Source organism: Bos taurus, chromosome 21, assembly GCF_002263795.3.
Source record: "Bos taurus isolate L1 Dominette 01449 registration number 42190680 breed Hereford chromosome 21, ARS-UCD2.0, whole genome shotgun sequence".
Taxonomy (NCBI): Eukaryota; Metazoa; Chordata; class Mammalia; order Artiodactyla; family Bovidae; genus Bos; species Bos taurus.
This window is the reverse complement of record NC_037348.1, coordinates 34,290,002-34,432,444: the sequence shown is the minus strand read 5'-3', so window position 1 is coordinate 34,432,444 and position 142,443 is coordinate 34,290,002. Positions and strand designations below refer to the sequence as shown.

Below are 142,443 nucleotides of genomic sequence, written 5' to 3'. Positions count from 1 at the left end.
GCCAGACTGAAGCCACAGGGTTCTTTGTTCCTCCATCACTGCTGCCAAGGCCTCCTGAGGTCTTCTCACACTTGAAACTTTTATTCAAACCCCCAAAGCCTGAGTTCTCCCCCAGGGGTGCTGGAATCCCGGAGGGGCAGCCCAGAAGGACAGAGTTTACCAACTGAAGCAAGTATTAGTGGAGTGATTTCAGGCGATGAGGCAGGCCGGGGGGAGGGGGCCTTCCTGGTGTCCTCACTGCATTAGACACAGGCTGTCTGCTCTGCTTATTTCTGAGCATGACCAAAACTGCTGACAGGACTCCTCCTTCCTCCCAGGACACCATGAGGAGCCCGGAGGCTTGGTGCCCCATCCAGGCGTGGTTGGGCTTCGCTCTGCCCTCGCCTGGCCCCCCAGGTTTCAGGGTCACACGCCTGTACTCTAGCATCTATCGAAGAGAATGGGAGGCCACTGGGCAGGGAGCCAGGACTGGGGTTCCAACTCAGCTCCCTCTGCCATTGTGCTCTCCCGTCTCTGTCCTCTCCCATCCCTATACACGCAGTGAGATTCCACCAGAAGGAATGGCACCAGGGATGGCACGGTCACAGCCCCTTCAAGGCCCATGCCAGTTAATAGGTACAGAAATCAGCCAGGTGTATGACATCTCACTCACCCCAGGCTACCCACCTCCACCCCAATTCTGGAGTGGTTAGAGCTCTCAATTTTTCAAGAGAAGGTGGGAATCCAGATTGTTGTATGAAATCAGCCAGTTTTTACAGGCAGAACGAGCGCCTCTGCTCAGTTGGATCTGAGTCTCACCTCCTCATCTTCCCTTCCTGAACCCTCAGCCCACTTAGACTCAACCTCCGCATTCATTGTCACTGACCGCCCTGCTCTCCCAGGGGCCACAGACTTCCCCATGACTGCTCATCCTTTGAACAAGTCTGAGAGGCATCCCCCGCTTCTTTTTTAAAAAATATTTATTTATTTGACTGCACAGGGTCTTAGTTACAGCATGTGGGATCTACTTCCATGACTAGGGATTGAACCTGGGCTCCCTGCACTGGGAGTGTGGAGTCTTAGCCACTGGACCACCAGGGAAGCCCCAATCCCCACTTCTCGAAGCCCCTTCTTTCTTTGCTCCCAGGACACCTGGTGTCCTGATCCCCCTTTCTCTCTCTGCCCACTCCTTTGTGGGGCCCTTTCTCCCTGACCCTGTGACTGTCCATGCTCCCTGCTCAGTTCCAGACCCTCCCCTGCATCTCTACACTCCTGAGACATCTCCCCCACCCCAGACTACCCACCTCCACCCCAATTCTGGGGGTTCCAGAATGTTTGGGTCCAGTTCAGACCTTTCCAGCCCCTGGACCTACCAGTCAGTATATATTCTATGCCAGACTTAGTCTTCCCCAAACTGGCCTTCTCATCCCCTCCCCCTCTGGGGTTCACTGTCCATCCAGAAAACTGTGAGTTACAGAGACATTGTGAGTTACATTGTTGGGAGGAGCTGAGCTCACAGATGTTTAAAGGATGAGCCTGCACAATCAGTAGCCAGTCGTGCGTGCGTGCATGTGTACTAAGTCACTTCAGTTGTGCCTGACTCTTTGTGACCCCATGGACTGTAGCCCACCAGGCTCCTCTGTCCATGGAATTCTCCAGGCAAGAATACTGGAGTGGATTGCATGTCCTCCTCCAGGGGATCTTCCCTACCCAAGGATCGAACCTGCATTTCTTGTGTCTCCTGCTTTGGCAGGTGGGTTCTTTACCACAATTGCCACCTGGGAAGCCCTAGTAGGCAGTGAGGCCAGGACTCATGAGACCCACAACCCATGAGAGAATGCTCAGAAGGCTGAGGGGTTTTATCTCTGGGGAGGTGGGCTGCGGTCTCCCTCTTTCCTGGTCCTACAAAGTTGGAGACAGATGCGGCTGGCCCTGAGTGAGGGGAAGGGCTCATGGTCCTGACATTCTCCCACCCCATCTCTCATTTGCTGACTTCCCACTTAGTTCCAGGGCCTGTGGGGAGTGCCATGTGCATGCTGAGATGTCCTGTGGGTATTGGAAAAGTTGGACCTGGGGAGCCAGACCATGGCTACGGTGCGGGGTGATCAAGATGGTCAGTGTGGCCAGGAGAACCAGGATTCAGGATCCAGCCCCAGGGCGCCACGCTGGGACAGAGAGGCCAGGGTCCAATCTGCACCAAGGATCTCAAAGCCCCAAGGCACCAGAACCTCAAGAGGTCCCAGCCCCCACGCTTCTGGATTAGAACTTGGGGTCTGAACTCTCCTCCTAGGCTAGAACTGCTTTCAGGGTGGTCCTGATGAGCTGCCCCGGGTTAAAGCAGGGTCCCAGCAGTCCAGGCTGAGGTCTGGCATAGCAGAGCTGGAGAGGAGGGGCTGCCTCTGTCTCCACGTGCTTTTCCAAGGGTCCGGCGCCCCTTTCTTCATGCCACAAACACTTGCTGGGACCCACTGTGCCCAGACTGGGAGCTGGGAACAACTGCAACTCTGACAAGGCAGATCCCTGTCCTCCAGGAGCTCACAGTCTAGCGGGGGGAGATGGAGTAATGAGTAGTAGATACCCTTCACTTGCCCTGTGCCCACAATCTCCCAAGGCAGAAGGCAGCTGAGCAGGCTCCAGGCCCCAGCACATGGGAACAGAACTCCTGAGGGAGGCTATCTCTTGGGAAGGGGGCAGGAGGCAGGCTCTGTGTCTCAAGTCATTTTTCTGAAGCTGGGAAGTTCACTTAAATGTCTGCCCACATTCTTTCTGCTCTGAAATGGCATCTGTGCGAAAGGGTACAGAGGGAGTGTACAGAGAGACCCATCGAGGGAGTGTACAGAGGGAGTGTACAGAGAGACCCATCGAGAAGGATTCCAAGTCATGGTGGATCTTCCAGGGTTGTCTCTCCCAAGGCTGTACTTTCCCAAGGAGACTGTCATGACATCCTTTAGGACATGGTGTTGACAGACAGCTGGGCCCTCTCTCCTCTGCCTGAGAAATGGGTCCCTCACCAAGCTAGGCCACAGGATTGGCCACAGCTGGACATGCCAAGGGTTTCTCTGGTGGCTCAGATGGAGAAGAATCTGCCTGCAATGAGGGAGACCTGGGTTTGATCCCTGGGTCAGGAAGATTCCCTGGAGAAGGAAATGGCAACCCACTCCAGTGTTCTTGCCTGGAGATTTCCATGGACAGAGGAGCTTGGTGGGCTACAGTCCATAGGGTTACCAGGAGTCGAATGCGACTGAGCAACTTTCACTTCAGACATTCCAAAGGTTTGCAGATGGCACAAACAGAGGCCCTTCTTTGCCTCCTACCATCCCTTGCCTCAACAGAGACAAAAGGGGTCTCTGGAAAACAAGGAAATTCTTCCCAGGAAAGGATGAAGGACGTGATGGTGCCTGGTAGACTGGGCCTTGAGTCTGGCTTTAGACCAGCCCCAAAGCTCTGTGGGCTCTGGTTTTCCTGTGGGCCATATGGAAAGACTATCCCTGCCTGGCTGCCTCCCTGAGCTGCCAGGGGGAGGGGTGCCTGTTGACCATAAGGGGCTCCCCTGAGAACAGCAGGGCTATTTCAGATGAAGTGTGGGTGGGGGTGTGGGGATCAGCATTCTTGTTTTACAGAAAGACTTCTTCCTTTGCCAGAGAGCTCATCTCAGAGTTTCTTGGAGTGTGCCATTTCTGATTTCCAGAGCAGTCCCCGCTGCCCACAGGAGAGTGCAGGGAAGGAACCACGCCCGTGCGGATGCCGAGATGACTGGCCCCCAGTTTACACCCCACTTACACCTTCGATCCTCTAAATCAAGGCCCCCCTGTCGTGGTGTAGCACCATCAACAATTAGTGATGGTTCATTAGCATCCAATTAAGAAATGAAACCCAGGATGAGAGCCCATCACTTCGCTGAGAATAACAGCCCTGCTTATGCCTTAAATGGCAGCCTTCCAGGAGCTCAGAACCCACAAGGATCAGATGCACTGGGAGCTGGGCAGGGGGAGGCAAGCATGAAGTGGGAGGGGGACATCATGGATGGGCTGTTATCTGGTGACATGGGAGAGGCGAGAGAAGGAGATTCAGACTAGACACTCCCTGACTCGATCTCAGCTCCTCCTTCATGGAGCCTCTGAAAGCATCTTCTTGCCCAGCTATCCCTTGGCCAAGACCAGAGGTGTGAGGAGCAGGGCTTTTCCCTCTACCTGTCTGGCCTCAGAGGATGACCACATCTGGGTGTGGAGAGAAGGCTGGAGAGGGAATGAGGTCAGGGAAGACCACAAGCCTCGTTTTCCTCTCTGACTACTCCAACTCAGGCTCCCAACGCACTGACCTTAGAGAGGACCGCCAGCCCCTCTCCAGACCTGCCCATTGGCCTACAGCTCTTTGAGCCTCAAGCTCTATCCTCCAATTGGGAAGGTCCTCCTTTCCACCTGTTCAAGCCCTGCCTCCTCCAGGAAACATTCCTTCCCTGGTCCATCTCAGGCAGGGTCAGAAACACAGGAATCCAGCCTCTGACCAGCCTGATCAGATGGCCATCTCTGCAGAGGCCAGCTCTTCCATCCTGTCCACATTGTGTAAGACTGGGCCTCTGAGGCAGGAAGTGGTCATGGGGTTTGTCTGTGCCTTCCGGGGATGGGGGTGGCCCTGTGACCTGGGAACCCAGCAGCCTCTTGGGCTTCTGGAGGATGGGGGAGGCTGGCCTTCCTGGCTCAGAGGCCAGCACGGAGGGTCCAGGAAGAAGACAGTTTCCTTGTCTTCTCAGAACAGAATGAGGCCCAGTCATGGCACGCCAGCATCTGGCTGCAGCAGTCTTCATCTGAACCTGTTTCCTCACCTCCCTCTAAGGTTCTCTGTGAGAGAGCAGCAGGGCTGTGGAGGACAGGCCAAAAGGTCACAAGACCTCCTCTGCCACCCATCCACCTACAGTTCTGCCCTCCACCACATCCTTCTCTATCTACCCAAGCACTTCCCTCCCCGGGGCTTCTGGGAATATCCCTCTGGTCTTTCAGGATTCGGGAGCCTGCCCATCCGGGACCCCAGCAGCCAGAGCAGGCCCACACTGGAGTGCTCCCCTTTCCCTTGATCCCCCAAGGGCTGCCCAGGGATTGGCACTCGGGTCAAGTCAGGTGGCTGACATCCTTCCAAAACCCCGCTTAGGAGGAGGCCAGACCGTGGCAGTTGTTCATTTTGAGGATTGTGGAAGACCGAGAGCACAGCCAGGGCAGGAGGTGGGCTGAGAGACACAGAGGCACCTTGAGGGCTAGCAGACTGGAGGCCGGGTATGAAGATCAGGCACAGCATGTCACACAAACCTCTGGGGCAGCTGTGTGTGCGCATGTGTCTGCGCGCACGCACTCGCACGCACACACACACCCACACATGCACACATGTGCTTGTAATGGGAGAAGGGAAACCGAGGAGTCAGCGGAGGCTTCCTGAGCACAGGGACTTTGGCCCATAGGTTTTCCCCTGAGGTATGTGCCCCGGAGGGCATTCGGCGGACAGTGGAGGCTGAGGAGGACCTCAGGGACTTGCCTGTTTCTCCCTCAGCACCCTGTGCCTTCTCGGAGCGCACCTCCATTCAGAGCTGAGGCCCCTGGAACCAGACGACACACTCCCCTTAGTTCTGGCCTCACGAAGCAAAGCAGAGTCCTTCTCCCCTCCCACTTGCAGCTGGCTGGACTTTGTCAAACACACATGCACCCGCTCCAGCGCCCGGAGGGGTAGGCCGGATGGAGGCGGGCTTACATTTCCTGCAGTTTGGGACCCAGGACTACTGCACTGGGCCTCTGAACCCAACCCTGGTTCCATCCTGGGGTGGCTGCCCTGCTCCCATGGCTGGATGAAGTCTGAGCCCTGGGACAGTGGGCAGCAGCTGGCAGCTCCCCACGGGCCCCTGATAGAGCCAGACCAGGGCTTTAGGAATAGGGAGGGAGGGTCTCAAGCTTGCAGGTGGCCTGTGTGTGGAGGCAGGTCCCTGAGAGGTCCCCTGGGTGCTGAGACTGCACTGGGAGACCTGAACCCCATCGGAGGCCTGGGGGATATTAGAAGGCAGCTTCTCTTGTGCGAGCTGGGGGCCCAGAGTGGGGACTGAAAGCCTGGAGTGAACTGGTTTCCTTCTGCAACTGTGTGAAGGATCAGAGGCCCCTCTAGCTCTCATTTCTAGAATAGCATCAAGACCAGGAGGAGCCAGATATGCCAGGAAAAGCCATTACCCTGACAGCCTCCCTCCACCTGCTAAAAGCCTCCATCCTTCCCCTGGGGCCTCACCCCTCCGGAGCTGTTTCTTCTCAGCTCACCTAGCTCTGCCCAACCTCAGTACTCTCACTGAGGGAGATGCTTGCTTAACCCTTTCTATACCTGAGCAGAGTCAGCACCAGCAGGCTCCCTTGGCCTTTTCCATTGCCCTTCCCTGTGTCTTTCCACCTGGAATTCCTCCTGCCAGATGCCCAGGAGCTTATATAGAGGAGGGGAGGGGACAAGAGGCTGAAGACATCAGAAGGGTGGAAGACAGGCTGGAAAGTTGGGGTCATGGGTTAAAACCTGCATTGTGTCACTGCACTGCTGCAAATTAAGTTCATCACGCAACCGGTGGGTCTGTCCTCTCTTTGCTCAGGGAAGCCCCCAGGGGTGCAATACCACGTGCCCTGAAGGAGCAGGCTTGCCGTTTGGGTGGAGAAGGTCTGACTTCCTCCTGACACATGTCCTTACATCACTCCCTGCTCAGCGCTTCTGCCTCTCTGCTTCGCTCTGCCTTCTGTCCTCCGTGGAGCCTGGTTCCTGGTTCCCAGAGGAAGGGAGGCGTGGGGACCAGACTGAACAGGCGGCATGGGAGCTGGTGGGAGGCTGCTGAGAGCTCTGAGGCCTCCAACCTTGGGCCTGGCTGTCAGAGGGAGGACCAGAGCAGAGCGGCAGGAGGAGAGGTCCCAGTGTCACCCCTCAGTTAGCAGAGGCCACAGAGCTGGGAGGAAGGGGCTGAGGAGCACGGCAGGCTGGGCTCTACCGCCCCGCCAGCCTTTCTGCTGTCTCCTCTCCAGCCTGGCAGCCTCTCACATGCATATCCCTGGGCCTGAAGGACCTGCTTTTCAGGCATGGGGAGGTGATGGCCGTATGTGTCTAGGCACTGAGTCTGGGGGGCTCCAGGGTATTGCTCTATGGGCACCCCTTCATATCTCATTGTGGTGGCAGGGGGATCAGTACCAAAGCTTATTATACTTTCTTCCCTGTCCTGATAACCATCCTTAGAGGGAGTTGCTGCTTAGAGAAGAGGAAACTGGCTCAGAGAGGGGAGGTGCTCGGCCAGGAGAGAACTGTGGGCTTGAAACCACTTTGGCGTGGTTCCAGAGCCTGTGCTCTTTGCATCGTTTCGTCACAGCAACCAGGGACCTCCTGTTGCAGACCAAGAGTTGGGAGTCAAGATGGAGAGACACCAGGTCAGGAGCAGCTAAAATTATGATAATTATTGCTACTATCATTATTGTTAACACTCTCGTGGTATTTAACAATGTCAGATACTTTACATGTATGAATTTTTGTCCACAACAACCCTGAATCACCACCCCCGCTTCACAGATGAAGGAAGTAAAGCCCAACAAGGTCACGAACCTTGCTCAAGGTCACACAGCTACTTAAGGATTGTGTACTCAGTCATGTTGGACTCTTTGTGACCCCATGGACTGTAGCCCATCAGGCTCCTCTGTCCATGGAATTCTCCAGGCAAGAATACTGGAGCAGGTTGCCATTTCCTCCTCCAGGGGATCTTTCCAACCCAGGGAGCAAACCTGTTTCCTGTGTCTTCTTCACTGACAGGCAGATTCTTTACCTCTGAGCCACCTGGGAAGCCCCGTACTTAAGGGTTAGTGCTGGGGTTTGGAGCCCATGTGGTCTGACTCCAGGGACCCTGTTGTCATCGACACCATACCATACTACCTCTAGCTGAAGCAGAGGGAGGAGTCCTCAGCGGACCCCTGGAGCTTGGATACAGGACTCCCATATGAATGGGTGTCCATAGAGTAGAGCTGTAAAGGTTCGAAAGAAAGTTCCAGGCCCCTGTGTCACTCAAGTTGAGAGGACAGAGGGAGCAGTGAGGGCCAGGGCATCCCAGAGGGCTTCCTGGAGGAGAGGAGCATGCTGGGCTGGGAAGGATCTCAGGCTGGGGCTGCTAACACAGGGGCCGCATTGGCTCTGAGCTTCTGAGCTGACTCGCTTGCCCCACACTCTTTGTGGGGGCCTCTGCAGGTGGGGGCCAAGGGTTGGTGAGGACATCATCTCTGCTTCCCACCCTGAGGTGCCATTTGATGCTTCTCCCTCCTGAGTGCGGTCCCCCTGCCAAGGTTCGCTTGGATGGTTCCTCACCCGTGATTGCTGCAGTTAATGTAGCAGCACCTGTTCCAGCCCTGATATAATAACCTCCTCAACAGAAGAAGCATTAATTCCCTTACTGAACTGTTTGATGGCTCAGGATCTCAGGGCCGCTTATCCCAGATACCTGTGGGGTGCTCTGGGATGCAGAAGGCCCATGTTCCCGCCCCACCTCGGACCAGCCTGACCTTGCAGGACCTTGAGGGCTCATGGGCTTGAAACTCCTCACCACCCTCTGCCCTACCCCATGCCCAGCTCCAAGTGCCCAGCCCCGGGGCCCTGCACACAGTGGCTGCTGCACAGGGCAGTGGTGTGTGTGCATTCCATTGGAAAGGTTCAGAGCCAGGGGAGCTGGGAGGATGAGGGTTAAAGGAGAGACCAAGCATGGGGGCACTGCACAGCTGCCCTGCCAAAGCCCCCCTCCCACCAGAACCTCAGAAGAGAGCCAGGAGAAAGGCATCTATGCACCCAGCTGCCTGATGGGCCGCCCTTACCTGGCAGGGGGCAGGAAGTCAGACAGACAAGGAGTTTCCCTCCAATTCTACCCCACCCTCAACCTTTGGTGCCTGGTCACCCGGGTAGGTAGGGCAGCCAAGGAGCAAGGCCTGGCGTTCCCTGGGCCCGGGCTGACATGAGTGTCTCTTCCTGGGAGGGAGTGCTTCATGCTCTGTCCACCCTTTGCTCAAATTTATGGACAGTGGAGTCTGACAGTGGGAACAACAGGCAGGACCCCCTCCCTCTGACTCAGCCTGCTGCTCCTCTCCCCAGGAAAACCACGTCCGAGGGGACAAAGAACCGGAGTTCCAAGGCAGTCATGTCTGTGCCCTCAGAGCCCACCAAAGCCCGCATCTGGGGGGACACAGTCAAAGTGGAGATCCAAGCGGAGCATGTGGGGCATGAGGGGGAGGCGGGGCAGGTGGGGCTGGCGTGCTGGGGTGGAGTGTGAGGCAGAACCAGCCTCCCTCTCAACACAGCTGGAGATCACCTGAACATCTCCTTGAGCTCAGTTAAAAGCACTTTAGAGGAAAAAGTCATAATGCTGTCATGCCTCATCTCCCCAGCCTGCTCGAAAAATGAGTTGTTCCACATAAATGAATTTTCCAGACAATGAAAGCTTATCTTTTTTACGACCGTTGTTATTATTTTCATGGTTGTTATTACCACCGTCTCCCACTGAAAGGCACATTACTGCTTCCTGGCACGTCCCCGCACACTGCTCATTGGCTCACCCCTCCCCAGAGGAGCACTACTGCTCCCGTTGCTGAGATGAGAACACTGAGATTCAGGGAGCTTATGTCACAGACTCAAGCTCAAGTGGTCGGTAAGGGGGGGAACCTCGGCCCAGGATTCCATGCTCTCAGTGGAGCTCCTGAGGTCCCCTGCTTCCCTGGAATGGCTGTGTTGTCCTGCCTCATCCTCCCCAGGCACTGTTCGCTGTCAGACAGTAGAATGTCTGTGCTTCCGAGGGTCGGGGGTTGTGTTCATAGAAGCTACCTAATAGTTCTCACTCCTTCACCCCCGGAAGCCTTTCTAGGCCCTGTGTTTTGGCAAATTCTGACACTGCAGGCAATTTAAGGCACCGAAGCACACACATATGGGCTTCCTGGGTGGCGCTAGTGGTAAAGAACCCACCTGCTAATGCAGGAGACAGAAGAGACATGGGTTTAATCCCTAGGTCGGGAAGATCCCCTGGAGAAGGGCACGGCAACCCACTCCAGTACTCTTGCCTGGAGAATCCCATGGACAGAGGGGCCTAGGGGGCTATAGTCCATAGGGTCCCAAAGAGTCGGACACAACTGAAGCAACTTAGCATGCACACACGCATGTACACACACATGTGTGCACACTTGTGTCTTCCATACTGGGGACCCATCTGATTTCCATTCTCAGGTGAGAGCTTAGGCTGGGCACGCAGCAGTACTGACCGGCTGATGCCAGGACAACTGTGGGCACCAGCATCAGGCTGTTAGTGCAGACTTGCAGGTGCCTGTCTTATCTGGTCAGTCTCAGGTTCCCATTTGCAGGTGACCTACCCCAGAAGACAGGCCTTACTCCTTCCCTTGAAAACCTCGCCAGGGACTTAGACAGAGCTCCTTGTCTACCTCACAAAGATGGGCCCCCAGCTGCTAAAGATGGTGGAAAGGGAGAGAGGGAGGGGGTGAAGAGTAGCATCAGTAACAGGAGAAAGAAGCTGGTTCTAGGTCAAGCCCCAGGATTTTTCTTTTCTGCCTATAAAGGGATAAGTGGAGCTGCTGAGAAAATGTGGAAAAGGAGGAGAAATTGACCACGGATCTCATGCATGTACACATGTATGCCTGTGTATGAACACCTACATGCTGGTTCATATGCATGTGTGAATACGCGCTTGTGCCTATAGGCATACACATCTGTGTGTCTTGTATGTATGTGTGCATTCACATGTCTGGCGGCAACAGTGTGTTATGTGTGCAGCTAGATCTATCTGGAAGCTGGTGTATGCCTGTTGGTACATAATGTATATAGTTTGTGTGTGTGTGTGTGTGTTTGTGTGTGTGTATACATCTGTGTGGCTGACAGGCTAACAGGTTGGGATGAGTAGACCTGGGCTGTGATCCTGCCCTGGGCTCTCCACATCTGGGGGGATTACAGGAAAGGGCATGATGAGTCAGTGACCTTGGGGCCCATCTGTGTAGCAGAGGGGAAAGCAGGATTCAGACAGGAGGGACAAGAGGTGGGGAGACCTTGTGGGAAGGCAGGGAGTATTCGCAGGAGCCTCTTTGCAGCCTGAAGGAGCTGGATGCTTGCTGGAACCTGGTTGGAACCGGTTGCTGTGGTGATATCTGCAGTGGGGGGTGGGGGAGATTGGGGGCCAGGCCAAGAGGTGGGGGAAGGGTGGGAGGTAGCTCAAGGATGTGTTAATGAAAAGCAAAGGGGAGTTGCAGACCCCGTGTCAGGGCCAGAGCAGGCTGGCGGCAGAAATGGCTTGTCGGCCACACAAAGGGAGCTGTAGGAGGCCAGAGGGGCACAATGCCCAGAAAAGAAGCTGATGAGGCGTGTTTGTAGCAAGGAGACAGGAACAGGGAGGATGGCTGTCCATTTTCCCCAATTACAGCTCATCTGCTGGCTGCCCACACAGAGCTCCAGAGATTGGGGAGGGGGGTGGTGAGAAATACAAGCACTCACCCCTTGTTTGGCCTCAGCAAATTCCAACTGGATTTGAGGACTCAGGGCCCATGGGTAATGGCCATGAGGGGCTTCAGGCTTCACAGCTACTCTTGTAACTTTGACTGGGAGCACTGGAATCCCCCAGCTGAGTGTTTTGAGTCTGCTCAGGGCTGGATGAGCATATGGAACACTACAGATGGTTAATGAGCAAGAAAAGGGTGACTGCTACAAGGAACACTTATTTGCTAAGAATTTTATGGGTTGGAAAACGTATACCCCTTCCCTACAGCAGTTATTAGGAGAGGGACAGAGTTTTTTTTCTTTAAAGTATTAACATTTGCAGAGCAGGAACATGAAGCTCAGAGAGGTTAAGTAACTGGCTACAAGTCACAAAGCAAGTCAGTATGTTGGTACTAGAAACTAGGTCTACTGACTTCATCCCTTGCCTTACTCTACTTTCTTTTTTTTGTTTTAATAAATCACTTAAAAAGTGAAAGTATTCCTTGCTCAGTCATGTCCGACTCTGCAACTCCATGATCAGTAGCCCACCAGACTCTTCTGTCCATGGAATTCTCCAGGCAAGAATACTGGAGTGGGTGGCCATTCCCTTCTCCAGGGGATCTTCCCGACCCAGGAACTGAACCCTGTTCTCCTGGATTGCAGGTGGATTCTTTATTGTCTGGGCCAACAATAAAGCCCTATATTTCTGTTTTATTGCATTATTATTTTTCAGCTGTGCAACATATGGAATCTTAGTTTTCCAACCAGAGATGGAACCTGCACCCCCTGCAGTGGAAGTGCAGAGTCTTAACCACTGTACCACCAGAGAAGTCCCTTATTCTCCTTTCTTCGAGGCAGCTTCAAGTCCTTTCAGTGCCTACTTCCCCCTCTTTCCTTTGAGCATGAATCCCATATGGCCGGCTCTTGAGGGACTTTGGCAAGTGTCTTTCCCTTCCCGTGCATCCATGGTAGCTGTGGGAAGGAGGAAATAAGGAAGAGTAAGCAGCAAAGCTCTCAGCTCCTCCTCCACCCCCTCATCCAAATGACCCACTCAGCTCACGTGACCCAGCAGTGCTGTGCTCCCAGTGAGCCTGCAGGGCCGGCAGCTGTCCCTGGTGCTGAAACGTCCTTGTCTCAAGAAGAGAGGCAAAGGGCAAGGGGCTATCCAGAAATCTCCCTCCAGTACATCCATCCACCCGGATTCTCCCTTTCCCATTCTCCTCTAGATCTCTCTTTTTTCTCCCTCCCTTCTCCATCCATTTATTTATTTCCTCCTTCCCCCTCTCCTCTTCTTCCTCAAATCATAGGTTTCCAGAGTGGGAAGATGACTCCAGGGTCACTAAATCCAGCCTCTTGCATCAGCCATTTACCAACCATGTGATGTTGATCAAGTTAGATCACCTCTCTGAACTCCAGGTCCACACTTAAAAAACAGAAATGATGATTCCTCCTTGAGGGTCTGTGGTGGAAATTTGTTGTAATAATGGCTCAGGAGTGCCCATCCCTATGGCTGGCAATCAGTAGGTGCTTACTAAGTGGGATCACCATGATTATTTCCAGGTCAGTGGTGTTCCTCAGAGTTCATCCCAAAGTTCATGCATTTGAAGACAAAACCAAGTCTCTTTGGAATGAGTTTCCTACATGGTGCATCATTCTTAGTGTTTAGACCAGTTTTCATTTATAGACTTTTGTTGATATTTGCATTGAAAGATTTCTTGATTAGAACATTTTTTTCTTACTGAGCCTCATTTTTCCCCCTCTACAACATATGGGAGACAAGCCCTCCCCCTCCTGCCTAAGGAGCTAGTAAGAGAGTCTGTGACCACAGGAAGGGGCCTTATTCCTGGGAAGGGGTACTATCCCTACTTACGTGTATGTCTCTGTGTCTGTCCATGTGTCTATTGCTAAGGGGACTGGGCTCAGTTCTGTGTGTGTTCATCTCTGGGCTGGGAATCTCGGGAGCAGGAGAGTATTGCATTTTTCGGTCTCAACAGCACCTTGCATAGATACTTACCCTGTGCAGGCACTCAGTAGTTCTTGTGAAGTTGTGTGCATCTGTGTGTTCTACACTTGTGCGTGCATGATGATTCTTCAGTGTGGGCCTCTTGCTCACCTCTCACTGCCTCACCTCAGTCGGAGGGACAGTGATCAGCTGAGCCCTGCCATGAGCCTGTGGTCATTTTTCTCCCTCTGCAGAAGTTACTCTCAAGCTGGTGGACAATAAAAAGAAAGAGGACCTGTTGTCCTTCCAAATCCCCATCAAGTACTTGCATGCCTTCCACCCCTAGCACTTTGAGTTGGTGAAAGTGAGGCAGAGCCCCAGGCTCTGGGCTCATGTGGGCCTGGGACAAGTGAGAGAGGGCGGGTGGGCACCATCTAGATGACCCCAGCTATCCCTTCAGTGCAACTCTGGGCACCCCAGGCTGACCCAGAAGTATGACAGCTCTTGGGCCATGTGGGACTAAAGAAACATAGCTCCCAGCAGATAAACAGGAATCATTTCCATGAGAATTTGGAATTCTTTGAGTTCATCTCCATAAAACAGTCCAATGAGCACAGAACATCTACTGCATTAAATGAATACACCAATTAAAGATGTATTCTCATTTCACACATGTTTAAAGAAGGGGAGGTTACTTAAAAGTCAAAGAAATACAGTATTTACAGAGCACCTACTATATTCCAGGTCCTGGGCTAGGTACCACACACACCATCTCTGATTCTCAAGGTGAATTGTATTTTGCATACATAGAACTGAGACCCAGAGAGTAGAATGCTCTCATCCTGGGTGACAGAGTAAGTGAGTAGCATAGTCAGGGGTGAGCCTAGGGCACACTGTCTCCCACGCTAGCTCATTCTGTGCTGTCTCCATGCTGCCTTGGCAGGAGGAAGGCTCGGGAGAATTGGGGCATGTGGGAGGTACAGTGTTCCTTGGAATGCACCCCTCTGGTGGACAACATCCCTCTAGTGGACACTAGAATGCACCCCTCTAGTGGACAACAGGGCAAGAGCCTAGAGGCGTGCATTCCAAAGCAATAACCCCTCAGTCCATGACCCAAGCCTCCCTGCCCCAGTGCCCCATGCCCAACCCTTCTCCTCATTGCTGACTGATAGAAAGGAGAATTTATTCTTTCATTATTCAAGTACTTTATTAAGCACCTACTGTGTGCCAAGCACTGGCAAGAGATGGACAGAAGCATCACTTTTCCCTCTCAGTACGCATCACAGACCCCTATGATTGTTTAAAGAAAAATGTGAAGTTAGCCTGGGTTCCTAACCCAAGTTTGCTGCTTACCTATGGTCTATCCATAACCCCCTAGGCCTCCATTCCTCCTCAGCAAAACTTAGATACTGTCCCTCCTAGTGTGGACATTAGGAAGCTCAAGTGCCATGATGTGCATAAAGCACATAGCAAGGGGTAGGCACATAGTAGGTGCTGAGTTCAGATTAGTTCTCCTCCTCCCTCCCACCCTCCCTCCCTCAGGCCCTGGCACTGACTTCTTTCCAAGCAACTCCTCAACCATGGCCCCAGGAGTCCATACCTTCCCTGGGTTCTAAGGAGAACCCCATGCCCAGGGCCTCAGGATGAGGAAGCAAAGATCCTGAGAGATTAGTGACTTACCTGGGAGACTGAGCACTTCAGCCACAATACTGGGAACATCAGCCAGACCTCCTGGCTCTCTGTCCGCTTACAACCCTTGTTATCACATCTTTACAAAGAGAACAGGCAGGCAGTGGTCCTTGTGAGGGCGATGAAATATTCAAATAGAACAGGGAAGATTTATTATATTGATCTCCTTGGAAGGGCTCGCAGGGACCATGAGCTTTAATTATCAGCTGGGAGCCCCAGTGGAGCAATGCCAAGTGATTGCAGAGGGCTGGATTTATGGCCAGGGTCGGCCCCGTAGTCACGCTTCTTCTTGTATGTCTTCTTCCACCACCCTGTCCCTAGCCCACTGAGTCTGGGAAAGTCGATGAAGCCTCAGCCAAGACCCAACTGTATGCAACAGCCATTCAGAAGGGCAGCTTCATCCCCTGCTACATCGACCACAACCACACAGCTCGGGAGGTGTTGGCACTGGGACCCTCAGTCATGGGGTGGGGTCAAACTTTAAGCAGGCCCCAGGTTCTGCCCATGGCCGCCACCTCTGGCTGGCCTGATGGTGTGAGGCAGGGGTGTCTGGGGAAGAAATTGTGAAAGAAAAAAGCAACTGGGCCTTTCAAAAATAGCCGAGGTAGTTTGTATAGAACCTGCCCTGGGATGGTAGGAATCATGGGAATAAAAATGATGATGATGATGATGATCCCTGATCTTTTCTAGCACTTTCCAGGCATGCGGCCCTGCCCTAACCTCTGCTCCTCACATACCATGCAGGCGTGCTGTAGGGAGGACAGGAGGTTCCCAAAGCCTGTGTCTCCCTGACCGTCATGGGGTGAGGCAGAGTGCCCCTACTGTGGCCCACATTCTCTGGTGTTCTCTCTCTTTTTCTGTCCCTTCAAGAGTAGTGACCCCTGAACTAGGGCTCACATACCCAAGGGAAAGTTTTAGGGACCTCCTTACCCTTCCTTGTTTCTGAAGAGGTTTGGCTGGTCTTCCAGTTAGGTCATCATTCATTCATTTATTTATGCATTCATTCATTCAATGACTATTTTGGGAGCCTCTTCCATTAGCTGGTTCAGGACTAGGCCCAGCTTGGGCCTAGCTTCCATACATGCTCCCCTCCCCCCATTACTTTCTATCTCCAGACCTTTCGGTAGCCCCAGGAGGACTGGCAATGCTCCAAGAAGATGTGGTCTTGGGACCTAGCCCTTCTCCCTTGCCCTCAGCCTTCAAACAGCCCAGGATGCCAGATTCAACTCCAGTCATGGCCGGAGTATGATCAGGGTGGGAGACAGGTGGCTCCCGCCTAAGCCCTGGGCTTCCCCTGCCCCAACAGGGCTGGTCTGATCTACCCCATAGCACTGTAAGCCCAGTAAGGCAAGACGTGTTCTTCAGCCCCATTTCACAGCTGGAAACACTGAGACCCAAGGGGAGTCTGGTACGGGAGCCCAGAGCTCCTGACCTACATCTCTGCTTCCCCTTGAATGCTAAGGGTGTCAGACCTGCAGACACCCTCTGCTCCCACCTACCCCTCTTCCCCTTTGATCATGTCTTTCCTGAAGACAGCCAGCAGCTCACACACACACACACACACATGAGGAAGAGTGACAAGAGCTTGGCCTTGCTGTCCCCAGATCACGCCCCACAGTGAGGAGGCCACACCTGTAATACCCAGGCTGAACCTTGGCCTGCAGGGCGCCCCCACTGTGGATCTGCCCCACCCCATCCCAGCCCTCTGACTTGTCCTGTAGAGTCTGGGCCCCTTTGCCCTCCAGCACCCTGCCCACTCCCCTGCCCCAGCACAGATGTCCTTCCTGTCTGCTCCTGTTGGCAGAGCAGAGAGCACAATGGAAGAAATTGCTTCAAGTTGGCATGAGCAGGTAGGTGCTCATTCACACTTGACCATTCAGAACAGAACAGTTGGAAATTAACACCTCCCCCGCCATGCACACACTTCTCAGACCCCTGTCTCAGCCCTTACACCTGTTGAAGTCCCTGTGAGTAAAAGTCTAACAGGTTCCAGTGAAGTTCCTCAGGCCCCAACCCCACTTCCATCCAGAGTTTAAATTGCCACCATCAGAGATTCAGTCCTTTGGTTTTAGTAAAGGGATTCTGTCTCTTGTGAGAGCTGAATGGTCCTTACCACTGTTTAAGCCCTTGTCAGTTCATACCTGTGTGGAGTGAGCAGGCAACCAGCTGAGAGGAGTCCTGCAGGGGGGGCTTAGGAGAAGAGTCCTGGCAGGAGGGCTTAGGAGAAGGCGCTGGAGAGACACAGGGAGGAGAGAAAAGAGAGAGATCCAGAGCAAGCCCCTACTCCCAGGCACTCTCTTCCCACTGAAAGCAACGCTAGAAGGGCCAGAGAGAGTGTGGTCCAACCTGGCAGGGGCCTCTTCCCATCCCCTTCCTCATCCTCCTGGCAGTCTCCTTGGCCCCATCCCTGGCCCATCCTCCTCCTCCCCAGGCCTCTGCGTTTGGTGGGTCCATAGTCCTCAGGAGGGGACTCAGTGAGGCCGCCGTGAGTCCTGGGGAAGGGAACCTGGGCACTGCAGCCCATATCCTGAGCAGGGCTCTCTCAAGGCTAGGACCAGTGATCTGATCAGGGTCTATCATCTGTCCGGGGGTCCAGACCTGAACAATGCAGAGCCCACATGGGAGTCTTCGGCCACCAGGCTGGGCACAGAGCCAGCCGTGCTGGATACCCATCGCACTCCGGTACTGAGGAGGGTCTCTTTGCCTCCCCAGGGACAGTCAGGTAAACCAGAACCCGGCCTCCCTGGGGCTTCCCATCACCCCACTCTCCTTCCCCACGCCATCCGGAATGAACTTTGACGTTCCTCAGATCAGCCAGGACGGGTGCCCTCAGGTATGGCGCGTTCCCTCACTCGCCTTGTCTCTGGCTCATATCCCTGGTAGCTCACCCACTCATGTATTCATTCATTCACTCAGTCAGCTGTTCACTTGACTGTTAAATAAGAGTTCACTGAATCCTGGCCTGTACCCCAAGCCAGGCCTGTCTGTGCTGTGGAGAAGCTGCCCTCAGGGAGTTTTTGATTTGGTGAAGACAGGAGTCACACATGTGAAAAGGATAAATATACAAGATAATGTATAATAGCAACAAACCAGGAGGGACTGGCAGAGCCATAAAAATCAGAGCGGAGATAAATATTATATGATTCCACTTACATGCAGTACCTACAGTAGGCAAATCATAGAGACAGACAGTACAATGGTGGTTTCCAGGAACTGGGAGAGGAGAGAATGGGGAGTTATTATTATTTAATGGGTACAGAGTTTCTGTTTTGTATAATGAGAAAGTTCTGGAAATCAGTGGTGGTGATGGTTATGCCACATTGTAAATGTACGTAATGTCACTGAACTATACACTTAAAATGGTTAAAATGATAAATTTTATATTATGCCTGTTTTACTACAATAAGCAAAAATTTTTAACCAAAGGTGAGAGGAGTGTGAAGGCTGGACAGGTACCCAGACATTGGACTGCTGAGTTTTTAATACAGAAGGGTTGGTGTAGAATGGTTGGGAACAAGAGCATAGGTGTGGAGACAAGAGTGCACAGGACGTGATACACATCTGGGTTGGAGAGGAGGGTGGTGGGTTTGAGTACATCGGGGAGGGGTGTGCAGACTGTGGCTGGGTCCAGGGCAACGGCCTCATTGATCTCTTCCCATAGTCTTCCCTTCGCCCCACACCATGGTCCCAACTTTCCTGGGGTCTTAAAGAAGATAGGAGTGCTTGGGAAGTCCTTCCTGTTGTCTGCCAGCCAGAGTTCGTGTCTGGCATGGCGAATATAGAACGAGGCATCCCTTTGGAGCCCCAGTCTCCATTTAAAGGCAAAGACACTGGAAGAAGGCTTAGACATGGACAAGAGTGATGGTGGTAGGAGGGGTGGGACAGAGGGGGACTCTGGGGACAGAGGCTTCAAACCCAAACCAGTCCTCGGCCTGATTTCCCCAGAGTCATCTCACTCGTGGCCCTGCATTTGCCCAGAAAATTACGAACCAATCAGCAGTCAATCCCGAGGGACAGGAAGCGCTGACTGCTTTAATGAGTGAGCCCCCTCCCCACCCTGGGGGGCTCTGGCTGCCTTTGCTGCCTAACTAGTCTGGGTGGGGGCATTGTTCCCAGTGCCTCTTGCATGTGTGGGATTGGGGGCCAGAGGCCCAGCGATGATGGGACACTTGCTGAAGGTCACCCGGCCATGGCAGTTGGGCCAGATTGGGAACTCACTGGCAGCTGGCAAAGAGGTGCCCAGGTCCCAGCAGTGAGAGGACACGGGCAGGCTTCTGTGGTACAGGCGGGGAGATGAGGGGGGTGAGCAGAGCCCTACCTGGAAGGGGCACCAGTCAGCAGCTCACACAGGTCCTTGTCCTGTCCTCTCTCAAAGTTATCAGTCCCCTCATCTTAGTTCAGCGGTGGGGGTTGGACTAGGTCACTGCTGGGACCTGCCCCTCGGACATCTTGGGGTGTAATGATGTCCCACCCGTCACGCACCATGACACAGCCCTGTGGGTGGGGACTTGAGAATTTAGAAGACCTGAGTTTGACCCTTCTTCTGTGACTTGCTGGCTGCATGAACTTTGGCGAGCTTCTTTGTTTTATCTGTTTGGCTGTATGGAGTCTTGGTTGTGGCACATGGGGTCTTCTGTGTTCATTCAAAAATCATTCAAGCAGGATTTTTTTTTTTAGTTGCAGCATGCAGGTTCTAGTTACCCGACCAAGGGTTGAACCTGGGCCCTCTGCATTGGGAACGTGGAGTTTTAGCCATTGGACACCAGGGAAGTCCACTTGGCAAGCTTCTTGATTTCTCCAATTCCTAATTTCCACCTCACTAGGCTGTTAGGAAAACTTACTGGGTTAACCTTTGCAAAATGTCCACATCCTGGGAGGAAGTGAAATGGATTCGGACCCTTCCAGAGGGGCCCTTCTCCTAGTGCAATGCCCCCTCTGAGGCCAGCCTTACCACTGTACATTTGGCTACAAGTAGCATGAACCCTACTTCCCATCGACTTAAACTCTTATGGCACCTTGGGATGGATCCCCATGAAGATGCTGCCAGAATTGGTTGATGCGTGGGCTCAGCAGCATCCTCAAGGACTCAGGATCTTTTCAACAGCCCTGGATTGCCATCTTCAGCCAGTTAACAGCTCATGGATACAGAACGTTCTGGCACCCCATCCAGAGGAAGAGGTGCCAAGACCAGGAGGACGAGAGAGCCTCTCCTTCCCACAAGTGTGTTTTTTTTTTACTTTACTGAAGTATAGCTGATTCTCTGCTAAACAGCAAAGACTCCGTTTTACACATATAGACATGCTTTTTATATATATTCTTTTCCATTACGGTTTATCACAGGATATTGAATATTAACCCCTGTGCCATATGCTGCTGCTGCTAAGTCGCTTCAGTCGTGTCCAACTCTGTGCGACCCCATAGACAGCAGCCCACCAGGCTCCTCTGTCCCTGGGATTCTCCAGGCAAGAACACTGGAGTGGGTTGCCATTGCCTTCTCCATATAGTGGGACCTTATTGTTTACCCATCATCCTACATATAATAGTTTACATATGCTAAACCCAAACTCCCCTTCCCTCCCCTCTCCATCTCCCTCCCCCTTGGCAGCCACAAGTCTGCTCTCTGTGTCTGTGAGTCTCTTTCTATTTTGTAGGTAGGTTGATTTGCGTCATATTTTAGATTCTACATACAAGTGATGTCGTGCGATATTTGTCTTTCTCTTCCTGACTTACTGCACTTAGCAGGCCAATCTCTAGTTGCATCCACATTGTTATAAGCGGCATTATTTCGTTCTTCTTTATGGCTGAGTCGTGTTCCATTGTGTATATGTACCACGTTTTCTTTATCCACTCATCTGTCGATGGACACTTAGGTTGCTTCCTTGACTTGGCTATTGTGAATAGTGCGGCTGTGAACATGGAAGTGCCTGTATCTCTTTGAATCATAGTTTTGTCTGGGTGTATACCCAGGAGTGGGATTGTTGGATGATACGGCAGCTCTTTTTTTTAGCTTCCTGAGGAACCTCCATACTGTTTTCCATAGTGGCTGCACCAACTTACATTCCTGCCAACACTCACAAGTGGTTTTTATGAGGACTTGGCAACCTCCTCCAGCTGCCCTTCAGAAGACTCCCCCCTCTCATCTTTTTGGCCAGAATTGGATCACATGCATGTCTCTCGGCCAATCATGGAGAAAAGGCATGGCATATCACCCTGCCAGTGCAGACAGGTGTAGAGAAGGGGCACCTGGACCAAAGTTGGTTCTGGGCTAGGAGGAAAGAAGGGGATGGCTGAAGGGTAGGCAGCCCCAGTGTCTGCTTCACCCCTCTGGGAGCCTGGTGATGACAGCGAAACCTGAACTCTGATGAGTTGACCCGGCACAGCCTGTGGGACCCAACAGAGGGTGGAACTTAGGAGTCACGCCTACCATGGCCTCCTACAGAACTGATAGAGCTCTTAGCTGATGAAATGCAAGCAGTGGGGTCTGTGCCCACTCGCACCTCTCACGAGGCCCCTTTCCCTTGCTTTTCCCTTGCTGGCCTCTCCTTTTGGCTGGACCATTGCAGCAGCCTCCAGTAGGCCCCCTCCCATCCATCCTCTGACAAGTGGCCACAGTGGCTCCCTGTCCAGGGTTAGGCCTTCCCCCGGATTCCTTGTCCCTACCACGGACAGGGCAAAGCCCTCACTGTCAGCCAGATACACAAGGCCTTGTCCCCTCCAGCCTCCTGGGTCTCTGTCCCTGTTCACCCAGGCATTCTCTAGCTACACTGGATGACTGGCTGTTCATACCCATGCTGTCCTCTGTCACCTCCCAGTCTTGGCCTCTGCTATACTCTCAGCCTGGAGTGGTCTTCCACCTTCTTATACCTCCTACACAATCCCTAAAGCCCTCCCCTCTCCAGTCAGGAAGTCATAGCTTTTCTCTCAGACATTTGGCTTCCATGACCCACAACTTGCTTAGGCCTTTGCATGGATCATAAGTGTGTGTGTGTGTGTGTGTGCATGTGCGCACACACACCCTATCTGGAGCGATGAGCTCCAGAGGGGAGCACAGTCAGGCTCTAGTTCTCCCATAGGCCCTACTGCACCCCAGTATCCATGAGCATGGAGAAGCCTCCAATCAGTATTTGCTGAGTTCGCACAGAGTCAGACATGACTGAAGCGACTTAGCAGCAGCAGCAGAGTTCAACTGAACTGAGCTTTCACCTTCACAGCAAAACATATGCTGTCTCCTTCAGCCTTCACAGCAGCCTGTCAAAGCGTGGCGCCCAAGATGTTTTCTCATTGGACAATGAAAACCAGGTCCTAGAGAGGGGAAGGGACTTGCTGAAGGTCACACACGAGGTTGAGGCAGACCCGGGCCCAGAGCCTAGGTGTCCCAGCCACCCAGCATCAGCTGCCCCCTTGGTGGCCACCACTGCGTGTGGGCAGAGCAGGCAGCAGTGGGTGTGGGTGTGGTTGTGGTGGACCCTGGGGAAATGTGAGGAGGGACCGTAGGCCCATGTAATGAAGGCTCTGTCCCTGGGGAAGGCAGGTCTGCCTCAGTGGCTGGGGGTTAATGGCTTTGCTGAAGATCACAGCCGAAGGTTAATCACATTCCTTATTCCACAGCCTGCCAGAGCCTTTGCCATTAGCATCTGTGGGGAATGGCTTCTGCACTTATGGTGCCCCCACCCCACGCCACCAGCCTCTTCACCAGGTCCCTGGCATCAGCCTCGGGAGGTAGTTTAACCTTGATTCCTTGCCCCCACCCCATAAACACAGGAGAGAGGCTGACCCTTCCTCCCCAGTTCTAGCTCTGAAAGGATCTTTCCTGGGGGACTCATCTGGGAAACCATTCAGAGAGGGAGCTGTCCTTCCTGGCCAGGCAGACACTGTTTCTTGCTGTGTAGACTCCATTTAGACACATTAATAGCCCCTAGAGAGGACAGCCCGCATCCATTAAACACCCCTCTTCCTGGGTGGGGCAGAGGGGGCTGTCACAGGTCCTCCTTGAGTGCCTTGGTATCTGGCAGATGGTCCAGACTGGGTGATGCCCCTCCGGGATTCGGGAGAATGGTCGCTCAGGGGTGGGCGTGGTTTGGGGATAAATCCTGAAAGGCCATTCCCAGGCACCACAGAACCCAGCGCAGCTTCTCTGACCTGACCTGGTGGCCAAGTCACTGTCCCTGAGCTGCCGCAAGCGCCTGCTCTCAGGAGCACTCCCATCACCCTTGTATTCAGGTCCAAAGTGACTGCAGCTCATCTCCCTGGGGACAGAGGCAGACACAGCTGAGCCTGCAGCCGGTCTGGGAGGACAGGAGAGACACTCCAGTGTGACAGGCATCAGGGCCCTGCCACGGCGGGGGAGGGGACCCACACTACTTCGCAGTCCTGATGTCAATAACTCCTGGAGCCGGCAGTGCATTTGTGCTGACCTTTTCGAGTGATGACTGATTCCCGCAGGAGAGCCAGAGGCGGGAGCGGCTGCCACTGTTGCTAAAAGCCCCAGGCCAGGGGCACAGGCACGGCAGCCACTTGGAGAGTCTATGCCAATGACCCCCAAGCACCTCCCTGGGTTGGGGCCATGCAGGGCTGCCTGCTCGGTGTTACAGGCTGACGCCACCCCCACCCCGACACCCACACACCCAATCCCATCACTCACTCATCACCTTTTGGCCTTTGCAGATGCTTGACCTTCTCTCCTTGGACTCCCTCCTCATTCTACGGGGTCCACACACGCCAGACTTGATGCCACCTCCACACTTTTGCTCAGGAGGTTTTCCCACCCAGAATAACAGCCTCCCTCCCTTCAACCTGCCAGACCTTTCTCTCAGAGGCTTTCTCTAGTCCTGCTTCCTTCAGACAGGCTTTTCTGATCACCCGTGGGAGTGTCTCAGACAGTCCCTTGTTTGGGGGCTATCGTTAATGCTGTCTCATTTTGTCATTTAAATACTAGCCACAAGTGTGCCCTGGAGCCTGGCTTAGTCCCCCAGATGCCCTGTTGAAGACCTGCTGTGGCTGCTGCAAGGGGCTGGGACACCAATGCAGGACAGAGAGGGGCTGGTGACAAGGACAGAGGTCACATCTAATTTGGCATCTAGAACACCACCAGCCATGGGTGGGAACACTGGTATAATTGTTGAGGAAGTTTCCCCATGATGAATCAAGTGTCTTAAAATATGCATGTCCTTTAATTCAACAGTTCTATTTTGGGTACTTGTTCTAAGGAAATAATTTAAGATACAGAGCTATGTATCAAAGATTATTTGATGCAGTTTATTGGACAAATGGGAAGGGAGAAACCAGGATGCTTGGACATGACAGAATGTCCTGCAGCTACTACAAATGGGTAATTAATATTACTTAGGACTCTGGATATGCTCAGGTTTTAATGGTAAATGTGAAAAAAAAAAAGCAAGATGACAATTACATGGCAATTATAAACAAAATAGGCATAGGAAAAAAAAAAACTGTCAATAAAAAGAGGTAATTCCCTGGCAGTCCAGTGGTTAGGATCACAGGGGGCATGAGTTTGATCCCTGGTTGGGGAACCAAGATCCTGCAAGATTCACAGTGCAGCCAAAAAAAAAAAAAAAAAAAAACCTAGAAAGGAACATGCAGTATTATGAACAGTTGTCTCTAATGTAGGAATTCAGGTTTTATTTCATCTTTCTGATTTTCTGTATTTTTCCAAAACTGTGTGTTGATTTCATAATCAGGACAAATCTCTGTGACGTATGCAGACATGTACACAACCTGATGTCTGAACATTCCTTGATTCGGGAGAAGCTGTGACCCCACCACCTACTCCCACCTTCTCCTTGCAGCTGTCCAAGACTGGGGGATCCCCGGAGCTGCTCCTGTGGCATCAGTCCTTCCTTTTCCAAAACCAAGATGGGGCCACCAACTTCTCAGAGGACACAGCCCTGGTGCTGGAGTACTGTCCCTCGTCTTCAAGTGAGTGACCTCCATTGCCACCTCGGGAAGCCACACACTGGGACACATGTATGAAAGAGTGTTCAGACCATCCTGCCTCTGCCTCCTGTGGGGATGGGTGAAGGGGTCCCAAGACGGCCTCCGGTGTACACAGACAGATTGGGGAGCACACTGGGCCTGGGCCAGGACACACGGGCCCTATTCCCATACTAGACCCATGTGTTTATTGCACCACCACCTGCCTCCAGTTGAGTCTGTCAGTGACGAGGGAGGAGAGGAACCCTTAGAGCTCACAGCCTTGCGGGCAGGGATACAGGATTAAGAGACCAGCTGATCCACAGTCAATTCCACACCATCGGACTGAAGCCCCCAAAGCGCAGAGCCAAGGGAGAGCTACATACACACCTCGAGACATGGAATATGCTTAGAGGTGGCCTTGCACTCAGGAAGCCCTGAAGGGCAGAGGAGGAGACTGTGCAGGGAAAGGTCAGGAGGCAAGAAATTGGTGGGTGGTGAGGGATGGTAGAATTAGATGTCAGGTACCAAAGGAGGCTTCCCTGGGGGCTCAGTGGTAAAGAATCTGCCTGCAGTGCAGGAGACACAGGCAATGCGGGTTGGAACCCTGGGTCAGGAAGATCCCCTGGAGAAGGAAATGGCAACCCACTCAGGTATTCTTGCCTGGAGATTCCCAGCTGGAAGTAAGCTGGGCAGGCTACAGTCCATAGGATTGCAGAGTCAGACACAACTGAAGCAACTTAGCACTCAGCACTGACCAAAAGAGGGGCCCCAGTGGGGCCTCAGATGCTGGGATCCAAGAAGCCTGGGCTGGGGGCTTTGGTGGGAGCCCAGTTGATCTTCCACCACAGTGAAAAGCAGTGAATCATGGACCCTTAACATACTCCTGGGCATCTCCGTATTGCCACTAAAGAGCCGTTTGTACCACAAGATGCTGACAGGGAAAGGCCTGAATGGACTGTGCATAGAGAAGCTCCCCATCACTGTGAGTAGCCCCCTGGCTCGTCCCCTGGACAGAGTCCATGGCTGGTCCCCCTAGCCTCACCCATCCCCAACCTGCTCCTCCTCGCCCCAACAACAGAGCAAATCTGGCTTCTCCAGCAACTTCCAGCAGGGCCTCCACCAGGGCATCTGACCACTGTCAGATGTGAGGAGTACTTCCAACACCAAAACTCAGTCTTGCCCCTGGGCTAGTGATGAAATTGCCCCTGAGCAACATGGGAGAAGCACAGGGAAGCCCTGGGGGAGAGCAGACTTTTAACCAGCCAGTGCAGTGCAGTTCAGTTCAGTTCAGTCTCTCAGTCGTGTCTGACTCTTGGCGACCCCATGAATCGCAGCACGCCAGGCCTCCCTGTCCATCACCATCTCCCGGAGTTCACTCAAACTCACATCCATCGAGTCGGTGATGCCATCCAGCCATCTCATCCTCTGTCGTCCCCTTCTCCTCCTGCCCCCAATCCCTCCCAGCATCAGAGTCTTTTCCAATGAGTCAACACTTCACATGAGGTGGTCAAAGTACTGGAGTTTCAGCTTTAGCATCATTCCTTCCAAAGAACACCCAGGGCTGATCTCCTTCAGAATGGACTGGTTGGATCTTCTTTCAGTCCAAGGGACTCTCAAGAGTCTTCTCCAACACCACAGTTCAAAAGCATCAATTCTTTGGTCTCCAGCCAGACCTGAGTTCAAATCTTGACTTGCCCTAGTCCTCACAGTAGAACCTGGGACAGTTTACTTAACTTCTCTGAACCTATAGAGCACCCATCTCTAAAATGGAAACAGCATGCTGGATATGATTTCTCTGTATATCAGGAGAGTCTGGAGCCAGACTGTCTGGTTCTAGTATTTATCAGCTTACAGGACCATGGAAAAATTACTTGATCTCAGTGCCTTAGTTTCCCTATCTATAAATGGGTTCATAATAATAGTACTTTTCTCATATGGTTGCTATGAGTTTTGTTTTGTTTTTGAGGAAACACCTGTATAACACTTAGAATAGAATAAATACTCAATAATAACGAGTTATCATCATCACGGTCTATTTCTATGCCATGTTTTTCCTAAAAGACTATGGTCAAGGGACTTCCCTTGTTGGTCCAGTGGTTAAGACTCTGAGCTTCCAAAGCAGAGGGCTTGGGTTCGATCCCTGATCAGAAAACTAAGATCCCACATGTGGCATGGCCAAAAAATTAAACTCATAAAAAACAAAGAAGCACAATTTGGCAACCAAAAGTAATTTTAAAAAGATATCTTGGCCACCCTGACATAATAGATAGTGTTAGGTGCTCAGTCGTGTCTGACTCTGCAGCCCCACGGACTGTAGCCCACCAGGCTCTCTGTCCATGGAATCCTCCAGGCAAGAATGGAGTGGGTAGTTACGAACAGACCTCAACAAATTAGAGCTTCCCCGTTCCACCAGGAGGCAAGCCTGAAGGAGCCAGTCAGCTCTCCTGCGGGCTTGGGCTCGGCGGGGTATGGAAGCAGTTAGGGTGAGCAGAGGTGGGAGACCAGCTCCTGCCTCTCTTCCACCCTCTGGGCACAGCCTCCACCAGGCACCATCCTAGGGAACCTGGGACAGTGGGCAGAGCAGTGACAGCAGCTGCCTGCCCTGGCCAGTGCGGCCGACGGTTCCCTTTACCTCCCCCACGACACCAAACTGAAAATCATAAATAGTGAGGCCCCCGCGATGGATCTCTCCTTCCAGCTGCTTTCCTCTGATGTAAGACCATAGTCAGGGAAAGCTCAGGGCCTGGCAGCCCACATGCCAGCTCGTGTGGCCTCTCAACGGGTTGCAACCTCCTTCTCAATTGCTGACCTTGTTCAGGAGCTTTTGGGAGGAGGGGGCTACTGTTCCTGAGGGTGAGTTTAGGCTTGAAAAAAAAAACAGATTAGGAAGAAAGAGTTGAGAACAGAGGGCCACTCAGACCTGGGAGTCAGCCTCTAACTCCTCCCACGCCAAGCCTGGCTCCCTGGGATCGAGATGCCACAAGAGTGAATGAACTAGGATATTCGCTTCTGTCACTGTGTAAAAAACTACCACAAACTTAGTGGCTTAAAGCGACACCAACATAAGAGCTCACACTTCTGTAGGTAGGCAGTCCAATACAGCAAGGCTGAAATCAGCATACAGGATGTGGCAGAGTCCTGTTCCCATCCAGAGGCTCTGAGGAAGAGAGCACTTCCAGGCTCACTGAGGTTGTCATCAGAATCCAGTTCCCTGCAGCTGCAGGACTAAGGTCCCGTTCCCTCGCTGGCTGGGCTCAGCCAGGGGCCTCTCTCAACTCCTGAAGGGCACCCACATTCCTTCTCACAATGCCTCCTCCATCTTTACGCCAGTCCGCATGTCAAGCCCCCCTCCCACAGCAAAGCACTCTGACTTTCTCCTCTGTCGGCAGCCAGAGAAAACGCTCTGTTTGTAAAGGGGCTCCTGTGATTCGATCAGGCTTCTGCTGATGTCCTATATTGAGGTCCGCGGTGCCACGTGACATAATTTTAGGAATGATAGCTCACCATATTCACAGGTTTCGGGGCTTAGGGTGTGGAATCTTGGAGGCTTGTTTTTGGAATCCTGCCCACTGCAGCTGAGTTGGCCTGAGTAGAAAAACCCCAGGGGCTGAGCCCTGTCTGATGGACGGGTTCTATCCCTCCACCAGCTGTACCTGAGCTCTGAGTCCAGCTTGAACCTGGGTCGCTTGGCTCCAGGGCACATGATAGGCTGGATTCTTTCCACTTTTCCCTCTGAGGTGCTGAGAGAGGCAGGAGGTTGGAACATGGGCAGTTTAGGACCATGAACCCTGGAAATGCTTGCAGGGGGCTGATGGCTGAATCAGCCCACTCCTGCTGGCTTCCCAGGCTAGGAGAAATAGCCACCTGCTCTAGGGTAATACTTGGCCCTGTGACTTTACCTGTGAAGAACCCAGGGACTTCCTTGTGGGAGCATCTGAGGGGGTATCTGGGAAGGTACCAGCCCCAAAGTGTCTCCCCACAAGCCCTCTGGTGAGTGCTGGAAACCTCCCATTGCACTCCCCACTGTGCAATGTTCCGCATCACCTTCTCAGAGTCTCCTCTGGTTCTTGGTCACAGAAGGTTTGTTAGATACCACCTGATGTCCACCCCACCACCACCACCACCACCACCAAACCAGGGACAGATGGCGAAGTTACAAAGAGGGGAGGACACAGAAGCAACAAAAGAACCCAAGGAAGGGGAAGCAAAGTCCTCGGAGAAAAATGTCCCAGACTGGAGCTCAACCCTCCCACGGCTCTTCTCAGGGTCTGCTCAACCCCCACCCCCACCCCCCGGCCCCACCTTCTACCCATTTACTGGAGCACATGTGTCCTGAGGAAGGAAAGGAGCGTCACGTGCTGCTGGTCAGGGCACTGGGGGACCCGGCAGGCAACAGGCAGGTGGGCAGGATGTTTCCTCCATCGCCCAGGGGCTGGGCACAAAGGTCTCAGTGATGAATTATTCACTGGAGCTGTGCTAAGTGCAGAATTAATCCCTTTCCTTCCAGCTGGCGGCCTCACTAAATTATCCCTCCAAGTCATGCGGGAAAATGCTGCCGAATTCATTTAGCTGCTGAGTGTTTTGATCTGGGCCTTGTGATTTTAGCTTCCCCTTCTCCCAGCCCCCTCCCCCTGGAGGTGGGTTAAAAAAAAAAAAAAAAAAAAAACCTTTCAGTAATGGATTTCCGAGAAGAAAGGAAAAGAAAGGGATCAAGATTGGGTGTGGACCAGGAAAACAGTACTGAAGGAGATTCTGCAGCCAAGTGTTCATACACACACAGCTCTACACATGCTCTCACACAATCGCATTTGAAAACACACACACAGACAACCACATATGCAGAGACGTGCACACACAAACTTACACACCTCTCTGCAAGGGTGTACACATTTAATGCATACAGATGCATGCCCCCCCACACACAGGCAAACTGACACACAGATGTTTTCACACCGGCATTGGCGCACACAGAAGCGCAATCTTTTTGTGGTTAAACTGTTTCTTGGAGAAACCATCTGAGAATTGGCCAATAACTGACTCGCTTTGATTCTAGAATCTTGAAGTCCAATGTGGGGGCCTGAATATGAAGAGCTAACATGGTTGGCTTTGGCATAAGGTTCCTGCAGGCTTGGTAACCCAATCATTCATTCTTTTATCCCACATATATTTGACGAGGACTAGAATTTCAGAGGCCCTTGTGGACTGCAATGAGGAGAGGGAGGAGCAGGCAGACAAGGAGCCCGCCTGCCTTGAATTCACCCTCCTCAGGCGTGGACATGGCTCTTTGCTAGTGTCAGAGCCCTTTGGCTCCTCCTCCCTAAGGGTGGTAGGAGAGTGTTGATGAAGAGATCAGAGGGTATAGCAGCTCCGCCTAAAGGACGCGTCCCCGCTCCACTCCTCACCATTGTCTTTACTATAACACCGCCACCGTTTTCCACGCAACTGCAAGTATTTGCTGAGCACCTGCTGTGTAATCGATACTGTCCTAGGTTTATGGGCCTTACACCGAAAAAGATGAGAAAAGGCCCTGTCTTCACAAAGCTTATATTCTTAGAGAGAAGGGAGTGTGGACCAGACAATGAGCAAATCAATTCACGAGCAGATATCAGTTCAGGATACGAGGCCGGATGAACCCCAAATGAGTTGACGTGATAGGGAGTGTTTGGACAGGCTGTTTGCATCTGATGGGCTCTCTGAGCAAGGTTACCAGCCAAGCTGCTATGTCAGAGAAGACTGGGTTCCTTCCGTCTTATTGATCCACCTAAGGTGCTGTCCACCGATTTGTGGTGGGAGTCACGCAGCCTTCATCTCTGCATTCCAGCCTCTTTCCTGAGAACGTACATGTCCTGCAAGTTTGGGCACAGGCCATCCTGGTTACTTGACCTTCTGATAAACACAGTTTCCTCACAGCCACAGCTTCCATATCATCCATTCTCAGAGCTCCAGGAACAACACTGTGGAACTTTCAAATAGGCAGAGACCACAGAAGTGTCTCTCAACAGCTCATCTGGACAGGAATCTCTGTGATGCTGCCCACCACGATGGTCATCCCAACCTCTTCCTCTTGCTCTGCCCAGTCTGGGAGCTCACTGCCTCCAGAAGCAGCCAGTCTCCCAGTTCAGTGGCTACAGCTGATAGAAGTGCTCACTCCATATTGAGCCCACCCTGCCTCTAGGGGCTCTCCCTCTGCCCAGGCTGCTGACTCTGCCCTCTGGAGCCACTGCGCAACCCCAGCAAGCCTCCTTCCGAGCCCTCCAGCACACTGGTGGGCAGACTACACAACAAAGCCTGCCATCACAGTCAATGGCAAGAGGGAGCAGTTCCCTGGTTTGGGGTACTGGGCTTGAAGCAGGTTCTGCTGGTGACAGGTTAAGCTTTTTCCCTCCGATGGAACTCCTCAATGGACACCTACTGCTTAGAGTGACCTGTCTTAAGCTGGAGTTGTGTGTGTGTGTAGATGAGTACATACACGTATAACTACACATAGATACAAAAAAGGAGAAGGCAGTGGCACCCCACTCCAGTACTTTTACCTGGAAAATCCCATGGACAGAGGAGCCTGGTAGGCTGCAGTCCATGGGGTCGCTAGAGTCGGACACGAATGAGCGACTTCACTTTCACTTTTCACTTTCATGCATTGGAGAAGGAAATGGCAACCCACTCCAGTGTTCTTTCCTGGAGAATCCCAGGGACAGGGGAGCCTGGTGGGCTGCCGTCTATGGGGTCGCACAGAGTCGGACACGACTGAAGCGACTTAGCAGCAGCAGATACAAAAAACTAGGAAACCATGGATGTCTGCATATACTTGGAAAACTTCTCTTCGTGGCCTACTCAGCGGGAGTTCACCTTGGAGGTCTTTTCGACTCTGAGAACCCAGGAGTCAATGGCCACTCCACATATACATACATGAATAAACCCATAGCCTCCTCCATTCCCTCTCTGATCTTGGCCTCTTCTCTTTGAAGAGTGCAATCTGTCTCCCAGGAGTCTGGGCTTCTCCGGGCTACGCAGTCTGCCTGTTTTAATGAACTGGTTTCTGGATCCCACAGCATCCTGGGTGCCTTGCAGCTTGCAGACAGCCTCTTTGAAGTAAGATCACTGACTGGGTTTCCTAGGCTGACTATGTGGATGGGAGCCTGGCTTGCACACAGTAGGAGCTCATTGTGTCAGCTCCTGACTCCTTGCCTGGAAATACGCCTCCCTACAAGGTGGGACAAGTCCTTGCTGTCATCTGGGTGTTCTCTTGGGGCTGGGATTTGGGACCTAGAGTCTTGCCAAAACAGGGTGCCAGGTCAGCAGGCAAGTTAGGGCCTCTCGGGTGGGTAGCCACCCCCGTTAGCCCATAGCCCTGAGAGTCGCTGGAGAATTCAAAACCCACTGCTTCCTTGGGTTTGTCACAGATGGGGTACATCGAAGGAGACGAGGAGGTGGCCCCTGCTCTCCCCACTGTGGGTGGCTCCCACAGTCCCATCTGATCTGACCTTCCCCCTCTTTGTTCTTCTCAAGGTGGGGGGCAGGGCTTTGATGCCATGCAAAAGGCTACCCTGCTGCTTTTATTCAACCCACTTACAAAGCTCTCTCTGGAGACCAGCCCAGAGTGGGGACAAGTGGCTGTTTCACAAATGTGGAGTGGAGGGCAGGCGACAGGCAGAACCATGCGGACTTCTGATGAATTTTTATGGATTTTTGGAAACGGCACATGACAGCCCAGGGGCTGGTCCTCAGAGAAGCCCCAACATAAGCTCACCTCCATTTCCTCACCAAGCCCAGCTGCCCAGAAGACCCCGTGTCCAGGGTAGCACAGCTGCCTCCTCAGTCACTTCTATCCTCCAGGAGCTTCAGTTCCACCCCCAAGACTTCAGCTTTGAACATGCTACTGTAAGGACAATGGCGAATCCAGAGAAAAAACACTCTTTCCCCTCTTTCAACCTCACAACATCCCTGACTGTCTTCCCTGCCCTACCCCCAGCCCCGAGCCTCACCCTGAGCCCCTCCCTCCCTGTCCTCCCATTCTCCCAGGCCACATGGCAGGAGACAGAGAAATTGTCTGTCTGTCTCCAGTTCCCAGGCACCCTTTCCCCACTTGCTCAGACTCTAGGCCCAATTCAGAGATCTTCCCATACAACCAAAGGAAGCTGGAGACAGATACGTGAGAGGTGAGAGCCTGTGCCTTTCCAGGGCCCGCCTGGGCCTTGGCTCACAGGTGCTCGGTGTTGGGGCAGGGTTCACCATCCCACCATAAGAGGCTCCTGCCTGCTTTTCACAGTGCCTGAACCCCTCCCAGCGGTGCTTCATACTCCCTCCACAGGCTGTTGGTTATGAGTCAACCTTCCCACCCTGCTCCCTGCCTCAGAGAGGACGTTTGACACTCCCTCCAACACACAAGGTTTGACAGACTCTGCTTGCTCACTTCTCATGACAGGGAGCTCACTATCTCTCAGGAAGCCCTCTCCAGTCTCCATCAGTCCCCTTATAGACCTCTCCCTCCCTACCTCTCTCCAGGTGCCTCTCCCAGTCCTGCCTTTTCCCTTCTGAGATCGGCTCCGGAGAAATCAGCTCCCATGCCCATGTCAGCCCTGTTGTTTGCAAACTTGTGTCATCTCCAGCCTGACCAACTCTCCTTCCTCTGACTGTCCTTGGTCACACTGAGTGTTTTGCTTCTCATCCTCCTGGTCACCTCACCTTGCCAACACTCCTCTTAAAGTGTCCCCTGCAAACTGTGGAACTGGATCCGTATTGGTGGGTGGAATAGGACCAGCACCCTTTTTCTGCAAACACTTTCTCCTCTTTGGTACAGCCGAAGTCTATCATTTGCCTTATTTGATTACTAACCAAGGCTGTGGGGGTCCCTTTAGAGCCAAGAAGTCCAGTCTGGTATGTGAGCCATTGTCAGGCAGCACATCTCCACCTTGACCATCTGCTGCTCCATTTCGAACTTAGGCAGGGCTTCTCTTCACTGCGGTATTTCACCTTCTTTGTCTCGGCATATTATCTGGACTTGAGATCATTCTGGACTCTGATTTCATCATGGATCACAAGTTCACAGCCCCACCCCCACCCCACCCCAAGCTCCAGGTCATCTGTCGACATGGTTAGGACACTTTGCTGCAATGTGCAGTAAAAAAAAAAGATGCATCCTTAGAACTGGGTTTGAGTTCTGAATCTTCCACTCAATCTTAGCCACCTTGAGCTTTACTTTACTCATCTATAGAAAGGGGCTGTGATCCCTACCGGCCAGGAATGTAGTGAACATTGAATGAGGAAGCACGTGTAAGTGCCCAGCACAGGGTCTTGCAGATGCTCAGCAAAGTGAGTACTTCCTATTGTTCACCCAAGTCGCTGAAAAACACGCTGAACTCATCAGAGATGAGGACAAGGCTCCTGGGGGAGGGGAACGACAGAGCCCTGCTAATCCATCACTCAGCGCCCGCCCCTCATGACAGCTGCTCCACCAGATTCCCATCCATAAGGACATCAGGAGGCCTTGTCGAGTGCTGAAGATAAACGTCACCAGCACCACATTTGGTCTCACAGCAATTTTTCAGGGAATGAAGAAACGCAGAACAGACAGACAATCACGTCTCCGGAGGCCAGAGCCCTGAGCTGGGGGCTGGAGAGAAGATAGAGAAAATGAAGACCTGTGAGCTCGCAGGTCAGGGAAGTCATAGCTGAACCCAGAGCCACACTGCAGGCTTATCCTGAATGCCTCCCTGATCACCCTGTGCTGCCTTGAATGTGAGCCTACAACTCCCAGCCACAGATGGAATGGATTGAGTCAGGATACAGACTTGGAAACTGGACATTTGGGCCTTCCCCTGGCCTGCTCTGCTCTTCCCATGAGCCCAATGCATAGCTGATGGATTGAAGAAGGGGAGGTGGGGAAGTAAGACTGGGCGGCAACTTTCAGACCAAATTTCTTAGAAAGTGCAGGCTGCTCTTGGGTTTTTCCCTATCTCAGAGCCAGACTACCACAGTCTAGATGTCCTTTCAGCCAAACCATGTGTGCCCTGGGTCCAGCTGAGGTCATTCAGGCATGAATTCATCAACTGTTTATTAGATCCCTAACCTGCACCAAGCAGTAAAGCACTCCAAAAGATCATCAGTATCCATCTTCCGAAGGGTTCTAGTTAAGGTAGGTGCATTGAGCACAGGGGACGAGTCATAGAGAAGCATGGTTTACACTCTGCCTCAAAGAGTGGCTTGGAAGTAGGCAAGACAGAGGAACCACAAGTGCAAAGCCCCAAAAGCATGTCTGGAGCGCACGGGACGTGAGGGGACTGTTGTGGGCAGCAAGACTGGAGAGTTAGATGAGGCCTAGATTGCGGAGTGTCTGGATGCCAGGATATAAAGTTTAGACTTTGTCATATAGTAGTAGGAAGCTGGCCTTCCCTGGTGACTCAGACAGTAGAGAATCTGCCAGCAATGCCGGAGACCCAGGTTTGATACCTGGTTGAGGAAGATCCCCTGGAAAAAGAAATGACAACCCACTCCAAAATTCTTGACTGGAGAATTCCATGGACAGAGGAGCCTGACTGGCTACAGTCCACAGTACCAAAGAGTCGGACATGACTGAGTGACTAACACACATAGACACACAATAGGAAGCTGAGGAAGATGTTTGATCAGCAGTAAGATCTATACATTGGAAGGATCTCTCTAGATATGAATAGAGGGAACCCAAGGGGAAAGATTCAGCGCAGAAGGACAAGGTTTCAGGCTAACAAGAGAAAGCCCACAGCTTATCCACTGAGCCATAGGCAGGGCTCTATTTAATACTAAAATCCCTGCCAGAATTTTTTAAAAATCTTTATCACTGGCTTCCCTCCTCTGACCCCACAACTTGCTTTTAGATTAACCCTGTGACACCATTTTCTGGAGAATGAATCATGGCCCCAGTGAGGATTAACACTTGGGCCTTTCTTGGCCGGCAGACAGACTCAGAACTTCAAACCCCACTGCAGCTGCCAGGCCACATGGTTTGTCATAAATGAGGCTTTCGATATTCAGGGGAGGCGGCAAGCCCTCTTGGAGGGACCCGTTGCTGAGCCTCGCCTTCCGCTGAAGAGATAAGAACCTACAACTGCAGCCACAGGAAATGACAAAGCGCGACTGACGGGGGATCCACTGCACAGGGCTCATTACAGCGCTTGCCAGCGGGCGAGACACCCTTATCAGGGAGAAAATTGCATCAGGCCTCCTGAATTACTAGCGATTGGAAGCAGATTTCTTGGGACGCACTTTGTTAGATACCTAATGAGCAGGATACAGGCAGGCAGAGCCCAAAGCCAGTAGGGCGGGGGACAAATGTCTTTGTTAAACAGAATTTGTCAGTTTCCGCTTCAGGCTCCCTGGGGAGGGTTCAGAGCCAGCTAATTGAATTAAGAGCCTGTGCGCTCCAGCAAGAAGGTTCTGGGCGGGGCGAGAGGCAGGCAGGCCCCAAGACAGGCACTTTCAGAACCGAGGACAGCAGCTGCAACCCAGCTAGTCTGTAATTGCCAGGGCAGGTTGGAACTGTTGCATTTTGCATGATCAGGGATCTAGGGGATGAACTGAGTAGGAGGGAGGCAGAAGATGTTAGGGGAGGGGGGAGGACAAGTGACCCAAGACACCTTGAGCCTGTTAATGCTATTGGCCTGGTCTGTCTCAACAGACCCTCCTCTGCAGGCAACAGCGAGGGCTGAGAAGGATAAAGAAGGGGTGTCTTCTCCCCTCCATGCCTCATGTGGTGTGGGGCAGCTGCAGCAAGACAAGGAGCAATGGGCTGGGCGCTGAGTCTGAGCCAGTGCACGGCTGTGCATCACTTTGAGCTTTCAAAGTAAGTCTCCCAATTATAGCATTAATGAAGCAGGACATGCTGTAGCCATGGAGCCACAGAGCGAGGGGCCACTTGTCAGCCCCAAGCTTCCTCCGCAGGCAGGGCCAAGCTTACCAATAGCAAAGCAAATAAGCAGCCTTGTGGGGTGAACCAGCAGCTTCCTCCCCCACCTGGAAGAAGCGGGGAGAGCAAGGCAAGGCTGGACCTGAGTATGGAAGAGCTAGTCCTCAAAGCCCCACCCTCTTTCCATCCCCGTTTTAGCACTGCTGCAGCCTGGCTCACTGCTACCTGCAGCCTGGCTTCTACCTGTAGTGTCAGACAAGTTCCATCCCATGAGGAGCGAGGAGAGGAGGGCACGACCCCCTCCCCAAACTGTGGGCAGGCAGTGTTGGCCCTAAAGAAAGGGAACGACTGGGGAGAATTTAAGCACTATGTGAGGTGCTATGGTGGTCCTGGGGCCCCTTACATCAACATGACTAGAACAACTGCCTCTGACCTTCCCTTCGGAGCCTGCATTATGTGGAAATGAAAAAGATTTTTCTAGAAAAGTCTCCCACCCGCCTTGCCCCAACCCCCAGGATAGGAGGAATCTTGGCAAAGCTGACGGGGGCAAGGATTGGAAATGTGGGCAGCAGGGCTGCAGCAGTAGGGGCTGAGGAGGTACTGGCATAAAGCAGCCGTGGAAACAGGTAGAGGCCAGGTCCAGCCACGGAGAGGACAGAGCAGGAACTAAGTCTGGCAGAGGCTATAGAAAGAGCCGCGGGGAGTCCACAGCGGGTATGACGGGCAGGACAGACTGAAGTCAGTAAATAGCCTGGCTTTCCTTCCCTCCTCCTTGGAACAACCCCTCTGCCCACCAGCAACTGATAGGGTGGTTTGGATTTAGGGGTCTGTCGCGTGTTTATCTTTGTGATGAAATTAAATGAATTATACATAATACATTTCAGAATCCACATAAAAATAGTACCTGGTGAGTGGCCAGCCCGGATCAGGGGGCCAGTAAGTGTTGGCTCTGGGTCACCAAATTGACCCACCTGGTACTGGGACCACACAGGGTGGCTATCAGGCCGGCAGGTTGTGGGGGGAGGGACTCTCTCAACAATGTGTCCCTGCTTTCAGAACTGACGGGGGCACCTCTGGAGACCTCGCCCTTGATTTCATTACTTCTACTTCCTCCCCTAACTGGATTAGATGGCAGTCTATGAAATCCAGGGCATCCAGATTGGCTTTCTGCCTGGAAATGAGGAGAAATGTCATTATAGGTCCTGAATCAGCATCTCACCCCAGTCCCAGGGGCCACTTGGTCAATGGGGAGTTGCTCTTTGCTCTGGCTAGCTATTCTTTCCTTCCCTCTCTCCTGCATCCTCCCGCCTATCCATCCATCCAGTATACATTCTGCCATTTTTCTGCTACAGCCAGTCTGGTGTTCAGCTGTTCCGAACAAGAGACAGACGTGGTGCTTTCTCCTATCTAAAACACACAGACGACCAGAAAACCCCAAAGCATCTGACTCAGATGCTATACAGAGGGCATGTTCAGTGGGGAATCTCTGAACGAATGAAACTTACTGAGAGGAGTCGATGAGAGAGACAGCCAGGCCTCATATCCAGGGACAAAACAGCCCCTGAAGTCTTGGTTATGAAGTGCAGTCCGTGCCAAAGTCAGCCTCGAGGTCACCCAGTGCTTGACTCTTCCCATCCCGAGTCTTCATACAGCAGCTTTCTCCTGGTACCCATTTGATGGTGGAGGGAGGTAGGGGTGAGGCCCAGACTGGACAGGATACCTCTGTACTTGTATGAATGTCCCTTAATCTACTTATACAAGCCTGAAAATGCTTCTTGTTAATGAAGTTCTGCACACCAAATTTATTTTATTTTTTTTAAAAAAACATCGACTTATCTATGTATTTATTTGGCTGCATTGAGTCTTAGTTTGCAGGGTACCGGATCTTCGTTGTGGTGCACAGGCTTCTCTCTAGTTGTGACTCATGGATTCCATAGCGTAGGGACTCAGTAGTTGTGATGCTTGGGCTTAGTCGCCCCTCGGTATGTGGGCTCTTAGTTCCCCGACCAGGGATCAAACCCTTGTCCCTTGTATTGGGAGGTGGTCCTTTACCACTGGACCTCCGGGGAAATCCCCACCACATTTCTTTTTAAAGGTAATGGGCTTCTCTGGTCGCTCAGTGGTAAAAGAATCTGCCTGCTAGTGCAGGAAAAGAGGTTCTATCCCTGGATCGAGAAGATCCCCTGGAGAAAGACATGGCAACACACTCCAGTATTCTTGCCTGGGAAATCCCATGGACAGAGGAGCCTGGTGGGCTACATAGTCCATGGGGTCACAGAGTCAGAACCAGCTTAGCAACTGAGCATGCATGCACGCGTGCACATGTAATGGGAAGGGTCGTTGTCCTACCTCATCTGGTTCATACGTGTGGATTTTCATATAAAGCATCCACTTAAAGAGAGGACCACCTGCATTCATTCTGTTTTGTTCAATGTCAGACATTCGAGCATGTCTAACCTTGAGCACGTTTGTCCTGGTTGGCATGGTGCCCGTTGTTCAATTTGCTTCTAGCACAACACTCTAGACAGTGGAATAATTTGTCCCCTGTGTGGCCAAGACAGGATTCCAACAGCTGAAGTAGGGTGGGATTGGGTCACTGTTGAGGTCCCTACAAACTTCAGACTGACTACACAGTTCTTTGAACAGTGGGCACATTTTGGAGGCTAACATGGATTTTCAACAGAGCTTTCAAGTAATCTCTCCCCACAGGGAGTATGAGACATATCCCTAAGCCTGAGCAACTTAAAGTTTTGCCAGAAAAACAGAAGTGGCAAATAAACCTAGAATTGGAGGAAAGTGTGAGAGAAGAAAGCTTCCCAAGGTGGCTCCAGTGGTAAAGAACCCGCTTGCCAATGCAGGAGATGTAAGAGATGCAGGTTCAATCCCTGGGTTGGGAAGATCCCCTGGAGGAGGGCACAGCAACCCACGACAGTATTCTTGCCTGGAGAATCCCATGGACCGAGGAGCTTGGTGGGCTATAGTCCATAGCACCGCAGAGTTGGACACAACTGAAGCGACTTAACACACATGCCTGTGAGAGCAGAAAAAGCCAGCTGCTGGGCTGGGTGAACCCAGAAAAGCTTCGAGCAAGTGTGGGTGGAGGCCATCGAGGGTTGTTGCTGGTCGTTGCTGTTGTTCAGTTGCTAAGTCGTGTCCAGCTCTTTTCAACCTCATGGACTACAGCCCGCCAGGCTTCCCTGTCCTTCACTGTCTCCCTGAGTTTGCTCAGACTCATGTCCATTGAGTCAGTGATGCCATCCAACCATCTCATCCTCTGTTGCTCCTTCTCCTTCTGCCCTCCATCTTTCCTAGCATCAGGGTCTTTTCCAATGAACCGGCTCTTTGCTTCAGGTGGCCAAAGTGTTGGAGCTTCAGTTTCAGCACTTCCAATGAATATTCAGGGTTGATTTCCTTTAGGATTGACTACTTTGATCTCCTTGCTGTCCAAGGGACTCTCAAGGCTTCTTGGAGGGGCTGGTATTTGAGTGGGGTTGAATTCTGGATAAGCAGAGATGGGAGTATTAGTCATGCCAAGGGAGGAAGAAGAGAATTAGGAAAAACAACATGGATGGAGAAAGAGGCCCATCAGAGTAGAGAAGATAAGAGGATGAGATGAGAAGATGGAAAGGAAAGCAAGTCTACAAAGCAAAGGATGTCAAAGGAGCAGAGAGATTTTCAAATCTGTTATTGGACCAAGGGTTGGAGTCATAGATGGCACAATTTATTTATTCTTTCAACAAATATTTTCTTAGATTTCCCTGGTGGTCCAGTGGCTAAGATTCCATGCTCCCAATGCAGGGGGCTGGGTGTGATCCCTGGTCAGAGAACTAGATCCCACATGCCACAACTAAGGATCCCACACCCTGCAGCAAAGATTAAAGATCCCATGTGCTACAATTAAGACCCAGCACACCAAATAAATAAAATAAATACTAAAAAAACCACAGATACTTCTTGAGTACCTACAGTGAGGCAGACCCTCGGGATAAATGGGGTCCCTGTTCACTAGTAACTTGCATTCTAGTGTGGAGAGTGGAGGAGGGAGGCAGACAGTGAACAAGTAAACACATTTTTTGAAAATGAATTTTCTGGTAAATACTGTGAAGACAGTAAAATGGGATAGTGTGAATAGAATGTATTGGAGGAAGGGTTACTTTGGGTGGGATGGGCCTCTATTTCCAAGGCAGGGCCTCTCTGAGAAGATCCCATCTGGGTTGAGACCTGAATGATGAGAAGTGGATAGCCATGCAAAGATGTAAGGGACTCTCCAGGTAGAGAGAACAGCAGATGCAAAGGCCCTGAAGCGGGAAAGAGCTTGACTCATTGGAGGAAAGGCAAAGACAGTGTGGTTAGGGCGCAGTGAGCAGGAGGCAGGTGGTAGGAGGTAGACAGGGGCCAGGCATGCAGGCCTCCTGAGCCATAAACAGGAGTGGCTTGGGGGTGTGGAAGGGCACGTTTATGGTAGAAAAGTCACAGAGCCACGTCTCTGCACCTTCTCTCCACAAAGACTGGAAAACTTCTTGACACCAAACTACAGCAATGGCCTGCCCGTCCTGGGCCCCAAGATCTTAGATGAGAAGCTGGGTGCCATCCGTGAGTTCTGGTCCAAGGCCATGGTGAGCTCCACGATCGGGTCCATCACATCCCAGAAACAGAGGCCGAGTCTCAGGTGCCCAAGGTGTCCCGAGAAGTGGTGAATGTGTCCCCTTCCCGCCAGGGCTAGGAGGGCCAGAGTGGGGATAGGACCTGGGGAAGGGGCTTGCCCGCTACCTGTGGGCTGTTCACTCCTAGGTGGCCAGTGGACCTTCCCTAAAGGGAAGGCTCCTTCTGTATGTGAGTCACCCTAAACAGGTGAATTCTTCATTTTACCTAGTCTCTTTCCCTTTTGAATGGAACTCCCATTTGCGCTTCCCCGGTGGCAGAGTGGTAAAGAATCTGCCTGCAAGGCAGGAAACCTGGGTTTGATCCCTGGGTCAGGGAGATTCCCCTCGAGGAGGAAATGGCAACCCACTCCAGTATCCTTGCCTGGAAAATTCCATGGACAGAGGAGCCTGATGGGCTACAGTCCAGGGGGTTGCAAAGAGTCAGACATGACTGAGCACACACACAAGGGATTTCTTTCCAAACAAACCCCTGCCACACTTGTAAGACCGGGTTCCTTCCTCTGACTCAAGTTGCCATCAACTCAGAACTTCCTTGGGAGCTCGCCCTCTGGGTAATGCGAAGCCCCCAAGAGACCAGTTTGAACTTTTGAAAGAGGAAACTGGGGCTCAAAGAAAAGGAGACTCGGTCTTGGGTCACAGAGTCCCTGCCCTTAATCCTGGGAGTTGGTCTGGCTTCCTGTTGATCAGACGCTGGGAGAGGGATGGTGCAGGTGGCTGAAATGATGCCTTCCTTGGATGAGGGATGACCCAGTCCCAGCCCCTTGAGGCAGAAAGCTCCAGACTGGCTGCCGGAAAGACAGCACAGTCCAGGGCCCCCACTGAAGTCCTGCCCCAGCCACCACGGGTGAATTCATACGTGGCTTCTTCCCTTCCCCCACAGCGGACCCCATGGGGAACGCTGCTCTGGAAGACACTGAGAAAAGGCCCAAGCCGAGGCCACTGGCCCCTAGGGGAGCCCTGGGCCTCCTCTTCCCAGGACTTAAGCCTTTCCACCAACAGCCTCCGCATCTTCCCCTGGCACTTCTGCACCTTCCTGGAACACGTCCCATCAGACCAATAGGAAGGGAGCCGTCCGCTGGGTATGCCAGGATGCCCCCACGTGGAGCACCCCTGCCCACCCCCAACGGTGCCCTCCCTGGAGACCCAGAGCACTCAGGTCATCTTCTAGACTCTTTTCACCTCTGCCCCTTGGGAAAGCAACTCTCGGGCCTGACCTGCCAGCCCACCCATCAGTTGGGTTGAAAATAAAGATTCAGGCCTGACTTTGGAGACTTTGGGTAGTGTGAATAATCCAATGCCTGCTGCCCCCACAGCCTGACCTCGTGACACCCCTCTTGTGCCTCTGAGCAGAGGATGTGCAGTGGAGAAAGGAGGAGGGGAAACAAACAGGGAAGAAAGGAAAAGGGAAGGTGCCATGGGAGGGGAAAGGCAGACCAGGAGGAAGGAGAAAGGCAAAGGCATTCCCTCCCTGGTCACAACCCTGAAGAGACCTCACCCCTCCAGCTCCAGGGGTCTCCCCTGGGGTGCTGAGCCAGCCAAGCCTCGGTCATCACCTAGTGAGACCCCACTTACTGCTGGATGCAGACCTCACACATCCCCAGGGAGCAGAACGAGCCTCTCATCTCAGCCACTGTGCTGGCCCAGTGGGACCAAGGAGGGAGCATATGGGCCCCACTCCGGGTACTGTGCATGGCAGACCTCTCTGGTTTGGAGTCTGGTGAACATTTCTGCTTGGCAGAGGATCCGAGGTCTGAGCTGAAGTCAGTGGCTTTGGATTATTTGAAAGAAATTAGATAGAGATGGGGGCTTCCCAGGTGGCGCTAGTGGTAAAGACCTATCGAAGCAGGAGACTTAAGAGACACAGATTTGATCTCCAGATCAGGAAGATCCCCTGGCGGAAGAAATGGCAACCCACTCCCGTATTCTTGCCTGGGAAATCCCATGGACAGAGGAGCCTGGTGGTCTACAGTTCATAGGCTCACAAAGAGTCGGACACGACTGAAGCAACTTAGCACCCATGCACAAGGATAGAGACGACTTAGTATGGTCTTTGTGTTTGTTGGGGGAGGGTATGACTTATTAATAGAAAGGGTTGGAATGGGCTGAGCTGGACTTTTCATACTGCATACAAAATGCATTGGTTTTAATGGCCATGATGGGGGTAAGAAGGAGAAAAAAAAGCAGAGCTGAGGGGAAAGGGCCTTTACATACAGGATGGATCCAATAGGTGGGCAAATTTAAACATTTTATATATATATATATATATATATATATATATATATATATATTTAATATCCTTTAATACTTAAAGTATAATAACTTGGGTATGGCCAGCTAGTCTTGATCTTCTCTTAAGGATTAAGCTGTGGAGATGAGTCCAGATTGCACTTGAGAAGCCAAAGCTAGCCACCAGGAGGAACCCTTTTTGAGCGAGGGGTTGAATGAATATCATTAGTGACAGAGGGTAGGAGGAGAAATAAGTGGCCCTAGGGCACTAAGGCCGGAGAAGGCAATGGCACCCCACTCCAGTACTCTTGCCTGGAAAATCCCATGGACGGAGGACCATGGTGGGCCGAAGTCCATGGGGTCGCTAAGAGTCGGACACGACTGATCGACTTCACTTTCACTTTTCACTTGCATGCACTGGAGAAGGAAGTGGCAACCCACTCCAGTGTTCTTGCCTGGAGAATCCCAGGGACGGGGGAGCCTGGTGCGCTGCCGTCTATGGGGTCGCACAGAGTTAGACACGACTGAAGCAACTCAGCAGCAGCAGCAGCAGAGCACTAAGGCAGGATGTGAGGAGGCTCTGAGTATGAATAAGGGGGCTCAGGGGTGCCCTGTACCCTGTGAGAGGTGTTGTGAGCTGGGTCTATATGGAGAACCAATTCCAACATGCCCTCTCTGGGTATCACAGCAGCACCCTCGCTGGCGGACTCAGTCCTCTATCCTCCCCCTTGCCAGGAACTTGGCAAGGTCTCAAGCACTGGCTTCTCGCCCTAGCTTCCTGTTGAATTCAGTACCCTCAGCCACCACCTTCCAGGACTTGAACTAAGAACACTTTGGCTTCCTCATCTCTGAGCTCCAGGGCCCAGGGCAGGCCTGGTCCTACACAGATGTAGGTGAATGCTTTGGGGACCATGTGAGAGAATTCCTAGCTGGGCAAGGGCATCAGAAAGTACCTTAGAGAGAGTATCCAGGACAATATCCTAATTTTGCAAAGGATGTCAGTGAGGAAGCCCAGCCGTGGGACGACCCTTGCCCGAGGTTCCTGACTCCACTACCCCAGGGTGTCCTGCACACAGCCGAGTGAACACCAGATGGCTGCAGAAGCCCACACATCCAGCCCTGGGCCCTTTGGCCACCCTGACACCGCTGGATCCCTCAGACACTCAGAGTATTCAGGCAACAGGCCTGCCTGTCTCCCTTTCCCATTCATCCTGTCCCGGGCCCAGCTTCCAGCCTATTCTCTGCTGACTTTTGGCTCCATTCCCTTTACCCTCCAGCCCAGCCTCCATCCTCCAGTGCATCCTTCTCCTGTCTCTCTCTCTGTCTCTTATCAGCACAGATTTACCATGCTAATCATTCCCACCTCTGCCTTGGCTGAGTCCGAGACTCAGTCCCCAACTCCAGTTCCAAGCCTTTAGCCAGAGCCTCGAAGGACCAGCGCAGGAGCCAGACAAGCATTCATGCAGCCAGCAGAGCCCAAGAACAAGCACTAGACCGTGGGTGGGTAGCAACCGTGCACAGCTCCGTGACAGGGAGCATGCAGCAATGGGTCGCTGTTCCATAGCAACCAAACAAAATTACATAGCAATCAGTGAGCTCATGTGACCGAGAGACACAATGACAAGCTATAGGCCACGGCCAGGGGGCTGTGGAGTGTCGTAGCATAGCAATAGACTCAAGCCACACAATGATATCACACAGCCCGGCGTAGAGGAAGGCATAGCCATGAAGCACGGCAGTGGGCAAAGACTGCAGTATGTACCCTGTAGACGCGGCCACGGAATGTGGAAAGACACCTGACCGCACTGGAACACATCTGGGTGGCCGTGGCACCGTTGCAGGTGTGTGACTCCTGGGTGTGCCGTCAGGGAGCGGTCAGCAGTGGCGGAGCCTGGGGGCCAGCGGTGGGCACACGATTGGCTGTGTCCCTCGGCTCTCAGCCGCTATATCTGAACCTGATTCCAGGAGTCATTAATCTGTGTCTGGTCTTGAGCACACCCCAGAGCCCAGAAACAATTCTGCCGCTGATTTCCTCCAGAACCTAATAGGAAATTGAACATTTTCTGGAGAAAGGATCACCTTGGGAACAGAGAAGGGAGTGGAGGAGACCAGGGCCTGTGCCCCCTCTTCCAGGAGGATACCACTGATGCTCCCCGCTGCCCTGGGCCTGCCTGTCCCAACCCCACACCCCCTTTCCCTTACTGGCCGCGCTTGCCCTCGTGTGCCCTCGTGTGCCCTAGTGTGCCCCTGGATCTGCCTTCAGGGCAGTCAATTCTTCCTCCCTTCATTCAAGACACCTGATTTTGACGCAGGCTTTCCAAGTTCCATTCTGTCCAAGAGGTGCAAAGCTCCAGTCCTGAGTGGACCCACGCGGGTCAGGGCCTTGTGGGTGTGGCCTTGGGTCCAGAGTTACTCCTGGGCAGAGCTAAAGAAAGCCTTCACTTCCCTTCTGAACAGCCTAGGGAGCCTTCTTTGGAAGAGGTAGGCTTTTGAGTGAGGGTGAAGAATGAGATATTAAGAGTCATCCCAGGGGACTTCCCTGATGGTCCGGTGGCTAAGACTCTGAGTTCCCAATACAGGGGGCCCGGGTTCAATCCCTAGTCAGGGAACTAGATCTCACATGTTACAACTAAGACCCAGCACAGCCCAATAAATAAATAATTTTTTTTAAGCCATCCCAAACATGCTAACTCTTCAGACTCCAAACAACTGGTAAGCATTCCCTGCTCGCTCCCTAGACACCCTGAGCCCACCTCCTGCTGAGCCAGGCAATAGATGAGGGGCCCCACTTAGCCTCCAGATAGAGCAGCTCCACTCACTGGGGCTTGTAAAACCCTTGTCATTGCCCAGATTTCTGTTCTACAGCAGCTCCATCAGCAATTTCTCCAACCAGCCAGAAAAAAAGAACTTGCCCCAGCGCCAGGTGCCCAGCCGGGTGCCCAACTGTGCAGGGGCCTGGAAGGTAGTGGTGGGGGGTGGGGTGGGAAGAGGCCCAGGCACCCAGCTCTAGGAGTTCCCAGCAGGTAGGAGGGGCAGAGTAGGTACACAGTAGCTGGTAAATATTTGCCCTTTTCTCTGTCTCTCTCCTCCAGTGCCCCCCCAAACCATGCCCCCTCTGTTTCCTTCCCTCCTCCTTTCCTCCACTGCTCAGAGGAGATTTGTGGCAGACCAGAGGGCCCTCATACCAGCAGATGAATAATTGACGAGGGTTGTTTAAAGATTCAGAGGAGTTTTTCCAACCTCACCGCACTAGAATAACTTATTTCTTTCATTCTCTGTTTGAAAGCCTAACCCCCTCCCTTCATCTTTCCCCTTCCTGGTCCCCACATGCCTGCCCCGCTCTGAGCATCACACTTCTGTTTCTCTTCCTCTCTTGAGTCTGCTGAACTCCGAACGATCCCTTGATCTCCGCCTACCCCCGTTTCCTTTGTGTCCCCTTCCCCAGCTGTCCCCATCCCCATTTAACCTGGTAGGTTGACTTCAGCTCCTCTAGACGTCATTTCCCCAAGACAAAGGGCCCCATTTCAAGGATGAGGTAAGGAAGGAAGGCGGCAGGCGCTGTGGCTTCTCCCAGGTCACACAGCTGTGGAGGTCGGGGCTCGGGAGACCCGAGCGCAGACCTCCCAGGCCAGGGACGGCTTCCTTCCCAGCCAGGCAGAGAGGGGTTGGTTCTGCTGTGCCTTCCCAGGGTGGCTTGGAGCCCTTTGTGTCCCTGGGCCTTGATTTCTCCCTCTTACCTGCCTTGCTTGCCTCTCAGGGTCAAATGGAACTGGTGAGGGGCCTTCAGAAAGGGCTGGCGTGTAGCAGAGACACCTGTGAGCCTGGGCCTGCGAGTCTGCCTGGCATGGCCTTTGTGGAGTCCAACTGTCCCTGTTTTCCCAAGACTGAGGGATCCCGGGACACAGGACTTGCAGTGCTAAACCGGAGTCCCAGGCAAATCGGGATGGGGTCATGACGTGGGCGCTCCCCTGCCCCTGTGCCAGCCCTGCTCCTTTCAAGGTAGTAGTCCCCTCAGCCCTCCACAGCCATAGGACATATACCCTCCATCTGTCAGCCCAGCGCCACACTGTTCCCCACATTCACAGCACTCTCGCCTCCTCCTTGAAGTGACCTTGAACTCTCTTCCCTTCTCTGGGCCCCAGTCCCTTCCTCTGTCTGCAGAGGAGGTTGGAGCAGATGTTCCCAAGCCCCCGGGAGCCCCTGGGCTGTGACTGGAGCCTTGGTCCTGCCCCCAGGCTCTGGCCCGGGAAGAGGACTGCAGACTGATGAGGTTCAGCACCAACCTCGGCTCCCCGGGCACCATGTGGTAGCAGGTGATGGGTCCTGGGTAGGAGGCAGCTGCCAACACTGGTCCCCAAGTACGGACACCACGCACATCAGCGGCAGCTAGTAGCCGGAATATCAGCTCAGGTTGTGAGCGTCACAAGGCCAAGAGCCTGGGGTCAGCCTCCAGAAACCAGAGTGACATGGAGCCCACCCTGGGAGGCAGACTGCCCGGTGCTGAGAGTCTGAGCCCCACCCAGATCTTTGGTCCACAAGAGGGAGGAAAGATACGAGAGAGACAGATGGGGACAGAGACAAAGCACAGCCCGCTGGTGCCCCCTCAGCAGCCTCCAGTCAGATGGCCCTGACTCAGTGCCCACTGTGGGCCACCAGCTGTGTTCCAGAAACATCACTGTCACCCCATCCTTCCTGCTCCAACACCCCAGTCTCCGTAGTCCCGACTCCACTGCCCAGTGCCCGTGGTCCCATTTGCCAGGTCAGGCTTCTGTCCCTGTCACTCTACGAGCACCCCTGTTCTGTCCACCTGGCTTAAGGCTCATTTAAGGATACGTGTTCATCGCACACGGGCACCAGATCCACTCCCATCCCGAGCCCAGCTCCTGCAGGTAGAAGGTCTTCTCAGGACTCCAGCCCGCCTCAGCTCCTCCCCTGCACTCCTGCAGCCCGAGTGGTAAGCCCTGCATGCTGGCACTTGGGGGCTGTCTAAAAATAAATCTTGTGAGGGTGCAGCAGTCACAGCTCCCGGGCTTGGCTGAAAGCCGTCACCAGCTCCACTCCGCTTCTTCTCTGTCCTTCTCTTCCTCCTCCAGTCCCTACAGAGTGAGAGAGGAAAAGGTGCTTACCAAGCATTTGAGAGAAACAAGGATCTCATCCTATATGCCTCTGTTATCTCCCTCTGCAGACCCCTCCTCCCCTCCTCCTCTCAGCTGTGAGCCATCTCCACCTCGCAAGAGCTGTGTGACCTTGGATAAATCACTCCACCTCTCTGGGCCTGTCTCCTTGTTGTTAAGTGCAAGAAATCCACCCCTTCCCCACCCATACACAACCTCCTGAGGCTGTAGGGAGGGTTAACCAGAGAGTGGATGACAGTACAGTGCATTAGAAACTGTAAGGGGCTGTCCACTTTACAGAGGCTTATATAGTTACTGTGTTGGTGGGGCTTTTGGAGCCAGAGAATGAAAGGGGGGAGGCACGCATCTCCCAGGCCTCCCCACTCTGACCCCTTCTGCAGAAGGGCTGTTCCCAGACCCCTGACCCACTTCTCCCTCCTTCCCCCCATCCCCGGCATCTCCCCGGTGGGCCATTCTCCTCCTCCATCCATCACCTGGGACTAAAGAGATTAATAAACGAGACTCATAACTCAGCTGTGGGATGCAGCAGATATTTACAGCTTCGTTTCAATTTGCAGAGAGATTAAGTGTTTGTCGATTTATTGTCTTGGTGTGTGTGTGTGTGTGTGTGTGTGTGTAGCTGAGCGAGGCCCCCTGCAGGCTGGCTCCACCTTCCCCACTGCACATACTCTCTTACTTGTGGGCTCACTCCCTCCCACACCATCCCACACCCCTGTCAGGCCCCTGGAGCTGCTGGGGAACCCAGGGTCAACCAGTAGCCAGTCCAGGGAAATCCACTGGCCACTGGAGTGGGTTTGTTTTTCTAACTAACTTGACCAAAGTGGTAAGTGGCTTGGCCACAGAAAAGGTCCCCAGGGCCCTTGGAACCAGGGTTTTAGACAGGACAGGAGAGGGATATCATCCTTAGATGATTTATAAGGGCCCTTTCTGGGCTGCCCCCAGCCTTGTCTCTCCCCAGAGAGCAAGGGGTCCACAGGGCCAGGTAAATGTACTCTGGAGCCCAAGCCTCGCAGTCTAGACCAGTCTTTCAGTATCCAAGACCTCAGAATTCCCTGCCCAAATGGACCTGAGCCTGCTTCTGAGGCCTGTGCAGGCCTCTTGCCAAAGTCTATCCTCCCAAGATCCAATACTTTTGGGGCTGCACCCATAAGCCCAGGAGATAGCTGTTTATCGGGGAGTGTGGGCACCTGCTGGTAGCCTCTATTTATGCCCTTATCCTGGGCCTCACAGATATCAGGGGCAGACCTAGAGATGGGGAGGCATGATTCCATGGAGAAGGCCCCCAGCCTAACTGGGAGGAGCCTGCAGAGGCCAAGGGAAGTGAGCCAGCCTGGGTAGGTGAGTGAGAAAGCAGCGCTTCCCCAGGGACTGCAAAGGGGAAAGAGCTCTGCCCTGAGTCTGAGCAGGGCTTGAGGAGCCAAGACAAGGGCATGTGGGCACAGGGAAAAAAATGTCAAGCACTCCCCCACCCCTACATCCCCTGAGCCACTCCCCTTCCCAGTGGACTTTGCAGTCAGGCATATGAACTCACTTGTTCATTCATTCACTCATTCATTCATTCAACCAGGTTTTTGAGCATCTACTCTGTGCCAAGCCCTGTTATCTCCCCCTGCAGACCCATCTACTCATCTGCGCAGCTATAACAGGTTTGAGTCATGTTTCCACCACTCAGGAGCTGTGGGACCTTGGAAAAGTCACTCCACCTCTCTAGGCCACCTCATCTGTTAAAAGGAAGGAATCCTCTCCCCCTACCCAACTCTTGAGGCTTTTGAGAGGATTTATAAGAGTGGATGGCGGTACACGGGAAACTGTAAAGGGCTGTCCACTTTGCAGGAACCTTATTAATAGTCACTGCATTCATGGGGTCCTTCCAGATGGAGAGAGAAAGAGGGAGGTGGCACAACTCACCCAGACCCTCCCTTCTGATCCCTTTCCAGAAGCTTATCCCCAGGTTAAGTGACAGTAACATGATAATAGTGAAGTGAAGTGAAGTTCGCTCAGTCGTGTCTGACTATTTGCGACCCCACAGACTATACAGTCCATGGAATTCTCCAGGCCAGAATACTGGAGTGGGTAGCCATTCCCTTCTCCAGGGGATCTTCCCAACCCAGGGATTGAACCCAGGTCTCCCACATTGCAGGCAAATTCTTTACCAGCTGAGCCACAAGGGAAGCCCAACATGATAATAACCCCCTACAAAGGTCCCTATCCTCAGGAAGCCCAATTCCACAGAACAATCGTTGTTCAATCGCTCAGTCATGTCCGACGCTTTGTGACCCTATGGACTGCCCCATGCCAGGCTTCCCTGTCCTTCACCATCTCCCTGAGTTTGCTCAAACTCATGTCCATTGAGTTGGTGATACCATCCAATTATCTCACCTTCTGTCGTCCCCTTCTCCTCCCAGCACCAGGGTCTTTTCTAATGAGTTGGTCTTTTCTGATGAGACAGAAGAGACACATCAGAATTCACAGGAGGAGAGTATGTCCAGGGCTGGGGAACAGTCGGCTCAGGGGATTGTAGGAGCACAGAGGGGAGTACACCTAGCCCTAACCCCACTGCCAGGCAGGGCACATTTCATAGAGAATGCCAGGTAGGGCCAACAGATGGCACTGCTATCAGGAGCTGTTGGTATGGAAACCATGGTGGATTATTGATTTGTCAGTAGAAGAGAAGTGTAGGTGAGTGAACTTGTTCCTGCAAGAGCAGTCTGTTGAGTGGCGATGACATGTGTGTGTGTGTCCCTATATCCCTCAAGTGGGACCCTGGCCTAGTATCTCACCAAGAGGTCCTGTGGAGCCTTTGGGCTAGTCTCTTCCCTCTCTGGACTTAAACTTCTTTATCTGAAAAATGGAAATTGGCCAAATCAGGGCCTAGCCCCAAGCACCCAAGAACTGGGCTCAGAGAGGGAGAGGATGAGGGGGCCACTGGGAAGAGAGGAAATTAACAACTGAGAGAGCACCGGACGGGAAAGGCATCTAAAGGCCTGGGGCCCAGTTTCTGTTCTGCCACTAACTGGAGGAGACACCCTGGCTGACTCCTTCCTTCCCTGGGCCTCCGCCTCCCTCCTCTGTGGAGTGAGAAGCCTGGTCTTCATGATGTCCTCCTTCATCCCAGCAAACAAGGCAGACGGAGGGCAGGATGGCCTTCTGGCTCGCTCCTTAGTGAGACGGCTCTTGCTGCCCTGTATCACTGTCCAACTCAGTTCCTTGATTAAACAGTGGGTGGGTGGGGCAGGAGTGCAGCTCTCTCTGTAAATAAAGCCTAGATGATGAGGCCATAAATTGCTGAGCGCTCCAGTCATCGATTGCAGAAGGTAGGAGGGGACTACAGAACCAGGGGAGACTGGGAGAGATTTGCTAAGCTGGGAAATGGGACCCATCCCTTTCCACAAACAGCCAGCTTAGCCCTCCTTTTAATACTACTAATTATTCCATCAATCTTTTACTGAGTTCCTACTCTGCTCCCATATCTTTGTCATAATCTTATCTCATCCTTGCACCAATCTGATCAAGGATGTACAATGATCATCCCCATTTTCCAGTTGGGAAAACTGCTGGAAGCTCGATAACCGTCTCGGGGCTGCAGGGTGAGACTAAGGGAGAGCATTCATTGGTCCAGCGCAGGTCTGGGTTCTCCGCCCAGGGCCTGCTCCTGCAGCTGCCTTGGCCAAGCCTCGTGACTCAGAAGTCAAGGGCCTGAATCATCGTCTTCCCAGCCTGTCTGGGTGGGAGGACTGCCTTGGTCTCAATTAGACTCCAAAACAGAGCTCTGTGGCTGCAGGTCCCCTCCCCAAGCCCACCCCAAACCCTTGAGAATACATGTGGAGATCTATACATCACATTACCTATATCCCAAATAATCAAAACTTATAAATCAAGCCGGACCCCCTAACTCTTATATACATTCTATTCTTCTATCTCGACAAATATCATGAGAAACGCTGGACTGGAAGAAACACAAGCTGGAATCAAGATTGCTGGTAGAAATATCAATAACCTCAGATATGCAGATAACACCACCCTTATGGCTGAAAGTGAAGAGGAACTAAAAAGCCTCTTGATGAAAGTGAAAGTGGAGAGTGAAAAAGTTGGCTTAAAGCTCAACATTCAGAAAACGAAGATCATCGCATCCGGTCCCATCACTTCATGGGAAATAGATGTGGAAACAGTGTCAGACTTTATTTTTCTGGGCTCCAAAATCACTGTAGATGGTGACTGCAGCCATGAAATTAAAAGACGCTTACTCCTTAGAAGGAAAGTTATGACCAACCTAGATAGCATATTCAAAAGCAGAGACATTACTTTGCCAACAAAGGTTCGTCTAGTCAAGGCTATGGTTTTTCCTGTGATCATGTATGGTTGTGAGAGTTGGACTGTGAAGAAGGCTGAGCACTGAAGAATTGATGCTTTTGAACTGTGGTGTTGGAGAAGACTCTTGAGAGTCCCTTGGACTACAAGGAGATCCAACCAGTCCATTCTGAAGGAGATCAGCCCTGGGATTTCTTTGGAAGGAATTATGCTAAAGCTGAAACTCCAGTACTCTGGCCACCTCATGCGAAGAGTTGACTCATTGGGAAAGACTCTGATGCTGGGAGGGATTGGGGGCAGGAGGAGAAGGGGACAACAGAGGATGAGATGGCTGGATGGCATCACTGACTCGTTGGACGTAAGTCTGGGTGAACTCCGGGAGTTGGTGATGGACAGGGAGGCCTGGCGTGCTGTGATTCATGGGGTCACAAAGAGTCGGACACGACTGAGCGACTGAACTGAACTGAACTTATATATGTTAATAATATACGTCTTATATATGCATATCTTAGAAACAACCTCAGAGGATTCTCAGATTCTACCTTGAACCCTGGCAACATGGGGAGCACAGCTCCCAGCCCCCGCCCCTAGTGCCCCCACATCACACAGGAGGCACCCCCTTTCCTTTTCATCGGGCTGTTTCAGCCCCACACCCTACGGACCCAGTGACCATGGGAGACCTTTCACCTGTATGAGAGTGCACTGTCCCCTTTAGAAGGACAGGCATTTGAAGCAGGAGGGGATTCCAGGGTCCCCTGTACCAGGGTGTGGTCTAGAGTGGTACTCAGACCCTGCATGGGCACAGCCCCTCGGCCCATCAGCTCCTCCCACCCCATGGGGAGGGTTCGGCCCTAGGAGAGCTGGAGTAGGACTCCATATAAGACACAGGGCCCAAGGCAGGGCCCTTTTTTGTCCAGGGCAGAACTGTCCCTCCCCCAGCTCAGTGACTCTATTAGGGTGGGCTTCTGAGCTCAGATTAAATGCTTTTCAGTACAATCCAATTTCCTCCCGATGTGGACTAGAAAAGCCCAGTTCATGCATGTGCGTGCGCACACACACACAGACACACACACACTACACTTGGTGTTAAATATCCAATCAGGTCCAAAGATAATAGAGAAGGGCCAGTTCACTCCCAGTTTAATCAGATAAAATGCCCATTCATCGCTCCTCCAGCCTCAGCCCTCCCCTCCTCAGCGCTGCAGCCAGGACCGAGCAGACAGGGCGGGAGGGGCGCAAGGGGAGGGCTGAGAGGCCGGCGGGAACTGTGGGAGAGGAGAAGGGGTTGAGTAGGTGGGCTGTGCCTTTAAATCTTCAAGGAGGGGGGGCAGGTTGCCCACAGGGGACTAATTATCCTTCAGCCTTCAGCCCGCTCTTACTCAAACAGACAAAAGGGGGCTCGAAGCCCTGGTGGCGCTAAGCTTCTGCGGCAGAATGTTTTTTTTTTTCACCCTCAGATATGCAAATCCACCTTGATGTGTGGACACTGGGGATGGCCAGATAGTGGCTCAGGGATTTTGAAAGGCCAGCCAGGGCACGGGCCTGGCAGCTGGACCGCCTCAGAGGACTGGTGTGGGCCACTGGCAGCATCTCACGGTCCCTGAGTCCTGCTCACTGCTGGAGGAGAGTCTCCTGGAGGCCAAGATGAAGGCCCCTCCCTCTCACCTTCTTTCAGAGGCGGGGGCTCCTGTGGAGTGCCGGAGGGGCTCCCTCGGGAAGCCAGCTCAGGGTCCAGGAGCCAGCAGTCCAGATGGAACTCTCCTGTACACCTGAACCCCTCCGCCCTGGCACAGAGCCACCCAGCTTGTTGCTCCCTAAGCCTTCCACAGTTCCCTTACCTGCTGCATGAGCCCCTCAGCCTGATGACCCCTGCGACCTCTGAAGCCTGTGCCCCAACCCAGAATATTCTGCCCACACCCAACCCTACTCATGCTTGCTCACAGCTCAAGGCCTTTGCTCCTCTGCTCTCTCTGCCCACATTCTGGGGAGCCTCGATAGATGCTCCATAAATGGGTCCATGGATGCATAAAATGTCCCTCCTAAGCAACCACGTGACCTGGGGAGACAACAGGTCTGGATCAGAGATAGGAAGTTTGCTTCCCACTCAATACCCAGCCAGCACCTTATAGGAACCTGTCTTTTCAGCTGTGAAATGGGATAGTGATAATGCTTACGCTAACGATACAGACTGGCTTTAAAAATCCCATGGTGCCTGGAAAGGGTTCTGTGAGCTGTGAAGGGGCTTGAGTGCCTTAATATTCACAGCAGGAGGTGAGGAGGACAGTATGGGAGAGTTTGGGGAATGGGGGGTGAGACCAGATTTCCTCTCTCTCAGCCCGTCTAAGACCCTCATATCAGACTACATAGCCACTCCCTTGGGGAATCCAGTCCCCCACTGTGTATGGATCTCTGCCTTACCCAATCCAGACCTTCCCAAATCCTCTGGAGAGCGTAATCTTACTGCTGTCTCAGCAGGAGGGACTTGGGACCTGGCATTAGACATGGGAGGGGAGCTGGCCCTGAGGCAGGACTTGTGCTTGGAGCAAGTCTGACTAGTCAGGATTTGAACCTGGGCCTTAGCTGGCCAGGGGCATGGGCACCCCAAGAGACTGGGTAGAGAGGGAGCCCTCAGCAGCGCCACCACCCACCTCTATCACCCCATGAAGCCCATCCCCTCACTGCTGCCTAAGTCTGTGAGCACCAGGGCCTGGTGTGGGGTGGGTGGGATTCCCAGGATGGGGAGGGGCCAAGTCATGAGGGCAAGGTGCCTAAAAGAGGCTGGGTCACCAGTCAAGTGAGAAGGAGTTTTGAAGGGACCCACTGCCTTGTGGTTCAAGCCTCTGAAGGCAAAGCGTAACACGGTTGTCCAGAAGCACCGCCCAGGAGGCTGAAAGCAGAAACACTGTGAAGCTAGGGGATAAGCCTGGAGCCTGGCAGAAACGGAGCCCAGTGTCTAGCACTTCTGGGCTGGCTTGCAGACAGGAGAGGACAACCAGCCAGAAAGGGTCCAGACACTGAGGGCGTGGGGCAGACAACATAAAGCTTTCTTAAAAAGAAACTCGATGCGGCTAGAGAGGCAGAGATAAGGTCGGTGAGCTCCCAGGGGTGGGGAATTACACCTGCCCATCCCCAAGTACCCTGGGGTGTTGCCCAGGCATGCCAGCCTCTCCCAGAAAGCCCTGGGAGTCTGGCCCTTGGGCACATCAGGTCCAGGCATTTGGAGTAGAGGACCTGGCTTTCCAGAGGTTAAGGTGAGCTCAGGAAAGAAAGAAGAGAGACCCCACCTCCAACTCCTCCATCACCCCAGCCCCTCCCCATTCACTGTCCCTCTCTCAGCTCCAGATTGTCTCAGCCCCCCTGAATCATGCAAGAGGTCCAGACGTCCAGCCTGGGGCTCCTTCCTGCGCACCAGAGACCTGGCAGGTAGCCTGAGGACCTCTCTCTACTGCAGTCTGCTCCAGTTTGCTTCTGGCCTAGGGAGGGGACACTGAATGGGAAGCGGTGGACACACATGCCTTCACAGAAATGATGAATTGTGCAGGGGAGGGGTGCTGAAAATGAAAGTCTAGAATTCAGGTGTGGAGCACGCTAATAGAAACAAATGATGGTCTACTAATAATCCCAACTCCTCTAGCCAAAGACGACAGAGAAGGTGGGTGGGGACCTCGGGAAGTTGTGCTTGGGAAAGGACAGGAAGGATTCAGGCTCCCGTTGGGTGATTCAGGGGAGACTTCAAGGACAGAGGGCTTTTCTCTAGTCAGATGCTCTCAGGAGGGGGGATAGTTCTATAAGCAAGGATTTTAGTGATTCTCACCCCGGAGGCGGGGAAACGACGAAAACGACAGCTGTTCTTGGTAAAGAAGCAGCGGGCACCTGTCTTAGCCAGGGAAGGCTGCAGTCTTGTCACCCTTGTGGCTTGGGCAATGTTCACATTTCAGCTGTGTTCAGACACGATTACGGAGTGTCTTGCTGGTCAGAGAGTAGCCTTGTATGATGCTGTGAAATTATGTTCAATAGGAGAACACCAAGGTCCAGCTGGGTGTGCCGGGCCAGCTCCTGGCATGCAAGGGGCTGCTGCCTTTTTTCTCGGTGGCTTCAAGCAGCGTGACCAAGAGGAGAGGGAAGGGCTGTGTTGCACATGCACTGGTGCCAGGCCTGGTGCTTGACTGTGACAGACACTGCCCACCTAGTCTTCACCCCAGTCCTGTTCCCACTGTACAGACGAGGAAACTGAGGCTCAGAGTGGCCAAGTGCCTGGCAGAGCCAAGAGTAACTGGCAGGCGAACCCTGAGCTCCCTGGCCTCAAAGTCTCTTCTACCCCGCTGCCTTTCGTCTGGAGGCTGAACCTCTGCCCACTCTTTGGGGCCTGGGACCCTAAGTCGTGTCCCCCTAGGCATCCCAGCTGGGCACCTCTTGCTGCAGCGGCTCAAGCCGCTGTCACAGTCCAGCCGGAGTGTCAGCAGCCGCCACGGCTCAGGCTGGTCCCCTGTGCCTAGAGGTGTGAGGGGTAATGAGGCCCCGTAATTAAGGTTTCTGGAGACACGGCCAGGAGATTTATAGACAGGCTTTGTCAATAACTGTGCTAGCAACTGCAGACCCAGAGAGACATCGATAAGTGCTCGTTACAGCTTCTCACCCGTCCTCCCCGCCCCCCTCCATCCCTCCCAGGCCTGTCAGCCTGCCTGTTCACGGCACCTATGTACACAGGCTTCGCTCAATTAATCTGCACTTGTTGGCACCATCTGTTCTTTTCATGTGTCCTTATAGGGAGCGTGTGGGTCCTGCCTCCCTGCCAGACGTGCTCCTGAGCAGGGCCATGGCTCCCCCTCAGACTGGAGCTCCACAGGCAGGGGCAGCGTCCCCTCCCTCAATCTAGGACCATCCCCCTGAAGGTAGGACCAAGTCTTCCTTTTCCTTCATCTCCCTCCCCACCTCTAGCCCCTCACCCGGTGAGCCGATGAGCCGGGCCTGACCTGCGGTCCTTGCAGATCCCCTCTGAGCCCTCCCCCACCAGGCAGGGCCTTGGTCCTCCCATCCCAATCAAACTGTCCCCCAGAAAGCTGGCTGCCCCGGGGGGAGCTGAGAGGCAGAGCCTGAGGTTTTCAGGTTCCTGCTCTAAGAAGAGGGACATCATGGAGCCACAGGGTGGGAGGGCGCTGAGAAGTCACGGCCAAGTCTGCTTCCTGTGAGGTGAGATAGGGCTGGCCTGGTGGCTCCAAGATGTCAGGATAGGTGGCCCACCCAGAGAAAGGGCAGCACTCTAAGTTCACCTGCCGGAGGCTGACTGCCCATCATCCCCAGGTTCTCAGCAGCCAACATCCCAGCGCAACCCCTTCAAGGCCACTCTTTCCTCCAGAAGGTCTCGGTCCTTCCAACTCTGATAGACTGTTTTCCAGCCCCCCACATGGATCCTGAAGCAGCTGGCTTTCCCAACCCTGATGAGCTATGAATGCCAAGCTGGCTCTGCCACTGAGGTCTGTAGGAGGAAGGGCAACTCCCTGCCCTCTCTGGGCTCTGGTGCCCTCTGCAGCTCGCTGGGCATGGTTACAAGGCAACCAGGTCTTATTCTGGGAAAAGTGTGAAAGTGTTAGTCGCTCAGTCACGTCCGACTCTTTGCAACCCTATGGACTGTAGTCTGCCAGGCTCCTCTGTCCATGAGATTCTCTAGGCAAGAATACTGGAGTGGGTAGCCATGCCCTTCTCCAGGGGATCCTCCTGACCCAGGGATCAAACTGGGGTCTCCTGCATTGCAGATTCTTTACTATCTGAGCCACCAGGGAAACACCCAAAGGTCCTGGGAAATTCATCGTCAGGCTTGGTGCCAGCATCTAGCTCCAGCCCAGCCCACCTCTCTTGACTATGATGGGCTTAGACCCCAGCCTGGCATTAAAGTCCCCATGACTGGGCCCTGCAGTCACACCAGCCTCATCTCTCACCACCCCTCCTCAGCACACATCCGGACTGTCTGCCCTTCAGCCAGTGTGCCAGGCTGCTTCTCACCTTCCCTCCTTTGCTCCTGTGGCTCCCTCTGCAGGAACCCACCCCTTCCTCACTCCCTTCTCACCTGACACACTCCTACTCACCCTTCAAAACTCGTTTCAGCTCCGGGATACCCTTCCTTTACTCTTCTGCCTGCATGCATCCTGGGGTGAGGAAGGGCTGGCTGAGGGGCTCCCCCACTTATGCGCTGACCATCCTGTGTATCATATCACACTCTGCTTGCTGCCACATCCACTACAGGCTCCCCGGGGACAGTACAAGCCCCAAGCCTCGGTCACATGTGTGTCCCTGGTGTGCAGTACGGGCCTGGTCAAACAGGGCTGCTGGGCAGTGTGTTGAATAAATAGGCCCTAGTGTCCTTATCCCAGGTTGGAGAAGAGAGGTACTCAAGCCTCCCCCACAGATGGGGGGCTATGCCCTGCCTTCTCCCTGGGCTGCCTGCTAATAGAACCCTGGAGGCCTCAGAGGGGGCTATGGATTCATTAGGGCCCAGTGCAGTGCCCCACCAGGGAGGCACCCAAGGAGGGGGCTCTACCCAGCTTCCCACCCCCCTCCCCCAGCCCAACCCAGCTCCAGGCCCAGCACAAGAACCCTGTGTAGATGTTGGTGTTAGAGTCATAGTGAGTCCCCTGCCACAGCTTCAAGCTTATCCTGCCTGGGCACCTGGAGCAGGGATTTGCCTGGGTGGCAGAAGGGGAGGGACGTATGATTCACGGCTTCCATGTGTATTTCAGACCCACGGTGGCATTTCTGCCAGGAGAGGCTTTTAGAAATGGAGACCCACACCCCCTTGGCATATGCCGGGCCTCCAGGTACTGGTGTCTGAGGCCCCACACAGCCCGTGTCCAGCGACACAGAGCCCGGGGTGCCCACAAGCCCCCTCCCAGGCTGAAGCAGAGGCCCATAGCTTGGCAGGGTCCAAAGAAATATGGCAACGATCCAGAAACCGTGGGACAAACCACCTCAGTCCCAGTCTCCTCTTCCGTGTGTTGATGTGCTTTATTGCAGGGAAGGGCAGCGCTCAGGACAGCCTCAGAATGTTGGAGCCACTCTTGGAGCCCGGAGGGTGGGGGGAGTAGGTCAGGGTGGGTGTTATGAGACCTCCAGGCTCTGCTCTAAGTTCCCCTGAGCTGGGAGCAGGGGAGCCCTAGGCCCTGCAATGGCAATATCCCAGCCCTAGTCAGTAAGGAAGTGGGGAGCATAAGCCCTGCCTCGGGGGACCCAAAGGCCAACTGAGGACAGGAGAGCCAGTCCCAGGGTCTGGGCAGGTGGTCAAGAGAGTGGACTCTGGAGCCATCTCCTCCACTGGGACAGGTTCCTGCTGCACTGCCCCGCTCTGTAGAATAGATGTCGTGGCAGCTGCCTCACTGGGTTCCAGAGGGGTAAGATCAAATTCATCTCTACAAAGTACTTAGAACACAGCCTGCCCATGATGAGCGCTCGGGTCTGGTTCAAGCTCTGGAAACTCACCAAAGGAAGCTGCCATCCCTTCTCGCCAAGGAGAGTGGAAAGGCTTTGTCAGGAGGGAGACTCTTTAAGAAGGGATCTGCAGAGATAGGGTGAAGGCGCCTCCATCTTGCCTGTGGAAGAACTGCAAAGGCTCAGAGGAGAACAGAACAGAGCCTCTGTTCTTCCCCCAGCCTTGGTTCTGAGACCATAGAAGCACTCGTGGAAGGGGAGCTGGGCTTTGAGGCTGGAGAGGGCAGGGCCAGGGCCACACTGGACCTTGACCATGGAGTTGGGTGAATAACTCCTGCCTCAGTGCCACCAGGCTTCTCTCTTCTTCCCTCAACTGCCTCCCCACCCCAGCCTGGTGCCTACCCTGCTTTCCTGGAATCCACAGAGGAAGGACATCCCACAGCCCCACAAAGAACCCTAGAATTCCCCTAGCAACTCTCTGCCATGCCTCACCATGCTTTAAGGAGTAGGGGGCTCCTCAGCACCCATTCTAGGGATGAAGTGACTGAGACAAGGCTTCAAGGGGGCAGGCTCAAGTCTTTGGGTCCCACTTCTTCCCACCTGCCAGCATCCCACATTTACGGGGTCCAGTGATGGACCCCTGAGGGCTCCACTCCCGCCTCCCACCAGAGCAGACTGGAAGACAGCCGTGTCTGGGGCCTGGCTGAGCTCAGCAATGCCTCTGCATGGTGCATTATTGATGGGGCTTCTAATTGTGCGTTTCCCAAAGTCTACAGGCCTTTGATGAAAAATTCATGGCACGCCCGAGGATGGGAGCAGATTCAATCGATAGGCAGCGCAGCAGGCGTGGGAGCCCAGGGCCCCTCTCAGTGAGGGGGCGGGCAGCTGAAGGCCGGGCTGGGAGGGGGTGTTACTCTGGCTTTGCCTGTATCCCAGGCTTCTGCCCCAGGATCTTGGGATGGAGGTGGGTGGAGATGGGAGACACAGCAGAAGGCAGCAGCCCGTTTCCCCTGCGGGGAGGCTGAGGGGCAGGATCAGGAAGGTCTAGGCCCATATCTGGGATGCCATCTGAGAGGCTGGTGCTGCCCAGAGAGGGTGGCCAAATCCCTTACAAGCCTCATTTCCTTAGAGAAGGGTTAGAACCCCCAGGGGTCCCACAGAGGAGATGATAACATTTCCAGAGCTGCTCACGTCCCAGGCACCCTACTTAGAGCTCTACGTGCCCCGCTGCCCCCCAGCAGCTCTGGGAGGTGGGTGTGGTCACACTCTCCATCTCACAGAGGAGGAAACTGAGGCCCAGGGTGGGACTCGAACACAGTGCTGAGCAAACACAAAGCCGACTGACTGCCTTCCCACGGCTCCCAGCCAGCTCAGGTATGAGCCCCAGAGCTGTGTGGGGCTTATCCTGCTCCATACTCCTGCCTTTATGATATCATATCCCTATGATAGAGAGGAAGAAACCCCATGAGGAACAAGTGAATTCTACAGGATCTCACAGTAAATTCAATGAGAAATGAGGCCTGCCAAGGAAAAGAGTAAGAGCCCACCTACAATACTAACAAGGGGCCCCCACCCACACAGAACCCTGGGCGGGCACCCAGCAGTCAGGGGTGGGGGTGCCTTAGACAGGCTGGAGCTTTGGAAACAGGTCAAGCTGTCTGTCTTGGACTGTCTTCTTGAACCCCCACTGAAACCCCAGAAACCCCCGTCATTCTTCCATTCATTTACTAAACAGATGAACAAATATATATGGAGTCCCAGCTTCATGTAAGCATCTTGCTAGGGGCAGATGGAGGGGTGGGGCTATCAGAGGAGACTTTGGGACCAAGCTTGTCTGGGATAGACAGGCTGGACCCAGCTCAGCTGGGGCAAAGCCAGACAGACAACTCCAAGCACTAGGAGGGTGTCTCGGCAGTCCCAGGCCAAGGGCAGTTGGAGCAGATGGCTTTGCCTTAGAGACCAAGGCCGTTTCTAGGTGGTGGGCTGCCTTGTTTGGGTTTGTTTTCCATTTGCTTCCCAGGGAGTTCCTTTTAAAGACATCCACCCATGTTGTCTCCACTGAACTAACAGGAAAGGAATTTGTTCAGACTATCAGGACAGCGGAGATGGGAAGGCCCGGGGGGTAGGGTTGGGGCCCTAGGCCTCGGTGTGCAGCTGCAGGAGAAAAGTGAGCCTGGCCTGGACCACTGCAGAGGATTGCTGGGGGTTCAAGGGCCAGAGAGAAGGGAGCCTGAGGGCTAGAAATAGGAGGAGGCTAAAGGGAAGAGGAGAGGGGAAGACTAGGGTGCGAGGTAACCAAAAGGCAGAGACAGTGGGGATGGAGGGCGAGACTAATGGGAGACTGAGGTCTACATAGAGGGCAGGTCGGGGCGGGGGTACTGAGACTAGTGTTGGGGAGACAGAAGGTCGGAGCCCTTCAGGGTCTTGCCTGTTTCCTGGTCTCCTAGCTCCACAGCCCTTCCAGGTCCTGCCATCTCCTTGAAGTTCCCTGGCTAAGGAATGAGCCTAGCCTGATTCCAGCCACCCCACCCGGATGCCCTCACCCTGGAACAAAGCGGGAGTGGTCCCCTGGGCCTGCCTGCTTCCAGCTCAGGGCAGGGCTCAGTCACCAGGCAGGCACTTGTTGTAGCAACGGTCTCCGGGGGCCCATCCTGGGGAACAGAAGTGCTAACAGGAAAGATGGGGGAGCCAGAGTCTCCAGCCCCTCCAGCCTCCCAGGCTGCCCCAGGCCTCCTGGACAGCCACTCTGTAAGTCTGCCCCCATACCGCTGGTTCTGGGAGGATGGGTTGGCTTACCTAGCAGCCAGGTGTGTTGAGGTGTGTTGCCTGGCAACCAATAAAGGTATTCCTAGAGCAAGGTAGAGGGAGGACTAAAAGATCAGGCCCGCAGCCACTGGCCACTGGATGCCTGTGGTCATTGGAACCTCTGTGGGGCTCCCAGGCCCAGCCCAGGCTACCCGAGCCCACACCTGGGAACCCAGAAAGGGAAGAGAGAACAACTTCTGGGAACACCTCTGAAAGTGACCACTGCATCCTGCTAACACGGGGCTTGGCTCTGGTTTCTTGGAGGTCCAGCCCTATATCCTAGAAAGTGACTGGGGCTGGGCTAGCCTGGGGAAGTCAGGCCAGGAGGTCTTGTTGATAGGGCCAGAACTCATAAGGGCCAGTGAGGGTGAAGAGCAAAGCAGATTATTTAGTCATTAAGTCATGTCAGACTCTTTGCAACCCTATGGACTGCAGCATGCCAGCCTCCCCTGTCCTTCACTATCTCCTGTAATTTGCTCAAATTCATGCCCATTGAGTCAGTGATGCCATTCAACCTTCTTGTCCTCTGCTGCCCGCTTCTCCTTTTGCCTTCCATCTTACCCAGCATCAGAGGCAGATGGGGTCATCCAAAAGGAGGGGAATCAGCCTTAGGCCAAGGGGCCTGCCTTGCCTGGGATAGGGACACCTTTCTCATTCAGACTCCAGGAGCCAAAGCCTTTGTTCTTTCTTCGTGGCAAGAACCCAGAGCAGGCCCACGAGGGAGCATATCTCTAGCCCGCAGATCAGGAGACCTGGAGCAGGTCAGGGCCTTGCTTAGGGTCACACAACTGATTTGAGCAGAGGCTAGATTAAAACCCAAAATTGTGGACTCCAACCAGGGCTCTCCTCACATCCCACATGGAGCACTCAGGGACAGCAAAGCTCTAACTAGGGAGGAGGCTGGCAGGACATGAGCACAGGAGAAGGGGTCTGTTATGGGAGAGTAAGCAGAACCTGTAAAGCCAGGGAAGGGATCTGTCTGCTCACCAATGCCATGAGTGCCTGGCCCTCGACTTCCCTGGGCTGAGGTCAAAGACCAACCCCAAGCTGAGTGTAGGAGAGGCAGGTCTCTGATCTCCAAACCTGAGGAGGTGTAATGGAGGTGGCCCAGGAGATCTTCCTGGAGGAAGAGGGTCCAGAGTGGAGCCTTGAAGGTCCACAGGGAGGCCTGGGAAGGGAAATGGGAATGGGAGAAAGCATCCTTCAAGAAGCCCCTCCCCTAAGCCAGCCCTACCCATCCTCCATTGTCCAGGCCCTGCTCAATTAGCCGCCTGGCTCGGCAGGGGCCACTTAGGCAGCGCTTGGGGTCAGCAACCAAGGCCTTGCCACCACCCCTCAAAGCTTCAGTGTGCTGAACACAAAAGCTTTCCAGGCGCCATCTCTGCTGCTGCTGGAAGGAAAAGAAAGAACAGAGGAAAGGAAATTTCACTCCTTTTGTTTCATTGCTGTAACCTTGGGCTGAACAAAGACGCAACTGCCTCCCCCTCAGGGAACCTGTTTTAAACTGCAATTTGCACAGATTTGCTTGTGTTTGGGAGGCTCAGCTGACATCTGAGGTGTGGAGGTGTCGGGTGGAGGCACCAACTGGAAAAAAAAAATTGCACAACCTGAGATCTGGGAGTTCAGTTTTCTGGGGGTCTTAGGACAATAGCTCAGGAGACAGCCTCTCTCGTAGCTCTGATGGAACTCCTTCAGAGAGGTAGTGGGGAGGTCCGCAAGCACATATGTGACTGTGGAGAAAGGGGTTAGCCGTGAAGCACACATCTCGGTAGAAGGCTGCTCTTAGTTACGAGGAACAGATATCTCAGTTAATGGTTTTAGTGCTTTTCTAAGTAGGGGAAGATGCAAAATTCTGGATTCATACAATTTTCTCCTGAAAATAAACCTAACTATCTGAAGGCTTATTCTGCCGTTTTCCCCAGAGCACAGAGTGCCTCGTTCCTGATTTTTGCCCTGAATTTCTTTCAGGGTATACTATACATGGAACTGGATGAGGGAAAATATTTATAAATTCAACCAAGGTTTGGGAGGCGCTGCATGACCAATTTTTAGTAGAAAGGCTCGTTGCTGAGTCAGGCAGGGGTTCCATTGCTAGGCCCCTCAGTGGACTGTTACTGGACTAGACCCTGTTAAACGCAGCCCAAAGTCTCTGGACATGTCTAATCTGTTATGGTCTAGGAGAAGATTCCCTCTTTTGCTTCTTCCCATATCTGCAATTACACTATTGCAATCATTGATCTTATGTAGAACTATTTATCTGGTCGGTCATTTCAAGTCACCCAGCCTTCATTTTTTGTCCGTAGCTGTCACACATTGGAGAATACAAGAAATAATAATCTTGTAAAATAGGCAGAATATAATGTGAGTGAGTGTTAGTTGCTCAGTTGTGTCTGACTCTTTGAGACCTCATGGACTGTAGCCCACCAGGCTCCTCTGGCCGTGGAATTCTTCAGGCAAGAATACTTGAGTAGGTTGCCATTTCCTCCTCCAGTGTAACTAGTAGGCTTTATAAGGTCATAAGTAAGAATTTAAGCCAAGAACTTCCATTAGATGCTGCCCAGAACATCCCTGGGCAGCTGACCCAATCTGTTTAGTATCCATCTCTATCTTTAAGGGCAATGATGTCTTGGCCCTGTTCGTAAGGCACCCAGCCCCAATTTCCTAGTGTTATTAGGCTGATTATCCTTAGTATGATTTAACTGTTCCTGACATAAGGGGAGGAGGGTCCCTTCAATTTAAGCCATAATAGCCTGATGTAAGCTGTATAAATCCATCCCATAACTGAGCGGGGGGTCCCTCCTAATAATCGAGAAGTTGTATTCTTTGATTGAAATTTAGGTCATTTCTCTGATTGAGCCTGAGTAAATTTAAAGATCTTGCTTAGAGCCAGTATGATTGATTGGCCAAGTGGGTTCCATCTAGTAAGATCAATAGTGACTCAGACAGAACTACAACTTCTTTCGTCTAGAATAAATTTCCTAAGGGCTATCCAATTAGAGCCTCAGAGAGGAGAAATCCACCAAGAAGTACTGGTCATCTTGGTAATTGACCATAAACCCAACAATTGGATTAATTTTGAAGTTCTGCATAGGCTTATGCTCATGATAGAAAAAACTTTTGATTCATATGCAAAAGTTCAAGACCACAAAAACACTATAAATAATCACACAGATCAGGTCCAGCGTCTCGGAATTGCTGTTGACTGCTGTGGTCAGGCACAACCTCTGTCCTCTCCCCTGCCTCCCTGAGACAGCTCCCCTGAACTGAGCTCTTGCTCAGACTTCTGATTTCAGGAACTACAGAAACCACACCAATCAGTACGAACTGAGTGTTTCCATTTTAAAGAAATGTGGTTAATTTCCCCTTAAAGCTACAGGTTAGCCAAGAGTGACCTCTCAGACATCCTGAGGGGACCTGTAGGAGCTCTGTCCATCAAATGATGACACATCTGGCAGGGTCCTTGGCCACCAGTCCGGGGCTGGGGGTCTTCCTGACCCTACTTCCCCAACTCAGAATGGCAACCAGAGGTTGTGGAGAGGAGGAGAGGTCCTTCCATAAGTCAGGATCTTCCACAAGCTAAGGGCTTCCTTGGTAGTTCACACTGTAAAGAATCTGCCTGCAGTGCCGGAGACCCAGGTTCGATCCCTGGATTGGGAAGATCCCCTGGAGAAGGGAATGGGAACCCACTCCAGTATTCTTGCCTGGGAAATCCCATGGACAGACCGTGGGGTCACAAAGAGTCAGACATGACCGAACAACTAACACTTTCTAGGAGCTAAGCAGAGACTGGTGGGATAAGGAGTGCCAAGCTAGAGTGGGGGTGGAGGTCAAGGATGGCTTCTAGACAGAGCAGTAAGATTTCAGAGATAGGGAGGAGCCCAGGAAGGCTGGCCTGTGAACTTGGTGGCCAGGTGATATAGTTGTGCTGTGACAGATGGCCCTGAAATTGAGTTGGAAGTTTATTATGCAGGCACGTGGAACCATTGGAGGGCTCCAGAGGCCAGGGAGAAGGTTCCAGTTACTTCTTGCTGCATAATAAGCATCCTGGATTTAAAGCAGTAATGTCTTCTTTTATCATTCTCAGTTTTGTGGGTCAGGAGCTAGGCCAAGGCACAACAGGGAGGCCTGGTCTCAATCCATGATATGTGGGTTCCCAGCCGCCATGACTTCCCAGCCCAGGGAGGCTGGGGCCAGGCAGGCATCTCTCTCCCACACACTTAGTTTGGGCTTCCTCACAGCGTAGCCACCTCAGGATAGTGGACACTCTTCTCTGGGGGAACAGCAAGGTTTCCAGGAGGAAGGGGGGACGCTATGAAGATTCTGATGACCTGGCCTGAGAAGTCCCAGAACTTTGCAATGTGCCATTCTGCAAAGTCTCTGAGACTCAGCCAGTTATACGGGGAGGGAGATTAGATTCAGTAAGAGGAGGAACACAGCCTTTTTAGCCCTCTTTCATTGATCAGAGAGGTAGGCTGTGTATGGAGGCAGCACAAAGAAAGACTAAGCATAAGAGAAGCGGAGAACCATGAGGCTTGCCTGCAGAAGGCTCCAGAGATCAGACCAGTCAGCCAGGAGCAGTGGAGGAGGCTGCCCGTCCTTGTGCCCTTCTGGGCAGAGGGAATCCCTGAGGGGAGGGTGGATATACCTACATTCTTAGCTGGTTTCTCAGGGACCGGGGGCTTCCCAAGTAGTCCTAATGGTAAAAAAAAACCGGCCTGCCAATACAAGAGATGCAAGAGACACGGGTTTGATCCCTGGGTTGGGGAGGTCTGCTGGAGGAGGAAATGGCAACCCACTCCGGTATTCTGGCCTGCAGAATCCCATGGGCAGAGGAACCTGGCAAGCTACAGTCCACGGGGTCATGAAGAGTCAGACACGACTGAACACACACACACACACACACACACACACACACAGGCAGAGGGATTATGAGGGACTGAACACACACACACACACACACACACACAGGCAGAGGGATTATGAGGGACTGAACACACACACACACACACACACACACACAGGCAGGATAGAAATGGGCCCCCCTTGCTTGTATAGGAGTCCAGGAACACCAAGGCCTGGCCACACCAGGTTAAGGGGGTGTGTGGGTAGGAATGAATCTTTCTGTCTCTGACTCAAAAAAGCAGCTTCTAAGGGCTCCAAAAACACCTTGCTTGAAGGGAATGTGCACACACCCACCCCCAGGCAGACACGTTGCCTAAGAGATAGCCCCAGTCCTTGGAGAATGGAGAAGGTCAAGGGCAGGGTGGCAGTTCATCCTGTCCCCTTGGAGACAGCAGCTCAGTAACCCCACCCCAGGCTTGGCTTCCTGGGCTCCACAGCAGCCTCCCTCAACAATGCCCAGAGCGACCCAGGTAGAACTGCAGCTCTGCCCCTGTGAGCAGGGCAACCTTGAACACATCACTCAGCTCCTCCCACTCCGGGCCTCAGCTTCCTCCTCAGCAAATTGGGTCTGAAAATGCCTCCCTCGCAGACTCATTGCTCAGGTCAGAGAAAAAGTATATAAAGGGCCTGGCCAGTGACAGACGTTCAACAAAGGGGAACTGTTGTTATGAGGCTCCGTGACCCTTACAGGTCAACCTGGGCTTTGTGTATCTCCCTGGGTGGATAGAGGACTTGTAAAGATTTAGGCTTTGGGGTGTGTGCGGGGTGTGTGCGTGAGGGGGTGGTGTTATGAAGTTATGAAGTGAAGTCGTTCAGTCGTGTCCGACTCTTTGTGACCCCATGGACGGTAGCCTACCAGACTTCTCAGACCATGGGATTTTCCAGGCAAGAGTACTGGAGTGGGTTGCCATTTCCTTCTCCAGGGGATCTTCCCGACCCAGGAATCGAACCCAGGTCTCCCACATTGTAGGCAGAAGCTTTACCCTCTGAGCCACCAGGGAAGCCCTGCATCCTAGTCCCTCTCAACTGTTCCTTTGGCACAGTGGTCAGCTATGTATGTATTACTTCCGTCAGGGTCACTTCAGTGCTTTGAAATGGCTCTTGTCCCAAGTTCCATCTCTCCCTACTCACCCCATCATCTTCCCTGGGGCTCGCTCAGGACAGAAGTCCCAGCTGAGGATCAGGATTTGCTGTGTGAGCTCGGGTAAATTACTGCACCTCTCTGGCCTCCATGGGTAGTTCTCAGCAGAATCTCCTAGATAAAGAGTTCTGGGGCAGGAGGTGTGAGATGGCAGGTTGGACTGCCTGGAGGAAGAACATGTGTGCCTGGGGCTGGACAGCACCCCCAGACATGCTCCCCAAGAGCACGGGGCCCACTCAGGCCATACTTCTCACTGCAGGCCGAAGCCAGAGCATCTGTGGAAGGCGAGTGCCCTCTGCCGGCTGCAAAGGCAGACCGCACTGCAAGTAGCCTGCCAGTCAGGGATCCCTGAGGCCTGGGGACCCAGATGTCGCGTGGTTCCCCAAGGAAGGGCAAAGTTGGAAGGGTGCATGCCCAACCCTGCAAACCCACCCCCTGGCTGGGCCTCCCCACCCACCCTCTGCACCCACTCCACCCCCTGCAGAGCCCTGTCATCCATGCCACCTTTGACCCAGACACCCCAGGATTCTTCCTTCCCCTTGGAGCATGAAGCCCCCGCCAATGCCCTCAATCCCTCTGCTCCAATCCATGACCCCTAAACACCTCTCCCTGCGTGTCTCCTCATCCTCCAGAAAACCCCTTCTCCATCCCCAGGTCTCTCTTCCCCCCAGTATCCCCAGCTACCTCTGTCCTTTCTCATCCTCTGTCCTCCTCCCGCATACCCTCCTCCTGGCACCCAGAGTGCTGACCAAGGTCACCAGGGGCCATTTCCTTAGGTCACACCTAGAGGCTTCCTCTGCAGATTGGGAAGCTAGTAAACCTCACCTTTTATCAAAACCCTTTTAAATTGTGAACTACAACCCCTATGGAGACAGTTGTGCTGAACAAAAAAATTAAACACAACCAAATTATCTTAAAGTAAACATCCATGAAACCAGCACTCAGGTCTGGAAATGGAACATCGCCAGCACCCCAAGTCCCTGGTGCTGCTCATCTCCTCGACATGACCCCTGGACCCGCTCATGTCATACACGCCATGTATGTTTTATTTTGTGTACGGTTCATTTGCTCAGCTTTATGTGTGAGAGGCATCTGTATGGTTGCTGGGTGCTGTGGGTCCTCTTCTACATTGTTGTAAAGTATTCTACTGTATGGGTTCCTCACCCCACCCCAACCTCCTCTCTTACCTATGTCCATTAATTCCTCACTGTCACACCAGTCCTTTATATGTTTCAGAAGGCGATTTCTACTTTGTATCCAGCTTTGCAGCTTATCTACAGGGAAAGTTGGTCTATATTACTGCATGTGCCATTGTCCAGAGCAGAAGGCTATCTCCCCTCCTTTCTTAAGCTCTGTGGCCTTGACCAGAGCTGCACCCACCCTTTTCCTCCCACCCCTCTGGCAATTTCCCTGAATTTGAAGGCTGTCCCACCACCACCCTTTTCCTTTGTCCTTGAACCCCTCTCCCCACCCTACACTTCCTCTGACTCTGGAAATCTCCTCCCTTCAAGGTTTCCATCACATCTGGGAGGCTGTCTTCCCACCCCTTTATCTCCAGCTGAGATTCTTTAGCTTACCACCATCAGCTGCTTGTGACCACCTTCACCTGGAGGCCACACAGGTCCCTCCCACCCAGCCTGGGCCGCACCTCAGGCCAACTCCTCAGCCTCTGTACTCCATGCACGCACCTCCTCCCCTGAAGACCCACTGCCTCCCCCTGATACAGGTCCCAACGAGTTCACCTGACTCGCTGTTCTCAGCCTTCATTCTCCTGATTTGTCTTCTGGGCTCAGCATCCTGAGAGGTCTTGCCACAGGCACCCCCCGCCCCACAGCTTAGGCCCTTCCATGGCCTTCAGAACGGAGTCCGAGGCCCTGAGACTGGCCTTCAAGGCCGTCTTCTGTCTGCCCGACTACCTCTCCAGCTGAACCCCTATTTCTCCTCCCTGCATCCTGCTCTCATCTGCTTTGTTCCTAATCTCACCTCCTTGTCTTTGCCACAGCGTCTCCTCTGCCCAGGGGCTCCCCAGGTGGCTCCATGGTAAAGAACCCACCTGCCAATGCAAGAGATGCAGGAGACTCTGCATCTCCAGGGTCAGGAAGATCCCCTGAAAGAGGAAAGGGCAACCACTCCAGTATTCTTGCATAGAGAATCCAGTGGACAGAGAAGGCTGGCAGGCTACAGTCCATGGGGTTCCAAAGAGTCAGGCACGACTGATCGACTGAGCAGTGTACATTCCTTTGCCCGGAGAGCCCTCTCTCCACCTCCAGAGAGCTCATTCCCAAGAGTCAACTCAGATGATCACTTCCTCCAAGAAACCTTCCTGCCCCATCCTGCCCCGAGGCTGGGTTGAGAGCCTCCTCTGAGTTTCCCTCTGTCACAGGCACTTCCTGCCACCTCCTCAGTGTAGAGGGGAGCCCACCACAGCCTGGAACAGTCTGGACTCCTCTGGGCTCCGAGGCCCCAGCATAGCTCACATGTGGCACACAGCAAGTACTGGTTGACTGGGTGTTTACTGAGCTGCTTCCAGTCAAGGCTTTATAACTGAGTTTCTGTGACCTTGGGCACACTGCCGCCTTCTAGCCTGTTTCCCCATCTGAACAGTGAAGGTATAAGGCGTACCTGGGCTTTCCTGATAGCTCAGTTGGTAAAGAATCTGCCTGCAACATAGGAGACCCATTTGATTCCTGGGTCAGGAAGACTCGCCGGAGAAGGGATAGGCTACCAGCTCCAGTATTCTGGCCGGGAGAATTCCATGGACTATATAGTCCATGGGGTCACAAAGAGTCGGACACAACTGAGCGACTTTCACTTTCACTTTGGTCAACATAGTTGGTTGTGGCCACAGGGATATTTGAACATCCTCAAGTGGCTGAAGTGCCTCTGATTCCACCGTAAGAAAGTTCTTTGTGGGGGAGAGGGGCAAGCATTGCCCTCTTCAGGCTTTTGTGAAAGATCGCCACCGCCCCTCCTTCTTTATTAAAGGTGAGGGAGGCTGAGGTGGATGCTGGGCCTCAACTTCTGTAAAATGGGAGCAGCCTGATAATCATACCTTCTGGACTTGGTACTCAAGGCTATCACACAGATACTTTTTTTTAATCTATGTCCAATAATTCCTCATTGTCTCACCCGCTCTTTATATGTGTAAGGTGATTTCTACTTTGTATCCGGTTTGTAGGTTATCAAAAGTGGTACAAAGATGGGAGGTAGAGGGAGTTCCCTAGTGGCCTAGTGGTTAGGATCCCAGGCTTTCACTGCTGTGGCCCAGGTTCAATCCCTGGTCAGGGAACTGAGATCCCACAAGCCAAGGTGGCCAAAGAAACGAAGATGGGATGTGGTGTCTACTGCTGCTGCTACTGCTGCTAAGTCGCTTCAGTCGTGTCCGACTCTGTGCGACCCCATAGCCAGCAGCCCACTAGGCTCCCCTGTTCCTAGGATTCTCCAGGCAAGAATACTGGAGTGGGTTGCCATTTCCTTCTCCAGTGCATGAAAGTGAAAAGTGAAAGTGAAGTCTCTCAGTCGTGCCCGACTCTTAGCGACCCCATGGACTGGAGCCTACCAGGCTCCTCGGTCCATGGGATTTTCCAGGCAAGAGTACTGGAGTGGGGTGCTATTGCCTTCTCCGTGGTGTCTACAGGCAGTCTATATACCAGAGCCAGGCAGGCCCTCATCACACTTCCTGACTCCACAGCCACCGCTTGAGATGAGACTATTTTCCCATTCCACAGATGAGGACACTGAGGCTCAGAGCATAGTTACTACCCTTCCAAAGCCAGAGAGGAGGTGCATGCAGCAAACGCCACCAACACCCTATAGCAGGGGAGTTATGAACCCAGGGCCACCTGGTGCTTCTCCCATCAGCTGCTCAGGGAGCTGGGGTCCCAGTGTGTGAAGGGGGTACAGTGGGAACTCAGGGTCAGGCACAGGTAGAGTCCTTGTCGCTAGAGCATGTGCAGGCCCAGAGAGATAGGAGTGAGGCTGACGTCCTGCCCACGACCCCCACAGCAGAGCAGCCTGGGAGCTGGAGGGGGAGGGGGCACGGAGGGCCGGCGCACCACAGGAATCTGGGTCGTGGTGTCCTGGGTTTTCTCAAGGCTGCACTGTGACGCAGAATGTGGCCCTGAGCCGGGAGCCCAGCCCAGTCTGTGGGGAGAGGTCAGGGCTGCTGTCTAGAAGCAGGGCTCAGCTGTGGGGGTGAGTGGAGTTGGAGAGGAAGGGAGGTTGCCGCCCCTCTGGGTCCCCTGGGACAGAGGGAGCCAGCAAGAGTAGAGCCTGAGGGCAGGTGATCCAGGGCCAGGTCCCTCTCCACCCATCCAGGGGAGATTTGGCTAGGGGTGGTGGCGGGGCCTGTGGAAGCTCAGTAGGGCTAACCTCCGAGGGATGGAGCCCCCAAGAACCCATCGGCCATGTGGCTGATGTAAGGCTCCCCCCACTTCAGCAGGAGCCACACTGTCCTTCTCCATCTCTTTTTTTCCCTTCCTCTAGACCTCATCTCTCTTTCTTTGTCAAGGAGGGGTGTTAATAATAGAGCTTTGTTCACCCCCAAGACTCCTGAGTGAGAGGTAATAGGGCATTAGAAAGGGTGAGCCCAATAAGAAGAGGAGCTGATTAGACCCGTGGGGTAGGCCGGGGCCACAGCCCCTTCCCCAGGACTCCCTCCGCGCACACGTGCACAGGTGCACACACATGCACACTCAGGCGCACACACACTAGCAGTCCTCATGCAATTACAAATTCCTGTTGTTGTTGTTCATTCACTCAGTCATGTCCAACTCTTTTCGACCCCATGGATTGCAGCATGCCAGGCTTCCCTGTCCTTCACCATCTCCCAGAGCTTTGAACCCATGTCCATCAAGTCGGTGATGCCATCCAACCATCTAATCCTCCGTTGTCCCCTTCTCCTGCTGTCAATCTTTCCCAGTATCAGGGTCTTTTCCAATAAATTAGTTCTTCACATCAGGTGGCTAAAGTATTAGAGCTTCAGCTTCAGCATCAGTCCTTCCGATGAACATTCCGGATTGATTTTCTTTAGGACTGAGTGGTTTGATCTCCTTGCAGTCCCTTAGACTACAAATTACTGAGTGGACTATAAAAGATCAAAGATTAGGTAGTGGAAATGGGGGAGAGGTTCTCTGCAGATATTAATAGTTCAGCCTGAGTAGAGATGTGAAGGGGGAGATAAGAGTGCTGGAGGGGAAGGGCGGGGTTGATGGGCATAAGGGGGTGGTTTATAAGAGGCCTTGAATCCCAAGCCTTAGACTTTGCCTCTAAGTTGAAGCAGGGCGGGAAGAAAGCTGCTCCAAACCTCAGGAACCACAGCCGTGATGATCTCAGCCCTCCCCACCCGCACACACATAGACTAAGGTACCCGGACCCTAGCATCCAGCAGGTTCTTCCCTGCCCAGGGCCTCTCTCGCTCCACCCCTACCTTGAGCAGGACCTACTGAAGGAGAAGCTGGTGAAGCAGCAATGGGATCAGGCCAGCAGTTTTCTCACTGTGCTAGGCAGGCTGCATGCCCACCTGTCCCAACACAGGGAGACCTGGGCACTTCTGGCTCCCTGAGGAGCAGGCTGGGGATGCCCTTCTTCCATCTCCACCCCAGGCAGCCTTGGCTTCAGGGACAGAGGGTATCCTGGGACCTTGGGACATCATATGGACACTGGTGCCTGTGTTGGCCACCACCCCCATCAGTGTCCCTCAATTTCTGGAGACAGATTCAGCTACTGTCAAGGCAGGATCCCAGTGTTCTTCCCTCTGGGTGAAGCCCCAACCTGCCTCAATCCAGTAGGTGCAAAAAGCACAGGTTTTAGCAGGGTCTGGGTGCAAAGGCTCGCTTCACATTTGTAGGCAATGGGAGACGTGAATTAATCTGAGTCTCATAGGATGTTCTGAGGCATCATTTAGGCCCTCAGCAAGGGTCAGCGTGTGGCCTGCTTGCTTTCAGAGGGCCCCTTCCAGGGAGGTAGAGCAGATCTGGCCATTTCTCCCAGACAGGACTGGGTAAGCCTCACAGGGTGGAGAGGCTCGATCAGGGCCCAGAACCAGGGCCCACAGGGAGCATCCAAAGCTCAGGGCTGGAAAGGAACCCACTATTGCTGAGAACCAGGATGATCTCCAAAGGGGTGGCAATGTGGAGGCTTCCTGTATTTAACCAAAGTTGAACCAGGATTTCATTTCTTTTTTAATTCATTAAACATTTTTAACTTTTTAATGTGAAGTACAACACCCATTCAAACAAACACACAAAACATAAATGTATTCAAGGGATGAATCATTGCAAGGTGAACACACACATGTAACCCCTACAGGCCCTGCAGGTCAAGAAGAGCACTGCCAGCACCCAAGAAGCTCCCTCATGCCCTCGTCATCTCTCTACGTTCCCAAGGGGATCTAATACCCTGATTTCTAACTCGCCAAAGTTTACTTGCTTTTAGAGAAAATCTATATGGAATTGTAGAGTAGGTACTTTGTGTCTTTCTTCTTTTGCTCACAATTAGTTTGAGAGATTCTCCATGTGGTTGTCCATGACCATCATTCATTCATTTGTATTGCTGCGTAGCATCTTACCACATGACTCTCCCACCATTCTACTGCGATGGGCACTTGTGTTATTTCCAGTTTAAGATTATTACAAATAATACTACTAGTAATGTTCTTACACCAGCTTCTTGATGCATTCACACGTGCATTTTTTGAGGGGTATATACTCAGGAGTATAATTGCCAGATCATAGGCTATGCAGGCATTCAACTTCAATAGGATCCAGTTTCCGAACAGACTGTGAAAGGATGGGGGCACTTCGTGTTCCCCCAGCAGGGACTAAGGGTTCTACTTGCGCTACATCATCACCAACATTTGATGTGGTCAGGGTTGTTTTGTTTTTGTTTTAGTCAATGTGGCGCTGTATAGCAGAATCTTTTTGGTTTTAAAGGACTAAAGAGGGTGGCCACCGATTCAGATGCTTACTGGCTTATTTTGTTGAGGGTCAGTTCCAATCTCTTGTCCATTATTCTGTTGCATAGTCTGTCCTTCTCTTACTGATTTGTGGGCGTCGTTTTTATCATTTTATTTATTTATGTCTTCTGTATTCGTTGGCTATGCTGGGCCCTCGTGGCTGTGCAGTTTCCTCTAGTTGCTTTCAGCAGGGACGACTCTAGCTGTGGTTCGCGGGTTTCTCACTGCGGTGGTTTCTCTTGTTGTGGAGCCTGGGCTGCAGGGCGCTTGGGTTTCAGTAGTTGTGGTTCCCGGGATCCAGGGCACAGGCTCAATAGTTGAGGCCCTCAGGCTTAGTTGCTCTGCAGCATGTGGGATCTTCCTGGACTAGGGATCAAACCTGTGTCTCCTGCATTGGCAGGTGGACGCTTTACCACCGAACCACCAGAGAAGCCTGGGAGTTGTTTTCATATCTGAATATGAGTTCATCTTCGGTTGTGTTTGTTGCAAGTATCTTCTCCCACTTTCCTTGCCCATTTCACCCTGTTAATGATGTCTTTATATGAATAAAATATCTTAATTTAAATGTATAAATTTATCAACCTTTTCCATCCTGATTTGTGCTTTTTTGGCATATTTTGGTTTGGCTGTTTTGGATTTGTTTTGGGTTTTGTTTTGTTTTTTTGCCACACTGTGTGACTTGTAGGATCTTAGTTCCCCGACCAGGTATTAAACCTGGGGCCACAGTGGTGAATGAAGGCCCACATCTCAACCACTGGACCACCAGGGAAATCTCCCCCTTTTCTGAGCTGTCCTGTTTTGAAAAACCTTTCGCTATCCCAAGTTTATAAAGATATTCCTTTCCTTGTCTCCTGGAGGCTTTATTGTTTTACCTTTTACACTTAGATCTACAGTCCAGCTGGATTTATTTTTAATTATGGTATGTAATAAGAGCCAAGTTTCCCTTTTCTCCAGATAGATATCAATTGATGCAGCACCTTTTATTAAAATGACTATCCTTTCCCTACCACCCCGTAACACCATCATATGTTAAGAGTCCATATATGTGTGGATCTGTATTAGGGCTCTCTCATGCTTTGGCCTGCTTATCAAACTTTGCAGTTATATTACCCTATCTTAATTACTGTACTGCTACTGCTAAGTCGCTTCAGTCGTGTCCGACTCTGTGCGACCCGAGACGGCAGCCTACCAGGCTCCCCCGTCCCTGGGATTCTCCAGGCAAGAACGCTGGAGTGGGTTGCCATTTCCTCCTCCAATGCATGAAAGTGAAAAGTGAAAGTGAAGTCGCTCAGTTGTATCTGACTCTTAGCGACCCCATGGACTGTAGCCTACCAGGCTCCTCGGTCCATGGGATTTTCCAGGCAAGAGTACTGGAGTGGGGTGCCATTGCCTTCTCCGCCTAATTACTGTAGCTTTATCATAAATCTTGACAGCTGATACAGCAAGTCTTTCCACCTGTTTCTCTTCAAAAGTATTTTGGCGATACTTGTTCTTTTTATTTCTCATAGAACCAGTTTATCTATTTCTCCACATATACAAGAGGGTTATGATCTTAATTGACAATACATTTAATTTGTGAATCAGTGTAAGGAAGAACTAACTCTTTAAACATTTCGTCTTTCAATCTGTGAACATGGTATAGCCCTCAATGTATTTCGGTTTAAATTATTTTTAATTAGATGAATAACATGAGCAAATTCTTAGAAAAATGCAGAGATTAAGCAAGTGTTCCTTTTCCTTCCCAAACTGAGCAGTTACTACTGTTACTATACATCTGTATGTATACACTCATGCACACATGTACACACGTGCATTCACACATACACATACCAGTTGTGGATGTGATCATATTAATTTGCCACATTCTTACTTTTTTTTTTCCACTTAAAAATACAGTGTGGACATCTCTGCCTCAGAATAATTGAATCTAGGTCATTCCTTGTAAGTACCGCCTGTATCCAGAGACTGAGCATTTCCTAGAATAAAATCACTAACTGCAGTGTGTGGAGCATCCTTGAACTTGTTTTCTTGGACAAGTTGTGTTTTCTCTAAAAGATAATTCTAAATCAAGGAAACCCATTTGATACTGCTGTAATTGTTCAGAGAAGACATGAGAAGAGCCTGAATTAGGCTAGGGAGGGAAAGGAGAGATGAATTTTCTTTTTCAAAAATATCATGTGATTCCTCTTGACGGTCTGCTGAGCCTCCCAAACCCCTGTCCATCAAAGGGCTGCTATACATTGAAGATGTAGAGCACAGCAGAGGAGGGAGCAAAGGAACCCAGGCTGAAGGTAGCAAGGACGAAGAGGAAGGGGTCTGACCTGTTAACTAAAGCTGGTACTAGAACAGAGATGGGGTGGGATAGGAACTGCCTTCTCCAAGGCCTGCCTGCTTGAGGCAGGGCCCCTGACCTCTGAGCTTGCAGCAACTCCATGCTCCTCCTGCCAGAGGAATCTGAGGCTCAGTAAGATGAAGGGGCTCATCCAAGCTTACTCAGTGAGTCAGTAGCCAAGCTGGGCTTCTGCCTGGGGCCCGACCACAAAGCCCTGTGAGGGTGCAGTCTCTGGGCTGAGTGTCCTAGTTAACGTAGCTGTCTGAGGGCACCAGATGGGCAGATCTACAGGAGCCAAGACCTAAAACTTGACTGGGGCAGGTGCTAGGGAGATGGGCCCAGCACTGGCACCATTCAGAGGCAGTCTAGCCAGAAGGCTAGACAGAAGCAGGTGACAAGTGGTATCTGATGAGCCCCTGCTGTCTGGAAACCCCGCCCCAGGAAGCCAGCAGCCCACCATGCAACAGGTTGGAGGCAGTGACTGGGAGCCAGGCCATATCCCCAGTCAGCATGGGGCCCAGGTGGGAGTTGAGGACTGAGCTCTGCTTCCTGAGGACTTGGGAGCCCCTTCCTGGCTGGAGCCCCCACCCCCCGCCTGCAAGGCCTGCACAGTCTCAGGAAGGCCACAGACCACAAGCTCCCCCTGGCCTTGCTTCCTCCTCCTTTTCCACCCCCAACCTAGCTCCTACCTCCTCCCTCTCCGCGGACCTTTCTGGCTTCACATTTTGAGTCTCTCTTTTCTATTTTGTTGTACTGTTTATATTTAAGAAACTACCTTCACAAAAGTGTTTGTAAATAACAGTAGAGGATTTCTGATTATAAAACAAATAATGTAAATATAACCTATGAATTCTCCTATGTACACACAAGGGTAAACATGAACTTTTTTTCCCAAGTTGAAATCATAATTCTTTGTAGTAACCTGTTTTCATCACTTCTCAAAATATTGTGAAGTTTCCCTACATGGGGCATCGTGACAGGATTGCACAGTGCTTAAGAACAAGGATTCAAGGGCCAGCAGGCCTGGATTTCAGACCCTGACTCTGCCACTCATTAGTTTTGTGACTAAGCAGGCTACTCACCTCTCTGGGCCTTGTCTTCATCATCGATAAAATGAGGATGATAATAGAACCCATCCTCACAGGCTAAATGAAGGAGGTGGGCCTGACCTAGAACATGGGAAATGCTCAATGAACACCAGATATTAGTATTGCTGTTGCTGCTGCTGCTGCTGCTAAGTCGCTTCAGTCATGTCCGACTCTGTGCGACCCCATAGACAGAAACCCACCAGGCTCCTCCGTCCATGGGATTTTCCAGGCAAGAACACTGGAGTGGGTTGCCATTGCCTTCTCCAAGTATTGCTGTTACTCCTAACCTAACGACAGAGCCTGGCATCCTGGCCCCACCTCATACCCTGGATCCTATAGCTGGATCCCAGCACTGACCCTGAGTCCTTATCTGGGTCTCCCAGGCTTACCTTGGGTCCCTTCAAGACCCCTGGGCTCGTTGGGAGGCTGGTGTCCAGGGGCAGCTCCCAAGGAGCCTTCAGGGAGATTTCAGAAAGATTCTTCCCTGGGTCCTCAGTGACTCAAGGAAGAAGAGGGATTAGAGAAGGAAGAAAGGAGAAGGGAGAAGGTGAGAATGGCCCTGATTTAGCCAGGCCCTGGAGAGCTGGCCCAGAGCTTTTCAAGTCTCCATCGCTCAGGGGCTTCCTCAATGGTGTCTGAGGCCTGGGTCCCCCCTAGAAGGCATCTCAGGAAAAGATGTAACCCCCAGAAGAGCACATTTACAGACCTGTTCTCACTGACCAGGAGGGGTGAAGACCCTGTCGTGACCACCCCTCCAAGGAGTTGCTAAGACTTGAGGGCACAGCTTGGGATTCTCTCTGTTCTTTGGCCTCGGGAGTGACCCGCTGACCTCTAAGTGTGAATGTCGATGTTGGGTGGCAGCCACAAGGGGCTGGGGGTTCAGCTCTGAGCTCCGGGGTCTGCAGGAGATGAACAACTACCGGCGGGCCATGCAGAAGATGGCAGAGGACATCCTGTCACTGCGGAAACAGACCAGCATCCTGGAGGCAGAGAACCGCATGCTGAGAAGCCAGCTGGCCCAGAAGGAGGTAGAAGAGGAGTCAGCCAGCCCCAACAAGGCCCAGAACCTGGGTGAGGGCGTGCAGGCCACCGAGGGAACAGGGAGGTGGGGGCCTCTCCCAGGTGTGCGTGCTGCGGGACACAGGCTAATCAGTAGGAGCCTGGGGTCTCTCCGGGGAAGGAAATTGAGAGTCCAGTCCTGTCTCAAGCCCCGGGACTGAGAGACATCTGCCCTTCCCACCTGCTCCCGTCTCAAGTATTCCAATTTGAATTGGGAGGTGCCTCCTCCCTGAGCCAGCTCCTCCACCACCACTAGCATCCATGAAGCAGAAACTGCTGCTGAGTGAGCTGGACATGAAGAAGCTGAGGGACAAGGTGCAGCGTTTGCAGAGTGAACTGACTCTAGTAAGGCAGGGCTCAGAGGGCAGAGGGGAAGGGCGCTCGGGAGGGAGTACCTGAAAGTAGAAGGGAGAGGGACATAGGGGCCAGGGGGCCAGGGAAGTGGTGAACTGAGCAGGGGGAGCTGGGGTGGACCCTCAGGGCCAAGGGCATCCCTGTTCCCCCTTCTCCCCTCTCTCTGCAACCCCCACCACCATCAGAAGAATGATCGAGAAAAGGAGCTGCTCCTCCTACACCAGGCTCAGCAGCCACAGGCTGCGCTGCTGAAGCGCTACCAGGACAAGCTGCAGAAGATGAAGGCGCTGGAAGAGACCGTGAGGCACCAGGAGAAGGCAGGTAGCAGAAGGGCCAGGCTGCCCCGGATCCGGCCACTGAAGGGAAGGTGTGATGCCCCCGGGCCAGCCCAGCCTCTGTGCTCCGCCCTCCAGGTGATCGAGAAGATGGAGCAAGTGCTGGAGGACAAGCTGCGCAAGAGGAGCAAGCCCCTGCAGAACAAGCCGCAGGGAAAGCCCAGCATGCGTGAGTCTGCTCCCGCCCCTGCAGGCCCTGCCTTCTTGAGGCCTCTCAGTTTCAGCAGCACCTTCAAACTGCGCAGAGGGTGCTAGTTCCCCATTCATTCAGACACTCAGCACTTCCAGAGGCCCCTGAACTCCCTTCTCCTGCCAGGGAGCCCCTCAGAACACAAGGGAGGGGACACAGCGTGTGCACCATGCTAGAAAGAGGCTCTGACCTTCCAGAAGCAGCTCTGAGACTCAAGTGAACAGAAATGGGCTACCTGCAAAGTGGGGCTTTCCCAGGCAGCAGTTCCCTCAAATTATATGCTCATCTCCCTACATTTTCAAAGAGTCTGCTTCTACAAAATAAACAGAAAAAAAAAATATTTTGGTTAAGTCCATGATTTACTTTCTCCATCAATGTTAACCAAAGCCATCCAGAACTGCCCATCCGAGGCAGCTCTGATGAGCAAAAGAGAACCAGGTCACACGGGATCAGGTCAGCCCAAGCGGAGGATTTCTGTGCCACCTCACTGGAGACCCCCATAAGCCCAGCCCTGTGACAGCCTTCACTGCATGGGGGTGTCAGTGGGGGGGTATTTTTGAAGGCCTTTAACAAACAATGAAAGTTGGGCCCGCCTTTCAGGAACCCTGAGGTTAGCATGAGAGATGAGAAGGCAATCTCGGGAAAGGAAACAGCCAGGCCCTGGCCCAGGGAGTAAGGATGCCAGAAGCAGAAAAAGGAGGAAAGATAGAGATGAGGAGCTGAAACAGACCCAGGACAAAGGGCAGGGCAGTGATTAGGGAGATCACCCAGGTCAGATTCTAAAGAGCCTAAAACCATGGCCTCAGGAGGCATGTGGACCTGATCTCACTGGCAGTAGGGAGCCATAGCTGGGGAGCAGAGGACGAGCAGAAAGAAGGAAAACACTGAGGCAGATTGGACCAGGCACACGGAGGCAGGAAAGCCTATCTCATGCACATCTATGGCCGCATTCACAGCCTTCCCCATACTCTCAGCCTCTGGCCTTCCCCCGGGTCCTACGGGCGAGAATCCGCCTGTTGACGTCTACTCAGTGCTGCTCACGGAAAACTCGAGACTGCAGGCAGAGCTGGATAAGAGCTGCCACCAGTTGGCCCCCATCATTCTGCAGCCGCAGGCCGTGCCGGTAAGAGCCACCAGCACAAGCGTGATCCTGGGCCTGCCTACCCAGGTCACCAGGTGCCCAGAAACCATTCACCACACAATCTGAGGTGAAGCCCCAGACCAGGAGCTAGGTTTCCCAGGGTCTTCAGTGTGCCTGGAATCTCTGGAGAGTCTCTAGCTCTTGGGCCTTGGCTTTTTTCCCCTGGAGAACACTCACGAGTCTGAAAGCTTTACCCTTACCCTCATCTAGTATCATGGGAGAGCAAGCAAGCCCCTAGCTGACCCCTGAGCCCATTTGCCACTGGCTGGCCTGCAGTGGGGCTCCACACAGGGCTCTCAGAACTCCATCCTGGAGCATTTCCTGGGGTTGGTACAGCCTTGGAGAACCCTTTCCCTGATCCCAGGTGGACCCTGGGGAGTTGGGAGCAAGAGGAGACCTGGCAGAGAGCCTGCAAGAGACAGAAGCCCCCGGGCCACTCCAGGGGCACCCTGCCCGCACAGGTGGGTGTCCCTGGCCCCTCTCTCCTTCTGAGGCTGTTACAGGTGTCCCTGCTTTATGCAAACCCAGAGACCGAACATTTGGAATTACAAGCCAGGTGGGCTGGGCACAGCAAAGTTTTTCTCTTCATCCCAGGATTCTCAGGAGGTGAGTTCTGTTTGAAAGCACCCTCGATGCGCGGACATCCAGGTAAAGAGCGGAAGACGGGGAACCCTCACTTTACAAACAGATCCTTTACTTTACAGAAAGACCCCCCCCCCAGCTCAAGATTCCCTTCTGTGCACTAACCTAGTGCTCCCTAGTATTAATGCATCTTTTCTTAAAAAAGATTTATTCATTTATTTATGGCTGTGCTGGGTCTTCGTTGCTGTGTGGGGCCTTTCTCCAGCTGCAGTGAGCAAGGGCTACTCTTCGCTGTGGTCCATAGGCTTCTCACTGCAGTGGTTTCTCTTGCTGCAGAGCGTGGGCTCCAGGCACGTGGGCTCAGTAGTTGCGGCTCCCAGGCTCTAGAGCACAGGCTCAATAGTTGTGGCGCATGGGCCTAGTTGCTTCGGCAGCATGTGGGATCTTTCCAGATCAGGGGTCAAACTCGTGTACCTTGCACTGGCAGGTAGGTTCTTCACCCCTGAGCCACCAGAGAAGCCCTCCCTGGTATATTTTTAAATTTTTAACTGATGTACAAAAATTTCATACACTCGAAATATATGGGGAGAACAGCTGTGAAAAAGCCACGTGCCAAGTGTGAAACCCTGGACAGGGGCTTTGGCCCTGAGTCTGAGGTTCTGCAAAGAGCCGGACACGACTGAGCGACTGAACAACAACTGGGGCTCTGCATTGGGAGCTGAACTTGGAGCTTGGACCTGGCTGATTTCTTCCTCAGTGTCACCTGGCCTCCCGAGCTCACACAGCTACAGCCCCTGACGGGGACCATGTGCGAATTTCTGCTTTGCCCACAGGATCTCCTTGCCAGTAATTCAGACAAGTTTAACCTCCTGGCCAAGCTGGAACGAGCTCAGAGCCGGATCTTGTCCCTGGAAAGCCAGGTAGGTGAGGTGAAGGGGCCACACAGGCCAGAGAGCCTCCACTCAGTCAGAGACCCGGCTCCGCCTCTATATTTCAGGAGGGTTGGGGGCTCCGTGTGTGAGGAGGGTCAAGGCTCCAAGTTTGAGGAGGGTTTGGGTCCATTTGTGACCAGAGTCGGGGCTCTGTGTTTGAAAAGGATCAGGGCTGTATGTGTGAGGAGGGTCAGGACTCAGTTCATGACCAGGACTGGGGCTCCCTGTATTTAGACTATCAGGACTCCCTACTTAACTACATTTGGGCTCAGTGTGTATGTGTAGGATCAGGACTCAGTCTGCATCCAGGGTCAGGGGTCCATTTGTGACCAGGATTGGGGGCTCCATTTTGTGACCAGGGCCTGGTGTGTGACTAGGGTCGGGGCTCCCTGTGTGATCAGGGTTGGGGTCCAGTGCGTGAGGGGGATTGGGTCTCTGGGGGGTGATCAGGGTGGGAATTTCCTCTGTGAGGAGGGTCGTGGCTCAGTGTGTGACTAGGGTCAGTGCTCTGTATGAGAGGAGGGTCAAGGCTTCGTGTGTGATCAGGGTGGGGGCTCTGTGTGTGTCGAGGGTTGGTGATGGGTGGTTTTATTTTTAATATTTATTTATTATTCGGCTGCTTCGGGCCTTAGTTGCAGCACACGGGGTCCTCGTTGTGTCGTGCGGGATCTTTCCTTGCAGGGCACAGACCCTAGTTGTGGAGAGCACGGGCTCAGTAGTTGTGGCACACGAGCTTAGTTGCCCCGAGGCATGTGGGAGCTTAGCGCGCCTGCGTCCCCTGCATTGCGAAGCAGATTCTCAACTGCTGGATGACACGGGTGTCTCAGTAATCAGTTTTGGTCTAGGGTTTGGACTTCCTGTGTGAGGAGTGTCAGAGCTCAGTGTGTGAAGAAAGTCAGGGTTCCCTTTGTGACCAGGGTCAAGGCTGCATGTTAGAGTAGGCTTGGGCCCAGGTCAGTCTCCATGCATGACCAGGGTGGGAATTCTCTGTGTGACCAAGGTCAGAGCTCTGTGTGTGTCTGGCACTGGTGATCGGTGTTTGCTAGGGTCGGGACTCCCTGTATGAGGAGGTTGGGACTCCAAGTGTGAAGAGGGTCAAGGCTTGCTTTGTGACCAGGATTTGTGTTTCAGGACGGTTAGGGCTATGTGAGAAGAATTGGGGCTTCACTGGTGACAAGGGTCAGGTCTGCATGTTAGAAGAGGGTTGGGGCTCAGAGCGTGAGGAGAGTTGAAGCTCCATGTGTAAAGCCTCGAGAGTGGGGGCTCTGTGTGTTTGGAGGGTCAGATCTCTGTATATGACCAGTGTCAGGGCTCCATATGTGACCGGGATCTGGGCTCATTGTTTGTCCAGGGATGGAGCTCCCTGTTTGACCATGTCTGGGCTCAGTGAGGAGGGTCAGGGTTCAGTCTTCATCTGGGGTCAGAGCTCCATTTGTGACCTGGGTTGGGGCTCCTTGTATGAAGGGTCAGGTCTCCATGTGTTTGGAGGGTTGGGGCTCAGTGTGTGGGGAGGGTTGCGGCTCCATGTGTGACCAGGGTCAGGACTCAGTGTTTGTCCAGGGTCAGGGCTCCCTGTGTGACCACGTCTGTGCTCAGTGAGGAGGGTCAGGGTTCAGTCTGCATCCAGGGTCAGGGCTCCACTTGGACCAGAGTCCAAGTTTGGTGTGTGACTGGGTCCATGCTCCATGTGTGATCAGGGTGGTGGCTCAGTTTGTGAGGAGGGTCTGGGATCTGTGTGTCAGGAGAGGTGGGGCTCCATTTGTGACCAAGGGGGCTTCCTTGGTGGCAAGACCTGGGTTCAATCCCTGGGTGGGGAAGATCCCCTGGAGAAGGGAACAACTACCCACTCCAGTATGCTTGCCTGGAGAATTCCATGGACAGAGGAGCCTGGTAGGCTACAGTCCATGGAGCTGCAAAGAGTTGGACACAACTGAGCGACTTTCACTTTCACTTTGTAATCAGGATCAGGGCTCCCTGTGTGATCAGGTTTGGGGTTCAGTGAATGAGGAGTTTGGGGGCTCAACTCGTGACAATGGTAGAGGTGAGACAGGGTTTCCCGTATGTACAAGGAGGGCTGGAGCCCCATGGTGGAGGATTGGTTGGACCCATTGTAATAGCGTCTGGGCTCAGTCCGCTGGTGAAACTAAGAGAAGATCCATCAGTCATAGTCAAGCTGTCACTTAGTCCCTCTTCACCCACTCTTGTCACCCTGAGGTCTCTTGGGAAGGTAGTAGCTAGCCCACATGAACCGGAGTTTTGCTTTTTCCCCTAAGAGCAGGCTCAGGTAGGCTGTCCTAGCTCTCAGGGAGGGGCCATGCTGCCTGGTGGTTCTCCATCTATGCCTCTTCATGTCTATAGTTAGAGGACTCAGCTCGGCGCTGGGGACGAGAGAAGCAGGACTTGGCCACCCGGCTGCAGGAACAAGAATATGGTTTGCGGCACCCTTCCAACAGTCGCCACAGACGTGCCCGTGAGCGATCCCCATGGGGGAGCTTCTCGGGGCTTGGGTGGAGGGTCTGGCAGCCACACCACCTCCAGAGTCACTAGACCCTGAGAAAAACTGTCCAGGGGGCCCTGCTTCCTGGCTGGTAGTCAGAAGACCCAGGCTCAGCTTCTGCTGAGTTACCAGCTGAAGCTCTTGCCCCATCTCAATGCCCCTGGTCTAAGGGGAAGTGAATCCTGCCAAGACATGTCCTCCCCTTCAGGTAGTGATGAGTATCACCAATGAGGTGGCTGTGGTTGACAGCTTGCCCACAGGGCATTTCTCAAATGCCCTGGCACTGGCTGTACCTTAGGACCGGATTTGCTCATGGGCAGAGTAGCTGTGGCCCCACCCCACCGCACAGTGCCTAAGATTCCCCAGTGAACATGCCCTTCTCAGGCAAGTGCAGTGCTGCAGACCTGCCAGAGATGGGATCGTGCTGCCAGAGAGAAACCTTGCCAGCTTCCCAAGAACAAACAGGCCCCTCAAGCTCAGCCCTGGGCCACCCAGCCCCACAAAGCAAACCCCCTGATTGCTCCTGCTCTTGAATTATCAGTATTTTGCTTCTTTCCTGGCTCCTGGCCAGATCTGAAAAGGATGGGGGGCTGGGGGGTGGGAGGAATACCAGGCTACCTTAGTAGACTCACCCACTGAGCCCTGAAGACTCTGGGAAAAATTAGGTATGACCTACTGTGGTTAAATGAGTTTGGAAATATTTGAGAAGTCATGACCCACTGGATTTCGGATTGTCTGAGGCATGACTTTCCAAGAAAGATGCATTTTATTGGTTCATTCCTCTAGGGGCAGGGGCATACTCACTTCATCTTGCTTTGCCACCACAGAACCCCTCCAAGGACCAAACGCAACCCTCCAAGTTGGACCCCTTGATGCCCAGCTCAGAGACTAAGCTCAAAAAGCTCTCGAAATCTCAACAGACTGACTCCTAGCAGGCCACCCCCTCTGCATGCTGGAGTCGCAGCCCCACCCCCTTAAAATGACTTTATTAAATGCTGTATGTCAGTGAGCATTCACCCCTTTCCCAGAGCAGGGCAGCTTGGGGTACCTAAGCTTCCTCCTTCCAGACCCCACTCTGGGTCTGGGCCTTCTGCTGTAGCCCTGTAGCCTCCTGCCTGTCCCAGGAGCTACTCTCTTTAGAGAGTCCAATGCCATAGTGGACTCAGGACAGGGGTGGGCAGGGAGAGCGAAGAGGCCTTTCAAAGCAGGAGCCAGGGAGACAAGTCCCATTCAGACCTCCAAAAGAACTGAGACCACCAGAGGTCAGCTGGTAAGAGAGGCTGGGATTTTCTACCTGCCCCTCAACATGTATCATATCTGAAATCCTTTATTTCAAGTTTGGTTTATCTGTTTCTTGGGAAGCAAAAGACTTGAAGCCTGCCTGTGACAATCAGTTACGTGTTAGTATGAAATACTCCATTCACGAGGGATAGGCTGAGCTGGTAGTGTTGTGTCTAAACACATCCAGGGACAGAAAAGCAGAAGGGGCTAGAAGAAGGAGCCCTCCACTGACAGTTAGAAGGCCTGGCTTCTAGCTACAAGCCTGCTGTGTTACCCTGAGTGACTCAAGCAACCTCTCTGGGCTAACTGTAAGGCCCTCCAACTCTAACATTTCCAAGCAAAACTGACTCAAGCCTGGAGAAAGGAAAGGAAGCAGGAAGGATAAAGACAACAAGGAAGAGGATTGTGATGAGGAAAAGCAGAAAGGCTCCAAGAGTGAATTCAGAACCTGCAGATCCTGGTAGAAGAGGCCAAGCCATCTGGGCTGCTATCCTGAGCAGCACTAGCCCCCTATGTCTGCCTGACTTGGACTTGGGTAGCCAAGGGCCAGGGAGGATCAGGTACCTGGTCAAGTTAGGAGTCACAGAACTCAGAGGGGGCCAAGAGGGTTAAAATTGAGACCATTGTCAGGCGGTCCAAATAATGCACCAGAGACTGCCCCAGTCTCCCTGCCTAATGCCCAGAGCTTGGACCTGTGGGCCCATCCCACTGGGGCAGGAAGTTAAGGCCTGGGGAAGTCCAGAAAAGGGTGGTCAGGTGGGGTAGAGGAAGCATGCGGGCCTCTTCTTCCCAGAATCAGTCACCTCACACCAGCCCCTCACCCACATCCTCTTCACCACATCATCCCCAGACATCATGCTCGAGACTCTCACTGGCCCTTGGCAGGAAGTCCTCATGGCCCCACAGGGAATTCCCACCCAAGGCTCAGCCAAGCAGAGCACTGTGGGAGCCTCACCCATGAGAGGCGGGCCCCGGGAGCCAGGATTGGCCCACAACCTCTCAGGCTGCCCTGTTCTCTCAACAGAACTCTGCCAAGTTCTTTATCCCTATGCCAGCTGCTCCAGGGGTGCAATGGCAATAGCCCTCCATCTGCTCTGCCTCATAAGCAACGGGACAACAGGGAGGTGGAGCCTATTGGCTCCTGAGCTGCTATAGGTGGGTGGGTCCCAGCAGAAATGGCTTCAAGGGCAGCAGTTCTCCATTCATACTCAGATCTATCTGCTGACCTGGGTCAGAGAGCATCTCTCCAAGTGTGATGACTACCTTAGGGGGTCAGATGGAAAATGAAAGCACTTTGCAGCGTTCACTCGTTTATTGCCTTCATGGGATGGGCGAAGAAGGGGAAGAGGTAGGGTGAGACAGGGGTGCCTCAGCTGAGCGGAAGCAGCTGACCCCTGAGTGCCAGCTTCATCTGGTCAGACCTAGCCAGAAAGGTGCAAGAGGTGTGGACTGAGCGAGCAATGGAGGTGCGGGTACCTCCATGGCCCCACCCCCTCGGGCCGTCTTCCCACACCCCAGCTAGCTGGATTGGTGGAAAGGGCAGTGCCCGCCCTCTCCGGTCACGCCTGGGGCGGGTCCTGGTTGAAGGGGCGGAAGACAAGGAAGATGGGCTTGTCCGGCGTCAGGATGAGGTTGAATATGGTGTCCACGTCACCGATATGCTGCATTTCAACCTTGAAGTTCTCCAGAATCTGAGAAAGAGGGATAGTGGGCTTAGGGGAGAGGCGGGGTGGGTCTGTCTCCCCCAGCCCAGGCTCATTCACCTGGGAGCAGTTGCGTGTGATGTGAGATGCTCCAAGTGGGTCTCCCTCCAGCTCCTACTGAACCCTGTGCAGAGCCTGAAAATACCACTAGCCCTCTGTCCCCCTGGTTCAGGCTTTCACTTTGGTTTCTATGAAACCTTTTCCACCCCACCCCCCTTCCATCATAAGTTCTGTGGGAACTTATGGCCAGGGAGCACCCGTGGATGGTGAGTGGATTTGCCCCAAAAGGAGACCGCAGGAGGTTGTTGGGGAGGGGAGACCAAGTCCCGGGAGACAGATGTCCCCAGGTCAGACTCACGTGGATGAGGAAGAGGGTCATCTCCAGCTCGGCGATCCGCCGGCCCACGCACTGCCGCACTCCCCAGCCAAAGCCCAGGTTCCGGAAGTGGATGAGGTCTTTGTCTTTACTCAGCCACCTGGTTGGGTCAAACTTGTCCGGACTGGAGAAGAAGGCAGGGTCTCGGCCCATGGCATAGATGGCCACTTGCACCAGTGTCTGAGGACAAGGTGAGCCGAGGTCTGAATAGGCCTTACCTCCTCACAGCCCGGAACAATACCAGCACAGCATAATACCCACTATGTGATCTTGAATAAGGCCTCACCTCTCCCTGAGCCTCGCCCATCCAATGCGTACCACCGAAGACACTAGGCTGGGGACGGGCCAAGAGATTGTCCTGCCCTTTTCCTCAGTCCCAGAGGACCCTCAGAAACCCAGGCAGCCCATGGAATCTCCCTCCTAACCTAGAAGTCCAGCAACATCCCAAAACCACCGTCCACTGTGACCATCCCCTCTGCCCTTCATTCACACTGGGACCACTGCTGCCAAGGACCCCACCAGCCAGCCCCAGGAAGAAAGGCAGGACAGAAGCCCCCCTTGCCACTATCTTATGCAATTGCAGTCTGCCCCTGGCCTCCCCTGTCTGACTGACAGAGCCTGCAGCCTTCTTGCCACACCTACCTTGGCAGGAATCAGGTAATCTTGAAGAACCAAGTCACTTTCAGGGTATCTCTGCAGGGTCACGGAGATGGGGTGGAGTCTGCCAGTGAAAAGCATTCAGAAGCTGATGCCCCAAGGCCTGGACAGAGGCCCAGCCCCCAGCATGGCAGCTCAGCTCCAGCTGCACACCCTGGCGGGGGGTGGTGGTCTGGAGGCAGGACCCCTCCTCCCCATTCCCAGCTGTCTTCCCCAGACTCCTCACTTCCTGCTACCCATCTTCTCCACCAGCCCATCCTTGTAACCCTGTGCTCAGGCAGCACCCTGTCCCTGCCCAGGGATTTGAGGGGGTGGGGTGGGGCGGGGCAGGCATAGGTGGGAGTGGGCTTGCCTCAGCGTCTCCTTGATGCTAGCTTTGAGAAGTGGGACCATTTGCAGCATCTTGCTTATGTCTCCCTCTGCCTGGCGTCGGGCATTCAGAACCTCCTCCCGCAGCATCTCCTGCACATTCAGGCTGCGTGCCATCTCGTACAAGTGCCATTGCAATGTCATGGATGTCTGGTGGAGAGTGTGGGGGTGCAGAAAACCCAGAGGGCTGGTTACTCATGGGGCATCTAGACCCATGCTAAATTTTCATTGCCAAACACTTCCCCTCACCCTCGTCCAGGGATCCAGAAACCACTATCCACATAAAGCAAAACACAATTCAGAAGGCAAATGTCAGGACTTCCCTGGTGATCTGGTGGCTAAGACTCTGCATTCTCAAAGCAGGGGTGGCCCAGGTTCAACCCCTAGTCAGGAAACTAGATCCTGCCTGCTGCAACAAAGACCTGGTGCAGCCAAATAAATAAATTTTTTTTTTTTTTGAGGCAAATGTCCAAGAAGCTTTTCTTGTGGTCCAAGCAGGAATGTTTGGGGCAGCACTTATCCCTGCCCTCCCCACTCATGTCACCAGAGCCCTCCCATCTTCCCCGCCAGTAGAGGGTCAGCCATATAACTAATGCCTTCTTCCAAAGGACTCCAGAGGCCTTAAGAGGCCAAATCCTACTTCTGTAATGATTGTACTCCTGATGACTGCCATTCCTCTTGAAATGCCTGTTAAATGAGCAGCCCTCTCCCCAGTAGCAGAGAAGGCAATGGCACCCCACTCCAGTACTCCTGCCTGGAAAATCCTATGGACGGAGGAGCGTGGTAGGCTGCAGTCCATGGGGTCGCTGAGGGTCGGACACGACTGAGTGACTTCACTTTCACTTTTCACTTGCATGCATTGGAGAAGGAAATGGCAACCCACTCCAGTGTTCTTGCCTGGAGAACCCCAGGGATGGGGGAGCCTGGTGGGCTTCCTTCTATGGGGTCACACAGAGTCAGACATGACTGAAGTGACAGCAGCAGCAGCAGCTCCCCAGTAGAACTTCCCCCTAAATGTAGCATCTGCCTATAGTAGTATAGCATAAAGTGAGGCTCATAAATGCTGAAACCAGAACAACCAGACCTGTTTTATGTCAGAGTTGCAATTAGCATGTGGTCTATACTGAGACTGACCAGCTAATCTCAGGGCTAATGTAGTGAGTGTTAACTTTCACTGGAGGTATGAGTGATCCTCCTCAGGCCCCATAGTACAGATTCTTCAGTGATGGAACTGGAATATGACCTAGGGCTAGACACATGGTGTTGGCATATTAACTTGCCAAGGATCATATTTTGGTCCAAGAGGTTTGGACGTGCTTCTTATTCCTCCCAGTGGAAGCAATTGTGAAAAAATGCCATCCAGTCACTTCCCAGCTTGAAATTCTTGCCTGGATCCCTGGAGTCCCCAGATCAAGTCCAGAGGCTGTGACCAGACCCATGGACCCCCTCCAATACCTGCCGGTTGCTCCCAGCCCACTGCCACCTCTCTCCAGCATGCTCCAGCCGCCCTGAGCTACACACAGTTCCTGAAGCCCAGAAATCTTCCTCATGCTGTTCCCTTTTCCTACAGTTCCCTTCCCAGCCTAGGAAGCAGGTGTGTACCCCTCCCTCAAGGCTCAGATCAAATGCATGTAATTGTCTCATTTTTTCCAAGGCCCAACACAGCGTGGGTACTCAGGAGATACTTGTTTAATAAGTAACAGGGCTGGTGACGAGGCATCAGGTACTGACAACACTGAGAAAAGAGGAGAGACCAACATGGCTTTTGCAGGATGAGGAGAGGGACTACTGGCTGTATTCAACTAAGTTAGGGCTTCCCTGGTGGCTCAGATGGTAAAAGAATCTGCCTGCAATGCACGAGACCTGGGTTCGATCCCTGCAGAGGGGAACGGCTACCCACTCCAGTGTTATTGCCTGGAGAATTCCATGGACAGAGAAGCCTGGTGAGCTATAGTCCATGGGGTGGAAAAGAGTCAGACACGACTGAGTGACTTTCACTTTCACTTTTCACTTTCACCTGAATTACTGGTTGTGTGACCTTAATGAAGTTCCTTAACCTCTCTGTGCCCCAGTTTCCTCATCTCAACAAAGGGGAACAGTAAAATACTGCAAAGTGTTGTTTGTGAATGCTAAATGGGTTAAAAGAGTTAATGTGAAAAGCTTAGGATCCTGCTTGCTGTATAGTGCTTGCTTAATAAATATTACCCAAGAATAACAGCTGCTCTGGTGCAGGTGAGCTTTTAGGGGGGAATCCCTTTTACATGACTGACAATGAACTATGTTTAAAATATGCTCAAAGCCTCCATCTGCAGCCCAGGAATGGAAACTCCTGCACTGGAGGTTAGAGCACAATGCAAATAGAATACCTAGGAAATGAAGTTATTCACCCAGCGGCTTTGTCACCTGCTTCTCCCCAGTCCTGAAATGCTATTTCCTCTCTCTCCTCCTGGCACAAGAGGGAAGACAAGTTGACTTTACTCTGTGGAGTGCTCTCCCTGTCCTGTAAGGCCACATTGGTCTCTCCCCTCTTCTTAGCATTGTCAGTACCCAGTACCTCGTCATCCAGCCCTTTAAGGTGAAGAGGTGGTCGTCTGGGCCCATGCTGCCTCCTTGTCCTGGGCTGAATCGTGTCCCTCCCAAATTCATATGTTGAAGTCATAACCCCCAGCACCTCACAGTGTGACTGTATTTGGAGAGAGGGCCTTTAATAAGATAATTAAGGTAAAATGAGAGCTTCCCTGGTAGCTCAGCATTATAGAACCCGCCTGCCAATGCAGGAGACACCGTTCGATCCCTGAGTCAGGAAGATCCCCTGGAGGAGGAAATGGCAACCCACTCCAGTATTCTTGCCTGGTAAATCCCGTGGACAGAAGAGCCTGGCAGGCTGCAGTCCATGGGGTTGCAAAAGAGCGGACACAACTTAGCTACTAAACAAGGTAAAATGAGGTCATATGGGGGGGTCCCTAATCGAATAGGATTGGTGTCCGTGTAAGAAGAAAAGGGAGTGTTAGTTGCGGCACAGGAACTCTTAGTTGAGGTATGTGGGATCTTGTTTCCCAACCAAGGATCGAATCCAGGCCCCCTACATTGACAGCATGGAATCAGAGTTCAAATGCTGCAACTAAAGATCCTGCATGCTGCCACTAAGACCTGGCTCAACCAAATAAATAAATATTTTTTTGAAAAGAAAAAGAAGGAAGTAAGGAAAATCATGTGAAGATGTAGGAAGAAGACAGCCATCAACAAGCCAGGCAGAGGGGCTTCAGAAGAAAGCAACCTTGCTGATACATTGATCCAGAATTATGAGCCGCTACACTTTTGTGGTTAAAGTCACCCAGTCTGTACTATTTTGTCATGGCACCTCTCACAAACTTATACACGCTTCCCGTCTGAGCCATTTAGGATATTTGAGGTCTGCTGTATTCATCTTTATAGTCTTGGGGCCTGAATCGTAACTAGCAATCAAGAAACGCTAATGAATTAACCCTCACCATCACATTGGCTTGAGGAAGTTTAAGGTTTAGGAAAAGGGAAGGCACACAGGACAGAGAAATTTTGACATTCAAGAACAGAAGCTTCTGGGACTTCCCTGAAGGTCTAATGGTTAGGACTCCACGTTCCCAGTGCAGAGGGTCTGGGTTCAATCCCTGGTCAGGGAACCAGACCCTACAGGCCACAACTAAAGATCCACGTGCCACAACCAAGTCCTGACACAGCCAAATTAATACAATAAAATAAATACTGAAAAAGAAGTTTCTTGGATATTATTCTGCCTGTGGACCTCTGGGAGACACCATGCATGATGCCTTCAGACACTGGAGGCATCAAGGGGGACTGAGGTCTGGAAGAGGGGGCATGGAAGGCAACAAAAAGATTTGGAGGGCAAGCCCAGGGCAAATTCCACTGGTTGGCTCCCAGCTTCTCTGAGATCCCGCCTGCCTTCCTGATACCAAGTAAGCTTTGTCACCCACCTGTACCTAGTCACCCCCTCTTCACTGGCAAAGAAAAAATGGTGGATCAGCCTCAAGGCACGCTCAGTGGATGACTGACTTGAGCTCGCCCTCCTAGAAGATTAGCATCTAGGAAGTGGGGTCAGGAGAGGGAGATGGAGCCCTCATGGACAGGGGTTTCAGACAATGAGGAAGGCTGTGGGGAAAGGGCGCAGGAAGGGACCGGATGTACCTCTACGGCCACCTCACTGGGTCCTCACCGTGTCCACACCCCCTGCCAGCATCTCCGTAATATTGGCCTTGACATCCTCCAAGAGCATCTTCTCACTTTTCAGGAGGCAGTAGAGGATGCCTGGGTAATTCCTAAATTCTGTTTTCCGTCTCAGGTCCTGGTAGAAGATCTCAGTGTATTTTTCAGCTGTGGGGCAGGAAGAAAGAAAACAGAGGGAGGCCAGAAATTTCCCTGGCTGTGCAGGGGTTAAAATCCATGCTTCTACTGCAGGGGGCACGGAGTCAATCCCTGGGCAGGGGAATAAGATCGCACATGTTTCAAGATGGCCAAAAAAAAGAAAAAGCAGCGAGGCTCTCTGCAGAGGGGCAAGAAAGAGCACAAGGGCTTGAGGATTCTGGAGCCCTGCACTTTCTTGGCTGCTGTTTCTCTGAGGAGCATGCTCTATAAAGTTCCTCATACCTGTTGTGGTTTTTTTAAATTATTATTTAGGGTAAGTGCTATCATGCCCATTTTACAGATAAGGAAACAGAAGTCCATCTAAGATGATAACTTGCACAAGGTCACAAGGGTGTCAGGGCAGAGGCAGGATTTAACTCCAGACCTGGCATCATCACCACATCCCAGTCAGCCTTCTCCACCCTTTACGAATCCCTGTCACCGAAGCCCTGCTCTGTCACCAAGCACAGCCATGTCTGAAATGCTGGTCTTTAACCCATGTTGGGAATCCTGGGCTCCTTGGAAGAATATGACAGACTTCTTTAATCCTCTTTCTCCAGAAAAATCTGATCATCCTCAGGAGCCAGCTTTCTGCATACCATATGCAGGGGTTCCTGGGCCTTCCCGATGGCCATCCATGGGTTTTCTACACGGCAAGTCATAACTTGGGACAAAGCGGCAGGCCAAGGTCTGAGGCTCCCAACTGACTTTCTCTCTCCCTCTGTGTCTTTCTCCCCACTCCCCCAACCCTCAACCCTCCAACCCAGGCCTGGATTTCCCATCTCCAGAGGCAAACAGGGCTCTCCTGGCTTCCACCTGTGACTGCCCAGGGTACAGCCCTCACCTTTATTGAAAATTGTGTCCCATGCGGCTACATGGTCCCTCCAAGTCTTGGTTCTGAATAGACGGTACAGTTCTGGAGGGACGTTGAGCAGAGGGACACTGGTGTGGAACATCTTGTAGACGGCATCAATGAACTTCTGGGCCTCGGGGTTCACTGTCTCCTCCAGCATCCCCAGGCGCTCCCCAAACATGACATTGGTGATGGCTGCAAAGTTGAAGAATCTCATCCAACCTGACCATCTGAGAGCCTCAGCTCCCAGGAAACCATCGCCCCCCTCCCCAACACATGGGAGCCCTTGCATCCAACCTCAGCCTCCTTCAGTAAAGAAACTGACAGCTGAGTCCCAAAGGGCTGAAATTGCAGGAGTAAGGAAAACTGCCTTTGTGGCAGTCAGTCAGGCCCTTCAGAGGGTCATGGGACAGACCCTAAAAGGGATCCCTCAAGTGGGAGGCAGAGCCTCCAGCACAGCTGAGAAAAGGCTCAGACTGGGAGGAAACTGCCCTCTCCCGCTTCCAACAGCACCCCCCAGCAGCCTCTCAGCTTTCCTCCTGGGAAGAGAGACTTCTCATCTATGATTGACCAGAGTGGCTAAATACTTCCTGGAACAGGTCAGATGGGTGTCTGGGGGGACATCAATCCCCAGTAACTGGCCATCCAGGGCCCACTTGGCTGGTCATAAGAAGTCACAACAACCCCCAAGGGTTTCCTGCCTCTTGGGTCAGGAATTTTATGCCAAACCCTGGGCACTCCAAATCTCCTGCAGTGACCACGTGATCCCTATCAAGCCACAGGGCCTTTGTATGTATTGTTGCCTCTGCCTATACTGCCCAACCTCTTTATTCCATCTGGAAAATTCCTACACATCCTCCAATACCCTGTTTCAATAACCCACCCAACCCTCCCCTCCCCTCCCAGACTTGAAAGGGAAGGTCTCTGTCCCAAGAGAGAGAGAGATTTGCTGAATGAAAGGCCAAGTCAAACCCTGGCTTTTGGAGGAAAGGGGCAATAGGGACCCACATTCTAGAAATTCTTGGCCCCATATCATGAATCAGATGAGAGCGTGCAGCTCTCCCCCCCGGTAGCTGATGACAGAGAATGTGTTCAGTGGCTCCTCCCAGAAACCAATCCTGACACTTCTTCAGAGTCTATTCTGGGTCTCAAGGTGAGATGCTGGGTTCTCCCATCCCCAGGACTGTGGCCAGGTAGGTTCAAGTTCCTTACACTCAAAGGCAAAGTGAAACAGGTCTTCCTTGATGTCCCCTACAAACTTTCCGGAGCCCTGCTGCTTGATGCGCTTGTGCAGGAGGCTGACGAAGTCCTGAGACACTGGATTCAGCAGTGGGATGAAGTTCTTTATTGCCTCTGGAGCCATCACCTCCGTGTTCAGGACCACCCGGTCTTTCTTCCAGGTTCCTGACTTCCTGAGAAAACATGGGCCCTCAGGCCCTCATGGTCACAAACCCCAGGCCTGGCAAACACAGAGGGAACTGACTAGGCTTTCCCAGGAGGCTGAGCCACAGCTCAAAGTCCACTGCTCACATCCACAGCCCTCCCTACCCTCCCCTCCTCCCAGCTTCTGCCTGGCCTGGGCGGGACAGAGGGGAGGGAATAGGGAGGCTTGTGTGACAGAAAAAAAAAGGGTGAAGATCAAACCCCCAACCGTGCTCTACTCCCTCTGCTGCTGCTGCTGCTGCTGCTGCTTTAAACAAGATGGAAATCCTATTCTTAGAGCCTTTAAGTAACTGTCAAGCCCTCTAGTCTTGGCCTCTGCTGCAGGCCTGCCCTCCCCACCACTTCCACTTCCTCCTGGTCAGTCTCACCTCCTACCATTCAAGGGTCCCTCTACATCACCTTTTCTGGCGCCTGCATGGGCACAGCTGACCAACCTCTGCACCCCCAATGTCTCATTACTTTCATTGGTGGGGAACCTCAGGTGCCCAGAATTGGGTTAATATCCATTCCTATTCTCAACTTACGCCCATTCTTGAAAATAGATCTGTGCAAAGCCCTCTTTGTTATTTGGGGGCTTTTTATGCTTACAAGAATGTTATTATAAACTCACAGTCCAACATGAATACTAGAAACTTGATGATAACTTTCAGATGCCAACCCAGTCCTCCCACATCCTGCCTCCCTGCCTCCCAACCTAAATCTCTTATTTGCTTTTGTAAATAGCTTTAGCTGCTGCTGCTGCTGCTGCTGCTAAGTCATTTCAGTTGTGTCCGACTCTGTGGGACCCCATAGACAGCAGCCCACCAGACTCCCCCGTCCCTGGGGTTCTCCAGGCAAGAACACTGGAGTGGGTTGCCATTTCCTTCTCCAATGCGTGAAAGTGAAAAGTGAAAGTGAAGTCGCTCAGTCCCGTCCGACTCTTAGCGACCCCATGTACTGCAGCCTACCAGGCTCCTCCATCCATGGGATTTTCCAAGCAGGAGTACTGGAGTGGGGTGCCATTGCCTTCTCCAGTTTTATCTGATCAACATATATTTCCAAAACATGCTTTTTAAAAATGCATGCTTTTCAACATGCATGTTGAAAAATAAAATAAAACAAAAATGCATGCTTGTTTTCAACTTCTTATAAAAGCTGTCATGATTTGCTTTTTTTCACTCAGCTTATATCTCTAGTATCTTCTGTATTGTTGTATCATCTGTATTGTGTGAGACACGGAGTCTGTTCTTGTTGACTGGGGTCTGCCTCTGTCACTCTTTTCATGCTCCTGTTCTGCATTTAGGTGATTTCCCAGTTTTTGCTATTATGAACAACTGCATTGCAAACATTTTAGTACATATCCGTCTCAGTGGGTGGGGTGCGGGTATTCTTTGGAGTATATTCCTGAGTGCAGAATGACTGCATTATAAGCATGGGTTTATAATGGCTGCTTTATAAACATTCAACTGCAGGAAGTAATGTCCAACCATTTTCCAAAGTGGTGGCATCGGCTTTCAGTCCCACTAGCAAGCTAGGAGCACTCTAGCTGCTCCATATCCTCATCAACACTTGTTATGGTCACATTTCCTTTTTTTGATGAGCAATTTGGTGGAAAATGGTATCTATGCATTTAGATACACTGATTTGTTCATGCTTCTTACTGCTCCTTTAGACTATAAGGGACTCTCCTAGGGGCAGGGCTCCACCCTACTTGTCACTCAGAGTTCAGCACCAGGACTAGCACATAGGAGGCACTCAATAAAATGGGTCTTACTGGATGAACCAATGAATGAGAACTTTTCAAGGCCTTTAATTACTCAGTAAGATCTTCTTCCTGACCATGTTCCTGAAGGTTGGCAGGGCAGTTCACCCTCCCCATCATCTGTTTGATGGAGGCAGGAAGAGGACAGGGGTTTGTCTAGAGGCCCAGCTGTTAACAGAAAGGGCAGGACAAGCACGGTCCCAGCATCTCACCCTCAGCCTCTGCCCTTGCTCCAGCCACCCAGCATCTCCCTCCAGCCCCTGGGAGAGGACCCAGGACTCACTTAAACAGGACTCCAATGGGTTTCTGATAATATCGGTGATAGGCCAGCCAGGGCGGGATGTCATATCTCTCTGGGTAGGATCCCTCGAACTTGAAGAGATGGGCCACGTCTTCAGGGTGAATGATATAAACTGACTCCAAATTGCCAAGCTTCTCCCTGGAGGGGCAGAAGAGGGTTGCTGTGAGGTAAGGATCTGAGGAGAGTCCTGCAGACCCTGCACAATCAGGGCACAGGACCCAGCTCCTCTGTAACCACTTTGCGGCTGACAGCACGGAGCAGACCGGCCTGGGAGTGGATCCTGGCCCATAGTTTCCTCACTGTATGACTTTAGTCTCATCCTCTGAGTCTCAGTTTCTTTAGTGGAGATAAATACAGTACCTGCCTGACAGGATTGCTGAAGAATAAGATGATATGAAATCTATGAGTGTGGCTCCTATTGCATGTATCTGTGCTCAGTCTTATTCTTTGTGACCTTATGGACTGTAACCCACCAGGCTCCTCTGTCCATGGAATTCTCCAGGGAAGAATACTGGAGTGGGTTGCCATGCCCTCCTCCAAGGGATCTTCCTGCCCAGGGATTGAACCCTCGTCTCTTGCGTCTCCTGCATTGGCAGGCAGATTCTTTACCACTGTGCCACCTGGGAAGACATTCTCTAAGTAACAGCTTCGTGCTCATCTTATCATCACAGTGGCTCCTGCACATCCTCAGGACCAAGCCCACCCCTACCCAGGGCCTCCCCTGGATCATCAGGTCCTCCAATGTTCATTCTTCCTGTGTGTCTACACTCTCAGCACCCTCCACCCTCTCACCTATGCAGAGCTCAGAAACATGGCACTTTCATGGCAGCTGGGAGTAACCCTGGACTAGAGTGACTCCATGTAGCTTGCTGGGCAGGTCACACACCAGGCCAGGCAGTCCCTTCTAAGCTCTAGGATTGAAGTTCTGGAACTGGTCACCCTCCCCCAGGAATTAGAGGCCCAACAAAGTACTCTGTCACTATTAAAATAAAACTGAGGTAAAACATCAAGCCCCAGGTATAAATATACCTTAAGGCACTTTGCAGAGAATTAATGTACAACTGTCATGAAACAACAGAAAATTCTGCTTCTGACTTGTATCTGCCTTTTGCATAAGAAAGTTAATTCAAGATACACTTCAAGGTAAAACATAAAAGCATACAAGTATAAGCCAAATTCTCATTCTCTCCCTCTCTCTACCCTCCTTCCCCTCTCTTCCTCCCTCTTCCTTGAGAATGGAGAGGGAGGGGGAGGGGAGAAGACTAGGCTGGGGAGTGGGAGAGAGCATGGCTTTAGCCACTAACCCACAGAGCCCAGGCCTATCTTCCCCAAGTCTCCTTGGCTGACCATGGCCTCCCAGAAAATCCCCTCAGTGTTTTTCCAGCTGCCACACATCCTCAAACCACTGACTCCATTAAAAACAGCTAAGCAAAGTCCTTGAACTGCTATTGTTATTATCAATTCTACCTCTGGGAATCTAGCCCAAGGCAGCTATCTGACATCAGTGATGCCTGATGGATGAAAATGTTCATAGAAAAAAAAAAAATGTATAAGGATGTCTAATAGTTAAAAAAAAAAAAAAAAAAAAACCTAGAGTGGTCTAAATATCCACTTTTAAAAGCTAGCTGAAAAATATATGGCTATCCATACTATGGGCTACTATGCTGTCTTTTAAAATTATATTAAAGAGAGAAAAGAGAAAAGAAGTCCTTGGTACATTATTATAGGACAACACAAAATAGCATATAAATACATTCACATTCTGAATGGTACATAAATATTATCAAAACTGAGATTGTATTTGATATCAATTTTTCTAAACTATTGAATAAAGAACAGGAACAGACTTGTATTAAGGGAAAGTCCATGAAACTTGTAAATTCCTCATGTTCATTTAGAAGTTTGTTATCTCAAGGCTATAGTTAGACTACTGACACCCTGAATAATATAATAATATGCATGCTCACTCATGTCCAACTCTTTTCGACCCCATGGACTCTAGCTCACCAGGCTTCTCTGTCCATGGGATTTCCAGGCAAGAATACTGGAGTGGGTTGCCGTGTCCTCCTCCAAGGGATTTTCCTGACCCAGGGATCAAACCTGCATCTCTTGGATCTCCAACATTGGCAAGTGGATTCTTTACCACTAGCGCCCCCTGGGAAGCCTGACACCCCGAACTGGAAGCCAAACAATCAGGGTTCCAGCCCTGGCTTTGCCCTGATGAACTGTGTGACCTTGGCAAGACCCTTCTCTCTGGGTCTCAGTTTTCCCATCTGTGAATTAGGAATAATGCCAAATTTAAGGACAGGTTGCAAGACTCAGATGAAAGTGACTCAGAAAATAGGGACTTTATAAAATAAAGAGTTCCTACAAGGGGCTAGGAACAGGAAGGAGGAGGAGGGGAGGAAGCAGGGAATAATGAAAAAATTCATGAAGTAAGACTGGGGAGAGAGGCTTAGAAGGGAGAGAAAGAGACAGAAAGACAAAGAAGAGAGACTAAGGAGCAAACTTCTTCCAAATCTAACATTCAGCCTGGGGCTAAGCGGGTGCCCTGTCTCCAACCAGTTCTAAAAAAGCACTTATAACTGTAAAAGGGGGAATTCCCTGTCAGTCCAGTGGTTACGGCTCAGTGCTCCCACTGCAGGGGACACAGGTTCAATCCCTGAAGAGAACTAAGATCCCACAGGCCACGCGGTGCATCCCCCCAACCAAAAATTAAAAAATAAAGTAAAAGTAAAGCATTATACTTCCTGGTGTCTCCTCCCTGCCCTCAGGCATCATCTTTGCCACCTCTAATCCCCCTCACCTATGCTCTCAGAAAGGAACCCAAATGTCTCTTGAAGCCCACCTACCTTAGAAACTGCTAAACCAGAACAAGTGAGGCCTCCCTCCCAAGGGCAGCCCCCAGACCTCACCCCCACCCCAGGGCAAGAAGGTGGGGTACAGCGAGGCCAAAAGACCAAAGGCTCTCCCTCCTGGCTGGAAGCAAGGCAGATGTTTGGGGAAGAGGGACAGCAGCCAGGCCTAGTGGAAGGGACCAATCAGCCACTCAGAGTCCCACAGGCCAAGGGGAGGCAAGACCAGCACCCCGGGTAGCAGGACAGTCTTCTAGCTGAGTGATCAGGGCTAGAGTCCTAACCTCTTTGAACTTCCTTCTCCTCTGAAAATGGGGATGACAACCACACCTTGCAAAGTGTCCTGCAGATAATGGAGGTACCAGGGCTTATTTTCTTGGCCTCCCCACCTCCCCAAAGTTTCTAAGGGTGTAGAGCCCGGGGACTGTTGAGGCCTCAGGGCTGGGAAGTGAACCCACTGTCTGGGAAGCATTAACTCTACTCCTGCCACTGCCAGGCAGGAAGAAATAAAGTCAGAGGTGAACCAGAGCCTGGAAGGGGAGGGCAGACCTTTCAGGGAGGGGGCCACCACAGGCTTCCCTATCCCGCCAGCCCCAATCCTCTGCCAGGCTTACCTGTAAATGGGGCCATACTTCTGGAAGTTCTCGATGTGGCGAAAGTGGATTCTCTGTGAGCCCTTCTCCCTCCAGAAATGGTAGAGGTTAAGCCAGCCATTGTCACCAGGGGAGGGGATCTCACTGTAGGGGCGAGGGGTCTTTGTGGAGATGCCAGCTCCCTCTCCAGTGCCCACCCTGTGGTGGCCCCAGCCCTCCCCCACTGTGCTCAGGATGGGTGGGCAGGCTTTGACCAGGGCTGAGCGGAGGGGAAGCCCCCTTGCTAGCATGCTGCCCCCACAGCTGCTGCTGTCTCTGCTCGTACTGCAGCAGGTGACTCTGGCCCTGGGACCCTGGGACCCAGCTTATAATCACCAGCTCAAGGCTAAGTGAGAAGCTGACAGGGCGGTCAGCCTCCTCCGGCTGACTCCAGCCCACACAGCTCCTCCCAGACTCAGTACTGTAAACGAAAGAATGTAACCCATCATTCCAGTTCTACAACATCAAGCGTCAGCCACTGTGGTCACCCACCTGAGGGGACTCCCTCCCTCAATGCACCCTGAGGAGACTTCAGGATGAAGAAAAACAGGAAGCATTTGCATTGTACTGGTCCCTAGATACGATGTATATCTAAGGGAAAATTTCCATGACCCCGGATTCTTGCACACATAACTTCCCTGGTGGCTCAGTCGGTAAAAAATCCACCTGCAATGCAGGAGACAAGGGTTCAGTCCTTGGGTTAGGAAGATCCCAGGGAGAAGGAAATGGCAACCCACTCCAGTATTCTTGCCTAGAAAAATCCCATGGACAGAGGAGCTTGGTGGGCTACAGTCTATGGGGTCGCAAAAGAGTCGGACGGGACTTAGTGACTAAACAACAACATATATAGCAAAACACAAACCATTCACTTGAGGTGTCTGTTGTTTGGGATTAGCAGTGATCTTTTTATGTTTGACTACATGTTCATCCCCCTTCTCCCAGCAAAAAAAAAGATTGATATAAACCCTAGCTTTTCCCTTACTTCTTTGGAACAGATCGTCGGAGCTGGCTGAGAGCCGTCTCCTAGGACAAAGTCCTGTAGGAGAGCAAAATCTGCCACCCAAAATATCTCTTTAGAATGCAGATAATTTAAAAATGAAAACAATCAAAGCCCAAAAGCCTTGGGAAAAATTGACCTTCCCTCTAACTGCTGAAGAATTTAAACAGAGGGCCTGTTTCAGGAATCACCAGGGACATCTGCAGAGAATATGGGCTTAGAGACAGAGATGAGACCCCTCTGTATCCCATTGTCTCTGCATAGGCCAGCAAACATCTATTTATCAAACATGTGCTATTCCATCTCCACGCCTCTTCAAAGCCCTTAAGCCCCTACCTCCAACATCTTCTTTTATGGGAAAAACACAGGATACTGGCCCCAGATAGCTGAGATACAAATGAAAAAAATTATTTCAGTGAGCCCAGACTCTTGTAGTTGTTGTTTAGCCGCTCACTTGTGTCCAACTCTGCGAGCCCTTTGATTGCAGCACGCCAGGCTTCCCTGTCCTTTACCATCTCCCAGAGCTTGCTCAAACTCATGTCCATTGAGTCGGTGATGCCATCCAACCATCTCGTCCTCTGTCATCCCCTTCTCCTCCTGCCTTCAACCATTCCCAGCACCAGGGTCTTTTCTAATGAGTCGGCTTTTCGCATCAGGTGGCCAAAGTATTGGAGCTTCAGCTTCAGCATTAGTCTTTCCAATGAATACTCAGGGTTGATTTCCTTTAGAATTGACTTGTTTGATTTCCTTGCAGTCCAAGGGACTCTCAAGAGTCTTCTCCAACATCACAGTTCAAAAGCATGAGTTCTTCAGCACTCAGTCTTCTTATTGTCCAACTCTCACATCCATACATGACTACCGGAAAAACCATAGCATTGACTATATGGACCTTTGTTGGCAATGTCTCTGGTTTTAATATGCTATCTCGGTTTGTCATAGCTTTTCTTCCAAGGAGCAAGTGTCTTTTATTTTCATGGCTGCAGTCACCTTCCTCAGTGATTTTGGAGCCCAAGAAAATAAAGTTATTCACTGTTTCCATTATTTCCGCATTAATTTGCCATGAAGTGATGGGACTGGATGCCATGATCTTCATCTTTTGAATGTTGAGTTTTAAGCCAGCTTTTCACTCTCCTCTTTCACCTTCATCAAGGGGCTCTTTAGTTCCTCTTCACTTTCTTCCATAAGGGTGATGTCATTTGCATATATGAAATTATTGATATTTCTCCCAGCAATCTTGATTCCAGGAATCAAGCTTGTGCTTTTTTCAGCCCAGCATTTCACATGATGTACTCTGCATATAAGTTAAATAAGCAGTGTGACTATAAACAGCCTTGACATACTCCTTTCCCAATTTTGAACCAGTCTGTTGTTCCAGGTACGGTTATAACCGTTGCTTCTTGACCTGCCTACAGGTTTCTCAGGTTTCTCAGGAGGCAGGTAAGGTGGCCTGAAATTCCCTTCTCTTTAAGAATTTTCCACAGTTTGTTGTGATCCACACAGTCGAAGGCTTTAGCATAGCCAATGAAGCAGAAGTAGATTCTAACATCTTCCCATGTATAGAAAAGTGCTAAATTCATTAACTTAGGATATCTGGTTTCCTTTCATTATAATACTTTGATATTCAGACTACGTGCCCTTTGTTACAAAACTTCTATATAACCTGGCTCCTCGTCTCACCTCCTCAGAGAAGTTCTCTCAGGGTCACTTGGGATGCTGTCTCCCAGGCTTAAAGTCCTAAAAATCCCCACCAAATGAAACATATTTCTCAACTTTTAGGCTGTGACTATTTTTTAATTAGACAGTATTTAAGGTGAAAGTTTCAAGTATTTCAGTGTGTTAGTTTTTCCGGATCTCTCCGATTTATGTGTGTTGTTAAACTTCATTTTATTTTCTTCTGATGAGACATCAATCTCATGTCAATTTCATTCTTAGACCAGCCAGAGGAACCTAGAAGGGCAGAGGAAAATTTCTTCCTCCCCAGTAGCTGGCAACAAAGATGGGATGCAGCTTTACTGGCTGGATGCTACTCACTTCAAAGCTGCTACAGTTAAGAGACCCTAGGATGATTGACAAAATTTAAGAATTCTTACTATGCCTATCTCCTGAGTCTCTATCTTCTAGATCTGTTGGAAACAAGAGTGGTAAGTTTTTCCCTTTCCTAAAATAGATTATCTGGAGAAAACAGATATACGGCTAGCTGGATTTGGCGACTCTTGGCTTGAAATTTGGCAGAGTACTGTCGATTTGTTGATTCTTTTCCTCTCAGAAATTGTCACTGTTTTCCCTTGTCCGTTTTTTGTGTCCTTTGTCATAAGGAAGAAAATCATTCATCTGACTAGGTTTTCCTTTCATCTTGTTCTGTGTCTTGAGAGCTGGGCTTGTAAACAAGTGAGAATATTCTCTATTTTAGAGAGAATTCTGGCAGGCGCACTTTTGTTGTTGTTCAGACACTAAGTCTAGTCTGTCTCTTTGTAGCCCCATGGGTTACAGCATGCCAGGCTCCTCTGTCCTCTACTGTCTCCTGGAGTTTGCTCAAGTTCATGTCTATTGAATTGGTGATGCCATCCAACCATCTCATCCTCTATCACCCCCTTCTCTTCCTGCCCTCAATCTTTCCCAGCATCAGGGTCTTTCCCAATGAGTGGACACATCCCATCAGGTGGCCAATGTTTGGAGCCTCAGCTTCAGCATTGGTCCTTCCAAAGAATATTCAGGATTTATTTCCTTTAGGATTGACTGCTTTGATCTCCCTGCAGACCAAGGGGCTCTCAAGAGTCCTCTCTAGCAACTCATTTTGAAAACGTCAATTCTTTAGTGCTCAGCCTTCCTTATGGTCCAGCTCTCACAAGGTGCACCTACCAGCGTGCACTTGAGAGCCAGTTGAATAGACTGGGATTCTTTGTCCAGCCATGCCAATTCTCAGGGGAGTTTGTCATATGGAGTCTCAGTCCATATGGGCCTTTGTTATCGCAACCCTCATTGCTTTATTAGTGATGTAACAAAGGTCTTTAATTTCTTAGACTATATTTGAGACTGAGCTTTCTGGATCTTGTGAAGGCTGAATTCTTTACACTCTCTTGTGGGGATGTCTCTTGCATTTTTTTGGTTTGAGTCACTATTAAGATCCTTGTCAATGGCCAGATAATGGATCCTTTAAATTGGAAAAGCTTCTAAAGTGATATAATATTTTACAGAGCTCTCACCATAAGTACCTGTTTTATTGGTACCTATGAAAAAGATGGTCAACACTGAAATCAGATTGATTATATTCTTTACAGCCAAAGATGGAGAAGCTCTATACAGTCAGCAAAAACAAGACCAGGAGCTGACTGCGGCTCAGACTATGAACTCCTTATTGCCAAATTCAGACTTAAATTGAAGAAAGTAGGGAAAACCACTAGACCATTCAGGTATGACCTAAATCAAATCCCTTATGATTATACAGTGGAAGTGAGAAATAGATTTAAGGGCCTAGATCTGATAGATAGAGTGCCTGATAAGCTACAGAATGAGGTTTGTGACATTGTACAGGAGACAGGGATCAAGACCATTCCCATAGAAAAGAAATGCAAAAAAGCAAAATGGCTGTCTGGGGAGGCCTTACAAATAGTTGTGAAAAGAAGAGAAGTGAAAAGCAAAGGAGAAAAGGAAAGATATAAACATCTGAATGCAGAGTTCCAAAGAATAGCAAGAAGAGATAAGAAAGCCTTCTTCAGCGATCAATGCAAAGAAATACAGGAAAACAACAGGATGGGAAAGACTAGAGATCTCTTCAAGAAAATCAGAGATACCAAAGGAACATTTCATGCAAAGATGGGCTTGATAAAGGACAGAAATGGTATGGACCTAACAGAAGGAGAAGATATTAAGAACAGATGGCAAGAATACACAGAAGAACTGTACAAAAAAGATCTTCACGACCCAGATAATCACGATGGTGTGATCACTGACCTAGAGCCAGACATCCTGGAATGTGAAGTCAAGTGGGCCTTACAAAGCATCACTATGAACAAAGCTAGTGGAGGTGATGGAATTCCAGTTGAGCTATTCCAAATCCTGAAAGACGATGCTCTGAAAGTGCTGCACTCAATATGCCAGCAAATTTGGAAAACTCAGCAGTGGCCACAGGACTGGAAAAGGTCAGTTTTCATTCCAATCCCAAAGAAAGGCAATGCCAAAGAATGCTCAAACTACACCACAATTGCACTCATCTCACACGCTAGTAAAGTAATGCTCAAAATTCTCCAAGCCAGGCTTCAGCAATATGTGAACTGTGAACTTCCTGATGTTCAAGCTGGTTTTAGAAAAGGCAGAGGAACCAGAGATCAAATTGCCAACATCAGCTGGATCATCGAAAAAGCAAGAGAGTTCCAGAAAAACATCTATTTCTGCTTTATTGACTATGCCAAAGCCTTTGACTGTGTGGATCACAATAAACTGTGGAAAATTCTTCAAGAGATGGGAATACCAGACAACCTGATCTGCCTCTTGAGAAATTTGTATGCAGGTCAGGAAGCAACAATTAGAACTGGACATGGAACAACAGTCTGGTTCCAAATAGGAAAAGGAGTACGTCAAGGCTGTATACTGTCACCCTGTTTATTTAACTTCTATGCAGAGTACATCATGAGAAACGCTGGACTGGAAGAAGCACAAGCTGGAATCAAGATTGCCGGGAGAAATATCAATAACCTCAGATATGCAGATGACACCACCCTTATGGCAGAAAGTGAAGAGGAACTAAAAAGCCTCTTGATGAAGGTGAAAGTGGAGAGGGAAAAATTTGGCTTAAAGCTCAACATTCAGAAAACGAAGATCATGGCATCCGGTCCCACCACTTCATGGGAAATAGATGGGGAAACAGTGGAAACGGTGTCAGACTTCATTTTTCTGGGCTCCAAAATCACTGCAGATGGTGACTGCAGCCATGAAATTAAAAGACTCTTACTCCTTGGAAGGAAAGTTATGACCAACCTAGATAGCATATTCAAAAGCAGAGACATTACTTTGCCAACAAAGGTCCATCTAGTCAAGGCTATGGTTTTTCCTGTGGTCATGTATGGATGTGAGAGTTGGACTGTGAAGAAGGCTGAGCGCTGAAGAATTGATGCTTTTGAACTGTGGTGTTGGAGAAGACTCTTGAGAGTCCCTTGGACTGCAAGGAGATCCAACCAGTCCATTCTGAAGGAGATCAGCCCTGGGATATCTTTGGAAGGAATGATGCTAAAGCTGAAACTCCAGTACTTTGGCCACCTCATGCAAAGAGTTGACTCATTGGAAAAGACTTTGATGCTGGGAGGGATTGGGGGCAGGAGGAGAAGGGGACGACAGAGGATGAGATGGCTGGATGGCATCACTGACTCAATGGACTTGAGTCTCAGTGAACTCTGGGAGTTGGTGGTGGACAGGGAGGCCTGGCGTGCTGCGATTCATGGGGTCGCAAAGAGTCAGACACGACTGAGCGACTGATCTGATCTGATCTGATCTTCTGCATTCTGGCAGTTTGTGGAGTTCTCTTTATTGTGGAGTTTCCTCACTGTGGGTGGGGTGTACGGGTGGCTTATCAAGGTTTCCTGGTTAGGGAAGCTTGTGTGGGTGTTCTGGTGGGTGGAGCTGGATTTCTTCTCTCTGGAGTGCAATGAAGTGTCCAGTAATGAGTTATGAGATGTCAGTGGGTTTGGAGTGACTTTGGGCAGCCTGTATATTGAAGCTCAGGGCTATGTTCCTGTGTTGCTGGAGAATTTGCATGGTATGTCTTGTTCTGGAACTTGTTGGCCCTTGGGTGGTGCTTGGTTTCAGTGAAGGTATGGAGGCATTTGATGAGCTCCTGTCGATTAATGCTCCCTGGAGTCTGGAGTTCTCTGGTGTTCTCAAGATTTGGACTTTAGCTTCCTGCTTCTGATTTTCAGTCTTATTTTTGCAGTAGCCTCAAGACTTCTCCATCTATACAGCACTGTTGATAAAATATCTCCTTTCAAAGACAATGGGCTGCTTTTCTGGGTGCCTGATGTCCTCTGCCGGCATTCAGAAGTTGTTTTGTGGAATTTTCTCAGCATTCAAATGTTCTTTTGATGAATTTGTGGGGGAGAAAGTGGTCTCCCCGTCCTATTCCTCCACCATCTTAGGACCACCTCCTCTCTGCTTTTTATATGCTATCTAGCTTGGTCATCACTTTCCTTTCAAGGGGTAAGCGTCTTTTAATTTCATGGCTGCAGTCACCATCTGCAGTGATTTTGGAGCCCAGAAAAATAAAGTCTGACACTGTTTCCATTGTTTCCCCATTTATTTCCTATGAAATGATGGGACCCGATGCCATGATCTTAGTTTTCTGACTGTTGAGCTTTAAGCCAACTTTTTCACTTTCCTCCTTCACTTTCATCAAGAGGCTTTTTAGTTCCTCTTCACTTTCTGCCATAAGGGTGCTGTCATCTGCATATCTGAGGTTATTGATATTTCTCCCGGCAATCTTGATTCCAGCTTGTGCTTCTTCCAGTCCAGCGTTTCTCATGATGTACTCTGCATAGAAGTTAAATAAGCAGGGTGACAATATACAGCCTTGACGTACTCCTTTTCCTATTTGGAACCAGTCTGTTGTTCATGTCCAGTTCTAACTGTTGCTTCCTGACCTGCATACAGATTTCTCAAGAGGCAGGTCAGGTGGTCTGGTATTCCCATCTCTTGAAGAATTTTCCACAGTTCATGGTGATCCATACAGTCAAAGGCTTTGGCATAGTCAATAAAGCAGAAATAGATGTTTTTCTGGAACTCTCTTGCTTTTTTGATGATCCAGTAGATGTTGGCAATTTGATCTCTGGTTCCTCTGCCTTTTCTAAACTAGCTTGAACATCTGGAAGTTCACAGTTCACGTATTGCTGAAGCCTGGCTTGGAGAATTTTGAGCATTACTTTACTAGCATGTGAGATGAGTGCAATTGTGGTGTAGTTTGAGCATTCTTTGGCATTGCCTTTCTTTGGGATTGGAATTCTGGTCAGATTTTTCAGTGTATTTTTTTCCAGTTTTTAAATTTTTCTAAAATGGGAGTAAACAGAGTGGACTTGTTTAGAAAAATTTAAAAACTGGAAGGAAAAAAAAATACACTGAAAAATCTGACCAGAATTACTTACAGCAACAGTTAGACCAATTAGTCAAGTTAAAGACTGACCATAGAACCTGAGTCCCTTGGCTCCATCCTTCAGTGATGACCCAAAGTCTTTTATACTGGAGTAGACAAAATACCAGGGAACACCTGAACTATCACAACATTGTTAATTCACTATATGCCAATACTTTTAAAAGTTTTTTAAAAAATAGCCAGAGGATTGGGTCATTTATTTTTCTGGAGTTGAGCTGTAGGAGTTGCTTGTATATTTTATGATCCAGCAATCCCACTGCTGGGCATACACACTGAGGAAACCAGAAGGGAAAGAGACACGTGTACCCCAATGTTCATCGCAGCACTGTTTATAACAGCCAGGACATGGAAGCAACCTAGATGCCCATCAGCAGATGAATGGATAAGAAAGCTGTGGTACATATACACAATGGAGTATTACTCAGCCATTAAAAAGAATACATTTGAATCAGTTCTAATGAGATGGATGAAACTGGAACCTATTATACAGAGTGAATTAAGCCAGAAAGAAAAACACCAATACAGTATACTAACGCATATATATGGAATTTAGAAAGATGGTAACAATAACCCTGTGTACGAGACTGCAAAAGAGACACCGACGTATAGATCAGTCTTATGGACTCTGTGGGAGAGGGAGAGGGTGGGGAGATTTGGGAGAATAGCATTGAAACATGTATAATATAATGTATGAAACGAGTCGCCAGTCCAGGTTCGATGCACGGTACTGGATGCTTGGGGCTGGTGCACTGGGATGACCCAGAGGGAGGGTAGGGGAGGGAGGAGGGAGGAGGGTTCAGGATGGAGAACGCGGGTATACCTGTGGCGGATTCATTTCAATATTTGGCAAAACTAATACAATATTGTAAAGTTTAAAAATAAAATTAAATTTAAAAAAAAAGAAAAAAAATAGCTCAATTGGAATTCAAAAAAAAAAAAAATAGCCAGAGGATAAAAGTTTCTGGGACTCATTGCAAAACTGAGTCCCCCCTAAAACCGAGTTCCCATACCAAGTTTGTGATTAACTTCTCTGTCCAAAACTCTATTCTCTTTCTTGTCCCATTCCTGTTCCCCTCACAACTGAGGAATATCAAAGAAAAGGGGGGATTAAAACTGAGCAAGATCCTGTCAGACCTTCCCAGTGACAAGACCCCTCTGTGTCCCCCACTTCTTGTTTGTAGAAAAAGCTTTCATCTCCTAGACCTTCCCTGAGTTCCAAAGAGCAGGTTCAAGAAGTTAGCAAGTAGAGAAGTGAGGGAATGCAAAATCAAATGAAAATCTGTCCATCAAGAAAAAGAATGGTAACTTAAACAAATAGTTCAGTAATAAAAGAGCCTTGGTTCTTCCTCAAGGGCTCTAGACAATCATCTGATTCAGAGCTTTGAGTTGTTCTGCAGAAACTTAAACCCTCTCCTGGCAAAGGAAGGAGACTCACTGACCACGAGGACACGGACCCCAGACTGGCTGGAATCAGAAGGTTGATGATAAAGATTCCTGAAATATCACCCTGTTGCCTCACAAGCAGCCAATTAGAAGAAAGTCCACAAGCTGCACCCATCACCCCTAATGTTGCCTTTGAAAACACTTTCCTGAAAGCCCTTGGGGAGTTCAGGTCTCTTGAGCAAAAACTACCCACTTTTGTTGCCTCGTGCTTTGCAATAAACTCTGTACTTTCTTTCACAACAATCCAATGTCAGTAAATTGGCTTTGCTGTAGAGTCAGGCAAAGGAACCCAAATTTGGTTCAGTAGCAGCTGTAAGACCAGGACTTGCTGATGGGGTCCTAATGGAGGCTATGGTTAACAGTGTAGGAGTTAACAGAATTGAGATGAAAGTTTCTAGGGAAACTGAAATATCTGAATGGGCTTTTTATAAGATGGTGGCGTCTCTTTTGCCTGATTTGAACAGAGGAGCCTGGCAGGTTACAGGCCACGGGGTCACAAAGAATGAAACACGATTGAGCAACTGAACAACAACAACACTCTTGGGGACATTGTGTCTCACTGGGAAATGTTTGCCCAACCTGTAACTCAGGGCGTGGGAATCCAGCCTCAGGCAATGTTAATTAAACATTCTGGAGAGACTAGTAGGGAAGACTTAACCCATGCAATGTGAGGTAAAAACTGGGGCCTCACACTGCGTGGGTTCAGTTGCCCCTACTGATATTAAGGGGCTAAAACGAGCAGTAGTGGAAGCTTTTTGCCCATAGGGTGAATTGATCTGGGGTCGACTTGTGTGCTTGGAAAAGGGGTCTTGTTGAATGCTTTGTGCAAACTTTTGAAGGCATAGTACACTGAACTCTAAAGTTTTAGAACATAAACATCTTTTGATTTCCCATTTAGTTAAAAATCTCACTGATACAAAGAAGCAAAGTGAGAAAAAATGTAGTTGGGCAAATCAATCTTTTGATATCATTTAGACAGCAGTCCACTTCTTTGGGAAATTGAAAGTAACTGTCTTTGTCTTGAAAACTCTACAAAGTCAGAAATATAAATACAGCACACGATAGTCTGAGACTGAGCCTAGTTAACTCGATCAAATAAAACTTGAAACCAAAGAAGAGACCTTTGAAAAAATATAAATTGCTGGAGTTTTCCCTTACCCAAAAACTAGTTCACAGGGCTTCCCTGGTGGCTCAGTGCTAAAGAATTCACCTGCCAATGCATGAGATGTGAATTTGATCCCTGGTCTGGGCCTATCCCACTTGCTGTGGAGCAACTAAGCCCATGAGCCACAACTGCTGGAGACTGGGCCACCTAGAGCCCCTGCAGCAAAAGAAGGCACTGCAAAGAAAACCACCCGCACGACGACTAGAGAGTAGGCACCGATCGCAGCAGCTAGAGAAAAGCCACACGCAGCAACGAAGACCCAGCACAGCCAAAAATAAATCAATGAAATTATTTTTAAAAAACTAGTTCACAGCCTACGTAAGGCTTTATTAAGGACAAATACAAATCTTAAAACTCTTTTCCACAAATAGTAAAAAGCCTTAGCCATCAGAGCAAATAAACTTAACTTATTTCAACTGCTATTTATAAACTAATGAGTTTTATACTGTTATGTCTGATTCATGACTAAAATTTTTAAATGAAAGCTATAAGGTCTCTGGTTGTGTCTGTCTTTAAGTCTAAATGCGTACCTTATAGATGTGGTAGTTTTCTACCTCTGAATGTATTGCCAAAATTAATTTGTAAAAGATCTCTATTTAATGGGCTTAAAAGTAAACACTTACAAATCAAATATCTCTAAATCTCAAAAGTGTAATAGAAACTAATCCAAACATTTTTCAAGTTCACATGTTCTGGGACTAGTGCATGTGTGCGTGCTCAGTCGTGTCTTACTCCTTGCAATCCCATGAACTGTGGCTCCTCTGTCTATAAACTTGTCCAGGCAAAAACACTGGAGTGGATTGCCATTTCCTACTCCAAGGGTTCTAGGACTAATCTTTAGTAAATAAAAGCAAATTTTAAAATTATTGGTTTAATTAAAATAAGCATGTTTTTACTATTATCAGCATTAAATGTAAAACTTTTATTGTACTTAGGCTTACCAAAAGCCAAATAATTTTATGCTATCCCTCTTACAAAATCTATCAGCAAGAAAAATAGCTTGGGATGATGGGTGATTTTACAGAGAGAAAAAAAGTGTTTCGGCAGAAACTATAACACAGCAGTTGTGGGTGTTAGATTCCGGTTGTGTTTATCGTCTTTGAGGTATTTGTTTTTCCATCAGTAAGCTGGACTGGATCCTGAATTCTTAGGGTTTCCTCAAATATTTGACTACAGCCCTCCACACTCTTCCAATTTTTTTCCTACTTTGACTTGGAATCATTGAGAACAAAAACTACCCTTTTTCCTGAAGCCCTGCAAACTAAAGCTGGATGAATGGAAAGAAACTTCAGAGAAATCACCACAACAGCTCATGTTTAAACAGCTTTCACTTCTGTTGTTGTTGGGGCCACTCAGAAAGTTTACCTAAATACCTGGCAGCATCATCACAGACATTTCAAACTTCAGCAGGTGGTTTGGCCCTCACACCTGGAAACCTTGACTGGTAGCTTTCAGGACTCAGACACTCGGTTTATATTAGTAATTTGCTCCAATCACTAACCTTTGTTTTCCTCCATAGAAATGTCTCTTATTAAACACCTGATTGCTTGTACCTTATAGACCTAACTTTGAGAATCCCCCTGTATCAGCATCTCCTAAAATGAGTCCTGTTATCAGGACTAAGAGAGATGGAACAATCCACCAACTCAGTTTTGGAATGTGAAACTTCTGAAAAATTTCAAAGGCAGGACTGCAAGGAAGCAAAACATGCCCAAAATATCTCTGAAATGCATATTGTTTCAAGATGGAAACAAAAGACTCATGTAGAAGCTTTTCATTTTCTCCCAAATTCCCTGAAGAATTTAGATAGAGGGTCTGCTTCAGAAACAGACTTATTATCAGAAACATCTACAAAGAATACAGGCTAAGTGCCATGAGGTCACAGAGTCCAACACCACCGAACAACTGATCAGGCATGCACGCAGGCACAAGCCCGTGCATGGGGGCGGGGGCAATGCTTGGAGATAGGAGACCACTCCATCCCACTGTCTCTGCATGGCCCACCAAACATTTATTTACCAAGCATTTGCTTTTCTGTCTCCCTGCCCCTTCAAAGTCTTAAACTCCTTCCTCCAGCATCCTCTTTTGTCTTCAGTTGAAGATGGTATCTATGGTGAAGGTTTCAGCCATTTTGGTGACTTACTCAGTTTTTCTGGGTCTTTCCCATGTATTCATGTTACTAACTTCATTTTATTTTCTCCTGTTAATCTGCCTCATGTCAATTTCATTCTTATACCAGCCAGAAGAACTTAAAAAGGTAAAGGAAAATTTCTTCCTCTCAACAGTCTTCAGGTAAGTCCCAAAATAAAACTGAAATCCACTGTTCTCACTGTGTGTGTGTGTGCTTTTTTTTTTTTTTTCAGTTGATAGTACAAAGGCTTGACCTGGAATTCCTGCAGTCAGAGAGGTTCCCCAAAGCACAGGAGACCCCTATGTCTCTAAACTCAGTGCCAGCCTCAGTGAGCCCTTGTAATGATATAGAAATGGTACAGATTTATGCCTGTCTTCTACTGGGACCCTTTGCTAACCACCTCTGTTGTGGGACCTATTGTAACTGAATCCCCCTAAAACTGAGTTCCCTTACTGAGTTTATGATTAATCTTTTTTTAAATGTATTTGGCTGTGCCAGGTCTTAGCTGTGGCACAGAGGATCTCCATGTGGTGCACAGGCTTTTTTCTAGCTGTGTTGTGCAGGTTTATTTGCCCCACAGCATGTGGGCTCTTAGTTCCTCCACCAAGGTTCAAATCTGAGTCCCATGCATTGAAAGGTGGATTCTTAATCACTGGACCACATCAGGAAAGTCCCTGATTAACCTTTATGCCTAAAACTTTATTCCTTTTCTTTATCCCCTCTGACCTCAGTCCTATGCTAATCAGAGTTAAATGAATAAAAGTGTTAATGTCAATAGTATCATTAATGTACTAAAATTGCTGTTCTAGATATCATCATCAACATAAAAACTCAAGTTGTTTCTTCAGGACAGGATAAGCTAACAGATCTCCAAGCCATAGAGAATTATAAATCAGGGACATCTTGACTCCCAAAACTACATTTAAGAAATGCCACATAAGTGTCACAAGACCATGCTTCATTCCAGCCTCTTTGCTCTTCCCCATTTAAAAAACCTCTAACTTGGGCTTCCCTGGTGGTACAGTGGAAATGAATCCACCTGCCAATGCAGGGGACACAGGCTTGATCCCTGGTCCAGGAAAACCCCACATGTCAAGGAACAGCTAGGCCCAAGCATCACAAGTATTGAGCCCGTGCACCTAGAGTCCAGGCTCTGCAACAAGAGAAGCCACTGCACTGAGAAGCTGATGCATCGCAACTAGAGAAAGCCCATGAGCAGCAACAAAGTCCTATGGCAACCCAAACTAAAATTAGTTAATTAATTAACAAAATAAATAAAAACCTCTAACTCAAAGACCAAGCAGAGTGGCTCTGAGGCCTGTATCTCACTCCCTTGCTTGGCACCCTGCAATAAACACTGTACTTTCTTTCACCACAGCCTGGTGTCAGCAGGTTGGCTTTGGTGCAAGTCAGGCAGGTGGACCCAAATTTGGTTCAGTAATGCTAGCTGCTGCAGGAATCTATAAGGTTGTGCAGACAGCCTGGTGTTGGGGCCCAAGAGGAGATTGGAGCCACCTTGCAACTTTGGGACAACATACATCTTAGTTGCCGCCTCATTATTTCTGTGCATATGATTATCAACTGTGTACAGTTCTATGATTTTTCAACTTCTACTTTTTCTGCTCACAAAAAAAAAAAAACCCTATACTTTCTGAAAATGTTGTAACTGACAGGTATTGCGATTATTTTTAAAGATATTATTATCTGTAAAAAATAAACTGAATTACAGTAATGCTTGCTCACTGTAGAACACTAAGGAGAAGGACAAACAAGAAAAATTGAAACCTCCTGAGCCTTTCGTGTGGAGTGAAAGAAACCAGACATGAAAGGGTATATACTGCTGCATTCCATTTTGACAAAGTTCAAGAATTGGCAAAACGAATTTGTGCCATTTAGAAGTGGTTCTCTTGTGGGATAGTAACTAGGAGAGGGAATGTAAGAACTTCCTGGGGTCCAGGGATGTTATCTGTCTTAACCTGTGTGTTTACATTTGTAAACATTCACCTGAGCCATAAACTTGCAACATTTGTATTTTATGAAATATACACACTTAAAATATAAAGAAAAAGAATGGGCCTCTGCAAAGAGGAAACTGCCTCACCAAGTAGGAGTAAAATCCAAATCAAGCAGATCCCGGATCCTTAGGTACAGTGGAAAGAAGGAAGTCCTTGGCTGAGGGTGAGCACTGCAGACAGAGCACAGACGACCAGACCGGGGAGGGTACTGGAAACCCTGGTCCTGAGGAGCTGTGCACAGCATCGCCCTTCTGGTAAGGAAGGGGCAGCAGTCCACCCAGTGGGTTCCAGCAAGGATGACAGCATCGCCCTACCCGAACATCTGTCCTGCTGGCCCAGAAAGTGGCCATCAGACTCACTGTTTATGGGGCCAATGAATCAAAAACTGTCTTTTATCTAAAAATTGCTGGGGGACTTCCCTGGTGGCCCAGTGACTAAGACTCTGTATTCCCAATGGAGGAGGCCCAGGTTTGACCCCTGGTCAGGGAATTAGATTCCACTTACAGCAACTAACAGCTTACAGGCCACAACTAAAAATAAAAAGATCCCACATGCCTCAACGAAGATGGAAGATTTGCCACAACTAAGATTCAGGACAGCCAAAAAAAAATAACTGCTGGGCATCCAGGGCTGTGCTGTCCCAGGGACAAATGCCCACACATTGCTTTCTTTTTAGAGATGCTCCATTTAAGAACTCCACACCCCATTTGGAGGCAAAAGCCAGAAGCTCCCTTTCCCAGCATCCCTTGTACCCAGTGGCAGGCCAATGACTTGGGCTCCACCAATCAAACACCCCTTTTGTGAAATGTTAGTTGAGAAGCTAGTGACATGGAGAGGTAGCACCATGTGGAAGGTATCTGGCACCTGTTGTGGCAGAGACCTCCAGGTTGGGTAGCTGCAGTGTGTGAGCCTGGTGGGGGAGGGGGGCAGGGGGTGCGGGGGGAAGTAAGGCATGGGCAGGGATCAGTGGGTGGGCACCAAGGCAGCCCTGGGATATGATTCAACTGATGTTTCTGACACCATGGCATCCAAGCCTGATTAACTTCCCTCTGAGAGATTTTGTGAATGACACAGTAACCCTTGATAAGTTCCTTCCCTGAGAAATACTAGCTGGAGTGAATTCTATTCTTGACAACTAAGCACTCTCAATGAATCAATAGTAAACAAAGTTGGCTTAAAGCTCAACATTCAGAAAACTAAGATCATGGCATCCGGTCCCATCACTTCATGGCAAATAGATGGAGAAACAGTGGCAGACTTAATTTTTGGGGGGTCCAAAATCACTGCAGATGGTGACTTCAGTCATGAAATTAAAAGATGCTTGCTCCTTGGAAGAAAAGCTATGACCAATATAGACAGCATATTAAACAGCAGAGATATTACTTTACCAACAAAGGTCCGTCTAGTCAACGCTATGGTTTTTCCAATAGTAATGTATGGATGTGAGAGTTGGACTGTGAAGAAAGCTGAGCACTGAAGAATTGATGCTTTTGAACTGTGGTGTTAGAGAAGACTCTCGAGAGTCCCTTGGACTGCAAGGAGATCCAATCAGTCCATCCTAAAGGAGATCAGTCCTAAGTGTTCATTGGAAGGACTGATGTTGAAGCTGAAACTCCAATACTTTGGCCACCTGATGCGAAGAGCTGACTCATTGGAAAAGACCCTGATGCTGGGAAAGATTGAAGGCAGGAGGGGAAGGGGATGACAGAGGATAAGATGGTTGGATGGCATCACTGACTCAATGGACATGAGTTTGGATAAACTCTGGAAGTTTGTGGTGGACAGGGAGGCCTGGTGTGCTGCAGTCCATGGGGTGGCAAAGAGCTGGACATGACTAAGCAACTGAACTAAACTGAACTATATTGCTAAAAGTCCATCACACTCCTACATGTCAATCATCATTTATACCTAACTAAATAAAGCTAAGTTGGACCATTTTGAATAAACCTATAGATTTATTATGGGGACATTCCAGGAACCAAAGAGACAAAGTCTCATAACAAAGTGCTTTTGAGGGACCTCCCTGGTGGCCCACTGGTTAAGATTCTGCACTTCCGATGCAGGGGACAAAGATGTCACATGTTGTGGGACATGGCCAAAAAAAATAAATAAATACCAAGAAGCAAAACAAAGTGGTGTTTGATGGAAACAGGGGGCCGTGGGTTTGTCATGGGAACTGCCACTGTAGAACCTGTCATTCTATCACACTAACTAAAATAAACATAAACCAAATGTCAACTGAAGAAAAAAAATGCACAACATGAGAGCTGTGAGTTTCAGTTTTATTGGGAGACTTTCTGAGGACTATAGCCCCGGACACAGCTGCTCAGACAGCTCTGAAGAACTGTGCCAAAGAGGTAAGGAGAGAAGTCAGTGTATACGTGATTTTGGAGAAGGGGTATGTGTAACCAAACACACATTTCGCTGGAAGGCTACTGTTAGTCATGAGGAATGGTATCTCAGTAAATTACTTTAGTTCTTGTGTAAGTATGCAAGGTGGAGTAATCTGTGTTCAGACAGTTTTCTCCTCAAAATATCTAACCTCTGGAGGCCTCCTCTACTTGTTTTCCCAGAGCACAGACTGCCTCATTCTTGATCTTTGCCCTGAATTCCTTCCAGGGTGAATTGTAGGTAGAACTTGATGGTGGGCAAACACTTTGATGTCTTTCCTTTAGTCCTGTTTCCTAGCTCCCCGTCCTATTTTCAGGACCTTCCTTAGAAGGAGAGCATGGAAGGTCAAAGTTGAGATCTTGCTATTCTGACAATGTCTGTATTCTACTCTCAACCTTGATGGCGAGTTTAGCTGGATATAGAATCTTGGAACTGTTGTTGAGAAGTCCAAAGCCATTCTGATTGCTGAATCTTCACATTTGCCTTCTTTCTACCCCTCGTCCTCCAATTGTTCATAGAACCTTATCTTTATTTCAGTTGCTTCAAATTTCACAATACATCTTGTCACATCAGTTCTGGGGCTGGATCCTTGGTAAGCCCTTTTAATCTGGAAACTCACATCCTCAAATTCCTGGACATTTTCTTGTATAATTTATTTCATAATTTCTCCCTTTTGATTTCTCTTTTCTCTATTTCTAGATCTCCTAGTTGTTACATGTGAACCTACTGGATTTATCTCTCTCATTTTTTTCTTTTCTCTCCCATACTACATTTCTCTGTCTCTTCATTCCATCTAATAAGAGACTCTCTCCTTCAACTTCCAGTCTCACGGCGACTACAGCCATGAAAATTAAAAGATGCTTGCTCCTTGGAAGAAAAGCAATGGTAAACCTAGACAGCATATTAAAAAACAGAGACATCACTTTGCCGACAAAGGTCCATCTAGTCAGAGCTATGGTTTTTCCAGTAATCATGTACAGATGTGAGTGTTGGACCATAAAGAAGGCTGAGCTTCAAAGAATTGATGCTTTTGAACTGTGGTGTTGGAGAAGACTCTTGAGAGTCCCTTGGACAGCAAGGAGATCAAACCAGTCAATCCTAGAGGAAATCAACCCTGAATATTCTTTGGAAGGACTGATGCTGAAGCTGAAGCTCCTATACTTTGACTACCTGATGAGAAGAATCAACTCATTGGAAAAGATCCTGATGCTGGGAAAGATTGAGGACGAGAGGAGAAGGGGGCAACAGAAGACGACATGGTTGGATGGCATGACTGCCTCAATGGACATGAGTTTGAGCAAACTCAGGGAGACGGTGACAGTCAGGGAAGCCTGGAGTGCTGCAGTTCATGGGGTGGCAAAGAGTCAGACATGAGTTAGTGACTGAACAACAATCCATTGTTTAGCTTCCTCAGGCCCCTTCCTGTGTCTGAATGTGGACACAACATGGACATGACAGCTTCTCAAATCTCTGAAGATACTAATCACAGGGTTGTTTTTTAAGTTTTTTGTTTTCAGTTTTCTTTTGTTCTCTGTATTATCTCTGTTTCCTCTGAGGTCCTTTTTCTATTTGTTTCAGTCTGTACTTTTCATGTCAGAAGTTTCCTCAAATGTCTACTGATTTTTGGCAGTTCCCTAGGAGTCCTGCCTTGACTCCAAATTTAACAGTCAGGACCCAAAAGGCTGGGGCTTCCCTGGTGGCCCAGAGGGTAAGAACTGCCTGCAAGGCAGGAGACCTGGGTTCGATCCCTGGGTTAGGAAGATCCCCTAGAGTAGGAAATGGAAACTGACTCCAGTATTCTTGCCTAGAGAATTCCATGGACTGACAAGCTACAGTCCATGGGGTCACAAAGAGTCAGCCACAGCTGAATGACTGAGCATACACACACACACACACACACACACACACACACACAAGGCTGTCCTGTTTGGAGCAGGTGAACAAGGCTTGCCCACCTGTGGCTTCAGGGCAAAGTCATGAGAGAGGACCCTGACAGATCTTCAGTGTCAGCGGTTATATGGCTTTTCACTTAGGCTGATCATTTTCCCTAAGGAAGAATCTTGTACATTTTCAGTACAAGACATCTCACTCACTTCATTGCAGGTGGTATCCCCAGGCCCAGAGCCTTCTTGGTTCAATGAATCCAAGGAGCAAATTTCAACACATTGACCCAGAAACCCTCCAGACATCCTGTCCACCCAGCTATGATAATTATGTTTATACAATTTTCTGTGCTGCCACATGGTTGTCAACCTCTTCATAAGCATTTCTCATTTGTTATTAAATGCCCCTGGACTGTCTCTCGGAAAAGTGGCATCACATTCTGTGAATGAGTTTATCTGTACCTTGTTCTTTTAAGTTCAAAACTCTGAGGTTCAGTGGCCTACTTGGGTGATTAGGTGGGGCCAGATTTTGCCAGGTCACAACCAAGAGGTTGGGGGAGGGGGGCTGGTGCTTTTACTTATTTCCCCAACTGCAGCATTTGACATCTCTACTCCAGACACTGGGCCAGGTAGTGGTTTGGGGGCAGGGGTGTGGTCCAAAGGCCATGCGGGCCCTGACCCCGTGGAGGGCACAATCAGGGGAGGCAGTGAGAAAGCCTTGAGGCAGGGAAAGACTAGATGGACTCTGGCCTCCAAAGAGAAGGATGAAGTAGGATTCGTGGGCTGAGGCTTGGTGGCCCCCATGGGCTCCCAGATGAGAATCTGCAAAGAGGACAAAGGAGAAGCATGTAGAGGAGGCAGGAGAAAACCAGGAGAAAGCCAAGGGGAGCAGGTTTCATGAGGAGAGCGGATAAGGTGGTCAAACCTCCCCAAGGGAGGGGCTGTGTGTCTGGGGCTGTCAGTATTGGCATTTTTCTTTTTCTCTCTTTTTTTTTTTTTCAGCTTGTATTTATTTTATTTTTGGCTGTGTTGGGTCTTAGTTGCTGCATGCAGTTTCTTCATTGCAGCACATGAACTTCTCTCTAATTGTGGCGCATGGATTCCAGACCACGGACTCCGTAGTTGCGGTATGGAGGCTCAGTTGCCCCTCAGCATGTAGGAATCTTAGCTCCTGGACCAGTGATTGAGCCCATGTTCCCTGCATTGGAAGGTGGATTCTTCACCACTGGACCACCAGGGAAGTCCCAGTATTGGCATTTTTCACTCTTCGAGTGCCTGTGCCTTTGGTTTCCTGACACTGGACTGTCTCATGGAGGGCTAGATCAGCGAGGGGTTTGCCTAAGTGAAGGGCCATCCACCGCCTGCTGATTTCATGCCAATTTCCTCCTCTCCAAGGCAACAGATGAAGGATGAGTTCCAGAGAACAAAGGAGAAGGGAATGGGAGAGATGAAACAGGGAGAAGTAAGATCACAGTTTGGAATCAAGCTGACCAGGTTGACTATGGCTCTACATTTTACCAGCTGGTGACCCAAGACATGTATGCATCTTCGCTGAGAGTGAATATCCACCGTGGTCATCGGTCATTCTGACAGGGTCATCGGAAGTCAGAGAACACAGTTCTCAGAGCCCTCTGCAGAAGCCTTGCAGTCTAGAACCATGGGTATGGACCTTCCCTTGGAGCAGTGAGGTGATGGGCAGAAGGAACCCGGACAGGACCCAGATGGGGCAGACAGGTCCAGTCAGGGTGTTTTCTGTTTTCCTTCTTTGGGGCAAAATAAGGGAAACCTATGGGGCTTCCCAGGTAGCGCTTAAGTCACCACCCAGGGAGTGGTAAAGAACCCACCTGCCAATGCAGGAGACACAGGAGACATGGGTTCGATCCCTGGGTCAGGAAGATCCCCTGGAGGAGGGCACAGCAATCCACTCCAGTATTGCCTGGAGAATCCCATAGACAGAGGAGTCTGGAGGGCTACAGTTTATAGGTTTGCTACGAGTCAGACATGACTTAAGCGACTTAGCACAGCGTAAGGGAAACCTGTGTAGGCAGAGGAGCAGAGGGAAAAGGAGAGGCTGAGGGAGGCAGGGCCTTGAGTCCAGGTGCCGGGGCATTGAGGGAGTGGGGACAAGGCCAGTGAGGAAGGAAGGTGATCAGCTCCAGAGAATATTCTTTTTGAGTCATGCCATGTCCAGCAGTGAAAGGTGTCAGGGTGAGGGAGGGGAAAAACCAATTGCAAGAAGGAAATGATTCCCTGGGCACTGGGGCCCTGCCCTCCCCACACAGCACCCCAACTAGAGGGAAGGACTCAGTCCCCAGCAAGCAGCACACAGCCTTGTTTACTGCCTGACACTCACCCCACAGGCCACCCACATCTCTGTGTCATCCTGACCTCCCGGACCACAGCTCCAGAATTTTCCACAGCCCCCTCCAACACACTGCTGATGGGGGTCAAGCAGACAGCCCCAGCAGAAGTAGAGAGGTGTGCCCCCAGGCAGCCTGCCACCCAAGCAAAATCAGTAAGAGTCTGGTTTTCCATTTCTGCACCTGGACAAGCCCTGTAAGTTTCCCTGTCTGTATTTTTTTTTTTCCTGGTAGTACAGTGGTGGTGGTGCACACATAAGCTTTATTTATTTATTTTTATTGGAGTATAGCTGCTTTACAATGTTGTGTTAGTTTCTGCTGTACAGAATAGTCGATCAGCCATTTGTACACATAGATCCCCTCTTCCTTGGATTTCCTTTCCATTTAGGTCACCACAGAGCTCTGAGTAGAGTTCCCAGTGCTATATAGTTGGTTTCCATTAGTTAACTATTTTTTACGTGTGTGTGTGTGTATGAAAGAGTCACTCAGTCGTGTCCAACTCTTTGTGACCCCGTGGACTGTAACTCGCCAGGCTCCTCTGTCCAGGGAATTCTCTGGGCAAGAATACTGGGGTGGGTTGCTAGTCCCTTCTCCAGGGAGTCTTCCCAACCCAGGGATTGAACCCCAGTCTTTCGCATTGCAGGCAGATTCTTTGCCATCTGAGCCACCAGGGAAGCCTACTGTACATAGGAGTGTATTTATGTCAATCCCAATCTCCTACCTGTATTGATATGATATAGTGAATGTCTAGCATGTACAGCGCATATGACATGCATTAATCCACTTAATCATCACACCTCCCTTAGGAGGTAGGTTTTAATACTTTCCCTATTTTACAGATGAGGAAACCAAGGCATAGACAGAATGGGTGTTTGCTCAAAGACACTGCACTAACCGGAAGCAGAGTTGAGATTCAAACCCAGGTTATCCCTCTCCCATGCCTGGGCTCTCAGCATGCTGTTGAGAAGTGAGCCTGAGGACACCAATGAGAGCATAATAATGTGACAAAACCCTACAAGCTGTAGAGCGATGACAACATTAACTGGTCTAGGCTGAAAGACCTAGAAAGGCCCTTGGGAGTCATTTCTTTGGTCTGCTGTTGTACAGATGGGAAGACTGAGGTCCAGAGAGGGCAGAGCCCTACCCTGGGTTACTAGAGCAAGGCAGGAGCAGAAGCAGGCCTGAACTAGGCCTTGAGCCCCCTAAAGAGCCTGAAGGGACCGATCAGGAGTGGCCATTCTCGAAAGGAATGGCTGGCCCATCCCCTGAGCCTGCCATGTGAAAGGCCAGCTGGGCACCCACTGCAGACTTCCAGAGAGTAGGTGTCTGGCTGATGACAGGGGGGAAGGTCAGAGCAAGAGGAAGAGGTGATGAGAAAGTCTTTATTTCCCCAGGCCTTGGAAGAACTTGAACAAAGGAATTTCACCTTGAACTTCAATCCGTGCCATCCCTCCCCAGTTGGCCCTGATCTGGGGCTGTGATTCAACATGGCTGACTCAGATAGAGCTCTGGATCCCTTGAGCTGAGGTCTGCGGTCAGGCCACTTTGAACTCTTTCCAAAATCTTGGCAAATCAGGTCACCACTGAAGTCAGGATGTCAACTCCTATCCACCCACTGGCTCTTTTGTTTTCCTCACTGACCTGCCTCCACAACCCTCCCATCACACCACACCCCAGACCCATCCCAGGCCCCCCACACACCCTCTCCCTGCATCCACCACTTCCCCAGACAACAGGATCAATCGTACAACATCAGTCAACAAAACTACAACCTGGGCTTCCCTAGTGGTCCAGTGGTTCAGAATCCCCCTTGCAATGCAAGGGACACAGGTTCGATCCCTGGTACTGGAAGATCCCACATGCTGAGGAGCAAATAAGCCCACATGTCACAACTACTGAGCCCACGCGCTGCAACTAGTGAAGCCCAGTGCCCAGAGCCCACGCTCGGCCATAAGAGAAGCCGCTGCGATGACAAGCCTGTGCACAATGAAGAGTGACCCCTGCTCACCACGACTGGAAAAAGCCAGCATTCAGCAACGAAGACCCAGCATGGCCAAAATAATTAAAAATAAAAATACATAAATCTTTTGTTTAGAAAAACTACAGCCCACTTGATCAATGCATATTTGTTAGGAAGCACACACACCACGCATTGCACTTGACGACTATAATCTACACTATACCTTATGTTTTACAGTGGACAATATGATATTTCTTCTTTTATTTCCCCCCAAAATCTTATCTGCTGGCAAAGCATATATGTAAAGCACACATAAAAGAGAAAGAGGAGCAGTTGCTTCCAGCTGAGAGGATGATATCTAAAGGGAATGGAGTTTCTTTGGCAGGTGATGAGCAGGAAAATGTTCTAAAATCGATGTATGTAATGGCTGCACAACTCTGAACATATGAAAAACCAGGGAACTGTACACTTTAAGTGGGTGAATGGTGTAGTATGTGAGTGACATCTCAACAAGGCTGTTACCACACTTACTCATACACTCACAGGCTGACCTCCTGCAAACCCTTCTGCTGTGTTATCAGCCCATAGATCACGTGGGACAGTGAAAGCTGTCCTCTCGCGGTCACTTGACCTAGGATTCCAGCGCTGTTGTGTACCGCTTCCAACAGATTTGTAGCAGCAGCTTTTTTTTTTAGAAAAAAAATATATTTAAAAAATTATATTTATATTATACTTGTATATTTTATATTTATATATTTTTTCTCTTCATACTTATCAAGAGCGGTTGTTGTTCTCCTAGGGGGGGTAACCATTGCCCCATCCAGGCCTGACTTTCAGATAAAGAGACTCTGGAGGAACCTGTTTTGCCTCACTGATGGCCCTGAGCCTGCAATGATGACATCAGCCCAGGAAGGTCATGTCTTATAGGCGGCACTGGAGCAACGAACTCTCACAAAGAAAAGCAGTCAACTTGTTTCTCTTCATACATAGACTGTCAGAACCAAGGTGAAATTCGTGGATTTCTGCCATGAAGCCAATCTCTTTAAGTGGCCCCACAGTTCTCTGTGGAAGGAGCATGAATGGCCACTTCTTGGCAGCACCCCAACTCTGGTCAGGCCTCCACCCCTCCCCCTCAGCCCATGTTCTTGGGGCACTTACCCCAGGAGTGGCCCAGGCCAGAGGCTATTGGCCTCCTCTGAGCCCCTGGCCAGTCATTGGTTGAAGAATAGGCCTGTGATCAGTCTGGGCCAATAAGACGTGAGGAAGGGTTTGCTGGAGGCTTCTGGGACAAAGGCTTCTTCACTTTCCTGAAAGAATTTCTAGAAGCATATTTCCCCCTTGGGCAAGGACAACTATGTTAGTTATCTATTCCTGTTTGACAAACTATCTCAAAACCTGGTGGCTTTACACAGCAGATAATTATTACCTCAGTTTCTGAGGGCCAGGAATCCAAGAATAATTCTGCTAGCTCAGAGGCTGTTTTGAGGGGCTGCTGTCACCTGAGGTTTGGCCAGAGTCGAGGATCGGCCTCCAAGCTCACTGGATTAAACCGGCCCTTCCTCAAGACCTCTCAGTGGCTGTTGGCAGGGCGACTCGAGCTCTCCCTGGCTATTGGTTGGAGGTCAGTTTTTCACCTTAGGGGCCTCTTCCAGGGTCACTGGAGTGTCCTCACCATATCAGCAGCTGGCTTTCCCCAGAGCAAGTGATCTCAGGGACAGCAGCTCAAAGCTGTGTTCTCTCACCACCTCGTCTCTGAACCTACATGGTGTCATTTCTGCTTTTTCCTAGTTGTTAGATGCAAGTCCCTAAGTCTAGCCCCATTCAAAGAGAAGGGGATTGGCTTTGCACCTTCTAAATGTGTAGACATATTTTAAATCTCACTGAGGAAGCCTGCACCTCCCAAAATTCTGGGCAGCTATCTTCGCAATTACAAAGGGGGATCCAGTTTTTAGAAAGATGTAAAGAAATCAGGCCCTTGATGCCACTGTAGGAATGCTGAATTAAACCAGCTCTAAACCAAGTCTACTTGGAGACTTTCCAGTTATATGAGCCAACAAGCCCTCTTTATAGTTTCAGCTAGTTTGGAAACTTTCCATAAAACTATAGTTTCTACTGTCTGAAACTGAATGCTTCCTAATCCAGGCAGTGAGGGTGTGGAATTCCCTGGACCACTAGGGAATTCCAAACTCATGGTACAGTTCAAGGACAATCCCCCACTCCAGTGCCTGAGCGGGGATTCAGGACATATCCCAGCCACTCCCTGGGCTGCCCTGCACACCAGGGTCAGTGAACTCTTTCCTAAGTACCAATCAGCCTAGGCGCGTCCACCACCTGATGAAGAGACTTGATTAAGAAGAAACTCCAGGACACTCACATATCTGCCATGCACTCACTTTGTTTCCCAGACAGAATGCTCAAATACAAGATTTTTAAGATCAAAAACCAAACCCTGGGAGACCTCTTAGTTGAATCCCAGCAATGAGATCAGTTTGGGGCACTCAGGCCTTGATGAGTCCTAGATCATTCAAATTCCAGAAGGTCATTCTAGATACGACTTCAACTACCAGCTCAGTTCAACACTTGCATGGAGTGGGAATTTACAAACAATTTTAAGAACTGACAAGTATGTGGTTGAATTCCTGTCTACCCAATCAGGGATGGGGCCCTGGGCAAATGCTTAGCTGCTTTATCTGTTCGTGGAAAAATTAGCACCCAGCTCACCAACTACTGCAGGAAATAATGAAATCCTATATATATTATGTATACATATGGCTATTGTCTCATTTTTTCGCTCCCTTTCTGTTTCTGCCGATGCTCAAACTGAAAGTGACAGGAAGTTAAGGTCCACCCTCACCAAGTCCTTCACAAGGGGTATGTGAATTATCTGAGGGGTGCAGATGGACTCATGGGCAGGCAAGCTCAAACCCCTCTTGGGTCTCTCAGGAGAGCCGGCCAGGGCTCGCCAAGCTCTTTTGCTCTCCTTTCCCATCACCTCTGACATTCTGGAACTACCCTGCAGTTCTCAGAGTGCGCGTAGTACACATTTAGATCCATCTAAAATTCTGCCTGGGCATCCCAAGTAGCTCAATGGTAAAGAATCCACCTGCCAATGAAGGAGACGTGGGTTCAATCCCTGAGTCGGGAAGACCCCCTGCAGTCAAATGGCAACACATTTCAGTATTCTTGCCTGGAAAATTCCATGGACAGAGGAGCATGGTGGGCTACATAGTCCATAGGATGGCAAAGAGTCAGACATGACTAAGTAACTGGACATGCATGCAAAATTCTGCCTATGACAGAGAAGGTAAATATTTTGACTAGGATCAGATTTGGATAAATAAACAGCAAGTCCAAACCACAGGCTTACACAAAACAGGAGTGGATTTCCTCTCACATATAGGGCAGTCCAGGGCTAGTTTATCAGTCCTATGGAAAACCCAAGCTCTGTCTCCATGCATGCCAGCAACGGCTTTGTAGCCTCATGGCCACACGTCATGGTCCAAGACACTGCCAGAACTCTACTCAGGCTTCTAGGCAGAAAAGGAGGAAGAACTAAAGAAGACAAAAAGAGCCTTTCCTCCCCGCTGAACCAGATCCATCTAAGCAGGCTTCCTGGAGGTCCCACACAAGTCCAGCTATGTCTAATTTTCCAGAACTTACCTGCATGATTGCACCTAGTTACAGGGAGACTGGGAAATGTAATTTTTTTTCTTGGTAACATACCAAGTCTTGGCTGCAGTAAATTAGGCCAACTGGAGGAAGAATGGGAAGGAAGCCTGGTTCTTTCATTGAAAAAGAAAGCTGAAAATCTGACCCTGTCTAACATCCGGGTCTGTTGCTTAATCACTGCAGAACATGTCCAGGGGGGTGGGGGCCAGGAATGTGCCTGGAAACTCAGAAATCCCCTACCTCTAGTACAATGCCTGGCACAGAATAGATGAACAGTATTTTCATTTCTCATACGTCAGATATGCAGATGACACCACCCTTATGGTAGAAAGCTAAGAGGAATTAAAGGGCCTCTAGTGAATGTGAAAGAGGAGAGTGAAAAAACTAATTTAAAATTCAACATTCAAAAAACGAAGGTCATGGCATCCGGTCCCATCACTTCTCGGCACAGGGATGGGGAAACAATAGAAACAATGACTTGCTTTATTTTCTTGGGCTCCAAAATCACTGTGGGTGGTGACTGCAGCCGTGAAATTAAAAGATGCTTGCTCCTTGGAAGAAAAGCAATGACAAATATTTAGACAGCATATTAAAAAGCAGAGACATTAATTTGCTGACAAAGGTGCATATAGTCAAAGCTATGGTTTTTCCAGTAGTCATGTACGTGTAAGAGCTGGACAATAAAAAAGGCTGAGCACCAAAGAATTGATGCCTTCAAACTATGGTGCTGGAGAAGACTCTTGAGAGTCCCTTGGACTGCAAGGAGATCCAATCAGTCAATCCTAAAGGAAATCAACCCTGAGTATTCATTAATTGAAAGGGCTGATGCTGAAGCTGAAGCTCCAATACTTTGGCCACCTGATGCAAAGATCTGACTGATTGGAAAAGACCCTGATGCTGGGAAAGACTAAGGTCAGGAGGAAAGGGGGACGGCAGAGGATGAGATGATTGGATGGCATCACCAACTCTATGGACATGAGTTTGAGCAAACTCTGGGAGATGGTGAAGGATAGTGAAGCCTGGTGTGCTGCAGTCCATGGGGTCACAAAGAGTCAGACATGACTGAGCGACTGAACAATGATGTTCTCATTTCTGTGGTAGATACCGTATGGTAATTCCCTGTCTCATGATAATCACTTCTTCTCTGGGAAAGACCCCAAAAACACACAGATGGGTCCTGAGTAACCCTCCCTTCTGACCACAGAGGACAGTTCTTCTTGAGTATCAACTCACCCAGACTGAGCCATTCATGGTCCCTTCCTTCTGAAGGGACCTTCTGAAGCCCATGTGAGGAAAGAGCAACAATCCTTCCCTGGTGGCCAACCAGAGAGGAGTCAGGGAGAGAGGGAAGAAGTCACTGAAAAGAATGAAAGCCTCAGAGAAACTCAGAGAAGAACTCTGAACACACAGGTCATGCCCAAGACCTTGTCTCTCTTCTCAGAGCCCCAGAGGCCAAGACACACCTCTTTTCTTCAGGTGAACCCCTGTCTGTGCCACCCAACTCAAGCTGGCTTTCTGTCACTTGCCATCAATAACTCTGACTGCCTTTCCCTTTCTAGCAGGGAAGAGCTTCCGTATTTATAACACATTTAATTATAGAATGGTATTTGTTAGAATTCTTTCAGTAACAAGTGGCAGAAATCTAGCTCAAACTGGCTAAAACAAAAATAAACACATAAATAAATAAAAATCCACAGACATAAATTTAAAAAGTCAGGACAGAAGCTGCTGATCCAATGGTGTTTCAGGGCTCACTCGCTCTCTCTGCAGCTCTCTCCCTGACTCTTGGTTCTCCTTTCTTTCATGTTGTCTGTGCCCTCCTGCGGCCACCTTCATAGGGCAAGAAGAAGCCAAGGCGACTCCAGACTCCATGATCCTCAGAGCTCACCCGCCTACAGGTAGATGGACCCCCGCCCTCTTCAACAACCACACATCTTACAGTAGAGGTCTGATCGGCCAACCAGGGTCACATGTCCATCTCTTGGTCAATCATAGTGGACAGGGCCACTATACACAGCCTGACGGGCAGGCATGTGTCACCACCCAGCTCTGCACCCAGGGGCCAGCAGCCTCCGTGGTTGACAGGGCCTCAGGATGCGGATCAGTCTCCAATGCAAGGAGGCACTGGGCAGGCACAGTGATACCATTTTGCACTGTGGAACAAGCAAAAGTTTTGGAGCCAAATGGATGTGGGTTTAAATCCTAGGTTAACCACTGAGTGAACATGTGGCCTTGGACAAGCTACTTCAGCCTTAATTTTTTTCAGCTTTAAAATGGGGATAATCAGGAGTTGCCAGGTGGTCCAGTGGTTGGGACTCAGCACATTCACTACCATGGCCCAGGTTTAATCCCTGGTCAGGGAACTAAGATCGCATAAGTCATACAGTGTAGCCAAAAATAATAAATAAAAACTTTAAATTTCTTTTTAAAAAATGGGGAGAATCACTTCTGCTCTTCAGTGTTCTTGCAAGAATAAAGTAAGATAATAAAGCACTTCAAATATCGTGGCTTCTCAAAGTAGCCCACCTAACTTCTTTGCATTTGAGAGCACTCTACTACCTGCTGTGACTTAGCTTAGGGTGTGGAGGTCATTCATGAGGGTGATGTGTTTCTTTTCACATGCACAGATTCAGGCTGTGTCAAATTGTCACTAAGTCAAACCATACCCCACCGCTGCCTCATTCCCTCCTTACAGTGATCTTCTATGTTCTAACCCCACCCTGACTCTAGTAGTTTAAACAGTCTGGATCAGAGAGTGGGAAGGACCTAGAGATGTTTGGAGAGAAGTCAGCCATGGAAACAAGTCTCAGGGTTATGGCCTTTCTAATCTTGAGGAACAGAAAGTGAGTCGAGCATATTTTTATTATTATTACTAAATTAGCATTAAATTCCTTTTGCTCTTTCTCCCTCCCCCGCTTCTTTCCTGCCTTTTTTTCACCTTAGGAGGGGTCATATGGTCTTCTGAAGGTCAGGAGACCTTCCCAGGAAGGAATGCCATCTGTCCTCCCTACCCAGGCTGGCCATGAAGGTTGACAAAGACTGAATTTTCATGTCCTGGAGGAAAGGGACCCCACTTGGAAAACTGTTTCTATTAATGGATCCTGGGCTATTCTTTTTGACTGGAGAGAGTGAAATGAAGGAAAATATGGGACAGAGTTGATGGAAATTTGGGGGTAAGAATAAAACAGGGTGGAGGAGCGAAGAAGATGAGACCTGGAAGCCAGGGGCCCAGAGCCCTCAACAGAGGAAGGTTTCCAGTTTGGAGATCCCTGCAAAGCGCATCTCTAAGGACTGATTCTCCCCGGTGCCATCCATCACAGCCCTCCTATGAGAACATACTCCCCAAGGGCTGAGCACCCACAGGGACTTCCCACGCAGTGAGCGCAAGCTTGATCCCTACTCTTCCCTCATCTACTCTGTGGGCCCCTTCTGGCACCCCTAAGACTCCTGTAAATAGAGGAGCCCTGTACCCCAACTCCAGAGGTGAATAAGTAGCCCAGGGTACTCCCTGCCAGGTTCCAAGTCACCATCACTGTCAGCCCCCCACCTCTCCACCCCCCACCCCTCCCACCCATCCCCCCACTCCACCCCCTGCGTCTCCGGGCCTTCCTGTGCCCCACCCCACCCCAGCAGCCTCACTGCCTCCTGCAAGACAAAGCACAGTTTTTGACCTTTATAAGACCAGACATTTTTTATTTTTGATGGCTTCACCCCAAATCAGTGCAAACATATTAAAATATTAAAAATCCTCTGTAAAATTGTTGAAAGGATATTTATAATTTTGCTCTTGAAACCATTTGGCTAGGAGTAACTGATTTAAATTACAATTGGGGAATTCTTGTAAAATGAGAAAAACCCAACCCACACATTCCTTCAAATGTAATGAAAGTTTCATGAATACTAAATTTAACAATTAATGAGGTTGATATAATGTTACAGTTGGACATTTGATTAAGGATTTATTGATTTCAATTTTGCAGTGTTCTTATTTTAGAGCAGGTAATTTTTTTTCCAGCTGTCAAATATTCAAATGATGCCCCTGTGGAGGCTCTTGTGGGCAATATATGAGCAACCTGGGCCAATACGTCTTGCCTATCCTCCACCTGAAGCATACATCCCTTTATAAACACACACACAAGACAAACAGGACCTTGGTTAGACTGTGAAGTCAGAGTCTACTCCCAATGAAGAAGACAACGGGCCAGTTAAGAGCAGAGATGGAAGCAGGTCACATCATGTCATGTCATACATCATAAAAGAAAGAACTTCCTTACTACAACCAGTGGCTGGACCTGCTAAGGGCACAGAGGTTGAGACAAGCCAGCCTTGGAAGTTGGCATAGGTGCCTCCACCCTCCCAAGGAGGGTGAGTAGAGGGGGCAGAAGGGAGGGGACCACTTGCCCTGGTTTTCACAGCCAGTCACAGATCAGCTGCCTGAACGTATTTGGGGACTACAGCCTCCGTGTTCCAGGAAGGTGACCCCGGGGCTAGTGGGCTGTGAGGTTTCTCCCTGACACAAAGACAGTGCCCTACAGGGAGGATGTGGAAAGGCAGACAGAGGGCTGTTGGGGTAGATGCAGAGAGGAGAGGAGGGAGAGGCTGGGGAGAGAAAATCATTGAGACGGAGCTGGAATGAGGGCAGGAAGAAAGGTGGGAAGAGAGCTGGACTGTGTGCCAGTACTCAGGGGAAGGGAAGGAGGATCTCCCAGGATTGGGGTGGCCCTGGGACAGCAGCAGCAGCTAGGTGTCACCCAGGGATGGAGGCGGGGGTGGGAGTGATGTAGCCAGGAAAGACAGGGGCACTAGTTCTCGGAACACCCGCGTGATGTTACCCAAGCTTTCTCCACACAGAGGCAGAGGGGTCTGCAGGGGCATCTGGGGTTGGCAAGAACCTCTCCCAGTACCCCAGCCTCCCCTCGGAACAGGAGGGAGGGCCTGGGCTGAGGCAGCCCTCAGCCTGGTCTGCAGCAAGGGCCGAGGCAGAGAAATGTCACTCTGTCAGCCCCCCGCCCCCGCCCCATCTCTTTAAGGTACCGAGTGTACCAGCCGCCCCCCTCGTCCCACAGCGTCAGCACCTCGGAAGTTAAACATTGTGCCACTAGGTGGAGCCAAAGCCCACGGCAACAGCATGGAATTGGGAAGTTCAGCGGCCAGGGTTTGAGGACAGTGGGCTCGGGAGGCAGAGGACAGAAGAGAGGCTGAGTCTACGCAGAGCCAGGGAGGGCACAGGACAGCGGGTCCCAGCCTTTTTGGTTTATGAAGTCTCGTCTAGCAGTAATGCCTATATGGTCCCAGAGCGGATCCCGGCAGCCGAAAAACCCCATTTATCAGACGAGCCTGAGGCCCGTCAAAGGGATCCAGGAGTCGGTTGAAGCTACAGCCCGCGCCACAGCTCCTTCCCCTGCCCTGCTCCTGAAATCTGTGCCCTGCCGGCAGCTCCCGCTGGGCCCCGGGGCCTACGACTGGCACAGGCACAAAGTTGCCGGGCCCTCCGCCACCCTAGGGTGGGACGAGGTGGCTCAAGCGAAGGCCGGAGCTTCTGCAAAAGACCGCAGCTGACCCAGCATCTGAACAATCCACACGCCTCGGCCGCAGGTGGAGACGGTGGGGCGGGGCTTCAGTCGAGAAGCTCCTCATTGGGCGTGGGGGGTTGCTGGGGTTCTCGCATTGGTTGGGGGTGAGGGGGTGGGATCAAGGGCGTGGCTGAGAGATGTGAAAACCGGGAGAAAAACGCTTGGAGACAATGCACGGACCTCAGGTGTTTCGCTGAGGCCAGGGCGGGAGATACAGAGTTGATCCGCACCTGGGGTGAGCATCGGCCACGTTGTCCCCAAGCACAGGTGTGTTGCGGAAAGACCAAGCTCCAGACTCCCTCTGGTAGCCTTGTCACTTCCAGAACTAGGGGGCTCTCCCGGGTCTCTTGCCTCCCCTCTCCTTGATCTCACTGACCTACCACCAGCTGAACCAGATAGGTGTCCAGACCTTTTCCAACCTGCCCTCCACCTCTCACAGCAGCCATGCCCTCTTTACCTTCATCATTCCCTTTTAAAAGAATCTTTCCCCAGGGTTCACGGATACATCGCACTTAGCTTCGCACAGCCAGCGCTCAGCACAGAACCCCTACCTTCAGTGGTGTCCTTTGGCTTTTCACAGTGTCTGTAGAGGGGGAGGATGGAGCAGGGGGGCAACATGGCCACCTGGTCACTATGCGTGCACTACTCATTCCACACACATGTACTGAGCGTCGACTATGTGCCACAGCCTGTGGTGGGCGGACACCGGAGATAGAGCTTTAAGCAAAACAGACACTCTCTCTACTATCTACTTTCACATCAAGCTGTAGGACAGGGAGAGAGAGAGAATTTAAGGATACTGACAGGTGAGCCCCACCACTGGGGGTGTGAGTGGGCAATGTTAGCCTTAGCCGGTGGATAAGGACGTTTGCAGAAATGTGTTTGGGGTCAAAGCTTATCACACCTGTAAAAGCAGAAAATGATCAATGATCTTAACTATCAAGAAGATATACACTGCCCTCTTGTAGCAGGGTACTGCTTCAAGCAAACTAATATGCAAATGCCAACCTGTGGGAGGAAGGGGAAGAAATTAGTTTGACTCTATCCAAGAATCAATCATTAATCAATCAAAAGCAGATTTCCTTCGGAATCCAAAGGAAGACATTGTCTTTGTGGACACAGCAAATTAACCGCCTTGCCTTCCTTCAGAACAGTGCAGTCAGTAGCCACTAGAGGGCAGCAGAGAGATGGAGATGCCAGAGAGAAGAGCCATTGGTTAGTTTCCACCTGCACCAGAGGGCATGAGGAGCCTAATGAAAACAATAGTAATAATTCACTTTCATTGAGTGCTTGCTCTAGGTCAAGCATCCTTCTAAGTGCTTTGTAAAAAAAACTACCTCATTTGATCCTCCCATCAACCCTGTGAGACAGATTGTTGTTTAGTCACTAAGTCGTGTCTGACTCTTTGCAACACCGTGGACTGTTGCCTACCAGGCTCCTCTGTCCACGGGATTTCCCAGGTGAGAGTACTGGAATGGGCTGCCACTTCCCTCTCCAATGAGACAGATACAGTTGTGCTAACCCCATTCTACGGGTGAGGAAACAGGTTGAGTATCTTGCCTGAAGTCACGTGGCCAATTGAGAGTAAATCCCAGATATAATCCCTGGAGTAGAGCTGCGGAGCCTGCATGCCTCACACTGTGCAGTTCTTTCTGTGAAGAGGACGGAGAATGGAGGAGGCAGCTGAGGTCCTTACACTATAACCCCAGTGTGTTTTCCAAGGCCCGTTCCAGATGCAGGCATCAGACAAGGCTTCTAGCTAATTAAGGACCTTGGGCCACCTGTCAGGTAAAGTCAGAAAATCTGAGCTTCCCTCTACAGGGCCATGGGGAGGCAACACCAGTTCTCATGACCACCTGCAACAAGACCCAGCCCTCCTTTACCCCCGGGTGCCCACCTCCATGGTGTACCCCTACACCGCATGGCCTCTTTGGTTCAACTGTGTGATGTTGGCTTCGACCCACCCTTCTGCTCATCCTCAGACAGCCCTGCCTGCCCCACCATCAGCCTGGCTCAGTCCTCCTCACCGCAGTCAAAAAGGGTCTGGTCAAGAGTGGTGATGGCTGCTGAGAGGTGGGGGTCCAATGAGAATCAAGAGCATGTTGCTGGGGGGTCCTGTCCAGGACCACCTAGAGAAGAGTTTCAGGCCAGAGTCCAATCCTTTCTTGGCTTTCTTCCTGATTTAACAACCATTCATTGAGCTGCTGCTGTGTGCTGTTTCTATGCTGACTGCATGGGTCATAAGGAGAACTTGCTGGGTGACCTTGAACAAGCTGTTTACCTGAAGAGGCCTCTGACATTATGCCTATGTGTGCCCAGGTACATTTTTCCAGGTCAGGGTTCCTCAGCCTCGGCATGATTGGTATCTTTGTCTGGATCATTCTTGCCTGTGAGGACCTTTCCTGTGCACTGTGGGATATTTAACAACATCCATGGCCTTTACCCAATAGATGCCAGCAACACCACTTTCCCAGTTATGACAATAAAAAAAAATGTTTCCAGATATTGCCAAATGTGCCCTGGGGGTGGAAGGTGGGGCAAGGTTGCCCTTGGTTGAGAATCACTATACTACAGAGCTACAGGAAATCCTGGAATTTGCTGAAGAGCAAATTCATCAGTACCGCCCTCTGTAGACTGTGGGTAGAGCAGGGTTGCTGCCTGTGAGGCGATGGATAGACAGTATTCAGCTTCCCCTCTTTCCTCATCCCTGACCTGGGATTCTCAAGGGTCTGCTCCCCAAAGAGAGGAGTACCTCTTTTAAAAAATATTTATTTATTTCATCTTTGGCTGCACTGGGGTCTTCGTTGCTTTTGTGTGGGCTTTCTCTAGCTGTGGCTAGCAGAGGTTGTGGAGCACAGGCTCTAGGTGCACAGGCTTCAGTAGCTGAGACACTCGGGCTCAGTAGTTGAAACTCACATTCTCTAGAGCGCGAAATCAGTGGTTGTGGTGCACGGGTTGCTCCACAGCACGTGGGATCTTCCCGGACCAGGGATCGAACCTGTGTCCTCTGCACTGGCAGATGGACTGTTATCCACTGCTCCACCAAGGAAGTCCAGGAATGCCACTTTAAAGAAAGAACCTGAAGGACCAGCTCTTACCCAAAGTGCTGCTGGAGGGGGGACTTCAGACACCCTCTCTGAAGCCAGCTCACTGCGCAGGCTGGAAGGCGTGCAGGAAGGTGGCACATTGCCATGGACCGTTTGGGAGAGGGAACAGCAGGATCTCCTCCGGGCCCAGTTCTCCATGAGCTCTGCCAAGGCCGCCCACACCTGCCGACTCTCTGGGGCCCCTCAGCCCTGTCTTGGGCAATATGGCACCCCTCTGCCCCAGTGCCCGAAGATGCAGGCCCCCGCCCTAGGTCTTGCCTGTGCCTTCCTCCCTGAGAGCCCTGAGAGGAAAACGGGGCAGCGGCCAGAGTCAGCAATAGTGGCAGGTGTTGGAAGCAGATAATTCTTTCTCCCCTCTTGTTGGGCAGCCCTCCACTGACCCCTGCTGTGTGCCAAGGCAGGAGGTCACAGATGAATTGAATGGGAAGCTGGAAAATGTTTAACAACCAGTTCTCTGAGATGTGTGGAACTGACCCATTTCTGTGGTGTCAAAATTCCCACCATGGCTGGGGTCCAGTCACCAATGTGATGTTGTTGAAGGTTGGGTTGGTTCACACCATCGTAGAGGGTGTCCGCATCACCCTATCACCTTATGAGAATAGGAGACAGTAAAAGAATTAGAAAGTGATGAGGTTTTATGTGTATTTCCCCTTTTAATGAAATTAATTGTAGGTTTATATAATTTAATCACTAACAGTGGCTACATTTAACACCCAGTTCATGAAATTCCTGAAAACTTAACCACCAGTTCTCAAAAGCCAGTCCAAGCCATCTCTGGTTCCTTGCTGGGAATTGAATGGGATCCATGACCTCAAGACCATCATTTCTAAGGAAGACAGGTCCACAGGATAGGATTGTCATTGGAGGACAGAGGGAAACACTGGGGCCATGGAGACCTGAGGAGGCACTGACCCTGCCCAGAGGTTCAGGGAAGGCTTCCTGGAGGAGGTGCCATCACACAGCGACCCGATGTAGCCTGGAGAGAAGGAAGGGAAGTGTGTGAGGCTGAAGCGGAAAGAGGGGCAACACCAGGAGAGGAGAAAGTGCTTGGCATGGACCAAAACCCCCAGTGAGAGGCTCAGTCTGCTGGAGGGAAGGCTAGGATCCAGTGCAGGTTCTTCGGTTGATGCCTCTCTCATTTTAGACAAGTCTCCTCCTTTGTAGCTCAAGCAGTAAAGAATCTGCCTGTAATGCAGGAGTCCTCCAGCAATGCAGGAGATTCGGGTTTGATTCCTGGGTTGGGAAGATCCTCTGGAAAAGGAAATGGCAACCCATTCCAGCATTCGTGCCTGGAGAATCCCATGGACAGAGGAGCCTGGCAGATGACAGTCCATAGGGTCACGAGAGTTGGACACGACTCAGCAACTAAACCACCACCTCCTTCTCCAGGCTTCTCCCTTCTAACTGGGGCCTTGAACTACATGGTCTCCAGGCCAGTCAGTTACCTAGAGCCCCTAGGGGTCTCTGGAAGGGCCCTTGTGAGTGTAGTCAACTGGAGGTGAGGGTCTGGCCCATGGCAGACCCTCCTCAACCAAGTCTTCACCTCTCCTGCCCTCCCCCTCTCACGTGGTTCCCCCAGGTGATCCCCGAAACTCCTGGTTTGGCTGCAGAAAGTAACTATAATTACAGTCATTTATAGAGCAGTGTGCCACTTCTCCTAATTACCAAGCAGTGCAGTTTCAATTATACATCTAAGGAAACATCTCGGGAGCCCCCTCCCCAGGGCCAGCCTGTCAACTGCAGCCCTCAGGCCTATGGTGGGGGCGGGGGGGGGGGGGAGGCTGTGGCGAGGAATGGGATGAGGGACTGGCCGCGGCTGCTGCTGGATCTCCAAGGTAATTCTCTTCATGTGATGACAGGCAGGAAACCTTGGCTCAGAGGGCTGCCCTGCAGCGGGCATGGGGTGAAAGGAGGCAGGGGAAGGGCTCCAAGGAGAGGGCTTGAGATCTGCAGAGGGGCAGGGGCCCATCACACACAGGTCAGAGCTTGCAGCCAAGGAAGGGGTCTGTTCAATGTGGAGGAACCAAAGCTCCCTGACCAGATGCAGACTCTCTGGCCTCACCTCGCTCACCACCCACTGCAAAAATCCCCGCAGAAACAGTTCCCCTCTACAGAGGGGCCATCAGGCCTGGCTCACACGCCTCCTGTGACAGGGAGCTCAGGGCCCAAAGAAGAAACCTGTGTTATCTTCAGGGGCTCCGTTGATGAGAAAATTCTTCCTCAAATCAAGAGAACCCACCCTCTGGGCAATTCCTGCCCACAAGCCCCGTCTCACACCCTCCCCACTGGGGCTGCTCTTCCCTCTGTCCTGGGGGCACTAACTGGCCCTGCTGCCCACTGGTCCTCTCCCAGACAGGTGTCTGGCCCTCAGGCCTTGTCTGGTTTCTTGCTGCACCATGACCCCCCCACCCCAGCCAGCTTCTGGGAGGACCCTGGTTTGCGGCTCCCAGGGCTTTTCCCTGTACATGCTCCTAGATGCCCGCATCCAGTCTCGCAGCTCTGGACAGATAATCCTCACGTGGCTCTGCTCCCGAACCCCAGACCCGCGCCCCTCCCCCAACCTGTGCCCACACCACACCTAGCCTGACCGCTGCCAGCTCTCCTGGCCCTGTCTCCTGTTTTCCCAGGCTTCAAATCCTCGAATTCCAGCACTTCCTTCTCTTTCTCGCAAGTATGCCCAAATCTATCTCTCTCTTCCAAAACCTCCGGCCCTGCCCCACTCAGCCCTCCATCCTGTCACCCAGAACACTGCCAAGCCCCCTCACTGGTTCCTCCCCTGAGGCTCCAGGGGCAGCAGAGCATGGAGATCAGGTACGTGGCTCCAGGTGGATTCCATTCCCAGTTCCTCCACTGCTACCTGGGCTCACAGGCCTTGAGCAAGCCATCTGACATCTCTGTTGTTGAGTTGCTAAGTCATGTCTGACTCTTTGCAAGCCAGTGGACTGTAGCCCGCCTGGCTCCTCTATCCGTGGGATTTTCCAGGCAAAAATACTGGAGTGGGTAGCCATCTCCTGCTCCAGGGGATCTTC

At 50.9% G+C, this 142,443-nt stretch overlaps 3 protein-coding genes and 1 long non-coding RNA gene across 5 annotated transcripts in view; 2 read left to right on the top strand and 2 right to left on the bottom strand.

Moving 5' to 3' along the window:
* LOC132343362 (coiled-coil domain-containing protein 33-like) overlaps positions 1-7,506 on the top strand; it is a 21,106-nt gene extending 13,600 nt beyond the window's left edge. Inside the window, exon 3 of the transcript XR_009492164.1 lies at positions 7,213-7,506. The gene's annotated coding sequence lies outside the window, so the exon portion shown is untranslated. The remainder of the gene's footprint in view (positions 1-7,212) is intronic.
* Positions 7,507-43,903: 36,397 nt separating this feature from the next.
* Positions 43,904-75,309, bottom strand: LOC112443152 (uncharacterized). Of its 2 annotated transcripts, none has more exons than XR_003031435.2 (3): positions 71,257-75,309; positions 70,702-70,788; positions 43,904-48,900 (listed from the first exon to the last, which is right to left on the bottom strand). It is a non-coding gene; the product is annotated as an uncharacterized lncRNA (long non-coding RNA). The 2 variants fall into 2 exon arrangements; XR_003031437.2 differs by lacking the exon at positions 43,904-48,900 and adding an exon at positions 63,320-65,055 and having other exon boundaries at positions 71,257-75,306.
* Positions 62,381-89,456, top strand: CCDC33 (coiled-coil domain containing 33). The gene is given in 11 exon segments (XM_059879338.1): positions 62,381-63,414; positions 80,795-80,960; positions 81,205-81,293; positions 81,488-81,619; positions 81,716-81,806; positions 82,784-82,950; positions 83,333-83,395; positions 83,397-83,429; positions 84,384-84,470; positions 86,841-86,935; positions 86,937-89,456. Coding segments are annotated over 11 exon segments (1,092 nt in total). The 5' UTR covers positions 62,381-63,345; the 3' UTR covers positions 87,037-89,456.
* Positions 89,457-89,557: 101 nt separating this feature from the next.
* On the bottom strand, positions 89,558-103,860 carry CYP11A1 (cytochrome P450 family 11 subfamily A member 1). Its single transcript, NM_176644.2, is given in 9 exon segments — positions 89,558-89,951; positions 90,322-90,519; positions 90,982-91,060; positions 91,349-91,515; positions 95,576-95,733; positions 96,608-96,811; positions 97,829-98,028; positions 100,084-100,239; positions 103,571-103,860. Coding segments are annotated over 9 exon segments (1,563 nt in total). The 5' UTR covers positions 103,840-103,860; the 3' UTR covers positions 89,558-89,819.
* Between the last annotated feature and the right edge of the window lie 38,583 nt (positions 103,861-142,443).